The 140,433-nt window shown below is 43.0% G+C and overlaps 10 protein-coding genes across 22 annotated transcripts in view; 6 read left to right on the forward strand and 4 right to left on the reverse strand.

Moving 5' to 3' along the window:
• Positions 1–5,676: 5,676 nt before the first annotated feature.
• LOC120816274 (fizzy-related protein homolog) lies at positions 5,677–12,002 on the reverse strand. Its single transcript, XM_040171795.2, has 14 exons — positions 11,793–12,002; positions 10,657–10,729; positions 10,058–10,186; positions 9,817–9,880; positions 9,150–9,280; positions 8,987–9,072; positions 8,721–8,904; positions 8,479–8,544; positions 8,139–8,241; positions 7,819–8,003; positions 7,467–7,700; positions 7,230–7,334; positions 6,988–7,080; positions 5,677–6,868 (listed from the first exon to the last, which is right to left on the reverse strand). The coding sequence occupies exons 2-14, from the start codon at positions 10,723–10,725 to the stop codon at positions 6,827–6,829; spliced, it is 1,491 nt and encodes a 496-aa protein (XP_040027729.1). The 5' UTR covers positions 10,726–10,729; positions 11,793–12,002; the 3' UTR covers positions 5,677–6,826.
• A 322-nt stretch (positions 12,003–12,324) lies between these two features.
• On the reverse strand, positions 12,325–15,898 carry plekhj1 (pleckstrin homology domain containing, family J member 1). Its single transcript, XM_040171184.2, has 6 exons — positions 15,505–15,898; positions 15,312–15,379; positions 15,140–15,206; positions 14,881–14,971; positions 13,803–13,866; positions 12,325–13,420 (listed from the first exon to the last, which is right to left on the reverse strand). The coding sequence occupies exons 1-6, from the start codon at positions 15,596–15,598 to the stop codon at positions 13,328–13,330; spliced, it is 477 nt and encodes a 158-aa protein (XP_040027118.2). The 5' UTR covers positions 15,599–15,898; the 3' UTR covers positions 12,325–13,327.
• sf3a2 (splicing factor 3a, subunit 2) lies at positions 14,965–19,512 on the forward strand. Of its 3 annotated transcripts, XM_078099014.1 has the most exons (10): positions 15,503–15,901; positions 16,179–16,261; positions 16,428–16,578; positions 17,304–17,594; positions 17,703–17,749; positions 17,975–18,084; positions 18,203–18,252; positions 18,597–18,737; positions 18,817–18,885; positions 18,993–19,512. In XM_078099014.1, the coding sequence occupies exons 4-10, from the start codon at positions 17,397–17,399 to the stop codon at positions 19,254–19,256; spliced, it is 879 nt and encodes a 292-aa protein (XP_077955140.1). In that variant the 5' UTR covers positions 15,503–15,901; positions 16,179–16,261; positions 16,428–16,578; positions 17,304–17,396; the 3' UTR covers positions 19,257–19,512. The 3 variants fall into 3 exon arrangements, with proteins under 3 accessions (XP_040027115.1, XP_077955139.1, XP_077955140.1); XM_040171181.2 differs by having other exon boundaries at positions 14,965–16,261; positions 16,443–16,578; XM_078099013.1 differs by having other exon boundaries at positions 15,438–16,261.
• Positions 19,513–19,693: 181 nt separating this feature from the next.
• Positions 19,694–22,446, reverse strand: LOC120815997 (uncharacterized). 2 transcript variants are annotated; one of them, XM_040171182.2, is made up of 7 exons: positions 22,090–22,446; positions 21,526–21,626; positions 21,090–21,118; positions 20,934–21,009; positions 20,726–20,857; positions 20,552–20,646; positions 19,694–20,422 (listed from the first exon to the last, which is right to left on the reverse strand). In XM_040171182.2, the coding sequence occupies exons 2-7, from the start codon at positions 21,617–21,619 to the stop codon at positions 20,051–20,053; spliced, it is 798 nt and encodes a 265-aa protein (XP_040027116.1). In that variant the 5' UTR covers positions 21,620–21,626; positions 22,090–22,446; the 3' UTR covers positions 19,694–20,050. The 2 variants fall into 2 exon arrangements, with proteins under 2 accessions (XP_040027116.1, XP_040027117.1); XM_040171183.2 differs by lacking the exon at positions 21,526–21,626 and having other exon boundaries at positions 22,090–22,421.
• Positions 22,447–41,614: 19,168 nt separating this feature from the next.
• LOC120816617 (zona pellucida sperm-binding protein 3) lies at positions 41,615–43,429 on the forward strand. Its single transcript, XM_040172356.2, has 10 exons — positions 41,615–41,697; positions 41,789–41,955; positions 42,036–42,136; positions 42,212–42,300; positions 42,376–42,556; positions 42,640–42,745; positions 42,839–42,924; positions 43,009–43,100; positions 43,166–43,242; positions 43,323–43,429. Exons 1-9 carry the CDS (start codon positions 41,631–41,633, stop codon positions 43,228–43,230), a joined length of 954 nt encoding a protein of 317 aa, XP_040028290.1. The 5' UTR covers positions 41,615–41,630; the 3' UTR covers positions 43,231–43,242; positions 43,323–43,429.
• A 7,840-nt stretch (positions 43,430–51,269) lies between these two features.
• Positions 51,270–72,654, forward strand: lingo3b (leucine rich repeat and Ig domain containing 3b). 2 transcript variants are annotated; one of them, XM_078099015.1, is made up of 5 exons: positions 51,526–52,002; positions 67,041–67,171; positions 69,401–70,010; positions 70,324–71,067; positions 71,213–72,654. In XM_078099015.1, the coding sequence occupies exons 3-5, from the start codon at positions 69,456–69,458 to the stop codon at positions 71,780–71,782; spliced, it is 1,869 nt and encodes a 622-aa protein (XP_077955141.1). In that variant the 5' UTR covers positions 51,526–52,002; positions 67,041–67,171; positions 69,401–69,455; the 3' UTR covers positions 71,783–72,654. The 2 variants fall into 2 exon arrangements, with proteins under 2 accessions (XP_040026951.1, XP_077955141.1); XM_040171017.2 differs by lacking the exon at positions 67,041–67,171 and having other exon boundaries at positions 51,270–52,002.
• Positions 72,655–81,716: 9,062 nt separating this feature from the next.
• On the reverse strand, positions 81,717–92,606 carry onecut3b (one cut homeobox 3b). Of its 3 annotated transcripts, none has more exons than XM_078099016.1 (3): positions 91,160–92,606; positions 87,033–87,121; positions 81,717–83,446 (listed from the first exon to the last, which is right to left on the reverse strand). In XM_078099016.1, exons 1-3 carry the CDS (start codon positions 92,232–92,234, stop codon positions 83,348–83,350), a joined length of 1,263 nt encoding a protein of 420 aa, XP_077955142.1. In that variant the 5' UTR covers positions 92,235–92,606; the 3' UTR covers positions 81,717–83,347. The 3 variants fall into 3 exon arrangements, with proteins under 3 accessions (XP_077955142.1, XP_040026954.2, XP_040026953.2); XM_040171020.2 differs by having other exon boundaries at positions 87,028–87,121; XM_040171019.2 differs by lacking the exon at positions 87,033–87,121 and having other exon boundaries at positions 81,870–83,446.
• Positions 92,607–102,854: 10,248 nt separating this feature from the next.
• Positions 102,855–107,992, forward strand: map2k2b (mitogen-activated protein kinase kinase 2b). Its single transcript, XM_040171832.2, has 11 exons — positions 102,855–103,858; positions 103,960–104,170; positions 104,313–104,459; positions 105,277–105,354; positions 105,600–105,651; positions 105,762–105,886; positions 106,066–106,279; positions 106,417–106,469; positions 106,591–106,652; positions 106,762–106,807; positions 107,037–107,992. The coding sequence occupies exons 1-11, from the start codon at positions 103,770–103,772 to the stop codon at positions 107,145–107,147; spliced, it is 1,188 nt and encodes a 395-aa protein (XP_040027766.1). The 5' UTR covers positions 102,855–103,769; the 3' UTR covers positions 107,148–107,992.
• A 2,741-nt stretch (positions 107,993–110,733) lies between these two features.
• tcf3a (transcription factor 3a) lies at positions 110,734–136,784 on the forward strand. Of its 6 annotated transcripts, none has more exons than XR_013467103.1 (21): positions 111,101–111,671; positions 115,157–115,253; positions 115,636–115,708; positions 123,369–123,442; positions 124,069–124,144; positions 124,822–124,862; positions 125,021–125,156; positions 125,482–125,531; positions 126,821–126,920; positions 127,301–127,437; positions 127,571–127,715; positions 127,836–127,894; positions 128,018–128,096; positions 128,981–129,057; positions 129,185–129,358; positions 129,554–129,665; positions 129,792–129,924; positions 130,894–131,132; positions 133,362–133,597; positions 134,023–134,151; positions 134,284–136,784. XR_013467103.1 is itself a non-coding variant. In XM_040170663.2 (20 exons), the coding sequence occupies exons 2-19, from the start codon at positions 115,200–115,202 to the stop codon at positions 134,142–134,144; spliced, it is 1,881 nt and encodes a 626-aa protein (XP_040026597.1). In that variant the 5' UTR covers positions 110,734–111,671; positions 115,157–115,199; the 3' UTR covers positions 134,145–134,151; positions 134,284–136,784. The 6 variants fall into 6 exon arrangements, 4 of the variants coding, with proteins under 4 accessions (XP_040026597.1, XP_040026600.1, XP_040026599.1 ...); XR_013467104.1 differs by having other exon boundaries at positions 129,792–129,879; XM_040170663.2 differs by lacking the exon at positions 133,362–133,597 and having other exon boundaries at positions 110,734–111,671.
• A 1,008-nt stretch (positions 136,785–137,792) lies between these two features.
• Positions 137,793–140,433, forward strand: part of uqcr11 (ubiquinol-cytochrome c reductase, complex III subunit XI) — a 2,798-nt gene continuing 157 nt past the window's right edge. Inside the window, exons 1-3 of one of the 2 annotated variants that reach the window (XM_040170675.2) lie at positions 137,793–137,952; positions 138,537–138,667; positions 140,243–140,433. The exon at positions 140,243–140,433 is cut by the window's right edge and continues 157 nt beyond it. In XM_040170675.2, the coding sequence (XP_040026609.1) occupies positions 137,810–137,952; positions 138,537–138,657 (264 nt within the window). In that variant the 5' untranslated portion in view covers positions 137,793–137,809 and the 3' untranslated portion in view covers positions 138,658–138,667; positions 140,243–140,433. The remainder of the gene's footprint in view (positions 137,953–138,536; positions 138,668–140,242) is intronic. The other variant, XM_040170676.2, reaches the window with a different exon arrangement.

The raw sequence follows: 140,433 nt of genomic DNA on the forward strand, positions 1-140,433 counted from the left end.
ATTATCTAAAGCATCCTCTCCTTTTTGTTTTGAGGTCCAAATTCCCCCCGCTTCAATCTGTATTAAAAGAAAAACAGCTGTAACACAACATGGCATTAAAAAAGCAGAGTTGGTATACTTCCTCCGCGGTTAAAACATGATATATTGATTATACATTGTCCCCTGGAGTCCCAGGGCATGTTCAGGATATGCATGTGTCACAGGTGTTGCTGAGAACACAGCGGCTAGAAGTGCGTTGACAGGTGGTGAACTTCAAATGCCGGAGATGGAAACACGACATGCAATTCCCATTTCTGTGTTTTCCTGAACCCGTTTCTCTCTGAAGCCTGTTGACATTCCATCCCTCCTTTGTTGTCATAATGCCAACCTTTCAGCTCCTCTCAAAAGAGGGAGACGAGAGGAGGAGGGGGAGGAGGAGGGGAGGAACAGAGAGAATCACAGCACAGCACTTAGAATAAACGTTGTTCACCATATGCAGCGAACACAAACCCCAAGCTGTGCACAGTTTGCAATTACTCCCCATTTAGAATGAAAAAAATGGAAATGTGAACGCCAGCCGTCAACTCGGTGAGACGTGTTTGCTTTCCAATAAGTCTTGTTTGGACTGAAAGAGAAAGAGGGAGCGAACGGAGACAGACAGATTGTCCTGCATCTCCAGTATGTTTCTGAGCTGGTAGCTATGCAACAAGACTGGGAGTCAGTGGAAGAGGGGGATGGGAAGATGGGGACAGTTCAGTGAGAGGTGGGAAGGAAGGAATGAAACAAGGAAGGAGGGAAGTGGGGGGCTGGGGGGTGGCTGTTAGTACAAACTAGAAGAAAGAGGATTGCTGAGAGCTTAGACCAAGCTAAAAGGATATAATCAATACTATTTACGAGAGTCGTTTTAACATAGTGTTTAATAAATGACTCTTTTTGCCGTCGCTCTTGCAGGCATCTGCCTCTCGAAAATCGTCCATTTAGTTTCCAAGCAGCGGGGACATCTACATGCTGACCATTAGATTGTGTAAATATTCACAGGACATCGTCCGCCCGGTTTAAAACGTGCACTATACAAAAGCGACCAATGAACAACAGGTATTCCGTCCCGATCGCAGCTCAACAGAAACGATCCCTCGACGTGGGAGCTGTCCGGTGTCTCGGTGCTGAATGACGCCCTACTTCCTCCCGCACGTCCGGCTCTGCTCCTCAGCCTCTCGCCTCGACTCCGGCCCGGAAAAAAAGAAGGAGAAGAAGAAGAAGAAAACATGCCACCTGTTGCTGCACCGAAGTTTTGTCTCAGGAGGCAAAAGACCCCCGATACGCGACACCACTGAATGTGCAGCGACCCCGTTCCTCATCTAAGGTCACATATAACGTTTTCTCTCTCGCCCGCTCTCTCAAATTACGGCGACATGACGGCATGATAAGCATCCCCCCTCCTCCCCCTCCTCCCAGGCGAGGCAGGAAGAGAAGGAAAGGATTGTCATTTCATTTCCACTAGATACCCTCAGGATTTAAACAGCTATTCGTGCTTTCCTTTTTTTTCTTTCACTCTCCCTTTTTTTCTTTTTTTTTCCTTCAACATATTTCAGTTTTTCAAACCTGAAGTGCAATAAAAAAAAAAGAGAGAAGGGTTGTGGAGCAAGACACACACACACACACACACACACACACACACGAACACACATGAACACATGAACATCCTGACGTTGCATCGCTTGATAAAAGCAGCGGGACAACGGCGGTGTGCGTGTGGCGACTCACCGGGCATCGATGAACACAACAGGTGACGCCGACACAACGCACCGGCGGCCGGGCTGCATGAGCGGGCATCGGAGGAGGGTGGTGGAGGCGGGGGAGGTGGTGGTGGTGGGAAGGTGGGGGGGGGGGGGGGGGCGGTTCTGTTGCAATCAGCCTCCCATCCGGGCTTCCACGTACTGGTTGTCGAGATGTTACTGGGTAGGCTGGAGGAAGATGGATCAGCGTGTTTATATACACGTCGGCAGCCCGGAGGAGGAAGGGGGGAGGAGGCGGGACGAGGCGGCGTGACGACCGCGCAGGGAAGCCAATTGACGAGGATTTCTTTTCTCTCCAGCCCGTGTTAAGGGTGCGGCCCAAAGCAGCCGGAAAATTCTATTATACGAAGATTAAATGAATACAACGCGTGCTGTCGATGCAACAACCCCTTGTATTGATGGTGAAATTTATTCCGTTTTCTAACTTTATGTCAGCGCGTAAATTTTCCCTCGCCGAGGAAACATCTCGCGCACACATGCAGAGAAATATAAATTAAATTGAAACGGGTCCCAAGTGTGCAAAATACAGAGCACGAAGGGGTGAGCTCAGATGTGATTGAATTAAACCTGAATTTCGCGGATCAAGAATATGCATCAAATTAATTGGTAAGGGAACAAACAAGAGTGACGTATTACTTACAGTACCTTAAGGGCAATGGGAATTGTAATTGGTAAAATTAATTGCTTTGGAAAAACGTCTGGGCTAAATACAATTTAATGAATGCAATTTAACGTGCGGTTACATTCACACATCGAGTTGTACACGTTTAGTTTGAGCCCAGTGATCTGCCTTCAATGCATTGTTTGTTGTTTGCTTTCAGCTTTTATAAAACACACACACGCAGTAACAGCACTGAGACACAAGACAAGTGGCGAAAACTTTAAACGACCATATAGTCCACAACAAAGCCCTCATGATATCTGGTGAAACAAGCCATCCATAGGATCCACATCCAAACAATACACCTAAGCTGGTTTTGATCTAATGTGTCTTATTATTTTAGACTGTTGTTAGCGTAGGTTGGTATTGTGAGTGATTAAATGGGCATTCTTGTACTTATACTAATTTTTCGGTTCAATTATTAGATTTGTATCTACTGCACTGACTGAGCAGCCTTTTCACAGGCAGCAGAGGTGTCTGAGATCCGTCTGGGCTTCAGCGCTCTTTGCTCTTCTGAATCAGAGGAAAACAATGACCTGCGTGTTTTACAAAGAATTGCTGATTACATTTAAACTGCTTTGGCGTATGCAAGGATCGTATTATCTCCTGATGAGTAAGACGTCACACGTATAGTAATTGTCAACAAGGCATGGTTTATTAAGACGCTTTCTCAGCATTTAGACACTTAGATGACACCTGTCTTATGAATGACACATCTTTCCTTTCGAGAAAAGAAAAAGCCGTTACCATGGAGCCATTGACTTGGAAAAGAATACAAAAGAAACCTGCTATTAGTTCCATGTGAGTCTTAAGATTAGGTGTTTGCCAAGTCGACATTTTAGAGCTCCATCAACTGTTAAGGCTTAAATTCTCTTTACAACCAACGTCATGTGTTTGGAAATGATGCTATCTTAATTTTATAAAATGCAGAGAAAAGAAAGCCACTATTCCTACTTGCACAGAAACAGGACCCATTCCTTATATCTCAGTAATGTTCTTATGTATGTTTATGTCCTCAGCAACACTAACCTGATCTGCTTTACACAACGTAGGGAGAACGTCTGGGGATCGGTGCCTTGTGGAATTTCATTTGGACACATTCAATGTTAATAAACTTTGAATAAACCAGGGAACAGGGGTGAATTTTCAGGGCGTTGCACTCCACAGCATGTGGTCAGGGGCGGGCAGATGCTCATTGACTGCAGTTCACTTTGGCCGCTAGATGCAAGAGAACTTCACCGGCAAATTTCTCTCAAGTGGGGGCTTGTTTTAATTCCGGGCACCGGCCCGTTTCCTACATTGCCTAACAGTTGAGTCTGGACCCGCAGATCCCCGGCTATTGTTCTATTAAATGACTTGAATCCCTCTTATATATTCATGGGCACTGCATTAGTATTACTCAAGTAATTGAGTAGTCAGTTTGCCCAAGCTGATGGGTGCAGAGGGGCTGTTGGGACGAAGGACTATGGTGTCTGTTAATGAATAAGGCGCACGAGTAAACATCACTGTGCGCTGAATAAATGACAAAAAAAAAGGCCTGGGTGTCTGCAGCCGTTAGTTTCACAAAAGCCTTGTTCCTTTGATACCTCACTAGGCAGATTTATCAATACAGCTCAAGAGTCTGGCTTATGGAGGAACCCGGGGGAAGATCCTGCTCTTTGTGTTGTGAGGCTTTAGTTCCGAACATCACACCCCGTGCCTCTTGATAGAAACATCAGGCGGCAGGATTATGCATATTATCAATCCCCCTCTGTCCTATCCTGTGCTTTCAGGGCTTAATGTTAACATCTGCCCACCGAGAGCCACAGATGAGCTGGAAGACCGTGTTGAATGTCTTCCATTCAGATGATTTATCTGAACACTATAATGGACTATGCATGTTATTTAGATGACATTATAATGGCGTCCGGAAAGGGAGTGAAGCTCAGGCTCTGTGACGTTGCGAGGAGCTGAGTCACAGAGAGCTGCATCTTCATCACACTGAAAAATACTGTATAATGGAGACCTTTTGTTTTTTTCAGTCCATCTTATTAATAGCCAGCCAGTGTTTCATATAAGGTCAGATACCTGCAAATTACAGCAAAACCATTAGAGCAGAGGCATTTAAGATGTATTTTTCTTCACACATTTAGACCCTTTAGCTGTTAGACTGATCTACTAATCTAGTAAAACAAATTGTGGAACTGACAATACAGATTAATTAACATAATGATCAAGTCAATGTGCCACATTTAGCCAAACAGACTAGTTTTCACCTGTAGTCCCTGGCCGTTGGATACCACTGAACATACAATACCTCATTAAATTGTGGATTAAATCAACAAGCAGTTTAGTTAGACAACAAGCAGAGGTGAAGGAGTTTTGGGTGACTGTTCATATGAACATTTGCAGGGAACAGGGTGATGTCACAGGATGCTTTTGTTGCCGTTAAAATAAAAAAACAAAAGGAAGATGCCCAACTGAAGAGGCAATGAAACCAGATTGCAATGGGATGTTTAACTTTCTGCATGGCGTGTTGTAAAGACACTCCTGTAGTGTTAAACCCGCTTCCCACCCTCAAGGTGACATGGTTACTGTTGATAGTAAAGGGTGTGGCAGCAGCAGTCTGCTCGTTGCATGGCTCCCTCTGGTGTTAAAAAACCCAGATTATTCTGCACAACGTGTAAAACAAGTGAGTTATTACGCTACGGCTTCCACAAACACTGCAACTCCACGACTACAATGTGTGATGTTATTTACCCGGTCTAAAAAAAGGAAGGGCATAATTCAGATTGGTGACAAATAGATTATTCGACTATTTTCTTCTCATTATATTACCAGTAATGCTTTTTCAATGGTTCATTGATAACCATAATGCTTTTTTCCCCCCAGAAAAGCGCATTACTAAAAGATCTGTGGATATTTTTTTATTCGTCAATCAATATGTGCCATGAACAGTAATTGATGTGCATTTGTTGAGAAGACAAATGCAGATGTGGTTCTAGAATATCTACAGTATACAGAATTTGGAGAAGCTAGTCTCCTTGTTCATGGTAATAAAATAACTCGTCATGCAGTGCAGCACTGTGGATGTGGGTCTTTCATAAGGCTTTATAGTTTGGTTACGCACCAAATACTTGTTTTTCCAATCGATTCATTAATCTTTCATGGGCGCGGTACAATCATACAATATCCCATTTTACTGCACAGCGCAGAACGATTTCACTTCCAAGTTATTATTAAAACAGCAACGACAAATGGTAAAAGATATGATCGTTTATTGTTGATTATCTGTGAGTAAAGAAATATTTCTTTTTTTTTAACATTCTTTCTGCAATTCGAGTTTGCAGCATTGTCTTGATTTTGAAGTGGCTTTCAAATAAATTTCCACATCGTCTGGCAGTGAAACTGCCCATAAACTTCCCCCAGATATTAGTAACAACCATGCCATTTCTGTACAATAACCTTTTTTCACAATACAAATAAATAGCATTCGTTTAAATGTGGCACGATAGTTGACTCAAATAGGGAAAAGGTGAAAATTGGGTGGAAACACTGCAGATATGAAAACATTTTTAGACAGACTAAATATTTTCATTTTAACTTACCAACTTTAACCGTTGCCAGATTTTCCATCCACTAATGCTCTTATGTGTGTTCTTACCAAATAATGATTTCCTCCATTTGAATTTAAAACAACGAGCTTGTTCAATAATGAAATCATTAACTTGATGTAGAGAAAAAGATACCGGACCAATTTGTCAAAACCTAGTTAAGCATTTACAGTTGAAGTCGAAGCGGCACAGGATGCCGTATTCGTTTAACAGTGTCCATGAAACATTATCGTCACCCGGTAAAATACAAAACGAGAGCCTGGAATTGTTCTGCGAACATACTCCACAGATCAGACCAAAGAAACTGCAGTTTGCACAAAATAAAACCCACCGGCCTCCAGAACAAACAACTAGTAGGGATACATTTTAAAAATGTTTTTAAAATAGAGGAAAAAAAGGTTAAAATAAATAAGACAGAACGAAAGGATGAACTCAATATTTGGCAGGAAAGCACAATGTCAGTCTGTAAACAAAACATAATGACATGGGGAGAGAAACGCCGCCGCCCCCCACATTCGCCTCATCATCACAGATCCCTGGTCTGTTGGGTGAGTCAGTGGCTCTATTATTAAGGAGGAAGTGGAATACTGTACATGCACATCTCCTCTGCCCTCGACACTCGGTCATCTCTCCAGCTCCCTCCCGCCTCCAGCTACAACGTGGCTAAATCACTAAGAGCGCTCGAGGGGCCCCTCCGCAGACTGCTGAGGTAAACACTCAAAAGAGCGAGTTTGATACATGCAAAGTTAAACCCCCTTTCCCGGCATCATGCCCTCGTAGTAAGAGCGGGGTGCCAACTACCGGATCCTGGTGAAGAGGTTAAGCACTGACACGGATTCCTAGAGGAGGGAGAAAGGCAGAGGAAGGAGGTGGTAAGGCAAAGACCACAGGGAATAAAACATTACAGACGGATGAAGGCGGAAAGACGTCGTCGACGTGGGACGGAGAGGCGGAATACCTTAGTGGATCTCATCTTGCTAAAGACGTTCCAAAACCGAAGTGTTTCATCTCCTGCTCCCGTCACAATGGCCTCTCCGTCAGGGGACATGGCCTGCAAATAAACGCTTTTATTATACACTCAATATACAGTGTTGTCCAGTATCAGAAGTACAAAAAGAAAAAGTAAAAGAAAGTCAAGATAAATGTCATTGACCGATTGTTCTGCAAGCAGACTCACTAATAAACAAGGAATATACTGACCAGGTAGAGAACCCTGTAGGAATGTCCAGTAAGTTTGGCCACTTGAGTGAGCGAGGGATACTTCCACACAAGGATCTGGTTCTGGGAATAACCATGTGTGCTCACCTGCAGAAAACAGCGTTTTCACATATTTACAAACACATTCAACAGTCACCTCAATTTAGCGGAGCGCTACTATAAATAGCGACTTTATTATGGAAAAATGACTCATACGATGCCAAACCTCAGGCGACTCACCAGCTCATTGGTGTGCTTGGACCAGGCCAGGTTGCAGACCTGAGAGCCGGTGTCGGTGCACTGTAACGGCTGGCCGGTCAGAGTGTTCCAGAAGCGGATGCAGCGGTCGGCGGTGCCGCCCCCGGAGGCCAGCAGGCCGTGCTGGTGGGGAGACCAGGCGATGGCTTTCACCGCGGCCAAGTGCTCCGTGTACTGCTGCACCGGGAGGACGCTCGAGTGGTTCCACACAAGTAACTAGGGACGGCAGGTTGAGACGAAAGGAGCAAGATTCCGTTTTATTACTAAAAGAAAAAAAGGCGGTCCTGACACTGACGCCTGGCTCGGAGACAGGTGAGACTCTCCGTCCACGAACCTTGTTGTCGTTTCCACCTGAGGCTAGCAGCTGGTGGTCCGTGCTCCACTTAAGCCCGCAGACCTCCTGTCTGTGCCCTTGGAGACGGCGCTCCGACTGGAGAGGCGGGGCCCTGATGTCCCGCTGGAGGATCACCCGATCACGGCTCCCAGACGACAGCTGGTCCGCATTCCATGCCAACGCACCTGGCAGGCAGGAATGAAACCGAGGGGAAGACGGTCCACCGACCGTGAATGAGCGATGTTGCTAAACAACTGTAACATGAATGAAGGTTGTAATATCTACTCTGACGGCTGTCCAGCTCCAGCCACTTAACTCACCCACTCGGGCTGTGTGTCCTTCTAGTACGGAGAGCTTCTTTCCTGCTGCTGCGTCCCAAATCTGTACATATCCTTTATGCGTTCCCACTGCCACCAGGTTGCCCTGGAAATAGACAGCGCACTTTGAATATCAGAAGGACTAAGAGTCAATAATGAGTATAAGAGTTTTTAGCAGAAAAAAACATGTCACGTCAATCTGAGTACCGCAGTCATCACCTCAGTGCTTGATTAGTAGAAATGTATAAAAGCATGCAGGTTTTACTACAAGCATACTTACTGGCTGATTTTTCTTTTTTAAATGTTGCCTGACAAAAGGGTAGAAGATAGAGGACAAGCTTACCCTCTCTGACCAGCCCACTGACGTTACAGAATCTCCTTCTACAGAAAGATCGCATAGACGCGTCACCTAAAAAGATGGTGAGGGAAAAAGAAAATTCGGATTCAAATGACATCAAGATGCAGTTTAATTAAATCCTAGAAATCGTTAAGTTAATTTGTGACACAATCAGCGAAACCTGTGATTGAGAGATCTGGTGTGATTGGAAACACTATTTGTGAGAACACACACACACACACACCTACCTGGCTGGTACAGGCACTCCACAGGTAGACACAGGTACCCAGTCCCACACTGAGTACATTCAGAGAGGACCAGTCCACTAGGTTGAGGTAAAAGTCGTCCTGAAGCTCTGGAGCGTCCAAGACTTTAAAAGGTATCTTTGATATTTTGCGTGTAGGTTTTCTTGGCGACCGCAGCAGTTTCTGGCTACAGTGCAGAACAAAATTAAGTAAAAGAATACGATGCTGCTTTTCCAAAAATTAAAGAAATGACATGGAAAACATATTACCTGTTGCTACTGACAGGTGAGAGAGAATATGGAGAGACCGTGTTTCCATCTTCTTCTGGCAGAGCCCTCTTTGCACTTACGGAATACTGCAACGTACAAACGGACGGTTACTGAAATAAATCCCCATTAAACTAGTGCATTAAAAGTTGCAACCTATTATTACACTAAAAAGGCTTCTCTTGGCTGGAGTTGATGGCTGCAGACGGCGGTCTTCTGACTGGGGGTCCTGGACTTTCTCGATGCCCGCTCCTAACAGCTCGTTCTTCAGCAGAGCGGAGTAAGCCAGGCCGTCCGCTGGAGGCAGAGGAGGAGACAGAGGGGAAATCAAACCAGGCTGTCGCAACCATTAAGTTCAAACACTGCTCCCTCAGCATGTTTAGGGCCCTCTCTCCCATTTTCTACAAAGCTTTGTGTCTTCCTTATCTCCAATTTCTATGAGCCTGTGCAAGCTTAGTAAAAAAAAGACGGTCAAGTGATCAACTTTGACAGGGGCAAACGGAGGCACATGTAGGAATTAACTGAACTCACACCAGATAGTAATGGTCTTTTAGACGTAGGCACTCATATAATAACTTATAAATAAAGGCTGACCGACAATTAATCCAATCCAAGGATTTTTTTCAAACAAAAAGTAATTGCTTACAAATGAATTGTATTATTCTATCATTGGAAATATATATACTGTATATGTATAATTTCCTGACATTTAATAGAGCAAACCAGTAATGGGTGATGAAAATGTCCAATGATACTGAAGAGAGAAACATTGCATGATAATCTATTATTAAAAGGTTAACTAGTTTCTGCAGATATAAAGGTGGACTGATTACCTTTGTTGCTGTCGGTTGTGCCATCTTTCGTTTTTCTGTTTTGATTGTGCGACTTTTCAATTTCCTACATCAGAAAACAGAATATTAAGCATTGAAAGCAAATACAGACACGCAAAAAAAATAAATGGCACGGGAATAGGCTTTTTCCTTTGTAGGCAATAATAAACACTTTGCTCTTGAGAATACTGTTCTTTTGGTAGGAAAGACAGTGAAGAATTGGGTGTGTTACGACAGGGCTCACATTGATGCGGTGGAAGTTGACACTCCAGTTGGCTCCAGCCCGGGAGGGAATAAAGCGATCACCATGCTTGCTCGGCGAGGACAGGGGGGAGGTGGTGGGTGTCAGAGCCCGCACAGCTCCTACTGCTTTCTGCACAAGTTGGGTGAAAGGAGCAAACATTTTCTGACTGGAGGCCAAATGCAAACAGGCCTTGGACTGTGATGTGAAAACCTGTTCCAAGCAGGAAGATCAATTGGGTGGCAGATGGTGCATTTATCGGAGGTGTCAACAACAGGAGGCATCATTCACAAAACCCAGTCATTTTGCTGGCGAGGTCTTGTTTTCACTCAACAATAGTGATATCGTCAAAAAGAAAAAAAGAGACTGGTCCTTTAAAATGTCATACTTCCAAATACATGGAGAATAAGGCCATCTAGGTCCTTTGCTAGTTAATAATCCTCTTTGGGAGGCACCATCATCGTGCCATAGTGAAGGTAATGACCTACTAACTGTAGCGATACCAGCATAGACTTCAAAAAGGCTATTTGCGGTTCTTTTACTTCTTTTTTTTAAAGGAAACACAGCTCCTTTATGAACAAGTGAGTGTATGGTTTACTTACTATAGGGCTTGCATTCTCATTTTGAATGTTGATCTGCCTGAGCAGCCTGCATTCATAGTCCTGATCCATGGTTCTTGAAAACAGGTTAAAGCCGATCAACACATTTATAAAATCATCCACAAGTGTCCCAAATTCACGTATCAGATGACAGGATTTGCAAAGGACACTGGTACTCTTTTAGCTATGACGTTCTATGACTTGCTCTCTACTGGTCAGTCCTGATACTGACAGCATGATCTATTCAGCTCTTAAGTGACTGTTGAGTCAAATATATCTTACCATGAAGGGTTTTCAACAAAGAAAGAAAGATTTTCCATTTTTAACAATGTGAAACCAAGAAAGGAGTATGTTCCTTATTTAAGAAGCATGAATATCCATTTAATTGTTTCAGCATTAAGCATGATAATTACATAGATTATTGAATAATAATAAACATACACATTTCATCGTAGTGTATCGTATAGAGACAACCTTGGATGGTTCATCAATATTTTTGTAATTAGATTTCTGTAGATCCAGACATCTGTTAATAAACTCAACAGCGGAATGTTATGATGGACTAAGCTATGTCTTTGGACCTGGAAAAATAAACGACTTTACTAAATTGACCACTGAAGACCGAGGATTACTCTGGTCTGAGGTTCCTCCGGCATCAACGTATTACAGCTAGAGAAAATAACAGCATTTAACCGCATGGTAATGTAAATGCATCCTTCAGGGACCCTTTCCTGGAGATGACATGATAAACAACTGTTCAGACCCACGTACCTGCATTTAAATCCTACTTAAACTAGCTAATGGGAAGCAAATCCGTTCGTATGCGGCAATGACAGTAGTTACAGTAGTTTAAAGTGATCAGCTGCTAGGCTGTCTAAAAGCATTAGCTAACGAAAATAACTTGAGTGAAGGTTTTTGCTAGATCGTTCCATGAAATGTCCCACTGCGGTGGTCATTGTTGGTCTGTGAACGTGACGCTAAAATTATTCAAAGACCAAATGATTCAGTCATTTAGCATTCAAGCTAGCTATGCTAACGCCAGCTCAGCTGGTCGACCTAACGTTAACGTAAAATAAGCTAGCTGGCTAATACATTAGCCACATTGTTTGCTCACAATCTACTCTTTTATTAACACCTACCGTGCCCGAATTAAATCCTCCCGTCACGCAACTTTTACGTGTTCTTATTTGTGGTATTAATTCTAGTGGAAATATCTTGTTTTATTTTGTTTTACTCTTTAAAACAGAGCATGCAAGATACAATTGTTTTCTTTTGCTGATCAATTTGGGTCCGCAAAGCATCACGGGAAGGATGTGACGTCGTGGTTTTTTGAATCACACATTTTGCGTTGCTAAGGAAACGTGTCAATGTCACGACGACTCATTTATCTTTGGCAGTTAACCTTTACGTCCTGTTTTTTCTGTCCGAGATAGTTGTTTCGTTTCAACAAGTTACAGTACAACAATAAGTTAATTCATTTGACAAAAATAAAGCGTTCAGGGGCCATTGTGCAACTTCCTCATTGAAGGTGACAATTTGTCCAATGATCTCGGACTCAGGTTAAGGCACCATTGCAAGCCGTTGAACGGAATTGTTATACTGACTTATTCACAAACATTTTACTATTGATTAATTGAATTGTAGTCAACAGACGAAAAACCACATTTGTAGTAGATTTTAAATGGCTTTATTTGTTAAAAAGGGATAGAAGTGAAACATATGCAATCTCACATGAAGTAAAAACAGACTAAAGTCATTTAGTGTGCAAAAGCTTAAAATAGACACATTCATATCACATCCTGCTAGTGAAATGAGGCTGTGAGCACAATTTCATCTCAACACTACCTGCTGCTACACTGACAAAAACAGTTGACAGTGAGATATTCAAAAACCACGTCAAGAGTATGGTCCAATAGCTAATCTGATTCAAAGTGCCAAAGAAAAGAAGCAGTACGTTCAAGTAAATTATTGACCCCCACCTAGGATTATGTGCAAAAGTAAAGTTTTTAAAACTAAATAGCTGAAAATGGGCTAGATGATAAATATATATTGGGATAACCAAAAACTTAAAAAAAAACTTTCCAGTAAAACTGGAGTAAGATGTATGGCTCAGTAGCCCATGTAGTTCAAATACTGCTTATGTTTTTTCTGAATTGGGCAATAATCATAAGCTTCTTTGAACAGCATAGATTTACTTGATGAATATTATTCACATGTCTGGAATCGATTCTTGCTAAACTCAGTCGTGCTCATATTACAAAGAGTCCAGAAAGAAACAGCCTCGTCTCTACAGCATAATTACAATCACACGCTCACAAATCACATTGTCACACAGACTACAGTGTGTAAACCGGTCAACTGAGTAACCAAGACAAGGTCAAAAAACAAAACAGTAAATGACAAGAAAAGAATCCCCTAAAAACGAAAATAATAAAAGTTCAACGGTCCTGTGTTCCCTGTAATGATTGACAATCATCACCTCAGTACTTTGCATGGCTGCACATGCTGTTCAATAACATGTGCCACACTAAATACATTCAGACCAGTGAAGTTATAAGAAACATTGTGTGCTCATAGTAATGCCGTGGTTTTTAAAACCAGTGAGGAGAGAGGGGTGGAATGCCAGGGCGCACAAAAATGAAAGAAAATGTACATCTGACCACAGGTTTGTGGTCTACAGGGAGGACGTGTCCCTAGACACAAGTTGCAGGGCATTGTTGACCTGGAAGCGAGTTTCGTCTGAAATACCGTACTGCTCCAACGGGTCCTGAGGGGAAAGGAGAAGATGAGTCAGGTCTGTAATAAAACCAAAGCTTAGAGCATTTAAAGCAAATCCATACCTGGTATTGAATCAAACCGTATATTAAATGCATAAATACAGACTTCTGCCTTCTACACAATAGAGATTAGGTGAGTGAAATTCAATTAGTTGCTCTTACAAACATTTACATTTGAGGTTTCTGGTTCATCCTGAGTGGTCACGAGAAATATTGCTTTTGCAACAGCAACACCGTGTTAAATAAAACATAAACTTCGTAGTCTTCTGACAGCGACCGATACATTGATCCCGTGTAGAGGATACAGTTACGGCACAAAAACACTTCCACGCGTAACGCCTTTCTAGTACCACACTCTCTGATGAACCGTACCTTGCCAGTGAGCCTGTGGATTTCAGTGCGATAAAATATCAGGTTCTTCCTCATGAACTCGTAACTGCAAGAGATGAGAGGAGAAATAATTTGAGATTGGTGGGGGGGGGGCAACTATCCCGTTTGGGTACATTATCCCATTCAGAGTAAACAAAAAAAAAACAATTATACAGTGTTGATGAATTCTTTGAAAACTGTCCAACTCGTCCCATTTTGGACAATGAGTCCCTTTTGACAGTTTCCCCCATGTGAGTTTATTACTGGAGGCTAAAACACAATTTGGTTTAAGTTGTTCTACCACATCTTTCAAGTAGCATTTTGTTTGAAAACTGCAATACCGTCATGTCATAGTCAGCAGAGCTCTTAAGATGGCAGAATGTCTGCACCCTCTTGCAATGATAACTGTGTACGTCATGTCAGCAAATAGAAGATCTCTGCGTTTAGAATCTCTAGATGACGTTCTGGTGACTTGTGGTGCAAAACTAGGAGAAAAGTAAGAAAGAAACAACAAAGAACATGATGGCCCGGCACTCGGATTTGCACCAAGACCCCCCTGTTTCATTATGTTATTCTACAACTACATATTCCCGCTCCGAAGGTGAAGACCTTTGAATAGTCTTGACGCAGGACTTTCATGTGTCAACTCTGTCTCCTGTTTGCAAACATTATTTACACAAGCGTCGAGTGAGAATGAGGTTTCATTGCACATGGATCCTACACCTGCCGACCTGGTTGTTGCTGCAGATATGTGACCAGTTGTTATAAACGATGGTAGTACTGGTGTTACACAGTACTGCTGTTTGCTCTAGTATCACACAGTATTGATGCCTAACTATATAATGGTAGGGGGTAACACTGAAGTTCATCCAAAATAACCATATTTTTGTAGATACGTTGGATAAACACAGACATACTGTCATTTGTTGTTGTTTCTTTTGATTACTTAATGAGTCATATGCCACACGAATAACTATTTAGTGTCAACATTTGAAAGGAAATCCGTAAATAAATATCATATTGTATTTCTAGATTACACCAAGCATGTGCATATGATTGTGGTGCGTGTGGTCGGTCCCACCTGGCCTTGATAATGGAGTCCACCCACTCCCCACACTGCTCCCCCGAGTCACACTCAAAGAGATACTTCCGCTCTGCTTCATCCAGAAATGCTACAACAACAACAACAACACACAGAAATGCACATCAGAAGATGCTGTTCGGGGACATATCAACAATGCATTTTTAAATAGCATCAGCTCAAACGTGAATGCAGTCATTTACAGTAACATAAGAGGATTTCAATCCAGTCAACAAGGGAGAAAGTGAAGCGAACTCACCGATGGAGAAGGACCGACTGTCCTCCCTCTCCACCCGACACTGCTCCAGCAGCAGCGCCCCGATCGGCTGGCGAACAAAAAGTGGCGTCGACTTTTAACGTCCATAACAATACATGGCATCACTCTTTTACACGGAACAGATACGGCTGAATGACACACGGCGGCAACTGACCTCTTCCTCGTCAGTTCTGAAATAGAAGAGGAAGTTAACGACGAGTTTCACCAGCCTCCTCTTCACAACTGCGCAATGACAAAAAAGGGAATGAAAGTTGAGTTCAGGTGAACTGGGAACATCTGTGACGCTCGCTGGTCCCGCCGCGAGACGGAAGCGATTCGTATAAACGTTCCGCGATAAACCGCGTTACCGTCTCCTTTCTTGGGTCCTCGCATCCCCAGCTCGGCCGCCATCTCCGAGGGCTGGCGGCTCAGGGACGCCAGCTCCTTCTCGTTGAATCGCATCCCGACGGCCGCTGGCGCATTAAAAACGGGGTGACTGTTGAAGGGTATTCTTCACGGCGCAGCCATTCCCGCCGACAGCGCGATAATAGCGTGAGATCGGCAACAGCGAGCGGTGACGTCGTGTCAGTGACGTCGGTTGAACGTTGCGGTTTCTCTTTCTGTGTTTGCGGAATTTGACTGGATGAGTTTAGTCATTTTTCTGCCTCAGGCTGAATTAGCGGCGACGGACTTCTCCCGGACACACACCGGACACACGCCCTCCTCGCGGGTGGTGGTGGCGCACCTCTGTAATGCTAACTTACGGTAGGCAGCGAGGGTCAAACTACGCGAAATGCGCCTTCGCGAACAGCAGCACGCGTACACGAAGCCGCTGGTCGCCGTGACGCTATAAAACGTCGTGTTTGCTGTCATGACATTATATGTGTGTTTGTATGTATTATTAATTGAGTGTGGATTTACTGTAGAATCGTAACTGAATTCAAGCAACAGAGAAACGACAACGTCAGATATAAAAGAGGGAATTGTGTTAAGAAACGCTTCTTATGCAGGGTATTTATGTAACGTTATGTTTACAATACAGTGTTGGAAGTTGAAGAGACAAGTCGGAGAAGTCGGAGAAGATATGACTGGAGAGCAAAGAAGAATGAGTGAAGAGTAGAACATGTGAGGCTAATCAGAACTCCTTACTATTTAGGTTGTAGAACTGTTACAGTCTATCTGAGAACCAGATATTTACAAAAAAAACTTGTGCATGGGTGAAACAATTGTCTTAGATACAGTAAGAGGCTTTATGCGGCTTCATTTAGTCATTCTCATTTCTATTTATGAGGAACTGTGAGTCCAGGCGGCCCTCGCTCCGGTCCAGGAGGTGGCGGTGACGCACCGGAAGGGTTCTTCCAACCGCCAAGTGGCTGAGAAGGAGCTTCTCGCACATGCGCAGTACAAACCTACAGTGGCACGATCCTAACGTTGTTGTGTCGGTGAGTGTTTTCATCAAATCTAACTTTTCTTTATTATTTAATTTATAGCTATCGTTCAGACGTGTAATTAACCATTATCTATTAGCAAATCTCCGTTGCTATATATGTTTATTTTGTCGTTTGACCATTCACATTTCTTATAAAACACCCACAATTAGCAGCTAACACCGTTAGCTTAGCCTAAGCCGTGTCGTGTTGTATTGAGGAGCCAGCGTATTTTAACATACTGTAGCTCACTAAAGTTTGTAAAGAAACCCCCTCTCCCTTAACTCGTATAACTAGATTGTGTCTAATTGAAAATGGAATAACTGGCTACACGACTATGCTGTTTCTTCTTTATAAAATTCCCAGTTAGACGGATCCATTAATGGGGAAGCCCATGTAAACTAACTAATCTAAGCCAAGACGGATCTGAGGAGTGATTGTATTGTGAAAAATGTGATCGGTTGTCAGCATAAATGGTGCACTTAATGTATTTATTCTGCTTCTCAAACGGTGTGCAGACACATACAATATAAACTTCAGGTTCCAAATCCAAATCACATTATTGTCATTGTTGAGCAGTTAAGTAGATTACCAATACAGAGTTATGTCTGCGGGCGCATTAAGTTTACTCATAAATAACTCCACAAATGGTACTGTGTTTGACAACAATCCAGTAGATAGTAGCTTAAATGTTATTATCTAGTTACATTCTTTGCAACAATGTGTGCTTTCTTTTTCAGATAATAAGGAAGGATTTACTTGGGATACCTGTCCAGTGCTGACTGGGCAACAACCGTGTGTGTGTGTGTGTGTGAGCTCAACTCTTTGCAAAGATGGATTTCCAGCATCGAGCTGGAGGAAAGACGGGGAGCGGTGGAGTGGCATCCTCCTCTGAGAGTAACCGTGATAGGCGAGAACGGTTACGTCAGCTGGCGCTGGAGACAATTGACATCAACAAAGACCCCTACTTTATGAAAAATCATTTAGGATCATACGAGTGCAAACTTTGCTTGACACTTCATAACAATGAGGTACGGAGGCACACACTGACACCGACCCATCTTATATAATCAGAACCTGGTGTTAATTCTTGTTTTCTGAGTATCCTGTTTGACAAACTCCTCTCCTCTGCATTACAGGGCAGCTACTTGGCTCACACACAAGGAAAAAAACATCAGACCAACTTGTAAGTGCAATGTTTTAATTGTATGTGTTGTCCTCTATTGGACTGATTCTTTCAACTTCAGCTTACCATGACTGATAAACCTCTTAAAACCCAGGTGCACATCCCGTTGTGGGCTTGTATAGGGTTGTTAGCTTTTTCACGGTTGCTGTGAATTGACAATGCAACACACATTTGATACAGTGAGTTGATCACCTAATAAAAAATAAATATTTTGTTTTTGTTCAGAGCGCGGAGAGCAGCCAAAGAGGCAAAAGAAGCACCTGCCCAGCCGGCTCCAGCAAAAGTAAAAGTTGAGGTCAAGAAGTTTGTTAAAATTGGCCGACCAGGATACAAAGGTACAGTGGCAGTCTGGTCATGAGTCCGTACAGTCTTCATTTACTTCATGCTGATTGAGGTTTCACTCCAAATGTATTGCATTTTAATAAATGGCCCTGGTCTTCTTCTTCCTTGCAGTAACTAAACAGAGGGATCCAGAGACTGGACAGCAGTCCTTACTTTTCCAGGTTAGTGTGTTTGTAAAATCTCCTTGAGTTATATTATGATTTTCTACAAAACTCCTAAATGGAGTAAATCAACATTCAAGCTCCCTTTCTAAGATGCATGCTTTAAAGTGATTCAGTTAGCTTCAATAGTCAACCTTTTCAGGCTTCAGTGTAGTGATTTCTGAATTAACTGTAAATATATATTTTCCAGCTTCTAAATGCCCCATAGTATTCTCATCATTGTAATCTTTTTTTTTTTGTTTATTAGAGAGGACAAACATCTCGCGACATTTTGTTTTAAAATGTTTTAATCTGCCGGCTCTTATTTGATCAAGCATCCAAAACCCACCTTCTCCTTTCATCAGATCGACTATCCAGAGATCGCTGAAGGAATCGGACCCCGGCATCGCTTCATGTCCGCTTACGAACAGCGCATCGAGCCCCCCGATCGCCGCTGGCAGTACCTGCTTCTGGCTGCTGAACCTTATGAGACTATTGCCTTTAAGGTGAGCGGAAGCTGCACTTATACTGTTCTCCAATAACATTTTTTATTCCTGCCTCGACATAACGTCTCTGCTTTTTTAGGTCCCGAGTAGAGAAATTGATAAAGCAGAAAACCGCTTCTGGACCCACTGGAACAGGGAAACTAAACAGGTACAAGCTGATTCCTATTTGTCACCACGAAGCCCATCTGGCATTTAACGAGAGGAATGTAAAAACTTGTGGTTTAACTGATCTTTCGTGTTGTTTTTCCCACCCAGTTTTTCCTACAGTTCCACTTTAAAATGGAGAAAGCTGTTCCCCAGTCCAGTGGACCCCCACCTCCTGCAGGTGTGAAGCGCCCCCCTCCTCTCATGAGTGGAGTTGGACATCGGCCAAATGAGTCCATGCCGCCTCCCCCGCCAGGAGGGATGCCCCCTCTCCCACCTGGCGCTCCGGGAACCCCCCACATGCCTCCTCAGATGCCCATGCCTCCCATGCCAATGAGGCCCCCTCCTCCTGAGGGCCTTATGTCTAATAATTGATCCCCTCCCAGTGAATCATGATTGCTTTCTGTCCGTGTTTTTAATGATGTCTAAAGTCTAGTAGATTTTTATACATTCATTTGGTTTGTGTGAGCGTGTAGGGAAGCCTATGCGACCACAGCGTTTTGTATGAATGCTTTGTTTCTGGATTGGAGCTATGATTTCAAAATGGCAAAATCATTTAGGATTCTGTTTTTGTAATAAAATTCTGTTGAAAAAAAGCATTTGCCTCCTTCAATCTGTTTTTTACAAAGGCGTCACACAGAAACCTGAACAGATCCCGTGTTTGTCAATGAGTCATAGCATCAGAGAAGAGCAGCATTGCAGAGGTTACTGAAATATCTAAATCAGGATTGGAATAGAATAAAAGCTTTACTTTACTCGGGAGAAGACGTTTAACATTTAACTCTCAGAGGGAACAGGCCGGGTTAAACTAGTCATAAGCAAACAAACGATCTTTAATTTGCCATATTCAATACCTTCTGATTACAAAATACAGACTGCTAACTTTTACAATGATTTGGGTCTTTCAAAACTCACTGGAATCGAGCGATGTCATGGAGGGTTGAGAGTAAGCCGCCGGCAGATACAATGAAATGGAAATGCAAATGTCTTTACAGGTGTTTCATTACACAGAAGCACATCTGTTAGGCAAAGCAGCAACATTACTTTGAGTCTCACTGGTGATTATTATTGCATTCAACATTACCACCTTCATAAATGTTATCAAATCAATTCTAGTGAAAGTGGTTTAGAAAATGTAATGCAACATTTCTAGAGTACAAAGAATCCGCTCATGCCTTTTGAGTTTTTCTCTTCTCTTTCTTTCCATCCAGCCTTTGACTCCCTGACTCTTCCTCCGGCTCTCCGTCATCCTCATCTTCCTCCCCTGGGCCCGCTTCAGGTTCCTTCTTCTTGTTTCTGTACGTCTTGTCTTTGATTTCTTTTTTGGCTCTCCCTTCCTTAAATGTTCCTTCTCTTCGTTTGATGGATTTTCTGTCCGGGGGTGGCTTATTTCGGAGACCTCTTGATGCTCGTGCTGTCGCTCCTCTCTTTGACTTTTTCACTTTGCCTCCTCCCTCATCGGCGTCATCGTCCTCCTCGTCCTCTTCATCGTCGAGGTCTGGTAGCCACTGTGACATGACCTCCCACAGTGTGGTCTCGGGCTGAGGGCGAGAACACATGACGCGGCTGACACGTTAGGATCGGTGGTACATGTACACCGGCTTGTCTTCATGTCAGTAAATGAACGTGTCAGATAGGTGAATCCAGGTCATTTGCTTCACTGTCTTTACCTCTGGTGGTGGTCTACTGTGTCGTAGTCTGCCGGTCCGTCTCACTGTCAGTCCAACGTCTTCCTCCTCTGCTGCCCTCTGACCACGCAGGCTTTCTGTTTTTTTTAAAGGAGACCGTTTAGTCAAGGTAGCCACGTCATTTAGTAACTGTGGTTGTACTTTTAGTTGACTTGCCATGAAGCTTCTGAAAGCCTGAGGTCACCACCAGGATGGAGATGGCCACAAACAGACAGCGGTTGAGGGTGACGTTCTCCCAAGGCGTTTCAATCTGGGTCAAGTTCTGGATGGACGAAGCTTTACGTAAGGCTGCCGAAGGAGAGGAAGAGGAGGAGACGCTGTCATTGTGATCCAGTAAAGTTAACCGGGGGTGGTTGTTACTCACTTGTTCGGGGGAGGCTCGGCTCCCTGAGTAAAATCTTGGGTTCCGCTCTAACTGGTTGTGAAAACGTAGGAATTTCCTGTTGAACACAACAACAATATGATGTATTCTGGATGCGAACATTGAGAAGAAAAGTTAATTTGGTTCATTCCAACTAACCTCTTTGAATTTTCTTGTAGTGCTCATTTCTGAAACAGACAGACGGAGATGTACCGAGGGGATAAACCACAACGAACCGCCATTCCTTCACACTTATTCATGTTAATTTCATTTCTTGTCGTTCTTTACTTAGTATTCCTCGTCTGGAGACCTTGAGAGACTTTACAAAATGATTTCAGTCCGGACCAAAGCGCAAAACAGCCTCACAAGCAGGACTTTGTCTTTATTTGTAGAGAGCGAGGCTCACACCCGCCCCCCATTCAGCATTATCCCTGCGTTGCCTTTGACAAGGGGTCCAATTTCAGTCGCTCTCTGCGCTGCTGTTTTTATTTATAGAGTCGTACAATATATGTACCAAGGCTTTTATGTGCAGGCATCACAGATACTGTGTATATATGTACAGTATGTGTGTGTGTGTTTGTGTGTTCGTCGCCACCTGTTCTGAGGATCTGCGGAACAGGCTTCTGTGGAGGAGGTACTGCTCTTGGTGGCCTTAACTCCTCTTCAAATGTCTCATAGCTCTCTTCCATCCCTTCCCTGAGAGAACGACAGGGAAGAAGATGGATGTGGCTCAAAACTGAGTTTGTTTAGAAATGAGTCTGAGGATTCCGACGTGTGCATTTTACTCAACGCTTGTGTGTCACATGCAAGTGAGCCTGACTAGTCAGAGGTCAACCCATCCTACCGATTTTTGTAATTCTTTATAAATGCTCTATTTGTGGCTGCTGTTACATCCCCAAAACTAGACAGAGAGGTCAATCCTTCACTTTGTAAAATCTATTTTCCATTTTCTCATCGGCTCGTGTCTTACATGACATTTGTACCCGGACATTGAGCTAAAGTCCTAGCAGGCCTATAAATAGATGAAGCCGGGCCACCGGAGGGACAAAGTGATAATAGAATAGAAAGAATATACGGGCAGATGTTACCATTACTCCAGTGGTTAGCATTGCCCCGCGAGGAAGTCTAACCTTTGGCCCCGATTGAAATAAGGACCTACCTGTCACGACATTTGGGGTCGACCCCGGGCGGCGGCGGCGTCCAACCTTTGTCACAGAGCCTGTTGTTTCTCGGTAGAGATGGCAGCAGTCAGGCTCTGTGCTGCGTGACAGCCAAGAACAGGTGTGGGAGAATGAAAAAACAAAAAGAATTGTCAGTCAGTTCACATTGACATGTGCCGTGCGGCTGTCGAATCCCAAAAGGGGGCCGAGGTCCGCAGAGAAAAAGCCAAACCGGATACCACATATGGGAAGAATCTTATAAAAATCGTATTCGGTTTCAACCCCACAGATTTACAGCAACACGAATGAGAGAAACATTTTTTTTTTCCTCATGAAGTCTCCAGCAGATGGCGGCCCTGTACTTGCGAGTTTCAAGCGGCTTTGCTCCTTGAATGAAGTCTGTAGAACGTCCGACTAGCTGACTCTCAGATTAGCAGCAGGACTGACTCACGTCTAATGAGCCCACCATCAAACATGTGGCCATCTGTCCGTCAAGTTATAATCTCATTATAATCGCTATGTTTCCTTCGGACAGTGTTGCATACGTGTGTGTGTGTGTGAGAGCGATGGAGGCCACTAACGGGCCACAGAGCAAACACATGATGATGAGCTTCTCTCGGGATGAGGTGGTTACAGGCCTGCTTCGTGTGGGAGGAGAGAGGAAGTGTCGATAAACACACTTGTGTCTATGGTGATGACTCATGCCTCCGTTGGGATACATTGCAGCTGAGTCACGCAGCGATACACCCATCAGCAATCACTGTGAAGTGGATTGAAGCTGTGTAACCTTTCGCCGTGGGAAGACCGTCCAAGGAAATGGTCTCAAACAGGACCCCGAGCAGCATCTCAGGACGGTGTGTCCCAAAACTGACACTACCAATCTCTGTCAGTTGTGGTGCTTTTAAATAAATCTTAAATTGGGTGGCTCAATATTTCAGCAACTATTAAATACATTGCCATGAGGTTTTGTTCCCCTGAAAAAACACGTATTGATTGATAACTAATGGTGACAACTGGTGATGCTCTCAATTATGATCAATCAAGTAAAGATTTTCATTCGTCCAATGCTTGGGTTTATGTTCCAGTGAGGGGCAAACGCTGTGCTTTGTGTTTACTGCTCATTAGCAAAGATTAGCTTGCTAACACAACAAAGTAAAATGGCGACGGTGGAGGAAATCAGCGTGTGAGCATTGCGAGCATCCAGTCCAAACAGTGCTGAGAGTTGTAGGCATTCATCCTATGTGTTGATTGAAATATTTACTGTAAATGGATAAACATATGGACAAATCCCCATTAAAACAAAGTATACATTACGACCGGCTTCCAAAATACAATATTTCATCCAGTTCCATTTCAGCTCATCAATTCGTGGGGGTTTATCTCCTTTTACAGCAAAATAGACGTTTTTTATTTATTATTTATAATTATTTTCTTTTATTTTGTTTATCGCTGGCAGCGCTGTCAAGGCCATTAGCAGAAAGCTGTGAAGGTAATCCCTAAACTATTAATTTGGAATGTGCTACCTTCATATTCATATTTCTCCTGTAGATTCCTTTTTGTAGGCAACAAAACAATGTGCTGTGCACCCCTCAGCTGAATTTAATCTGTTCATTTAGTTTGTTTAAAACAAAGAGTACAATATGCTGTGGGCTCCTGAATAACAGTATACAGAACACACACTGCAAATTTTAGCGGCGTGATGGATTCATTTAGTGTTGTTCTCGCCTATAATGAGCTTGTCTGCAGACTTAATTGACCAAATGCACACTCTCACCCCACTGATTTGTCGCTGCTTACGTTGAGATTCCAAGGACACGGCGTCATTACCAGTCACAGTGCATCATCCGAGGGAACAGGAAACAATATACGGAGCCTAGCGATTTCCTCCTTAATGTCAACAAGTGATCTGAGCTCTTTCTCATTCTCAGTGTCGAGGTAAGAAGTGAAAGAAAGTGAAACGGGCAAATCTGGACCAACGCATTAAAGAATGTTTGGAGGGCAATAGAAGCCCCGTGTGGACACGCTGTGTCCAATAATGAGAGCAAACATTGCTTGCGGACATCTACATTCCCAATTATGTCAGAGGAGAGATGCAGCTGGGTAAAGCCTTTGGCTCCCTTTGGTGTCCTCCAAGGACACATTGACCGTCCAAGGCTCAGTGGGCGCTGCCCTATGTCCTCACACACACTGAGGAGCACAGTGGAGCGTGAAACAACATTAACTGTGTTGCCTGTTTTAAACTCACAGGCTTAAACGACTCGTGGGGACGTGCGTTGGATTGAAATGCACTTTATGTCAGATTGGGTGCATTTCGTGTGCCTCTAAGCGTCTCTCAACGGGGCGACGGCTCCAGTGTTCAGGTAGACATTACTCCACTGTATCGTTACACAGAGCAGGTGTTTGCTCCTCTGTTTAACGCTCTGTGCACCATACGTTGCTCCTTTGTGTTTTGAAGTCAATGTAAAGGAAGAGCTGAGGTCTTTATAAATGTAAAGCCTGACAGATGATGTTTCCAGAGGTGTAAACAGACCTAATACCTCAGTAGGGTTGAGAAGGTATTTACACTTTTCTCTTAAGCTCACTTTTTGTATTCTTCACTCAAGTATTCTGCCTCTGTTCATGTGTACAGTTCAACACCGTGAAAGCTTGTTTTCTGAGAACCTCAGTTCTCAAAATAAGATACGACATTTGTTGTTGTCAACTACATAACGATGTAAAAACAATATGCACTTGAGTTCAGTATTGAGCTTTGCGTAGGTTGCATGAAATCAAAATGCAAGGTCTACAAAGCCTTTTTCAGAGACGTTGGCCACATCAAGGTCTCAATCAACAGATCGTTGTTAGTTAGAATTTCATTTTTATATGTATAAGTATATTGACATTAAAGTACCGTTATTGTTTCATTCATATTTCTTGTGGCATCTTAATGATCAGCATTCAGAGACTTGCATATTGCACCTTTCTATTTGAAAGAGACTTAACTTGAACTTGTCCTAAAGAATTTGACACATGTTCTTGACTTGGATTTTTTTTTAAAAGCCATGTGATCATTAACGGTGGAGATGAAGTGGGGATAAATTATAATTGGAATGGCAATGTGGATAAAGACACCTTTGGAGTGAAGACGAGAATTAGATAACTGTTCGCTTTAGCAAATCAACCTTTTTGCAGCGGCAAAGGTTGCTAACGCAGCAGTAAACTTTATAATGTAACATAACCCATTTGTCATTTTTATTTCTCATATAACTTTAGGTTTCTCTTATTTTAATTGGTGTTTATTTTGTCAGTTGTATTGCTTGAATTGTCCGAGCAGCACAGTTAGCAGCATAAGTAGTAAGACACCCTCCATGTCAGATAGTGTAAAACCTCTATCTGACGGGCACTGACACTGGATCCACAAAGATTCCCATCGTATGTCTCACCGCTCTTTGCCTTTCACTCTGAATCTGAAAGCAAAGTCTTCCGTCTGCCGTCTTGGTGTCACTCAGGGACCCGTGAGTGTCCAGAGGGGAGCGCTCTGCCCCGTGTTCTCAGGCAGATGAATGTCCAAATGTCCAAACAATGTGATAAACTGTCCCTCATTACCCCGTCCTTAGAGCGGAAGCAGCGTCCTGAGAGAGGAATCATCGGTGCGAGGGGGGATCCAATTAATGGTATTTAATCGTCAACCTCAAGTCCAACTTTATAAAGCCTACTGTATATTTAAGGTGGTATGATAACTTCTTGTTCGCCCACCACACACATTGTCTTACCTTCCATCTCCCCCTTTTAAAACCCATTTAACATGTATTTTGTGATTATTTCTCCGGGGAGGCATGATTGAGTGTCTCTTTATTAAGAAATGAACCACTTCCCTCTCACACATGAGAGTTGCTCGGACCCTTATATGTAACTCTCACCCTCTGCCTCCCCCACTCGATGTCTCTCATTGTGTCTACGGGCCATTTTATTGATGGGGTAATTTGCCCTGAGACTGTGTTGCGGCCTCCTGTGTGCAATGCGTATTAATTACCCTCCATTCATCTGCCGCTGTTCAGCCTTTCAACGGGCTCCAGAGCAGCGCTTACAGGCCAAAGCGTCACAGCTTCAATGCTCCAGTAGATGCACAAGTGTCTGCGGGAGACGAGTAACTGCTGAATTATTGCAGTTTGACAGTGACCACTAGAGTCTGGAAAGCTTTGATCACATGATGCCACAGATTATGAAATGCTTTTTGTCTTTATTGATAGTTTCGTGTTAGTTGTCAGCACGTAGGACTGCAGAGTCAATAACTGGTGTCTTAAACTGAGCAGGAAACAGATGAATTCATTTCTACACAGTGAGAGGTCAGACAAAGAAGACGAGGGATTTTATTTTGTCTTTGGGGACTATTTTTACTTCACTGACACCACACGTGTCTTAGTTACATGTACATGTACACAAGACGTTTATATTTTACATTATATTATATTATTACATTATATATATTATATTATATATATTTAATGCGAAAACTTTTTCCCTCCTGTCCTCCCTGACATTCAGAACTCTGTTTTTCACATAAGGACGTCTGACAGCAGCGCATTTGTCTTGTAAGAATGAAGTTTCCTCTCATTCTTACATGGTGGCTGTCAGGAGGTATGACTTCTGCATGACAACATCCTAAACTGTGAAGAGCAGGTTGTGTATAATGTTTGTCCTTTAAAACATCATCCTCTAATAAAGATGGGGATGATAGAGAGAAACATGAGAAGGCTTTGGAGACAAGAATCAGTTCTGTTATAGCAGGATTCTCACCACCGTCACTCGGCTGATTTTGAAACCAACATTGCTACCATTTTCTTTAATCTTCTGGAAATATTACAGCCTCTGCCCCCTCAATGCCTCTTTTCCTCCGTCGTGTTTGTGTGCTCGCTGCCTTTCAGCCAGCCCATGGTAGTCAACTGATTGCAGATAATTACAGCTATTTGACTGCAGCTTTCACAGCCAGTCCTTTCTGGAGGCACTTACAGAGCGAGAGCATGCCAAGCGGGGCCCTTCACTGCCTCGGCAGATAACTACAGACACAATGGGACAGAAACAAAATCATAGATCTAACCAAAAAATCAATCACCAGCTCAAGCTTGCATTAGCAAAGATGCAATCTTAATGTATTTTTTTCAAAACATTGAGGGCCCCAACTTAGTTACGTAGAAAGACAATTCCCCTTTCTTCATGCACTTTTCTTTTAAAGAAATGTAGCAACCAACATCTGCACACAGACTAAATGTGAGCAGACATTATTTGGTGGCGGCCTCAGTGGAAAATTGAGTCCTTTCTGCAGCGTGGTTTTGCAGACACTGGTCTGTCCTCTCATATATTATGGAGCTAATCCTGATTAGAAGGAATGTAATTGTTCTGGAGCTGTCGTACATGCCTCTCAGCTCAGTGCTATATCCAGAACAGTAGGAATGACTCAGGCTCTTTATGATGACAGCCCTCCTCTCCTTCTTTATCTTCTTCTCTTTCGCTTGCCGCTTGCCTGACGCAGTTCTCCCTTCCCTCATTGTCTGCTGCGTCTCTTCCTCCCTCCGTTGCCACCTCCTTACATAAGCTGCGTTGTGTGCATGTGACAGCGGAGAGTTGAGGACCCATCACATCCATCGCCCAACAGGGACGCCCCGTTCTGTCTGCCTCCTGGTTCCGTGGCAGCTGCACACTCGACCACAGGCCAAAGCTGTATAATAGCAAGTGAGATCAAAGCAGGGATTTCTCATGTGCTCATCTTTGTGCATCCCTCACTCCTTCTTTTTGTCTCTCACTTGACATGCATGAGGAAAATTACATTCAAATGGGACCCAAAAGTTCAAAGCATTACCTCTTTTTTATGTTTTATGAGTGTATTACTCATGATGAAAGGAGATGCAGGGTTGAGAAAAATTGGAAATGAGTTGTAGTGCCTGTTAGCTCACAGAAGCCGCCCTGCACTGCTGTCGTATGTTGGTGTAAGCTGATGACCCCGAACGGAATATCACAGAAGCGTAGCTCCAATTAATCATTTCAGGTAAACACTGTTCTGTCTCTGTCAGCTTGTTTGCACTATTACCGCAGTCAACTTGCTTAGCTGTCATGTAGAAAGCATGTAGAACATGTAGAAACATGTAGAAAGCCACTAAGTGGTAACAGAAAGGTTCCTAATGTCACATGAAGCTCATTTAAATGTTGATACATGATTGCAGGCAGTGATGCCTGAGGGTAAGCAGAATATCGATTTTTGTGCATTATAACTTATATATTTACTGCCCATGTTGTCTCTTCCCTGCTTTTTTGTCACTCAATTCTTTAAATATTTATTTGGGAAGTTTGTCCACAAAAAACTGAAATGTCGATCAGAAGATGGTCTCGGCTTACACAAGGATGAGGACTCTTGCTTTAGGCCACTGCAACTTACAAGTAACTCAATAGGAAACTAAATGATGTAGTTACATGTAGGGTGCTGCCTTGCTGCGGCTGTGGCTGCTCATAAGCAGCTTCTTGAGTGGAGGGCAATCGTCCAGAGGAGGGCAATGGTTCCACTGGAGTTTGTATTATGTAGGTGTATGTAATGTTTTCCGATCTGTCTTAATGCAATTCTCAAATCCAATATGAACATTGAAAAACGTATTGCTTAGATTGTTATCCTGTCCATACTGGCAGGGAAGATAAGTCTTTTTTTTTTACTGAGTTGAGTATTAAGTTGCTCTTTTTGGATAAATCTTAAACCAAAACAATGGAGTTTAAAAATATACTGATGCACTACTTGTCCTTCAGTTATTCAGTTGTTAAGTAACATAGATACTTCCACGATGAAACGCAGCAAGAACACCCTGTATTTCTTTACTTCATCCTGCTGTTTTCTGTTTGTACTCACAGGCAGAATAACTAGAAAAATGGCATTAAGTATACAATTATTGAACTAAGCTGTACCACTGGTCTCTTTTAGGGCTTATATTATCCGAGCGAGATGCACACCCACACACACACACACACACACACACACACACACACACACGCACACACAGACAGGCTCACACATACACAGTAAGAAAGGGGCTATTCTGTTTATCTTGCCTCTGCAGGCCCTCTGATTTACCGTGCAAGCTCACATATGTGATTGTTATGCCCACTGAGTGTCATCTGGCACCTGGCAGTAGATGTGTTATTGCCTGTCTGTACTGACTGTACATGCCTGTGCTTATTTGTGTGTCCTGATGATTACTCTTTGTAAGCGGGATGTAATCATTTATAAATATGGACAAAGAGGATGCTCCGGACCAAATGCCTCTTCACCCCGTCCTGCAGAATATTTCTTCTTTCATCTCTGAGAGGGATTTTGCTGCCCTTTACCTTTGCACAGATCAGCTATAAGCGTTGGTGGTCTTTTTTTGCTGGTTGTGCTGTGGAGTTGAGCTTCTATAGATGCCTATTTGGCATTTAAAGTAATCCAGGGAGGCGGTTGTATACAGCCCAGTTTATCATAGAACTGCAGCGAAAAATAACAATCAATATGTGATCTATACAGGACATGCGTGACCGGCTGTATGGATAATGAAAAGCCGGCTTGATTGTGCATTTCTGTTTCTGTGATAAGAAGTTGATCAATGTATCTCTTGTAGTCCAAGACGGTTTCCATTTCATGTGTGCACAGGAGTCCCACGCCAGGTGGCAGAATGAAGTAAGATTACCGTTTACTTTGTTAGTGCAGTGATGAATCTATACAATTTTTTTTCTTTTGCATGTATTAAATGCCATGATGCTTGTTAATATATCACAGCATAATGTCCATCATGTGTGAACGTAAACAGAGCTGAGACTAGCATCACCCCCCCCTGCAGATGCAATGTTTTTCTGTCGTTACTTCGGCAGTGCTCCTGCTAAGACAATGACTCGCTGCGTGTGCGCTCTCTATAACAACTAGAGAGAGAGCTGTGTCAGATGTGGCTTGCTGTGTTGCCATGGCGCTGGTCTCAGGTGTTAGGTGGTCATGAAAGATCGAAAGCAGCCCAGACTGCATCAGAACACATCAGGCATTTCCCTCGGTCTGATTCTCCGCTGGGAGGTCGGTCTCGCATCACTCAGCCCTCGCCATCAGCCCGGTTGATTGGCTTATTATCAAATGTCCTGCACGGGTGGAGAGTGGCTGCGCACCACTGCACACATCAGAAACGTATGAGCCCCTGTACGAAGAACACACACTGGTATCACGAACGTACACATCCAGGAATCTAAAAGGATAACGCGCTTTTCTTTTGGTCTCTGTCAGTGGCGATTTACTGATGCGACACAGGCATTACAGAAACACTTAAACGTGAATACGCGCTGCTGCACTCGTAGTCATAGTTACAGAGGTTGTATCGGTGGTAAATATTATGTTAGAGGGACTCCACCATTTTTAAAATGTGATATTCAGTATCTTAGTAGTGCTTGGTACAATTGAGCCTTTAACAACAGTCTGAAAATGTCCTCTGTGGCTCTGGGAGGAGCTTTTGTCTCAACCCTGAGGAAGTCGTGGTGACATCATTGGGCTTTCCTGGGCTTCAACTTGGAGGTTTATAACAGGAATCTTGCATTACAACAGATGACGTTGAGTTGCATGTTTTTTCTTTATTAGTCTGTGTCTCATGAGGCCCTAGTTGTGTGGACATGCAGCTCTGAGCGCTGCCTATTCATTGCTCAGGGGGATATTCATGAGCAGCAAATATCTCCATACATGTTCTTATGGAGCAAGGGGTGTAACGATTCATTCACTGAATCGATTAATCGATTTATATTCCTGCGATCCAACTGAATCGATCTGTGCTCCGCAAATCGGCATTTCGGACGACATATATCGATTACAAATCGATTGAAATTGTACATAATCGACTGTATCGATACTTGGAAACTGCACATTGGATTTAAGTACAAAACGTATGGATGTGTGTTTGTTTGTTTGTTTGTTTTTTAGCACTTTAGACACGCTAAACGTTACTCGATTCAGTCTGCCTGTCTGTGACGTCATCAGTACGCAGCGGCAGCCGCGCGAAACTCGGAACAACAACAAAACACAGCGTGGAGGAGACGACTGTGCGCGAGACATTTACAAACCAACTTATCGATCCAGCGCGTGGAAACATTTTGGCTTTTGCAAACACGGAGGTGTTCTAAATAAGTCGGTCGCTGTTTGTAGAATATGTAGAAGACAAATAAAAAAACACGGAAACACGACGAATCTTTCCGGCCATCTACTAAGGCATAATTAATTTAAACCTGATTTCCTTACAAGAAACAACAGGGATCTCAGAAACTTTGCCTGCATTGTCCAGTAAAGTTACTGAATCGATTTCAAGTCACTGAATCGAATCGAATCGTTCTAAATTAACCCAGATCGTCCATGAATTGAATCGGCAACCATGAATTGCGATTCGAATCGAATCGTTGTTAAAATTAATCGTTACACCCCTGTATGGAGCCATACGCATTGCAGGCCTGCAGCAGCTATTTTAAGTACACAGCAACTATAATGCTGCACTGCATCACACTCAATAAAGTTACAATGTGCCGCAGTTTGCTGGCCTTATGTTAACATGTTCTTCTCTTGGCTAAGTGCAGCTTCTAGGATCTATGTTATACAACGTATATGAAACGTTACGTATATGAACGTATATGAAAGTGTTGAGGGCCTACAACTGTATTGGGAAAGCTCCCCGAGGATGCACCTGCAGCACAGCACAGTTCTGGTGTAATAAGCGGCAGTGTGCTGGAATAATCTCCCGCCCCACACATGGTGGCATGGCATCAATGGTGGACTCATGAGTCCAAGTATCAGCATCGTACCTTGTGTGCATTTAAGTGTGAAAGAGAGTGTGAGCCCATGCATGTGGGTGTTGTTTTGCCTGCAGCAGAAGATATTTATTTTCAGTCTGAGGTGAATAGAAGTAACCCCCAAAGGCTTCAAGAGTCTTCCACTTCTCCCTTATCCTCTTTGCACAATCCTCGCACTTTCTGGTTTCTCCGGCAGCGTGTCTCCAAATGCACTCAAACTCTGCAACCAATTTCATACAGTATTCTGTCAAAGCCTCCATTTTCCCTTCACTTCTACCCCCTCACTTGTCAGTCCTCTTCTTATTCACGCTTTATATATTTCAATTTACTCTCTCACTCTTTCAGATCTGTTAATTTCTTCCCACGCTGCTCCAATCTACAACTTTCAGTTTCCTCCTTTTCAAGATATTTTCCTCTTTCTCAACTCCATCCCTCTGTGACCCTCTCCCCTCCAATCTGGCTCTAAGCCGTGCTTCTCTCAAAGGGTTTGAGAGGCCCCAAGTGCTCAAACAACGGTTTTGTGAAGGTTCAAAGAGCTTGAGAATGCAAGGTTTATCATCTTTAATGTTTGTGTGTGTGTATGTTTGTGTGTTTGTGTGTGTGTCAGAGATTGTCAGGGGAGTTGGGTGTAGTACCAGTGGTGATTAATGCCCTGTCTTATCTCCCCTCATGCAGATCGGACATCCAAGGAGGGGAAAGGCAGCACAAGGACAGGATGGGAGAAAAGAGGAAGTTAATTAAATAAGTTGTTTCCACTCACACATAACAGATTTACAGTGTAGTTTTAATGGTATCTTACATTATTTCATAATAACTGCAACATGTGAATGAACGGTTAATGCCGTCAATAACAGTAACAGCCGACTACCGTGATTTAACAGCAATGTATTGAAAGACTTTACTATTTGTCATTGGGACTGAAAGAATCAGCCAATCAGAGCCCTTGTTGTGGGCTGCTTGTTACCTGTTGTTGCTGCTGCAGTAGGTGGGCGAGAGTCGGTAGGCAGGACGAGGTCAACATCTTACATGTGTTCGTCCAGTAAGTGTGTGCTGGTGATACATAGTTATGTGCTTTGGGTGTTCACTTGCCAAATGCTAATGCTAATCACATTGTTAAGTAACAAGGTGTTTTTGTTCTTTACCGTCTTGATTCATGTGTTGATATAGTATGTTTGTGGAGTGCAGAGGCGCTAATGTCATGCTTTATATATATGCTTTAAAGACAGTTGATAAACTACACCAGTTATATATCAAATTAGTTGTTCCCGGGGTATTAAATACAAACGCATTGGGTTGTATTACACTTTTGTAAATAAACAGTAACATTCTGGCATGTACTGTAAATTCATCACACTAAAACAGTAATCCTACGGTAACATACTAAGTTACTGGCGTCCCTGCTGCCTGTAAGTTACTGTTAAATCACAGTGAAATTGTTTATATGTGTATTTAAGTGGAGAAATGTGCCGATTTGTCTGTGCTAGAAAGACCACAAACCTATTGATATTCACAACATGTTTCTTTAGTAGAAGTAATGGCTCTCCATATATTCTTGGATTTAATTCAGGGCAGCAGTGGAGGTGTAAAGGTGAGTAAGGGTAAAAATCCTCCCACTGTCTGGAGTGTGGGTGATGGAGTTGAATAAATAAAACTTGCAGCAATTTCTACAACAGTGTCCTTCAGCAAGGTCCTCGAGTGTCATTATCAGTTGTTTTGCATGTGTTTAGTCTGCCAAGTGATAACTTCATATATTTCCCTTCCTTCCAAACAGCTGCTGGTTCCACTCATTCATACACTACGTAAGAAAATGCATTTATTGAAGGTCTGTACTCTAAATCGTGACATGCAGAGTTGTATAATACAGATACAGTTCTTAGCAACAGAGGAAGCATTTTCTAAAACTCTGAATAAAAAAAGGGGAGACTTTGGCAGGCTGCAAACCGAATCAGTAGATGTTAGTAGTTAACCTAAAACATGTATGGTGTTTGTATTTGTCACTGCCCCAGATCTTTGGGGTAGTAAAAGAGAATTTTGACATACTCTGTGACGTTTTGGTGTTTACTTGTGTAAGTTTAAGGGCTTAAGGAAAAGGGCATCTGTACTCTGCCCCCAATTTAAAAAGGAGCCTTCCTTCTCCCTTCGTTAAAAGACAGAACGTGGGTGGATGAAAGTGATTATGAGGTGTGACAAGGACGTTGAAGAAATAATTGCAATTCTCCCGACATAGAGGCTTGTGCTTGACTCCAGGTTACATTCTGCCTGCTAGGACTATAGAGCAGGTGGATGGAGGGAGGGATGCACATGGGAATTCATTTAGATTCTCTCTCTCCTCTCCGCCCCTTCTCTTTTCATGCAAAACAACACACTGCTCGTGACTACACGGCTGAGAGCTGCAAAGCTTGGAGGAAGGCAGAGAATAAAAGGTTAAAGTAGAGAGAGAGGGAGCAGAGTGGTAAGGGTGTAAGGTTAAGAGTTGGCTTGTCCTTCGCTAACAGCCTACTAGATGTAGTCATATCAACGGCCATTAGTACGTGTATGGGTTGGCACACATGGAAGGCTCAACGGGCTTTGATATGACATCTGCTTAATCTTTAAACCGGGAAAGGGCCCAAAACATCCACTCCCTGCCTCCAGGCAGCTGCTTTGAAAAATATAAATCAATTGCTCACAATTGCTGGTGGAACAGATATTTGGACATTTTAAGAGTAAAAGTAAAAGTAGGTGGCCGAGGGATCCTCGCTCACCTACACTTGGACACCCATCTGGACATAAAGGTGAAGATGTGCAATGGATTCATGCATGCAATGTGCATCTACATGAATGTCACAGGAAAGAAGACAACAATCCTCAGAATTACTGAGAAGGGATGATAGCTTATACATATCTCTATATATAAATATAGAGATGTATATCTATCTCTATATAAACAGTACAACTACAGGGTTTGAGCTATAGGATAAATGGTGTTACCCGCCATACTGAAAGACGAACCGTTCTCTCTACTCTAGACGTGGTTTACGGTACATTAAACACATTAGTTTCACCAAGGATAGCATAATATATATATGCTGAAAAATAAATATGCGTTTTTAGTTGTGCATCTACAACGTAATGTGCTTTTATTTACATAAGTGTGTGCATTAAGAAACAAGAAGGTTTGGAGAGAGTTGTTACTTCCAAAGCAGATATAGATTGTATGTGTGTGCTTGTTAGAGTGTGTCTGTGAGAGTGCTTTTATTGGGTTTTTAATCAGGGCGTCACGCTCTCGGTTCCGATTAGGTACAGCGTGGCGCTGCTCTCCAGCCGGCTGTTTCTGCACAACAACACCCTCTAAAAAGCAGATAACGCTTCAACACTCAAAGAAATTCAACAGCTCCGCCTCTCTTCCCTTCTTTCTCTCTTCCTCCTCCAGGTCTGCGGTACAAAGCAGATCGATGCCGTGAGAAAATGAAACCCCTGTGCACACGAACAGGAAGGTGAGGGCAGCCTCAGGTAGGAGATGTGTCTCGTGTCACCTGACCAAATAAAAACAAGACAAACTAATATGAGCAGCAACCAATGTGATTAAATAATGTGTCCTCTGGCATACCACATGTCACATACCATTTGCAAAGATCATCAGATGCAAGGCACAAACTCACACACACACAAACAAAAACAAATTCTGCAGAGATGCAATAATTGTGATTTTGTCTGCAGTGACAATATGTGATCCTCACACTTCATTCCGCACGTCAAAAGACATTATTCTTGTTGTATTGCATTAATTGACTTATCTTTCTTTCATTTCATCTCTATCCAGCGCGCACAAGGGCTCATCTCCAGGCTGCGCTCCCGCCTGCTGGAGACGTTATGACAGAAACCAAAAAAATGGATGCAATGAAGATGAGTATGTGCATAAATGACTGTGATTCATTGCGTCTTTTATGAATAGGAAAATTAGGTTTAACGTGTTTTTATTTCTGTGTGCCTGCAGCTTTTCATCCGGTGAGTTGGTACAGAACGTTGATGAAATGTCAGGGTCGCTTTTATAAGAGAAAAGCCTGAGCGGCTGTTCAAGAATTGCTCCATTGTTTTCCCCGGATGATATTGGTGAATGTAATTCCCCAAAAAACACCCATTTGTATACACGCGGTATAACACAGCATAATCAAACCTATTGTGAAACGAGTACAGTGAGATTTGAATGACACATTCCATTTCCCAAATGGCTCTTTTCTACTTTTAACCAATTTAGCCTGTGGTATATGGCTTTATGGTAGTGAGCTAACTTAATAACTATATTCTCAAGATGATGTAAATGTGTTATGTTCAGTAAATAATATAAGCAGTATTTTTGCAGTGATAGAGATTAAGAATTAATTGTAACTTTATTGCACGTCGGGGCTGGTGCAGCATCATCACCTCTTTTGCAATAACTGCAAAGAAAAACGAAACTCACTGTAACTAAATGCTTTGTTAAATCCCCAGAATTCTCCTACAACATATATGGTTCACAGTGATTACGACATGTAATGTAATGTAATGATTATGAGATGGACGATTGCATGAGCTACCGAGACAAATTTTTGGCTCTGAATGGAAACTGTTGCTTCACAGGGAGGAACGCCTTCTGCTCTCTGTTTATTTCCACCACATTGTTGATAATATTAAATCAGCAGGTGATGTTAAGAGGGAGGCCGTCGGCCACAACACTACCATTGACCCAGCGCTTACACTAATGTTTTTGGAGTCAATGTGGAATTATTTACCTCAAGCTGGACAATTGAGATGTGAAAGCTGAGGCGGACACTAGTTTAATTCTCCACGTGTGTCCTACTGCTGAAATCTAAACACGCACTAGACAGCAGTCTGCGGGTCTGTTCCGCCACCGTGGCCTAGTGAGTTTCAGATTTCATAGTTAGGTTTTAATTATTCCATAAAAGGGCTCAAGGGATCTTCTGGTTGACACTGGGTTTAAGCACGCTATTTAATTATTTTCAATGAGACTAAACATCAGAGACGATATGAAAATCAAGAAAAAGCCAAGAACAACGTTTTTATTACCGGCAAAACGAGAACGAGACTGGAAGACACAAGTGCAAAAGGTTGTGTTGTAGGGAAGTTTGAGTAAATCAGATGGTGGGTGCAGTTTCTCAGATTAAGATTGTTTTACGGTTGACTGTTGTAAGTAATTGCAAAACTCAACTTGCTTTAGCGAAAGAAAAGACACAAATTAATGTAACCCCACAGCTTCAATTATATTTTTTTCCATTGTTAACAATTGTTAGAACGCTAGCAAGCAAAACTAAAATAATGAACGAAGAAATAATGTACCTTCTTACCATCAGCATTTGTTGTCTTTGTGAACCAAGCCCTCTCAACGCAGTGCTAAGTAACGTGAACTACAAGCATGGCTGTATATTCTTAGACTTGTTTACCGTTAACTTTGTTCTTATAACATTTAAAACAGACATGGAAGGATCTTGCAGCAGAAGGAGACACAAATTACCACATACATTTCAATGCCATTCATGGAAATTTGTAGAATAAGAGTTTTATTATAAGTCGTCAGCAGCTTTAAACACACAGGTTTGCATCTGATGGTCTTTGGGGGCGAAGAGTAAAGACAGGTGGGGTAACTGGTATTCAGGCCATCGAAGGCCCAGTTTAGCCCTGCGTCAGGGTGAAACAGATGTAAAAGAGCTTTTAAGCTGTAGCTAGTGAAGCAACATTCTCTGGAGCTACCTCCTTTATCCCCCTCATCCTGTCCTAAGCCGGGCACCCAGACAGCCGTTGGAGGCTTGTGCCTGAGTTTTTGGGAGTCATTTGGGACAGTGATCCAGATGACGTGATCTTCTGCCCATCAAGCCTCCGTTTCAAGCCTGAAATACCCTGATCTCCCAGAAGCTACGCCCATCCCCGTCTGGGCCCCCGTCAGGAATGTTCTGCGTATAGGAGCCCTGTGGTCTGCACGGCAACAGCCTTTTTAGCGTAAAGCGCAGATTATTAAAGAAAGATATATTCCTTCGATAGCTGAACACATATTTGGCATCTGTAATTGCACCGTCGCACCCATTGTGTGTCAACGTTGCCTCTACGCTGGCGCCTGTTGGATTACAGTTGCCATGGTTTCCTCAGTTTTGATCATTCTTATATAATGTTATTGGTGGCTGGTAGCTGCGAAAAATGAACACACGCACGCGCTCACATTTTGTGTCAGTAAATGTTGCTTACCACCCCCACATCCGTGTCCTTTCTCGCAGAGAGCAGCCTGAGGACAGACAACAGCTCCTCTCACATCATCTTGCGCTCTCATATCGTCCTCGCACCGCCTCTCGCCCTTTCCTTTTTCCACTTGTAACCCTCTCATTCCCTCTCTCGCCCCTTCCATATACCCTTCTTTCTGCTTAATTGTCACTATTATCCTTCCTCTTATTCCACAATTCTTCTTCAATCCACTTTATCTCGCTCTCCAGTCATATCTGTATTGATTTTTTCCCGGAGGTCTGCTGTCATATCTCCATGTTCTCTTATTCCCACACTTTCTCCTTCTCTCCCCCCTTGGTTGGAGATGATTTCCATTTTTATACACAAAGAAAAGCACTAAATTATGCCCCCCCCCCCTCCTTCTATCACTTCTCCTTAGTAGCCACACACTGTATGTGTCTTTCCCTCGCAGATGCAGTTTTGTAATCTCTTTTCCTACTTTTTCATCACACAGCTGTGTCCCCGCTCGATTTTTTAAAAATTGATTTGACACTCCTTTTCATCACCCCTCTCCTCCTCTGTCTTTTTATGTCTTTATTTTTCTACGGACTTTCTGTTTGACTTCACAAACAGTGGCTCTGCCGGCCTGCTGTGGCTTCTGAGTGAGGCAACGTGTGTTTGTTCTGCCGTCAGGGAGCTGCAGAGCCGCAGAGGGGATTTGGGCAAAATGCTTATTCCCTTTTTCTCTCTTACGGCATCACTGGGAAAGACACATCCTGTGTCTGTGCCGTGCAAAAGATTTACATCAAGGTCTGCCTTATTTTATGGTTTGTTCTTGCATGTCGGTTGCAGTGGGGGGCAAAGAGATGATCTTCGGCTGTTACATGGCAACGAATTCAGGGTCTTGTCTATACTAACAATCTTTGCAAAGCATATGAAACAGGCTGAAAGGTGAAACTCCCACGAAAGGCTCCTTTGTCTTTGTCCTGCTCGTCTTTGTCCTGCTCGTCTTCGTGCTGCGAGGTTATGCTAACGCTTCACTCAACCTCTAGTTAAATACTCCCTCGTTAGTCGAAGTCGGCTACGGCTGCACTGACCACTCCCCCGTCGTTTAGGACAGTGGTCCCCAACCACCGGGCCGCGGACCGCTACCGGTCCGTGGGCCATTTGGTCCCGGGCCGCACCACAGAAAGCATATTTTTATTTCTGAAAAATGTTTTATTTTGAAAATTGACCGGCTTTTCTACTAATTATGTGCGCTCGTCCCTCTGACATATTCCCCCACGCGTCACCAGGCGTTTTTCTTCACGTTTACAATTGTCCTCTTACCGTGCACGTCAGTTTCGCCCACCAGCGAACACAGAGCGCGCGACTACTACACTCCCCTGCCCCCCCGTCGGTCGTTCCGCCCGCAACGACTACTACACCCCCGTTATTCCGCCGGAGCTTCTCGACCGGTCCGCGAAATATTGTCTGGCATGAAAACGGTCCGTGAGGTAAAAAAGGTTGGGGACTACTAGTTTAGGAGACAAAACTTTGATTGGCCTCTGTCCAGGAGTTGGCGAATGCTTTAGTCCAGGTCTGGGAGGAGATCCCTGAGGATCATGCACCTCGTCAGGAACATGCCCAGGCGTTGTAGGGAGGTCATACAGGCACGCGGAGGCCCCACACACACACTACTGAGCCTCATTTTGACTTATTTTAAGGACATCACATCAAAGTTGGATCAGCCTGTAGTGTGTTTTTCCACTTCAATTTCGAATGTGACTTCAAATCCAGATCTCCATGGGTTAATACATTTCATTTTCATTGATCATTTTGTGTGATTTTGTTGTCAGCACATTCAACTATGTAAAGAACAAAGTATTTAATAAGACTATTTCATTAATTCAGATCCAGGATGTGTTGCTTAAGTGTTCCATTCACCTGTGTTTCTTCCTGCACCATGTTGCCCGCTACTGAACCACGTTTTGGATGAAGAAGCACTGATATTGCGACGTGCTTTCAGACATGAGAGGATGTTTGGGGACAGAACAGACCAACGCGTAGCCATCTCACCATCCCACAGCTGCTCTGTATGGCACGGCGCTTTTTTGCAAGCGGCATGTTTTTATATGCCCAAACTGTAAATAAAGGCACGATTTGCCGTACTGTCAGAAGTGTGTGTTTGGCACACATCTTTATTACCTTCCCTGGCCACAGAAGAATGTCTTACATCAAAGGGGATTTCCACAAGACTGTCCACATATTCCGTACAAATGGGTGATTGTGTTTGATGTGCAGTAAAATGTACCATGTATGAAGAGGGCAGTTTCTGCAGGTGGAAAGTCAGTAGCTGTCCCACCTTGAATCCGTTCCATCACAGGCCTCCCTTTAAAACACGGGCCCATTCCTCAGCTGGAGTGAAGCCTGGTGCCCCCCCAGTGGAAGACAAATGAGTCTTCTTCCTAACTCCTCAAATAATTTTAGATGTGAGCAGGCATCTTGTGAGTAATTTCTACACCATTTGAAAACTGTTATGGCACTTATCAGCCTGCAAAATGTTTTTATATTTTATCTTGACCTGTTGCCAGGATATTTTTGGTCCAGTCTTGTTTGTTCTGTATGAACATTAATTGTAGAAAGATATTTGACAACGCTTATAGAGGAATTTCCTGTAAGTAGATGTTTTTAAATCCTTCCGCATTCAGTCGGTCCGCAATTCTTTGCCAGCCTTTTTCTCTGTTTAATTACAGCTGCCGTTTTGCATATTATATGCTTCACCTCCTCATAACTTTCCATGATTAGTTGCTGCTCAGCGGGTTAAAAATATGCCGAGCGCGTCTTCTCCATTTCTGCATCAGTGAATCTGTGATTGATACCGTGGTCTACCTAAGAAAGCCATGAATGTGCACTTATCCCAGCTATGTACACCTGGATTGACTTAGCTTCACCTTCTCATCGTGGCTCGGCAAACGTGCAACTGATAAAGCCGCAACAAGCGGATCACACTAAGTCAAGTGGTGTCTTTTCACTTATCCTGGATTTCTTTATTCTACTTCAGGAAACATTTATTACCAAAATATGTCAGACATACACAGATTTTGACTTGGCGATTGGTGCACAACAGCAGACAGTTAGACAATGGACAACAAGACGGATAAGACGACATTGTGCAAGAGGAATAAAATAAAATATAATGTTTATATATATATATATATAATGTCAGTCAGTGGGAGACCCGGTCCTGTTGAGCTCTACTGCTCACGTTGTTGTGTCAGTTGTTGGTTGTTAGTGGTAAGTAGTTTCAGGTTGTGTGGTTACGTTGCACTATGAAACATTTTAAGATCGTTTTATGCATAAAGAGAAAATCTTTCCACAAAACCTGCTCACGTACAGCTGATCAAGCTTCATCTAAGTGAAACACATTTGTGTAATGAGCTGCAATCGGTCCGATGGCCTCTGCACCTGAGACTGTTGACGCACACCAGGTGAAAGACGTTTTCTTGATGAATGTTCCCCGGTAACAAGGAATAAAAACCCTCACAGTGCCAGGAGCAAGCATCTAGTCATGATGGCTTTCTCTTGGCAACGAGCAGTGTTTTTGAGCCTGGCTGCTGCCATGTTGGTCTATGCAGGTAATGATGTAACAAAATGTTGGATGAAGGTATGTGATTTGATCCCTTAGAAAGAACGAGTTTGAGTTCCTCGTGTTTTTCCCCTTTCCAGACATGAAGCTGGACTGCGGGCCCGACTCTGTGACGGTGGTGTGGACGGAGGGCCGATCCCAGGCTGATCTCTCGCTCTTCCGTCTGGGAAGCTGCTTCCCCACCAGCTTCTCGGCCACTCAGGCTGTTTTCAGAGTGGATTTCAATGACTGTAACTTCAGGAGACTTGTGTGTAGAACTTTCTTTAATATAACCCTTCAAACCACAAGTCTATTTCTTGTAGTTTATTGACATTAGTCTCTTTTAAGGTAACCGGTGATTACTTGATGTACAGCAATGACCTGACCTACGGTTCTTCTGACTCTAAATCTCCGTCCTTCACTCATCCTGTTGTCTGTGCATTTGCAAGGTGGGCGTTTATTCCACAACATTGACTGTTTAGTCAAATGGCAGCAGTTGCTTTATTGGTTTGCTTTTGTTGCAGACCTAAAGACTGGTACCCCATGATCTATGACCCTGTGTTCAGTACAGTTGGTGTGGGGCATCTAGTGTTCCACATTGCCCTCATGAATGGTGGGTTTAAAGTCCTTACTGTATATGGTGGCTCTTAAGGTGATGTGTAACATAATGACTCCTTTACTGCTGTAGATGACTTCTCAGGCCCCGCTGAGTCCACTACCTTCGCTCTGGGCTCCTTCATCCCGATCATGGCCAGCGTGTCACAGAAAACCCATCAGCCCCTGCTTCTGCTTCTCGAGGAATGCGTAGCGGCGACCACACCGGAGCTGCAGCCTGACAGCCTCGTGTACCCGATAATCGCCAATAAGGGGTGATTTTGTTTCACCCGATCCTCCTTCTGCATGTCGTCCAGCACTTGAATGTGAATCCTCACTTTATTTTCTCTACTTCCAGATGTCTTGTGGACAGCAGGATGTCTGGCTCCAAATTTGAACCAAGGCAGAAGTCCTCAGAGCTCAAACTATCCCTTCAGGCCTTTAGGTTTGGTCTTGGTCAAGAGGTAACTCCAACTTGGGCCGGTTTTAGTTTCAGCGCTTTATAGTCTCAACTGGAAGCCAACTGTGCCTCACAACCTCCGTCCTCTACGTAACAGGTGTTCATCCACTGTAAGCTTGTGGCTTGGGACCCCAACGGTCTTGACCGCACCAAGAAGGCCTGCTACTACGTCAAAGAGCACGGGTAACAATGTCCTAACCATTCAGGAGTAGTCTTTACTTCTATGATGGTGACTAATTGTCTGCCTCTTCTCAATCATGAACTCAGCTGGGAGCTGCTGGACAACTATGCATACAGCACTCTGTGTGACTGCTGTGACTCTGACTGCAAGTCCAGGAGGACCAGGAGTATAGAATCAGGTATTTGACTTCTGCTGCTTTAACTTGTCTAGTTTTAATGTAACTTGAACGGTGTTTTCAAACAGGGACTCATGGAGTGTCACAAAAAGCGGTCCTTGGTCCACTTATCATTACTGATGAGACTGCTTGAAATTTTCTAAGGGTAACTTTTTTTTTTTTTTTTATAATGCTAAATGTTTATACTTTTCTACAACCTAACTTTTATTTATTTTTTTCCAACAGGATTAAATTGTCGCATTTTCAATTACAAGTCTGTTAAGCTTTTTTGTTTAATGCCCATTGGACTTCTGATTGTACTGACTCATTAAAGATGTAAGATCTCATATTAAGCTTGTGTAGTTTTTATCTTTATTGTTGGTTTCTGTCAAGGCTTGTTAACAAAATAACCTGTTTAGTGACCTGTTTGACATGTTGGTCTAATTAGCATTGACTAAAACTGCTTTGCTCATAGAAATTTTCAAGACTAACGCTTTCAGAAGGATTGTTATGTGACCTGAGAGGTATTTGTGCCTGCCCTGGTAAAATAAGCGACGTGACTGACAGTCTTGATCCACTACTGTATCTCTACACTAAATTATCTAATTAAGTTATAGGTTGTTCGCCAAGGCAGTGCTTGTTTGCCTGACATTAAGAAAATGAGCGGCACAGTAGCGGCAGCTCTGAGTCCAGAATGAAGGCGAATAACTTGTATATTAAAACCTCCTGCAGTGACGTGTTTCCTGTCACAACTGCCGTCCATCGCATAAAATGCACCTTAAAATGACATGCACGCCATCGTCAAAATGGTGTATTTTTGCTTGAACAGTGCATGCCCCCTGCCAAATTGCACCCCAAATTTCCGTTTGCACTCAATTATGCATTTCCGGGCATGCCCACAAAATTGCGGCGGTTACGCCCACTTCCTGTGCATGAGGGGAAAAGGTCACATGCACAAGCAAACGTAGGTTACTATTACTGCTGGGGTGTGTGCTTAGACACTTCAGTAACTTGCGATGTGTTGGTTGTAACACTTGTGGCTCAGGTTCAGTTTTGTGTTCAAGAAATAGTCTATTTGTCAAAAGAAAATGGTTTTCTGAATCTAATAGAGAATGTCGCAGCGAACGGAGCCAGATAGAAATGCACGTGTCTTCCCACTAGTTCTTTGGAGCAGAGCACAGTTACACGACGTGCTCACAAACGTTTTCTGATTTCCGGACACAAACGTGGATCATCAATCATGAACCTGTTTATAGTAACATGGATGGAATTGCACTGGGGAATAGTTTAATGTCTTCATTAATATGGAATTACACTTTGAATACTTAATGTTTGAGGGCAATTCATAAAAACATCCACATATAACAAATAAAATCCGCCTCCATTTTTGTACACCATGGTTCAGAATACTTTAAACACATATATATGACATTATAGCCTCCAGACCGCATGAACCAGCCTCGGAGGCACAGGTGAGAGAACAGTGGCATCTGCTCACACTCCAAACCTAATTTATGAAGTCTCCCCTGGCTCAGCCTTCCTTATCACCTTTTAGGCATCTTCTCACTCGCCAACCCCCCCCCCCCTCCTCTGCTCCCACTTTCCACCCGGATCACGTCCAATTTTCTCCCCAATTCCCTCAGTCTATCTTCCCTTTTTGTATTTTATCTTGTGTTCTCCTCTCTCGCAAAGCATTATAGTTTTTTGATATCCTCCATGTGTATCGTCCATCTCCACTTCTCTCCCGGTCTCTCTTTAATTTCAGTGTTGCTTTTCTACCCCCTTAATATCCTCCTCCTGCTCTCCAACCTGCTCACGTCCGGGTCTGTTTCCACTGATAAGACTGTCAGCAGCACGCAGTGGTAGAGATAACGATGTCGCATTGCCAACATAGTTAGGATCACAGTTAACTGCTGTTCCTCTCTGCCTTCATTTCCTGGCTAATAAATGTGTCACCCGTGATCTTTGTGATGAAAGAAATTGGAAAGAGAAAAAAAAACAATACATAAAGTTTTGCTTTTAAGCTGCACTGAAAATGAAGACATTACCAGACATTCTCTCAGCTGCAGAAAGGGATCAATATGAGACCACAGGCGCAGCAGCAGGTCGGCCAATTTATTGTTGTCATTATCTGTCCTAGACTTTTCCCAATTGCCCTTTTCCAAGGAAGATGTTGTGACCAAAATTGTAGATGATGTCCACGCCACACAAGATTTCAAAATGGCGGGAGGGCCGCAATAACAGCTGCGTTTACACACTACGCGTCTCTGAGAACAGTGGTTAAACCGGAGGGTAGTTAACCCTCTCTGGGTTCATTAGAACCGAATCGGACGGGGGTCACGCAACGTTATTTCGGTCCCTTTTGGCACCAACGTACATGACTTTCTGCATACGGCTTCACACAAATGCAGCTGATAGACAAATCCATTTTAACTTCAGCTGATCGGTGGATGTTGCGCCATCAGTGTAGTTGTTTTACAAAGCTATCTCTTAAAAGCCAGTATGAATTTTTAACAACAGATATAATTACAGTAAATCTCTTCCAATGCACAATGGGGATATCCTTGAAACATTTAAACATTTCCTTTAAGCATATTAGAACTAAATAACTTAAATATCTTACATGTATGATATCATCTAGAGCATTGAACAGTTTTGTGTTTTAAAGCCATTTGAGAGCTCCCCATCCTCATTATAGACTTACTTATTGATGAATAGTTCAGGTCATATGAGAAGTGTGTGGTATTCTTGTGAGTGTGACGACAGTTTAATTCCAGTTGGCTCTCGACTGGCTGCCTTTTGAACAAGCTGAAACGCAGAGAAGTTGCCAAACACAACAGTAATGGACAAGGCAGCGATTCGTCTCAGGGCACAGCTGCTCATAGAGAGCATGTACATGTATGCGTGTTTAAGTCAAAGTTCCTGTTTTATTGCTGAGTTGTTCTTATTATGTATTCATTTATACATCTTGATGACTTGAACTTAAGTGTAAGGTGACACGGAGAGGTACGTTTGAGCACAAATCACACCCAAACTGAAAATAAACCCTCACTTTTATGATGATGAAAAACCAACTCTGAAGCTCCTGTTATTGCGTACACCTTCCTCATATTCCATCTAAGCCTTCTGATACATTTATGTCCGACCCACGTTCCACATACACTCACACCTCAAATGTCATCTTATCCCGTCCTAAATGTCAGTGCAAATGAAAGTCCTCCCAAAAGACGGGCTCGGGGAAAGGAGACTGTCACTTTGCTGCCATGTAAGACCCCCTGGTATCAAAGTCTTACTTACATTTGCAGACATAATCTTTCCCGCTTTGGACCCGCTGTGAAGGCATCTTGTGTATGAAGTCACGGTGCACCCGCCTGGATTCCTTTGTCACTGTTCAGGATGAAGTCACAAGGAAAATACCAGAATTGTTAATGAAGCTCGAAATGATTGACCTTCAAACAGAGAAATAGGTCACAGAAAGATTGGATGTTAGTTTCAGCAATTGCGGGTGAAAAACACAGTTTGACAGTAATATCTTTCACTACAACGTTTTGCATGATATTTAGACAGTGTGGCTTCGACTGGAAGACGTTGCTACACACCGAAGTACATTTGAGACGTCGCTTTTTCATTCGAACTTCATACCCATGGGAATAACAGCAGAGAATTCTGTATTTGCGATGGACAGTCTTGAGCTTGAGAGGAGCTTTGTGACAGACTCGCATGCTTTGTTTCACTTCCTGTTTCATTTTTCTAACAACACACCCATATCTCACCAATTATTTCACTTCCTGTCTTTGTTTAGATTACCGCCCTCATCACTATTTAAAACTCAGCAGTTCACCCACCTATTGCCAGACTGTTAAATGTTATTCCACTCGACTCACACGCCAGCGATGTTCATCGTGTTTCCCTGATCCAATCCCTGCGTCTTCATGCGACTACTGATTTTGTATTATTGTTTATTGTTTTTTCTGTCTCACTGCGTGTTCATTCTGCTGGTTACATATTCATTCATTTCAGCTCTGTTTTGTTCAGGGCAATATATACCACTTAATTTCTTTACAAAACCTCCTCTCTGCTGTGTGTTCTCTCTGCACTTGAGTCGTACAGCACACCTCAAAGAACCCGTCTAAGACAAATCCTCCAATTACGGTCTGATCTCCGGCAGAGAGACGATCTACAACGCAAATCAACAGCCCGCTACAGGCAACCAAACAGACATGTCAGGTTCATGCTTCCACAGCAAGCGCAAGACCAGCAAAGTCTCCAACACATGCAGCAGACTTCAGCAGACACTGAAGCCTTCTTGCAGTTCTTGCAATCTCCCACGGCGGGGACAGCAGACCAACACAGACCTCAAGCTGAAACAGCAGCTTGGACGTGCTTTTGGGCCGAGTGGCAGAGGAAGGGGTCAATTAGAGAAACAGATCGGGTAGAGAGAGACACAACCTGGGTCTCGATAGGGAGTCTGTCGATGAGAAGCTCGCGGAAACGAAGGGATTGCTGAGAAGCAAAGAGAATGAACGCTTTCAGAGCAATGAAGCCTGGCAGGAATAAATTGACGCTCCGTAGTCAAAGAGTAAAAGAAGGAGCTGCCCAAGATCAATCAGCTGGAGGACGAGAAGAAGGTCTGCAAGGACCTCTGTGGGAATATAAAAAAAGAAGAGTAGACATTTTTTGGCAAGAAGATGTGGGACAGACAGACTCGGCAGGAGAAAATGAGGAAAGAAATGCATGAGGAGATGAAATAGAAGAAGAAGGAGACAGGATTTTTAGCCAGATGTTCAAGAGGTCAATGCATAGTGGCGCTGAAAGGCTGGAGGCTAATCGCTCGGCTCTTCCTCCCCTCTTCTCCACGCTGCACCCATCCCCACTACTTGACGAAATTATAAAGAATTTAATAATTGACTTACGCTTTTTCTTATTTTCTTCTTATATTATACTATACCGTTGTGATAAGTCGAATATTTACTGTCACATCTTTAACAGGACGTCAACAAAGTTTGTGCAGAAAAATACCATTTAGCTTACCGTAAGAGAATAATATCTGTAGGTTTAATGAGAAAGATGTAAAATATTTAACAATTTAATTGAATATATTCTACAATCCTTCAACAATTGTAATGTTGGATGATTATAGTGTGTAAATAATATATGCAAATCATAACAGAATATGTTGTGAACCAGAGTGCAGCATCATTTTCCATATGTTATATGTGTTCTATATATTTCATGATATGAGGCCGTTCAACATAAGACAAGCATATATACTAATAATATAATAATAATAATAATAATATAGAGAGGGACTTGAAGTCTCACATAAGAAGAAATCATGACCTCAGGTAATCACCAAACCAAGGACACTTTGTTTGAATGTCGGATTTGTTTCTTTATTCAGGACTATTCATGGGCAAACTTAAGTAACATTTAACTGAATTCACTTATTCAAAATTCATATTTATGGTTATTGACTTAAAGGATAGATGTTTCCTGACCTAAAGTAAAGTGTAGTTAGCCAGGAGTGGGTTACAAAAATATGAATCTCCATCAGTAGAAATACAACTATAAACAACTTGATCGTTGATCATTCTGGAAAAGAGTGAAGGGAATTCAAATTTGGTAGCCTTTCAGTACAGTACGATCCTTGACTCCAGCGAAAGCTGACCTACATTGGATCGGTTCAAAGGTGAGAGCGGAAGGCGTTTGCTGGACTTGGCTTCCAACAGGCGTTGTGACGAGCCCGACACCTGACCTCAGGGTCGCAGGCCAGACTTCTTCTTTCCTGCGATGAGCTGTTTTCTGACCCTGGGGTCAGTCAGCCAGGCTATTAAGGGCGTGTGTGTGTGTGCGTGTGTTTGGACCTCCGTCCCTCTGATCTGATTTAGCCTGACATGAAAACAGGGCTGAACAATAAAAATGTCTATTTTCTCTCTCTCTCTCTCTCTCTCTCTCTGTCTCTCTCTCGTTCGCTCCCTCTCTCTGCATGCTTCAGGCAAAATGTGGTGGATGATTAAACAGAACAAACTCACTGGAAGCAGGACACCCCCAAAGAACAATTGTTTTTAGCTTAAATCCCTCTTTTGTATCTTGTTTATTATATTCATAATAATATATTAGGAGCAACTTGGTGCTGTTTGTTCCAGTATAGTACAGCAAAGGGATTTAAAAGACGAACCAATATTTATGCATTTCGGCGTATATTCATGTAAGAATCTAAATTCTTATTTTCTTATAAAAAAATTATTCTTATTCTGAAATTCTTATTTATCTTCTTATTTTCAAAAAATCCAAATAGAATCACTAACCAAAGGACCTCGATATTGCTACCGAGGAACAGCAATCCAACACACTAGGGCTGTCAAATATTCTGTATTTATCTGAAAAAATATTACTGGAGTTGACATAAAACGTAGCCAACAGCACATCCTAAAGTTTATCAGGAAACACAAGTGATTACATTGTCAGATACCAAAAGAGTCACAACCCTTATGACCACTGGCTCTTTTTTTCACGAGCCGACCAAGTATGAGCCTGAGGTGACCGGGCCTTTGCAGTCGAGATGACTCAACTCTAGAGAAACTTGCTGCAATAGATCGGGCAAACTACTTCTGCATCCGAGAACTTTTTAGTGCTTCTGTTTTTGGCTGTTTATGGCAGCGATTTGTGTCTAATGCATAATTTATTACAGTCAAGTCATTCAGCTAAGATTTTGTTTTTCTGAAAGCTAAAAATTGTTAAACCTACTGCTGTCTTGAAGGCATATCCAGAATCTTCTCAACATTTCTTTATGAAAAGTCCATCCTCCATGTATGAAAATACATGGATTAACTAGTCACTGGTAAATGATTGGTACGCAACTTGGAAAACAGGTTTTGGAAAAAAAAGGTTTATTGAGGAGCCGATGTATCATGAATGTTTGAATGAATGTAATAATATGATCATGATAATACACAAAAAAACGTATGTTGAATGATATTTGATTAAAACTGATGTATCTAAAATAATTTCATCTTAATGTTAAAGTTTCTTGGAAGCAAGGGCGTAGGTCTGCACAGGATCCAGGGAAGAGTCACGACCAAAGTTTGGGAAAAGACCCGATTGTCCCCAACAATATTAGGATAATTTGAATTGCCTGTTATAAAAATAAATGTGCACAATTTATTTGCTAACTCATTCTTATTATTATCTTTAATATGTTCGTCGCCCAGAAGAGTAAAATATAGATTTCCAAGTTTTCCAACGCGTCCTCGAGCCCGTGGGACCAGATGCTGTCATCTGATTGGCTGAAGCGTCAGAAACACTGAATCGTCCCTGTAGAATGAGAGCTGCTAGCCTGACGCGGTGAGCTACTGAAAACGCCTTAAAAAACAAATAATAAAGCCTCATATGAGTATTTTGTTTGTTCTCAGCACTGACATTGTTGACCCCTTTGTGCTTTGTAGAAAAAGAAGAGATATCCGTCCGCTTTTTCACTACCCAGTAAGTAACGTTAGCTAAGGTCGCTGTTAGCTAACGTTAGCAGTAGGCTAACTACCCACACAGTGCAAACTTGACAGCCTTACGATGCCGCCCATTCTACAGTGGAAGTTGGGAAGTTAGTGTTCGTACCTTACGGATCCGCCAAATTCTTCTGTCCGAGCGTCGGGTATCCACCCTCTTGTGTGGAGCTACTTGTATTAAATCTCTTAGCGTCTGCAGCCTTTGGACCGGTGCGTCAGCAGCAGCCGCCTTGTTGAAGCTAACAGCTAACACACCCACAAATGGGAGCATGCTAGTTTAGCAGACTAGCAAATCAAAAGTGATATTAACTGGCGGAATTAACGTGGTAAAGTTTGCATCATGGGTGTTTAGACATTTTTACCCATAAGTGTGATCAATTACACTGGCTATTTTAGAATACATGTTATATTTAGGTAGTAAAAAGATGCTATGAATTGGCATATGTTTAAGTTTATGCGTTATACAATGACTGAGTACATACCTACATATTAAACCTTCATTTCAGAATGATTAAATACATTGCATGTACTTCTCATTTATTATTATTTTTATCTTGAAATGCATTCAGGAAACTGTGTAGTGGTGTAGTGGTGTCCCTACCAATGCCGAGACCAGACCTACGCCCTTGCTTGGAAGTAACTTTTGCAAAGCACACCATTTTAAAAGATCATTTATTTCCATCTTTTCCAGGCTACAAATCGAATCATCTCCCCCTCTTCTACATTCCTTCTCTCAGCCTGTTGGCTTTCCTTCCTGCCCGGATGATTAGAGAGACTCCCTGAGCCGCGCGCCCGGCAGCCCGCTGAATTGTGAATCCAAACAGCCGGAGCGGCAGCAGATAGACAGCGACTGAGAAAAGGTTGGGAGGGGGTTACTGAGAGACCAGGGTGAGCGAGGGGGGAGCGAGAGAGAGATGAAAGGCATGCTAAGTGAGAGCGAGGCGCTCACACTGAAGGAGGCAGAGGCAACAGCTTCAGCAACAGCACGCTCCCTCCCCATCCTCCCTCTCCTCTCTCATAACCCCACGTCCACGACCGCGAGAGATGGAGGGCGCCTCCGACCCGCCGAGGAGCCCCGTTTGAAAGCAGAAGGGAATCTCACACGAGCACCCCCCTCCTGTGAGTGCCTGGATAACATTTTGGGACAACAACCATCAAGGAGCGAAAGGAGGTGGGTGCACATACGAAGCCTCCCGGCTGGAGGGAGGGGGAGAGGAAAGAGTGGGGGGGGCGGAGGCAGCTTTGGTACAGCTGCTGATGCCACGGTCTGCGAGCGAGACAGACGCGGACACGGGAGAGGAGGAGCTGGCACGTGTGGAGCGGTGTTGGCAACTTGTGGGCAAAGAGGACGGGCCGAATAGATTCACATATACCCGAGCAGCTGGACGGATGAAGAGGCACCAGGGACCACGCTTCATTCTCTGGTACGTTCACTTCTAAGTGCACACACTCCTGCGCATGTACATCGTATACTCAGTGGTGGCTGAGATGTTACCGAGAGAACGCAGAAAAACACTTGAAACGCAACAGTGCATGCCGGCAAATCTTAAGGATTGACGACTACCCGCCCTGACAAGTCTCCCTGCTTCCCCTTAGATACTTACAACCAAGGGAGGAGGAGAGATTGTGTGTGCGCCTGGTTCTGCTTTTATTACTATTTATATCCCGCAATAACGATTAATGTATAGCACTGGAGGCATTTCATAATGGGTTACGTAGGTTGTGATGCATGTAATTAAATCTCTACTGGTGGAGCGTTGCCGTGTTTGCTTTCTGCCGGACGAATAAAACAGTCCCTTTGATTTAACACTTTTCTTTTTTTTTTTTATCGCTGCAACATTGCTCATTACATCAGGTTTTTTTGTCGCGAGTCATTTGCATTCAGAAATTGTGCTCACCAAAAAAAAGGGATGTAACTCACACGGCTGCTGTTTGTGCGCTCTGATCAGAGACATGTTTACCCGCGCTGCAGGATGCCATGTGTAGTAACATGACATGTGTTACTTCATGTTGTGGCAGAGGGCGAATGGCTTATTACAGAAGCTTTGCATTGGGTATTACACCCCCCCCCCCCTTCCCCCAATCCCCTCTCGGTCTATCCCTCCTTTTTCCACCATCTTCCTCTTTTCTCCGTTTCCAATTACAGGCTGTCACCTCTCCCCCTGATCCTGTCTGCCGTTTCATTCTCTCTCTAAGCAATTACCTTTACCTGACTCGGCCCCTGCGGACAGCACGGCTGCTTAGCTTCACGTCGGCCTTTTCCTCAGTCAGAGTGCAGGACGGGTGTTGATTTCATGGCCGTTTTTCTTACGGCCGCCCCCAACTTTATCAAAGAGCGAGTTCAGTGAAGCCTAAAGCAGGCGGCCCCTTTCTTCTTATCGCTACACGCATAGATCAAGAAAAGATATGTTAATGGGAAATAGCTGTTGGTTTTATTTAGCGCGGCAAAGAACTACGCCTCTAATCGTAGAATCAGCTCGTTATTTCCTGCTCCTCATTAACTTGTTTGGGTTTCTAACTTTATCGCTGTTCACAGTCTCGTCTTTCTTAAAAGGAAAACAAAAACCCAGACAGAGCCGGCGGCAGATCGCTCCCAGCGTTCGGGCTGTTGGTGCCTCCGATCACCACTTTTCTTCCCTGCTGAAGTTTAAATTAAAGCAGACTGGGGCGATGATGAGGCGGGGGCGTCGAAGGCAAAGAAAGTTGAGACTGTGAAGGAAAAATGAGAGCACTTTGGTGAAAATGTTTGTCGCCAAAGTTTGACAGGGGCCGATTGCTGATGTCTTTTCAGATCTTTTGTTCATAAGAGCATCCAGCCATTTCTTTGTTATTAATCATCATTAATTGTCTCAAGCATATGTTATAAGTCCTCACTCACTATACCTACAAGGTTAATGAGGAAGATAGAAGATTAAGCTTCAAAACTTCTGCAAAACTGTCATCAACCCTCTTTAGCTTTACAGAACACAACTTAACTGTTTTGGTTGAGTTTCACAGATCGTATCAAACTTGTTTTCAGCCGCCACGCTCGTGATTCCTGAGGCTCAACGTCAATGACTAGTGGAGTATTTAGCAGCTCATGAGCCAAATCCCCTTCTCAGGAGTAAGTGACAACTTCAATTGAATGGAACGGGTGCTTTATATCTTCAGGGTGTGTGGATAAGTAACTTTGGCCAGCATGCCAGCACAACTACTAGCATGTAAATGCTGTATTTACAGCTTGGTCCAAGCCAGACTTTAACATAATTAACAATTGTCATAAATATGAATGCTAGGATCATACAGCAGTGTAGCATTGAGAATAGAGAGCTTTGAATTGTTGTATTGATTGTACATATATTAAGCACCAAATATTTGAATGGGCCAGTCACAGACAATGGACCTCTTAATGTCACAGACAATGGATCGAAATGTAGCTATTATGTTAAAATATAAGTCCATCTCTACACTTGGACTGATGTTTATGACGGACAGATGTTACAGGTCGTCGATGTTTTTCTAATGGGATGAAGTTAAATGTTAATTATTGTCGCGTTAAACTTCTAGGCAGTGCACAGTGTACAATAAATTATTAAAACTAAGGAAACAAAATACCAGATCAAGTATACCAAAAAGGGAAAAATCACATAAATATATATTTAAATTAGAAGACGGTAATTGACGATGGAACTTCTCCTCCCTTCTGAGGCCTGAAGCCCTCCGCAGAGTGCTGGTGCATCATGGACCTTCTGAAGCACAGACGATTAAGCCTTCAGGGAGAAGGATGTGAGCGCTGATGAGCGGAGAAGAGGAGCGGTGCTGTGAGTTGATGGGGAAGGTGGCCGTGGTCATGTGGGCGTGTCAGAGGAGCTTTGATCTCGGTGGTGCACAGGTGTGTGTGTGTGTGTGTGTCTGTGTGTGAGCATGATGGTTGACCTTGGGAAATGCACTAGCAGCGTAAGAGACGTCCTGAGTGGAAGATTGCTTCCTAGGTGGAGATTGAGGTGCACGCATGACCAAGGACACACACACACACACACACACGTGCAATAAAAGATCAGTCTTTGTTAAGCTGTGGAATTACAGTACAGAGCCTCCTGGTTGTAGAAACTACTCAGCCAGGTAAAGATGCATTTAAAAATGAGAAAGGAGAAACATTTCACTGATTCTTTTCTGTCAATTAAATTCAAGTATGTATACTGTACATTTGTCCACTTTATTTAAATTGTTTAGATTTAGACTGTACGTAATGGCTTCAACTCCTTGGTATGACAGCTTCTTACTTCAGCACCTCTCTGAGCCTTAATGAGGTTTCTTGTTCTTCGACTGCAAGCAGACAAACGAGACATAACTGCCGTTAATGCTGCGCTCTGCCAAAAGCCATTATACAACTGCTTCTGCATGAATATTCTACGGCTTGGTGAAAATCCACTTTGGTTCTCACAACGGAGACAGAGGCATCATTTTTTATTTATTTTTTTACCATTAAGTTAAGCCTTTAACAAACACTGCCATGTTGTTGCTAGCGAGAAAGACTATTCCAGGATTCTCAGTTCAACCAGTAGATGTTCTGGTTCACTGGTTTAAAAACAACTTGATCACTACTATTTACAATCTTAACATGTAGATGTGAAGATTTTTTTCTGACTCTCTCTCTTCATGATTTTGGCTTCATCTGTCTGTTACCACTTTTCAGGGGGTATTCAAAGACATTTTCAAGATCGATTCAATAGATTCGTGTACCTTGAAAAATGTTACATCCTTTCGCATTTTATTAATATCTGTTTCCATGCGTTAGGGCAGTAGGCTGGATGACAAATGACAATAGAAATGGTGAGCGTGTTTCAGTAATGATCTCTGTCATCTCTTGTTTTATTGAGAGGATTCGGCTGAAATCCTCCCGTGTGAATCACGTCGCTGGTTTTGTTTGCGAGTTGTGCTGAGATGAGAAGCAAAGAAATACAAGAAGGAAATGACATTTCAGCCGTTATAGATCATATCTGTCTTTATATCTATCATATCTATTTATTGTGAATTTCCCTGTTGCAGTACTGATAAATGATTATCACATCACATATCAAGTTGTCCGTGTGGGAGCGTTTGGGATATCTACTAAATGACAAGGGAGTCGTGAGATAGATATACAATTTACATTTACTTTGAATATTCAGCTATTCATCTTTTCCATGGCCACTACTTAAAGCAGCTGAGATAATAAGCTCGAGCAAAACAAATGTGGAAGTTGATGATGGTTGTATATACTTTGGTTCACTGTTAGAATTATTAAGACTTAATAATGGTGAGTTCTACATGTCACACCGTCACATGCTCACGCTTTGCTTGAGTCAAGGGTTCCTTTTTGTCAGACCTCATTAAATGTTGTTTTGCAGCTCCGCTCGCCTGTGCTTCCCGTCACTTTGCAGATGTAAACGCACGTCAATGGGATTACCTGACACGCAATACGTGTGAGCGAGAGGACACCTGTGCATCTGTGATTAATGGAATGTTGTGCAGATTAAATAATATCTCCTTCCTCTTTAATAATGTAGCTCTGTTAATGACCACACACTCTCTTTCTCTATTTTTCTGTGTGTGTTTGTGGGGGATAAAAATCTCTTTTAGTTGTTTTGATGCTGCTCTAATTTGAGTTGTGATACCAGCTTCCTGCTGTATGCCGATTTTAAAATACACACAAAGTTGCGGTTAGTTATTTTAATGTGTGTGTGCTCTGTTGTGCGTGTGTGTTACCATCTAACGCCATCTGTAGAACAGACCTTTGGGACGGACCTTATTCATTAACTTTGGCCGCATGACTAAAGGCGGGAGCGCTGTTAAAGTGAGTGTGTGTGAGCGCTCTTTACCCTCATCTCCTGTCCTCTCTCTCGTCTTTCTCAGCTGTGATTCTGAGTGGATGAACAGCCCGCTGATCCGTAAGGACTCTGCTAGATTAATGCTGTATTGCCATTGATTCCTCCGCCGATCCCGCCGGTTGTCCAGGCGCGATACAAACCATGTTTTCACGCGGTGTGGGAAGCGGCTAATGGCTGTGGTGAAGTGTTGTGAAGTATCATTTCTCGTTGAAACCGGCTGCTCTCCATGAGAACATGGAAGAAAGGGTCAGGAAAGTGATGCTGAAACACTGAAGATATTTTACAGGTGTGTTGTTTTATTTAGGGCATACTGTGCATTATCCCCTGACTATAAGATTTGTTGTGTGAGTGTTTTTGTTAGAATGATCCGTTCACAGAGACGTTTCTATTGCAGCCCAGAAAAGTCAAACCAAACACCGGCTCTACGTTTCACGTCAGCCACAGTTATTCCCTCACAATGGGAGAAGTACTATTCGGTTGCAATCTGCCACCTCGCCACTAGATGCTGTCTAATCCTTTACTGTGCAACTTTAAAATGGATAATTCAGCTTAAAAACTACTACTGTGGAAACGCTCCACCCAAAGGATTTCTTTATCTTCATTTTTCAAAATAAGGTTAAATGTAAAATACACATACCTACGTTTAGATATATGTATGAATACATATAACATATTTGCGGAAAATTCTGATTTAATTATGGTGCGGTACTGACATTGATTGTAATCTCTTCACACACCGTCGGTAAACCAAAAGCTCCATTTCACTTTGACAGACGCTCAAAGGCAATTATCAGTCTGAGATGATCTGTAAATACATCCACCCTGCTATGGGAATAATTAGTTTATGGACACATTTTCAGAAAATGTCCTTCAACACTGACCTCCCATTCAACACAGACACACACTTTCACAGACACACACACAGACATACATTCCGCTCCAAGGGAGCACAGATTCAAACATTGTTTCTGCCTCAGTGCTACACAATCAGGCTTGCAGAAGCCCAAGGACTGTTCCCCCATTGGTGTGTGCGTGTGCACGCGTGTGTGTGCGCGCGCGCGCTACATAAACATACAGAGGCCCTCTGTGTGTCAACCTTGCCACAGGACCGGAGGCATGTGGAAGTCACTTGGGGATGGCAGCACATATGTGTCACTTTGTCCTTTATGTGTGTCACGTATGATAAAGAGGCCAGCAGTTGAGCAGCCGAGTGTATCCACAGTATCTGTGGAGCTAAAGGTTAGTCGCCTCTCTAATAAGAGATCCCTCTTTTCTTGGCCTCTCCCCTTGTTTGTACAGCGAAACCCATTTGAATCATCTGCTACATTGCGCGTCGATCAAACCAATAAAACTGCCTGAAGAATTGTTGCCCCGTCCCAAAGTCCTCTGATAGCACTTGAAAATGAAAAAGAGAAGCTGCATCTTTGGATAACTTCCTATTTTTCTTGTAAATGTAAAATAAAAAGGGAAAGACGTGCTGCGCTTGCAGGCTTGAGGAAGAGGAAAAGGAAGAGGAGGTGTTGCTGAGTCAGTGTGGTTGACGTGTTTGTTGAGGAAAGAAGCCTCTACCTTCTGTTATCATCACAAACTAACTGAAATTACCCCTCTTTTTTAATGGCTCTTTTTTGGGGTGGGGGCTTGAATATAAACAACTTATTAGTGCGGTTTGAAAAGTCGCTCCAAGATACAATTATGCCAAAAGAGAAGATTTCCTCCCGTAGAAGCAAAATATGTAGTAATTCTATGTGAGTGTAACACGTAACATGTACTCCCACACGGTCAAATCGATCCCAACACACACTGGGAACATTAATTAAGGGTACAAACGGCCCATAATGCAACACTCTCAGTAGGAGACAGTGTCACGTCCAAAAAGAATACGAGATGTTGTAAATACATGAAGTTCCAGTCCTAGAATCTAACATGAAATAGTGTCTCATGTCTATGCCAATACAGTATTTATGAACTCGTGACTCACTCCTCTGCTTTTGGTTTCGCTTGCAGCCCGTCAGCGTCACTCTCTGACTTAATGTGTCATTACCATCTGTGTGTGTGTGTGTGTGTGTGTGTGTGTGTGTGTGTGTGTGTGTGTGTGTGTGTGTATATTTACGGAGAAGCTACTGAAACACATGAACCGCGCTGATCCTCCTCCATCGTTGATTCCTCAGTCCCCCGTTTCTCAGTGTCGGTCTCGTCCTTGTTTTACACCTTCCGTCACTCTCAACCTGACCTGAGCCGGCGTCGCCCCGTTACTAACACCCCCCCCCTTCCCCCTTTAAACACCGTGTCATGAATTCATTATGTGACTCTTTGTCTTCGTCTCTGCATGTCATTGGTCCAGAAAGGGAATCATTCACCCACTGTAGTTGAATTTTGGATCAGGAAAGAAAAAAAAAAATCTAGAACCGATATTCTGGTGTTTTTCAAATGGCGAGCTGTCAGTGCCTTTCGTACAGAGTCAGCGCTTCTTCTCCCTCTCTTCTTTCTCTCTATCATTCCTCCCGCTAGTTCAGTCACCGTCACAAGAAGACACAAGAATCTTCTGCTCTGTGACTATTCCTCTGTTCCTTTTTACGTGTAAGTGGTACGTGTGTGTTTATGTTTTGTTTCTTTGCTGTCCTTACGATGTTTGTTGGTGGGTTTGGGCTGAATAGCTCTGATGGCGTAGCGTGCAACAGTTTACTTCACCAGCTTTCCACTCGAAGACGGCCATTGATCTCCCGGCGGAGACTTTCCGTGACTCCCATTTGATGTCTTCCGTTCTAGATGTGGAGTAACACCAATTGAAGGCCCCGAAAGGAGTTCCGCTCGCTCTCAGTTTGCATTCCATACAGAGAGGAAATGGCAGGGGAGAGGCTGCAGTACTTCAGATCAGATGCCCTGAAGCTGAACTGGGCCACGGGGCATCTGAGGACCCGGGCGAAGGGGGTGACAGCTCGGTCAACCCGACGTCTATACATAGTCCTCGCATGGACAAAAAGACAGACTCACAATCTCTGTGCACGCACAAGATCAGTCCGGGCCCGGATTCACACACATGGATGCAGAAGAACACTTGGATGATTATTCTCGGCCCCCTGGGGCGTCATTGAAACTTTTCAGCCGTGACCTCGCTAAGAGGGAGAGAGGGAGCGAGATGAGCATTAGAGAGCGAAAATGAAAGAGTCCTTGAATTTTAACCGGAGGCTCCCTGGGGAGATCTCCCATCACCGCTGTTTGTCTTCAATGCCAGAGTCCCACAGCTTGCTTTCAGAGCTCAAGGACCCTGACTGCTCTGACGCTCCGTCGCCGAAGCTCCTCTACAGCTTTTTGGGAGAAAAGTAATGTGATGAATCAACGGCGAAGGGGTTCTCTTATCCGGTTTTAACGCTGGATAATGACATTCCTCCGGCAGAAGCCAATTATTCTAAAGCAGGAGGATAAATGTGTGTTATCACTAATGTGATCACATTTACAACTACGTCATCCCGGTAGTAGCGTGTGTTTCTTCCAGTATGGGGTTTCATTCTTGTAGTTTTACTTTTGCTGAGAACTGAGAAAAGTGCAACTATGTCATGTCAGGTCATGAATAAAGCAACAGGTAAGCCAAATCAACACGCGAAGCTGCAACAGCACAGTGCTATATGTTTAAACAATATGTATAAGTACCCTCATTCGGAGCCTCGGGGACGTCAACGCCTCCATTTCACTTGGCTGTGTGTTTCTGACATTGGAAACCGTAGCTGGCAAAGCAATATCATAAGTGTTTTGGGGTTTTTGGTCGTAAGCCTTCGGTCTTCCAGTTCATTCTTGACCTTGGGAGGTGTTTTAAGGTCAAGAATGAACTTACGCCATAATGATGTTTTTTAAAGCAATACATTTAGTGAGAAATACGATTTCACAGATGCTCGTAGTGACTCCAGAGAGGCAATAAATAAAATAACTGAACTTTCCCCAAATCTGGAAATCAGTTCAAGCTCTTTCTCTCTCTCTCTCTCTCTCTCTCTCTCTCTCTCTCTCTCTCTCTCTTTCTCTCAACTCGTCCCTTCAATCTCCTGCTCTCATCTATTTCCCTTCCTGTGTGTTCATCATTTTACCCTTTCCTTCCATATTTGTTCAACCACTTTCATGACCTTTACAAAAACGTCCTCCCCTGTGATTCCACTTCTGCTTCTCCTCCTCACAACGGCCTCTTTCTCTTCACCATCTTGCTCTGCGGTGCTTACGAAGCCTTCACAGCCCTGCGTGTGTCTACATACATGTGTACATGTGGGGGTTTCTGTATCCTCCTCAAGGATCTCTGGTGGGAAAAGGATCCAGCAAATGTGATTGGCACCCAATGTCCTGTTTAGGCGTCACCTTCTTACGAACAGATGAACACGTAGGAGACGCTGGTGCTGTAGAACCACAAGCTGAGCGGTTTGATCGGTGTTGGGGGATCGACGCCTCTGTTTCCTCAGGACAAAGGATTTAGCTCCCTCTCTCTTCTATTCTGCATCTCCATCGTTGTCACTCTCCATTTCTCTTCCCACGTCATCCGTCCCCCCTTTTCTGCCTTCACCTCCTATTTCTCTGTGATTCACACCCCCACCCCGTCTTTCCGTCCCTTCATCCCCACATCTGAATCGGTAGCAACCGCCCCATTGGTTGAGCAGACGGGAGTCAGTGTCACAGGCAGCCAATCAAATGTGGGGCTAACAAGGTCACTATTATCCATGAAGCAGCGCAATCACTCTGCCGTCTGCGCGGATGCGACGCTTTCCCCCGTCTCCGTACCTGTGCAGCACATTTCTAGTGTACATGAAAATCCTTTTTGGTTGTATAGTTTATTTACAGCAACAGCTTGAGAGTGAAAGGTCATTTTAAATGCTGCGGGATCATTTGATGTCAAGTTATGCCCTTTGCACATTTCCTTTGAGCATTTTTAAGCAAAATAGCGTCTGTGCCATTTGACACACTGTACATTGGCAGCCGGTTTATGCATTCAGGTCAAAGCCATGTACATATTCACTGAAAATCCCCCCACATGTGAATCCGGCACCGTGCTGCTCTTCAAAGGGCTGCGGATGGAAAGCTGTCACCCATCCCCCCCCTCTTTCTCCAACTCAATCCTTTTCTCGCTGTTTACTTGGCGCACAGACTGTTATATATTTGTACCAGCCAGCCAGCCGGGCTGCATTCAGCTTTCCCCGTTTCATTCTTGAGACAGAAATTGCCGTTTCACTCATTTTGTGCTATAAACATGAAATATGTGGAATACAACAGTTCTCGCAATGTGTTATTGAGAAACATCAGGATTCCTGGGCCTCTCTTCTGGCATCTGACTGAGCGTAACCTAATTTGCATCATTGGATTCTCTCAACTGCGGAAGAGCTTTGACCTTCTCCGTCATTAGTGACAGAGTGAGGCAGTGAAAGTGTCCTTCTTACTGCCCCCCTGCTCCTTCCCTCCACTTTATATACTCATTTGTTCCCTGTCCTTCATGTCCGTCCTCTCCCCCACAGACACCCCAAACCTATCAGTCGCTCACATTCGGTCCCGTCTTTTCCTTTGTCAGTCTCCTCCCTTCAATTTATTGTGATCACTATTTCTATTTGCGGTGGAATGACGAGGAGGCGTCCTCTGACTTGGTTTAAAATTCTCTGTCTAGCTTTCGCGTATCTAACGAGACAGAGAATTTTATTCATTCATTTTCCCTCTTGACTCCGAAGGCATGACAATAACACACTGCCACACACACACACACACACACACACACACTCTGAGCTGCACAGGGTGGAAAAGGGTCCGTTGCGACCAACCATCAAGATCCACCCACCAGTTTCTCACCTGGAAACTCATTAGCCTTTAGAAAGGAAATGACACCAGAAATGAACTCTCGTCGAATCCCATCTGGAGCGCGGCAACCAGAACTGATGATGATGATGATGATGATGATGATCTCCTCTTTACGCGCAGGAGAGCTTTCGTCTTCTTTGACGACTATATAATACCTTGATTATCAACATGAGCCACACGATAGCGATGAGCGCTGCTGCTACTGCCGGTGAACATCCTGCCAGTATTTCACAAACGTGAGGAAATCGCTCAGGCGCTGACCAAACTTTTTGGAAGCATGTCTCAGATAATTAATGAGTCATTACAATCCATGCGAATAATAAGGCCACAGATCCCCAAAGGCCAAGACTAATACAGGGCTGTTCAGTCACTTGTCAGACTGCATGTCACTCACAGCGATTGGTGTCTGCGTGTGTGAAAGCTTCCTTTCCTCTGACCAGTCAAGTTTTATTAAATCTCCCTTCTATTAACTTTTTCCCTCTTGAACGCTTAGTGCAATAATCTCTGCAGTCGGTTAATTACACCCAAGAATAAACAATCGCCAGAAAGAATGTTTTTTCTAAATACCCTTTTAAAAAGCTGCGTGAACACAAGATTATACACATGCATGCAAACAAATTGTGCAGCTTTGTGTAGCTTCAGCAGGTGTCCACGTATCAATTGAATCGCTTGTAAGTCCTTTATCTGTAGCAGCTGGCAGGTGTCCAAGCGTCTGATCAAAGCGAGCTCCACATCTCTCCTGGAGAGACGTCACCAGGACATAAAACACAGATCGGCACGCACAACATTTCAACACATCACAGCGATCCGCTCGACAACACAGGGATTATTATTTTTTGGTCACTTTTGTTAGTATGTAAACCGGCTCCCTCTTCAGACGCAGCATTTCACAAAGTCCGGAGACAACGCCGAAATGATAACGGCGCTGCGAACGGTGGAGGGGGAGAAAGTGACGAAACAAGGTAGAAATGAGAGTTTGTTCGTGCACTGAAAACTACAGCCGATCAGAGACCAAATGGCTGCAGGGAAAGTTACTCATCTAATAAGCCGCCCTTGTTGTTTGTGTACTACTCTATATGTATTTGCATATGTGTGTGTGTGTGTGTGTGCGTGTCCTTGTGCTCAGGTCAGAGTCAGGAAAAGCAGGTCAAGAATAGCATCCGCTAATTAAATGTTTCAGGCCTTTTGGTAAAACAAAAGGATCCATGTTGTGATACCGTAGCTTACATTTAAGCTACGATTGGAATCCTCTTTGGAATCTATTTTCAAAACATTACAAGTTGAGATGGCTAGATTAACTATTACACAGAGAACAGTGCAGTTTTAGTCCTACTGTCTACTGGAAAGGGACATGAAAATACACTTACTCAAGACTAACGTATTTCTGTGGACTTCTATGCAAACATTTATGATGCTCAAAGGATGATTCTTGAGGATATTCTGACTTTCTCTCTGACACCAGCATTGGGGTGCACCTTAGTGACTTTTTTTAATTCTCGTGTTTTCAATAGCTGTGAGGTTAAAAAGCTTCTTGTAGATCCGAATGTTGAGATGTTTGGCACGTTTGAAGTGGTCGTCCTTCAGCATCTTTCCTTCATGAAACCTGTTGTATGTCTAAGTGTATGAATGGAAAGTATTTCTTCATTAATCTAAATGCGTGTGTGTATCTTACACTGTGGAAGCGAGGCTGCCACAGAGAGGCCACAGTTGGGGCAACATCACTGTAAAGACGTCGGTTCTCCTTCTGAGAACTTATTCATTGGAAGCTGCCGTGTTTTGTTTTCCCTTTAATCCGACCATCGCTCTGTGTATACTGTGCACAACTGTCAAACACAGGACTCTCTTCGGCTGTCAGATTACACCCAGAGAGAAAAAATAGACAACAAAGACGGAGGGTGAGACGGAGAGGGGGGGGGGGGAGGAGGGGTTCCAGTTACATCTATTTTGGATGCACGAGGGATTTCACGTAAAGGTTGAAATACCGATGCCGTGAAATCGGAGACACAGAAAACTATCCAGCGATTAGTTTTTTGATTAGGAATACTTTCTCCCAATTCTTCTGTTTGTGGGTCTCACCAGATTGAAATTCATATGGAGAGAACATCTTACAACGTTTGTCATTTCAACCATCAATTGTGTTTTTATTACCGTCTAAATCGAAATTCACATATATTGATAGATAATAGCAACACTTTTAAAAAGTAAACAGTTTTTGGGAGGTTGTGTTTCTTGAAGTTATTTAAGGACTGATTCTTTTCCGCTTAATGAAAAAGTAGCACGTTGGTTTTTTTTGTCTTTTGGGGCTTTTTCTTGTATTTTATTTAGCTTTTGTTGTTTGTTGTCCCTCTGTGGTTGTCATGCGTAGAGCGCTGCGTGCTCTTCTCTGACGTTCGGCTTCAATGTGGTTACGGCTGACTTCGAAGCAGTTTGTAAACAGAGGCTGGAGTTTGGCTTCCTCCACTCGTGCCACCTTTAGCAAACCAACTCTTGGTGCCGTTGGCTTCTGAGGAAAAATACAGACGGAAAATTACCAGCTCGGAGTATTTTTTAGGACTACCGTCCAGACGGGAAGAAGTACACAAGGATGAGACGGAGTATGTCTCTACTTTAGTGGAACGTCATCATTGCAGGGGGATGTTTCCCCTAAGGATGATGACGTGTGTGTGTGTGTGTGTGTGTGTGTGTGTGTGTGTGTGTGTGTGTGTGTGTGTGTGTGTGTGTGCGTGTGTGTATTAGTTGCAAGTTCTCAGTGCCTGAGAGGATTGATTCAGTGAGGATACGTTCCCTTGTATCCTCGGCTCAGCAGCGCTTCCACTCGTTGAACACACATTCAGTGGCTGTGTGAATGTGTGTGTGTGTGTGTGTGTGTGTGTGTGTGTGTGTGTGTGTGTGTGTGTGTGTGTGTGTGTGTGTGTGTGTGTGAGTGTGTGTGAGTGACTTGCGTCCACATCTTTTAAACCTCACAGAATTACAATTGAAATGCTTTGAAGAACCACCATTATTTCTTTCTTTTGTTGCTAAAAATGAGGAATAATTCAAAAGATTTAATGAACTTACTTTGAGTAAAAATGTCAGAAACCATTGTGAGTTGACTGTGGGTAAAAAGTCACATACAATCACTGCCAACAGTAACGTCACAGGGTCCAAGGGTACATTTTTGCATCACCAGAACATCACATCAACAATGACACACATGTTCTGACAGAAATAGCCAGAATTAGCCGATCAGAATCAAATGTACCCCTTATGGGTCCTGACGTTTCAACATGCATTGCTTAAATACCAGATGTGTGTGTGCAATAAAACAATACTGCCGCAGTCAAGTATGAGTTTTTTAGTCTTTCGTACGCTAATCAGATGAAGGTCAAACGAGGCAGTATGTCAGTCTCAATCAGTTCACACGCGCTGCCTCAGTGAGTCAGGATTGTTAGAGGAAAAGGATGTAGCTGTGGCACAGAGCTTTGTCTTGAGTATCCCCTCTCTCTCTCTCTCTCTCTCTCTCTCTCTCTCTCTCTCTCTCTCTCTCTCTCTCTCTCTCTCTCTCTCTCTCTCTGTTTTACTTTGCAAACCGCAGCCCACTGAACTGGTGTCGTCAACATTAGGAGCTGTGATTTATGCTCAATTGGTCTGGCTGTAATGAAGTCCATGATGTAGACAAGAGTCAGCATGGTTTTCCCAGGTATTAATATTCTGTTGATTCTTTCTGTGTTCTGTGATCAGTTTCTATTCATTTTACCTTTGCGTTCCCACGCTGTGGGGGTCCGGCTCCCTGAGCTGCCTGCCCGGGGCCTCTTCTGTTTATTTCAACCTAATTATGTAGTAACGACAGTTTTCCTTTGTTCTTATCGAGGCTCCGAGTTTGATCGTTGATAGATTAATGTGACAAAACTGAGCATTGCCAGGCCTAAAATCATAATTCTCCTCTTTGAACAAATTTACTCGAGTTGTCTACCCTCCTATTTCGCCCCCTTCCTTCCCCCCATTCTGTGCATCTGTATTAGAGAGCTGCTAAGCTGTACTCCACACGTGGCCTTAAAATGAGAGTGACTAAGCACAGATTTAATATTGGACTTATAGCTACTTGGCAATGGAAAGTGGACTGTCAGTTTTCCTCTGAAAAGAAAAGAAAAATGTAAAAGCTCTGACTAATAACCTGCTGACTGCTCGACGGCACCCACATCACTGATTTTATTTATAGGTGATTTCATTCTGTGTGTGTGTGTGCGGTGGTGGTGGACAGGTCAGTGTGTGTGTGTGTGTTTGAAAGCAAAAGACAGACAAAGCTTAGGAATGAGGGATGTGACGGTTGAGGAGCTGCACGCTCTGCTGGCCGGGTATAAAGGCTTATAAAGGCTACCAGTCAACACGGATGACCTACTTACGGCCAGACACACTGCCACGCAAATACACACCAGACCTTGACCACAACCTCATTTTTCTCCACGGTATCTTGACGGGTTTTTTTTTCTTGGTAACATTGTGTCTGTGTAAACCAGATGAACCCACAGGTGCTTGAGACATCTGGCAAGCTGATGCCTGTGTGATTGGAGCAGGATGTTGTTCCCCAACATCTGTTCATCGGGTCGACTATCAAAAGGTTAACTTTTTTTTCTTTTTTTTTCCCACTATTCCCCATCTCTGTGCACGGGCAGCTGGCCTGCTGCAAGATCTGTCAAGATAGTTGTTGGACTGCCACTGCCGTCGCCTTAACATCTGGCAAAAGCTCATTTACAGTTTGTGAGGTCGATACGGGGCCTCCCGGTGTGATTGTTTGTGTCTTGGTTGTCCACATGCAGGAACAAGCTGACAGACTCACACACACCTCCTTTGAAGCAGCGTAGAGACGCTGGCCGCTGATGTCACCACCTGCTGCAACAGAACTAGAACAGCTACATTCTCGGCATTTGCCATGGGAGGGAGAGCCAAGGTGTGTATTTATTCGTCCGCACACCTGGTCTCCTCTGGGTCCGTAGGTTTAATGGAGCGTGTGTTTTAAAGAAACCTTCCTGTCCTTGACACCAAGCAGCGAGAACCTTGTCTGCCTCCACGTTGTCAGCTCACTGATTCGCGCCGCGAACTGCCAGTGATCCGTAGGACGACAGGCTGCATCCATCAACGGCCTGAGAGTCGGGAAGATGACGCTATTTTCCCTCCTGATATAATACCCAGGACTACGAAAACACACTATGACTCAAAAGTTTCCGCATATTCACCATTTTTTTGTATATACAAGAAGTGCTTGGACATATACTGCCACGTTCAGGCTTTAGGCAAAGTGTCCCCACTGTTGTTTGCAAGGCATCAGATTTGAATTTATGTGTCCAGATATTGGCAATTTATCCAAATGGGTTGTCACGGTAACCACGTAGGCGTCACTAGTGCAGCTATAGGGGTGACGCAGCCTCGCAACAAAGGAGCTTTTGGAAGCAATGGCAATGTCAGGGTGCAGCGCTACAACATCACGGCAGACAAACTTAGTGACAGGAAAGTGCTGGTAAGCATTGCGATGGGGATGCAGGAGGAAGTGCCAGTAGCCAGCATGGACACAGCAATTCCACACCGTATTATACAATCTGAGCAGCATATCGACAGCATCCCTAGAAATTGGATAAGAATCTTTTTTCAAACCACCTCCAAATATAGTTTGGATCTGATTTTCTAAAAATTTACATTTTGTGTTTTTTCCAGCGTCCTGAGTTCTCAAAAATGAATCTTGATAACTGAATAAGAAACTAACCCCATTCCGGCAGATTATCCCCTTTTTGGACCACGAGTCTTGGGAAGTCAGTGATGAGGAAAATATCGCCATGTCGTTATCTCGCTGGTGCACAGCTGCAGATGTTAATCTTGTTTGAATTTCTTCTTCATAAATAGCTTGTTATTTGGCAACACCTGTATTCTCGTGTTTGTTTTTCAGATCTTCCGGTTAGTCTCCCCGGGCTTTACTCCACAGAGACGCTGAGGTTTGCTGCTCTGTTGTTGTGGTCATGGAGAGTTGTTGCTGGTTGACAGTACGATGAGTTGCTGCTGAGAACTGGGTCAGCGTCTCTCCGCCTGCTTTTTATTTTCCTGATGTGTCAAGGAATTAAGGGGCTAGCCACCCCTTTGGCTTTGTAGATGAGAGACACAATCTGTATCATTCACAATCTTTGTGTTTTGTGTGAAAATACGTGCACACCTCTAAAATTGCCCATTGAGCACAAACCAGCCCATATATTATTCATCTCTGTCTTCCTTCACTGCCGGCATTTTAACATCATACTCCCTTGTGATGATGAAATATTATCTGCTTTTTCACTTTGTCTGTAAGACAAACAAGCAAATTGTCAAGGGTTTTACGTCCCTTGACGGTTTCCGGTGAGCATTTTGAGCAAGACGGCAAACGGTTTAACTCTTTCCTCTCTTTTTACTCAAGTGTAAAAGTATCTCCACGCACTGCTAACTAGAAGAACACTGTGTCGTGTTCCAGATCTAATGCCAGGTGCTCTTTGACTGTCTCTGAGTCGGAAACAGCGTGTGGGAGAGATGACAGGTTGCCTGAAGGAATGTTGAAGCATTAGTGATTCATCTCATAAGCGCACAAGGAGAACCAAAGCATTTTTTTTTTTTATTCATACCCAGAAAAAGTCCTACGCATACATGCACATACCTGACCAACCAGAGTCTGCGACTTCATCAGTACACGATGATTAAAACGCCTATTTCACTTCTCATTTCATAGCGTGCAGGGCTTACAGGCGCAATGTGAAGGAGGAGGAGCTCGTTCTGTGTTTATGTGAGCTGATGATAAATTAATTGTGTTTGTCAAAATGGAGCAGCCGGTCTCAGTAGTGTAAGAAGAGCTATGGAGGTGCAACCAGCAGGAATTAAGCCGAAGCTGGAAGCAGGAATCCGATGGCTCCCGGTTTCCATGGATATATACATTAGTCATGGAGTCGCGTGTGATGTTGTCAGTTACATTTTAATGCCGTGTCATGATGTATCTCGAGTTTCCACAGCGTTCAATGCAATATTACAGATACTGTACATCGATAGTTCACAGCCATGTTAATTTAGTTTTCATGATCCTGGCAGAGGATCATTTCACATCCTCTCTCTCTGGTATAATTCATTATTCTCCCGTTTCTCCGCTTTCTCTTTGCTTCTGTCCTTGCAGGTGTGTGGTGCACTGACCCTGCCTTCAACAGGCTAGGAGTTGGAGGACCAGGGGCATGACCAGCTCTCCTGGCCCTGGCGGGCGGGCCTTGGTGCCATGGCCGTGGGTGAGTCGGTGGCTCTTAGCTGCTTCTTTGGTTGCCGTCATAACCTTCACGCTGCCGGGAAATAGCGAGGCCTGTCCGCCGCGGTGCGACTGCTCGGCTCAGCTGAGGTCGGTGTCGTGCCAGCGGCGGCGGCTCACCAACATCCCAGAGGGCATCCCGACCGAGACGAGGCTTCTGGACCTCAGCAAGAACCGGCTGCGCTGGGTCCAAGCGGGTGACCTGGCACCGTACCCGCGCCTGGAGGAAGTCGACCTCAGTGAGAACCTCATCGCCACATTGGAGCCCAATGCCTTCGCCAGCCTCCTGAGTCTTAAAGTGCTGAAGTTAAGAGGAAACCAGCTGAAGTTAGTGCCCATGGGGGCTTTCGCTAAACTGGGAAATCTAACCAGCCTAGACCTGAGCGAGAACAAGATGGTGATTTTATTGGACTACACCTTCCAGGATCTGAGGGGTCTGAAACATTTGGAGGTGGGAGACAACGACCTGGTTTATATATCCCACAAGGTAGGTTCTACAGCTTATTGTCTATATAATCGCTGTGTCGTCTATTTGAACAAATCTCAGGAAATTAGATCCAGACAATCATTCTTTCATAATGATGACAAAAATCTTTGATCCTGAATAAACGTAATTCAACATTTGGAGAAAGGGACACGTCAGTTTTCCTGAAGGGGATTGAATGAGGATCAATTCAACTCTCGAGCCATATTTAAATGTTATTCCTTAAAAGGGATAACCGGAGCTTGTGTATACACGTGCACTTTTTAAAATATATCCTACTTTAGGTTTCAAACCCTTTTATCTTCTCAATCTCCAGGCATTCTCAGGTCTGCTGGGGCTGGAAGATCTGACAATAGAGCGCTGCAACCTGACATCCATCTCGGGCCAGACCCTGTCGTACCTGCGCAGCCTGGTCACCCTCCGCCTCCGTCACCTCAGCATCATTGCTCTGGACGACCAGAACTTCCGCAAGCTGTCTAACCTGCGGGCTCTGGACATTGATCACTGGCCCTACCTGGAGTACATCTCTCCTCTTAGTTTCCAGGGCCTGGACCTCCATCGGCTCTCCATCACCAACACCAACATCACCTCTGTCCCCTCCAGCTCCTTTAAAAACCTGGTGCACCTCACCCACCTGAACTTGTCATACAATCCCATCACCACCCTAGAGCCCTGGGCCTTCAAAGACCTGCTGAGGCTGAAGGATCTCATCATGGTAAGCACAGGGTTGATGACAGTGGAGCTCCATGCCCTCGGAGGCCTTCGACAGATCCGGGTCCTCAACTTCTCCTCCAACGACCTGCAGACTCTTGAAGAGGGCTCCTTCCACTCTGTCAACAGTCTGGAGACCCTCAGAGTGGATGGGAACCCCCTGATGTGTGACTGCCGTCTTTTGTGGATCCTGCAAAGACGCAAGACCCTCAACTTTGACGGCAGAGTGCCGGTGTGTGCCGGGCCGGTGGAGGTGCAAGGGTTCAGCCTCAGCGCCTTCACCGATTCTGCACTCTTCGATCACTTTACATGCCAGAAACCTAAGATACGCAACCGTAAACTACAGCAGGTAATGAAGATGAATCCATTTAGTTTTGATATTTAGCCAAGCTTTGATAGATGCTTATTGTTTTAATAATTGAGGTTACTCAACCTCCAGCACAAAAAAGCATTATTCTGTGATATTGCCCTCCTTTCCTTCCCCTGTTACGCAGGTGATCGCTCGTGAGGGTCAACCGGTGAGTTTTCTGTGTCGTGCTGAAGGAGAACCTGCCCCTGCTATTATCTGGATCTCCCCACAGCGCAGACGGATAACAGCCAAAAGTTTGGGGCGCATCACCGTTCTCTCCAGCGGTACCCTGGAGATCCGCTACGCGCAGCTCACCGACAGCGGAACATACATCTGCATCGCCAGCAATGCCGGAGGAAATGACACCTACTTTGCCACACTCACAGTGCGCGGCCAGCCGCTCGACGCCGCCTCGGCCTTCTTCCTGAACCGCTCGCTGTACAGCGGCGATTTCTTCAACGACACAAATCTGAACAACACGCGCGTTTTCCTCAAGTTCACCTTGGACCTGACCACCATCTTGGTCTCCACGGCAATGGGTTGCATCACATTCCTGGGAGTGGTCCTCTTCTGTTTCCTGCTGTTGTTCGTGTGGAGCCGGGGACGCGGCCAACGCAAGAACAACTTCACAGTGGAGTACTCCTTCCGGAAGTCTGAGCCCGTCACCGGCAGCTCCTCGGGAGGCACCAGGAAGTTCAACATGAAGATGATATGAAACCACGCAGCCAGGGGTCCCGTGGGGGAGGCATGAGCACGTCCCAAAAAACGTGTTTGACACACGCAAACGCACACAGCCACTGACTCGCATGAAGTGTTAAGCACGAATTTAAGTTCCCATCTTTTGGCTCTGTTTAAAATGAAGTGCTCACAACAAAACCGGAGCCATGATATGATTTGGTTTGATTCTCGATTGACTAAATGACTCTGATCTCTCTGCCATCCAGTGGTTTTATTAAGCTTATGGTGAAAAACAGTATTGATAAACATGACAGGAGCTCACTAGTCGTCTGTTCCTCAATAAGGATAACAGAGTTAAGAATTTATATGAGTTAAGTTTTGGACTTTGGAATGATTCCTATGCAGTGGGACAGCGGTAGCCATGTTTCTCTGTTGCATTAGAGAGATTGAAAATATTTCCTCTTTCATTTAAATACTTTACTGTATTCTGTACAGTCGGATTTAAAAAGAAATGTGGTTCAGGGAGACGTGGCTGCCATCCATTTAAATAATTTGTGGCCATGCTCTTCTGCCCTGTTAGGAATCATGGATATTACATTACAGATCATTTAGCTGACGCTTTTAACCAAAGCGGCTTACATTGCATTTTTAACCCGTGGCTTTTTACATTGCGGCCTGGGGAGCAATTAGGGGTTCGGTGTCCTGCTCAGGGACACTAGTATAAGTTGTGAGTTTGTGCCACCTAATAAAACAAATATTTTTGTAATGTATATCAACCACGGCTGAACAGTGAGGCAGATTCTTAATTACAACCATCTTAAGTCAAGCTTAAAGGCTGTAGAATAATATCTAATAATGAAATCGGCTGGATTTGGAAAATCCCCATAAATTAAAAAAAGAAAAACAAAAGATTTGGCCTTTTCTCCTTTGGGAGATTTTGCGACAACGTCGGCTGTGTGAGTTTGGGACGAGCGCACTGGCTGAGAGCTGCCGTGGCTGCCCGAGGCCCGGAGGGCTTGGTTAGGAAGTCAAGCCCGTCGATCACAGGCAGCCACCGTAACTATAGCAACCGGCACAATAGAGAGAAACGGGGACCGGGCTGGTGGCCGCGGGAGGGCCGCCGGGTAGGATGGAAAGGGGGGAAAACGAGCTCCCTACGTCGCAATCTCCATCGATGCCGTTTCACCGACCTGCCGGCCTCCACCCTCCGCCCCCACCCTCGGCCCCCACCCTCCGCTGTGCTGGTTAGACGCCTGACCTTCCCAGCGCTGCCAGGGGGGAGCAGCCCGGAGTGTCGGGTCACGCTCAGAGGCAGACAGAGGACACGCAGTACCACCGTCAGGCTCATCAGTAATCACACACTCATTCTAGCAACATATGTACAGCACCTTTTCTCAGGAGAAGTGAAACAAGTATCCTACCGAGTGTGTGTAGTATCACACACACACGCGCTCTGTTAAAATATTACATTCCAGCAATACTGTTTGTAGAGCCATGAAGCCAGAATCTTAGTTAGAGAACTGTAACTGTGTGAGTGAAGAAACAAAAGCCATAGTGTGTGTCGATGTTTTTTTTATAGCGAGCCGTGTGCGTGATTCAGTTACATGATAATAACTATTGCTACTGCCATTTTACAAGCTGGTGGGATGATCACAAGACCATCTGCTGTCGCTGGGCTTGCATAAAGTTGCACCCCATGACACACACACACACACACACACACACACCAACACACGCGCGTACATGCGGTTAAGCCTCATCGAGGTTTTTGGGATTTATAGGAACAACAGTCACAGTTACACATGAATGAACAAACAAACTGTTGAAGCGTGACACTGCTCTCCCTCTCTCTCTGCCTCTGAGACAGTCGGTGCGCGAATGTCTCTGCCCCCCTAGCCCAGTGCATCCCCCCCCTCCTCACCCCTACACCCCCACAACACCCCCACTGGGTCCTCCATCGGGAGGGGTCCCTGGCTGGAGATCGAGGATTTGAAATGTAAATGAACTTGTGTTAACCCTGCCCACGCCATGTGCGGTGTATAGTGGAGAGTAGTACTGTGGTTTTAAAACAAAAGTCTTCTTTGAAGTAGTCCTCTCGTTTCCCGTGTTGATCCTTTTAATTCCCCCAACGGTTTAGGCGGTTCACCGTCCTCCGCATGGGACCGTCCTGTTCTCAACACCTGTCGTTCCCACACTTTAGATTTAAGTGCTGGCACAAATTAAATTGGCGTTGTCACCAGATGGTTGACAGAAAGAAGAACTAAACAAAAGTTATCCAGTTAAGTCTCGAATGTCTTTAAATATGCTGCATAATTTTACCTTCTGGAAACGTTAGCCTACAGTTAACCACCCTAACGGCTCTTACATTGAGAGTAGTCGTTTGTCAATATTTAAACACCATGTCCGTTAGCTGCTGTTCTATTTCTAACATCATAAATCCTTAAAAATGGTGATATTTACATAAAAACATTGTGTGTGGCGCTTGGGTTTCTGTCTGTAGTTGTAATCACAGGGTGGAAGATGGATGGTGGCTTTGCAATTCTCTTTGCAATTGTCTGGAGAGGTTGTGTGGGATTAGGACGTGCCTTCTTTTTCTTGCCTAAATTGAATATATGTTTGCATTTAGAAACCAGATGGGACGTAAATGGGAAATGATGAAGAACACACAAACGTAGGGGCAGATTTACAAATAAATAAACAGATTTTTAGGAGTCATAGAGCCGCTATCTAAAGTATACCTACCTCATTGTATAAAGATACACTTACATTTGGGGAAATAATTTACCCAGAATACATAGAACCTCAACGTCTCAAAACTTTTTCTAAAAGAAATCTTGCCAACTCCCTTTTGTGCCCCGTGAGGGATGATGAAACCACGGCTTCTGTGTCAGGATGAATAACTCAACAGCCGTTAAACATTCATGAGGCCGAATGAGAATAGATGAACAAATTGGGCTGTTTCTTTTTTTCCACGCCGCCTCTTAACAGTGTCAGCCGGCCATTTTGGTGTTGAGAACAGGAGGTCGCCTTCGTAGGGCGACTCCTCTCCCCCTCGTCGACCCCCCTTTGTGTTTCATTCCCCTGGTGATTCCCGGTGGAAACAGTGTGTAGAGGACAGTGAGAATGTCTAGTGGTGGTAGATGGTTGTAGATTATCGTGCAAACACTGATCACAAATGTAAGCGTAGATGAGGGCGTGTTCTGTTTTATTATCATCTTCTCCTTCTCCCCCTTTTCTACCTTCCTCCCCCCCTGTTTTCTCCTGCCCTCCTAGCGCTTTGCCTCCCCCGTTGTCCCGGTTCACAGTATTAGGCTGGATTATGGTTGTGTGGTAGTAGACGCGTGTTCTGTGTGGTCGGTGAGTCCACTTCGTCGTGTTATGATTTGTCGCTCCTTTCGATGCCATTGAACACCGGCGTCGGAGTGAAGACAAAGGATGAAAGGGGGCGACCCAGGTTCCCTAAAAAAAAAAAAAAAAAAGAATAAAAAAACACTGGTTCCCATTTTACGCCCCTACTCATTTCTAAAAAGAAAAAAGCACTTCTGGAACTTTCCCGCTCTGCACAGCACCGTTGTGGGATCTTTCTCTGGATGTGAAAGCCAACAGACTCTTATGTGTTTTCTCTGATGACATCTTGTCATTCTTTACCAATGGGGGGGTCGGGTTGTTCTGATGCTGTGACTGTGAGTCTACACTCACTTTCGGGCTGCTGGGGTCAAGGTTAAGAAATAAGCATTTGCATCTATTCAAGTCCGGCAAACCCTCGAAATCTAGTAAAGGCTTTGAAAAAAAAAGATTTGCTGTCTTTCACCGCTCACATTTTCTGCCAGAGATCCTTTATCAAATACATTGAACATGTTCAATTGACACTTTGACAGAAAATGGGCCAGTCGACACGTCTTTGCAGCCGAGGCCGTCGCCTCACACGTTCTGTGTGTCGTTGCTCGATTCCTTTCCTCCGCTGTAATATTTGAGAAAGCAGGCTGAGCGATGTCCTCCTCCCGTGTGCCCTCGCATGGGCTTCATGTGCTGCAGCCTTAGACGCAGCGACCTCCCTGCCGGGATACCTTCTGCTGCGTGACTCTCCAAAGACACGTGGAGACGGATCCTGAGACGCCAATAATCACGGCTTATTTTTGAGCTGAGCCTAAAGTTTTATGTTGACAAACAGGACTGAATTCCTTCATGCATTTCCTTGGTTTCCTCTCTGTCGCTCTTGCATCCGTCTCCTGCACCGGATCCCGACAGCTGCTGCTCCGATTGGACTCGATGGGAGTTGAATTATCAGAGCTGAGAGGAGCAGTAATGGGATGATGGAGAAGTGAGCTCCACTGATTCGGTGATTACTGGCTTCATTAATCTCATTTCCATAACACCCTTCCCCATGACGAGGTGTCGTGCAAATACTGAAGGCTGGATGTGTGGTTTTATTTTAGCGTCTTCACATATCTGTTAGAAGGTAGTTCTCTCTAATTGGACAAAGAGACGCTAATACGAAGCTGTCACTGTTGACATTCAGGCATTCGGGTTTAATTGGCGGAGCATCGCGACGGGATTGTTTAAAGCATCTTGAGGAGTCGACTGCTTCATCTTAACCTTGACCAGACAACCGCAGCCCGCCCCCCCTTCCTATGTGTCAATACTGGGCCCAAGTGGTCAATGTGAGTAACAGCAACAAAGTGGGACCATGACGCTGTCGTAACAGTATCATTGTGTGTGTGTGTGTGTGTGTGTGTGTGTGTGTGGAAGGAAAACAAACCAAGCTCTGGGTCTCATGCCGTGAAACGCTAAAGAGAGCAAATGTTAGTTTTTTCTTACTGTCCGGGGTGACGTCCACTCTCTCAGAGGGGTGTTGAGAAGCGTTCTGACCCGGCTCGCTGTGACTCTAAACACTTTGAGTAATAACAAAACAAACGCGTCACATCACCGTTCCCTCTCAGCGATACGGCTGAAGGGTGAGCAGTAGTTGGCCTCACATTCAACCACTTTCTTTCTTTTGGTTTCGGCAGGTTGAATCTATGCATGCCTTTTGTAATCAGTGAGAAACTCTCCGCTCGGGGGGCCGTCGTTGCTGCCATGGGACTGGTTGAAACCGACTCGGCACGAGAGCAGCTGGGACCCTTCAAGTGTTTTCAGCCTGGTAATCACTTCACACACATTCTAAGGAGTGTGCGTCTTACAGAAGAAGCATTCGTTTACTTGGGATGATTGTACTTTTACACGTATGTACGCGCGAGAGGACGCGGTCAGCTGTAGATAACTACTGATATTCCAAGCAGGACGGCAGGACTGATCAATGCCGTATGGGGGATTGGATTATTAATGGCAGACTTTCATTGATCTTGAACCTTCTCCCTCTGAAGTGGGAGCAGGTGAGCGGCGCTCTCACAGACCTGGTTAGCACTCATTTCTAGGTTTCCACACGACCTTTTAAGACGATTTTCCTCTCTTAAGAACGAGATGGCGCCACATTTAAGACTATTTCTTTTGCCAGGTCTGAGCCAGTGTAACGCTCTTTTCCCTCTCCGTCACTTCAGAGGAAGCGGCCACTGTGTCTTTAGCTCTGTATTTGTTGGAGCCCTCGAACAGAAGATATAGTTAATAATAGTTTAAGTAAAGTTCTCAAATTGGCTAAATTATTTTTCTCTTCTTTGTCTTTCTCTCGTTTTCTGTCTCTTCTCTGTCTTTCTCTCTTTCAACTTGGCGCCGATCTCGTTAAACACACAGCCGATGCGTATTCGTGGCCTTTAGCCGCGGCCATTACTGACCCCAGAAACCTGGGAATGGGTGCTGAGCGCTCCGATGTAATGCAGAGCTAACAATTAACCACTAAAGCACATGACATTCCTCTCTGTTCCCTAAAAACACGCGACTGTGCCAGAATTATTAACATTTCCATGCTGCACCGCGCTGTGTGTGTGTGTGTGTGCGTGTGGATCCTTGGGCGTAAAGAACAGGAACTGTATATATTAGAACTATTAGCCATATCATGTCATCAGATCTGTAGACCTCCTTGCCATGTCTGCCAGAGGAAAATGACTGTTGAACTGTAAATAGTGTAGTTATAGTAATAGAGGATTTAAAAGCTGTTTCTTTACTCCAGGGATCACGCGTGTTTTGCTCAGTCCCATGGCTGCTTGGTCCCAAAGGGAAAGATGAGACAATAATGTCCTCGTCTAGAAAACACGTATTAGTTCTTTTTTTTAATTTTGAATTCATGTTTTATATACTGTCTGTCTTGTAAATGAACTCCTTTCATCATAAAAGCATGATGTTACTCTGTCAAAAGTGTCCCGTGTCTCTCTTCGCCTGCCGCTGATATTTAGGAACCTCCACCACGTGGTCATTAGAACTGTTTAATTTAAAGCATTGGAATTAATCTGCTGCCATAACAGCGTCCACTCTTTTCGCTGGCTCCCTCTGAGCTGCCACATGTTCATGTTAAGTATGAATACGTTAGGATATTGTATGAACAGATGCATACGTTAACGCTGTTATAAACTATTTAGCGCTGGTAAACAGCTGGTATTTTAAAACTCTTATTTACATTATTAAGTGTGATTTTATTCTGATGATTTTCACAAAAGCAGTTGATCATTAAAAAATGTCTTTGATGTATTCTGTGATATTTATTATAATATAATATTTATTTATTAAGTCCTTATGAGGACGTAAAGAACAGACTCTCATTTGTCTTGATTGACAAAAGCTGGGATACAATATTAATTTTGCCATGTTATAATGATGGACTATTGGTTGTGAGCTGGTTCTGAGTATAGTTAGAACATATTAAATAGTCTATTTTGGAGTGTGTTGTTTGGTGTATTCTCTCTCCATGCGAAGCACAAAGGGAAAGGGAGGCAATAGCTGCACCACATTCACACAAACCGATGAAGCTCGATCGTATCTGTTTACTAACTGCCCAAACAGTATGACAATTGGTATATAGTCCAAACTGTATCGATGGCTTTGGGGACCTGATTGTAGACTTATCGATAACAGAAACGATGGCTCTGTTATGCTCAGGAGAATCATCACAGATTAAGGGTGAAGCACAATAACAAGAACCTGAATAGATTTCATCCACCATTAAAAATGTTAAATAAAATCAAAATCAGTAAACATATATATTTTGATTTTGAGCCTCAGACGAAGGTGTCAGCCGGTGTGCTGATGCTGTCCACTGCACACAGTTTTACACGTTTTATTTTACACCACCAGGTGGCAGCAGAGCTCCACAATGAGAAGAGGAGACACGTCAGCCAAACGCCTGTTTCTTTATTTGTCTTAGTCCAAACACACGATTTAACCGTACTGGTTTTCACTTGGTGTATTGTTTGTCCCAGCTGTTCCTTGAGTCGCGCTCCGCGGGCTGAAGGCAGGCCGACGGGACGTGTTTCTGGGAGGTGAGGATGGAGGAAGAGAGGCCCTGCGGGTGACATTTGTCTGTGTGTGTGTGTGTGTGCGTGTGCAGGTATTTGATCAACATCTTCGATTACATGTCGACTTAACAAGTCATATCCCCCCCCCCCCCCCCCCCCCCAGCAGCACCACCTACACCTCACCTCCATCGTGGCAGGGGGAGGGTCCCGGGTGCCTCAGCCCCCACCGGAAAGGTCACTCTGCAGAGGTTAAAGGTGACCACACACACATGCACCGAGAGCCATTCTTCCTCCTCTCCTCCCGTTTTCTCTGCCCTCCTCCATCACTCTCTCGCTCCTTTTTTTTGTTTTTTTTTGCCTCTGCTCTATTTGAAATTGATTGTCTTCTACCATCACAAAGACACTTGGTTCTGATTGATCGGTAAGGGAAGAGGGAGAGAACATCTACACAAGAGCGCTGAAAAAGCAAGTGACGCCATTTTGATGCAATGGAGGAAACATTTCCGCCCGCCGGCTTTCTGTTTCACTAAAGCAGACGAACACACATGCTGGTCACACCTGTGTGCTGAAACAAAGGGCAGATACAGACACGGAGGCATGGAGACTATTCGGAAGGGTTACAACAGGAGGATGGACACACAGCAATGAAGCTGATACACGTACAAATACACGCTTACTTTTTAACAAATACACAAATAGCACTTTAAAGGAATACCTGCAAATTAAAATCAGTTGTTTGGCCCTGTTTCTCCCCCTCTTCACCTGTAGAGGTACAATTCATCCTGCAGTTTACATATACATATATAGAATCCATGCATAAAAGAATCGCTCGTCCCAACCATAATGACAGAGGTGCTTTGGTTGGTTCTCTTTTTTTTAATATGGGAATCACTTCGGAACAATCAATAAACACAAAATAAGCCAAATAGTGGTGTGAAACAGACATGAGTGTGTCTTTTATGAGTCATTTTTACTTTGATCCTCAACAATTATCTCCATTCCGACGTCTCAACTTCTATTTATAATCATTCGTCACCAGTTTCTTTGTCCTCCTCTGCTACATTGTCACATATTATGTCTTCTCCAACCTGATCAGGTATCCTTACTCCAGAAAGGACAACGTGCAAAACCCACAAACAATAAATTCACCAACTCAAAGAGATGTCAAACTGTATGACGGCTCATACTGCACACACTCCTTTAAATAAATCTTTAAAAGAAAACAAACCAGCATTTTCCTGTGACTTTAATGTCACTTCCGCAGCTAAACATTGTAATTATTCTTTCACTACATTAACCTTTACAATAAAGATCTGAGGTATATCAAGATGAATTGTCTGCACATGCCTGCCTCGCTGTGACGCTACCCTGGACGGAGGGACCCGCAAAAAGGGTTTGGGTGGGTGGGGGCCACACCCATCCATCGTGTGTCTTTTGGAGCTAAAAGGTCTCATTTCTGCACTGATTGATCCTCGGCCGGTTGATACAAATGTTAACGTCTCAGATGCAAACCAATGAGAGAGCGGGATGAGAGGGCTTCGTAAACAATCGTAGACACACACACATACGTTCAAGTTACAAATTACACAAAAATATCTCTGGCGGGAGTGTGTGTGTGTGCATGTGTGTATTGTGAAGACGACCAGCCTTTAAAAGTGTATAAAAACAAAAGTGTGACGTAAACTATACGTTTCCTTCCTTGTGTGAAAGATTCAAGCCAAAAAAGTTTCATGTCATGAGGAACCGCTCCTCCTATGTTTACTGTGTGCCCCCTTCACCCTGACCACAGTGTGTGTGTGTGTGTGTGTGTGTGTGTGTGTGTGTGTGTGTGTGTGTGTGTGTGTGTGTGTGTGTGTGTGTGTGTGCGTGTGTGTAGAGCAGTCCAGCCCCTGGTTGAAGGAAAAAGGCACTCAACTCTCCCCACATAACAAACACCAGTGTGTATTTGCGATGCGGTGCGACTGCTACTGTGGAAGTATGTATGCACCGAGAAGCACATCTGCATGTGTGTTGTGTTGTCATGTGTGCGCACGTCCGGTTCCACAGTGAACACTGCAGGCTTTAAGTATCTTTGGTATTGATGACTGTGTCACAGTCCACTCTATTCTGTGAGGTAGCAGCACACACACACACACACACACACACACACACACATACAAGCGTTTCCATCACTAAACTCTTTGGGTTTGAGCTTCAAATATAGCAGTTTTTCCAGAACCCCCAACTGTGGAGGAACGTCACTTAAATGTTTCTGATGACGGGCCTCTGACGCTCCGGCTGCACCCTCCGTCCTCCTGTCTGCGTTTCCTCTCTAATATGATTATCTCCCGCTAGAAGATGCTACAGAACAAGTGGCTTTGCCCACCCGAAGCAAATTTCAAAACACACAGAGAAATGAGGCGGTTCCCATGGTAACCGAAGAACAGCGTTACCAGTCCAGTTCAAAGAGATCATAGTCCAAAGGATAGATCACGGATGAGGGGCATTCCTCCACACAGGTATTCACAAATATGCTCATTCCTTCCTCCTCGTCTGTGTATGAGATCAGTCCATGTTGATTATTCTTCTTTTCATCTTTAAGTTTTTACATTTTATCGACAAGGTGCTTCTTTACATAAAGTTTAGCACAACATAGCACAATAGTCACGAAAGGAGAACCATGTGTCTATGGTACTATTATTACCCGCATCAGTAGTTAAGGAGGGAGAAATTAAAAATAAAAAAAAGACACAACAGGGGGATTAGCAAGAGAGTATAGATACATAGAGAATAGATAAGACAGGGAGATGAAATCAAACATTATTTACAGTCATTGTGTTTCTTGTCGATCACATCAATGTTTTTTTGAGGTATGCAATGGGCGACGTGCCCGTGTAGTGCTCACACTTTGACCGCCGTAACGACACGCGGGCCGGGCCGGGCCGTCTGCACCTGTTCTCTGATTATCATAAAGAGGCAAACATCATTGGCACTCAGGATCCTGTATTGTGACATTTGACCTCTGCGTTTGGCCACTGGAACAGAGCAGACTCCCCCCTCCCTCCCTAAGTGTCCCGAGTGTCGCCCCTGTTTGATTGTTCTCCTTTTGCAACCTGAAAATAACCTCTCAAAGTGGCCCCCCGCGGTGCACGGGCCCCTGCAGCCAAAGCACAGTGACAGTCTCGAGAAACAAACATTCGGATGTGTATCAAAGGGCTTTTGATTTATTGTGTTTGGTCAGTCTGTCAGAGTGCCGGGCGACAAGTCTGCTTACGTGGAGGGTTTTCTTTGGTATCTCTCTCCTGATAGAAATCTGCACTGCAGGCTACACTGTTCTGCTGTGGTGCCCGTTGGAAACAGCTGTCCACACGTGGTCCCAATCGGGTCAGATGTGGAGTGAATGGACAGCAGGTGGCGCTGTCGCTCTGACGTGGAGCCGGCCAAATCACCGCAGCGCTACGCACACCTCCAGTGATGCAGGGCCGCCGGGCGGAGCGTGGTTAACACTTAACACACAAATGCACCTCAATCACCCTCGCTGTCTGTCACTGAAATGAGCAGCGGTGAATTTACACCCGTCTGCTCCCTGTCATTAGTTCCTTTGGTTTGTTCGCATCCTCACAACCACCAGCACGGGTCCCTTCTCAAGGCGAAGATGGATTTTCTTTGGGTTTTCAGGTGGGAGCCGCGTGTGGTCGTTTGAGGGCAACTCTCTCAAAGCTGCTGGACCTTTGGTTTGAAGAAAAAAAAAAAAAAAAAGCAACAATTTAAAATGCATTTTACATTCAGATTAAAAGACGACACACGGGTCATTGCGCAGATCTGATTCGTCTGCTCAAGTCATCGGCACTATGAGCAGATGAATCGGATGATTGAACTTGAAGCTACACATCCCGTAGCTTTGATTTGAGGGCTTCAGTGACCCCCCCACCCGTCCTCCTCCTCCTCCTCCCTGTCCTCCATGTATCTGTTCAACCATCCGTCCTGCCACCGTCAGGCCGTAGAGAAAGTGGCGGCGGAGGAGGTACCGGGTTGGATCGGTGAGGAGTTGTTGTTGTTGTTGTTGTTGTTGTTGTTGTGGCCGTGCATCCCGTGACTGTGCTCGTCCGCGCCCCAGCGGTCCGTACAGCGGCGGCGTGCGTTCATGAAGAAGTTGGAGACGGTGGAGAGCTCCAGGCCCAGCTGCTGGGAGATGGTGATCTGCATCTCCTTGGAGGGGCGGCGGTTCTCTCTGAAGATGGCTACCAAGGTGCGACGCTGCAGGTCGGTGAAGACCAGTCGCTGCTTCTTTGGCACCTGGTTGCGCTCTCGTCCTCGGTCCTCCTCCTTACGCTTACATGCTGGAGTGGAGAGGAAAGGGGGCCGAGGAGAGGAGGGGAGGGAGGCGGGGGAGGTAATAAAAAGGAAGGAGTTTAATTGCTAGTCGACGTACTCAAACTACTGCGTTAAATTCACTGAGTACGAAACACAGACTTGGTGGAAAGTAACAAACAGTGACAATAAAGACATGACGACAGGATGGTAGGATGCCACCTTTATGACATGGAGGGCTTTGCTGAAGAATGTTGGACGATCAATTAAAACGGCCAAAGAGCAAATCATGCAGTGAAACAGAAATGGTTTAAAATGAACCATGTGTTTGTGTGCATGACTGTCTTTGTGTAATTGAGTTCTAGCATTTTAGCCAAACCCGTTAAGTTCACTGTGAGGCGGCAGATATACAAAACGACTGTATGGTAAGGAAACACATTTGTTGTAATTAAGACATCACAAAATAGCACAGCCTGGGGGGGTAACAGGAGGCTATGCAGGCTAATCAAGAGGGACCCAAAAGGCCTAAAGGGAGGCAATAAGTCAGAGAGGCCATTTGTCAGTGAAAAAGACCAATTAAAACAGATTTTTCCTATTCTGTGATTTGGGATATTCTTCCAAGTGGAGTACAACACAACCCTTGGGATCTGTAAATGGTCGTTACTGTGGCTTTTGCCAGTTTCAGCTTTTTAAATGATCCATATCTTATTATCGATATTTTGTAAAGTACACTTTTTAAGGTTGATTTCCAAGCAGTCTTTGCGTATTTCACTGTGGAATGACGATCAGCTTGAGGATATCTGGATCTTGTTGGACGTCCTAATTTTCTTGTGAAACTCAACGTAGAAAAACCGCTCTGGTTGATTTATTCAAGAACTCTGAGATTCGGTTGATTCATTTTTTTGCACAGAGGAAACAACATGGCTCAAACAATAATCCAGCATCTGCAGATGTCCCGCTATCCCTACATGATACACATGTTTGACCCTGCTAACATCTGCTGTATGTAAAAATCTAAAGTAAATCATATTGGGGGAAAAAAAACATTGATGAGACTAATTGTTTATCGGGATGGATTGTCGAGCAAATTTCAGATGTCTAAAAGTTGATTTTTTAAAGCGCTGTGAAAGTAGCCGCCCGCCTGGAGGATAGGAAATCAATCTAAAAACTACATAAAGCTTGCAATTGGCCATCAGTAATTTAAAGTGGGTTGTACAGTGAGTGTGGGGGTCACGTGACGTCACGGGGGTCCAATCTCTAGGCCTATAAACGGATCTCTGAAGAACAGGTTGTGGGGAATAAATTGCCTGGCGCACGACGTGTAACTGAAACCGGAGAGGCACGTGAGACGCTGACCAGGAAGCGGAGGTCCGACTGGATGCACCGTCAGTGCAGCCGGCGTGGAGACTGAAGGGAGTCTGTTCTGTTCTGCTGCCCTAAAAAGCTGCAATGATCGATTTTCCGCGGTTTTCTCCTGAACACGTGGTCCAGTAATCAGGGCTCCCTTCCCCAGCCGATCGATCTCCATTGATCTGCGAGACCGGGGTATATACGCGCGTGTGTGCGTGTGTGTGTGTGTGTGTGTGTGTGTGTGTGTGTGTGCCCAGCCGCGCGCGCGTGGGTTTGCGCGCGCCTCGCATCGGGGAGTGCAGCTCGGGAGTGCGCTTTTGTGACCGACAGACGAAGAATAAATTGTTTATCTGTGGAAGAACAAAGGAGATGTGGCGGAAAAAGAGGCTGCGTCGCCAGAGAGGACAAAGGAATGCCTCTCGCGACAGGCGGCGCCGCTGATGGTTTCCTTTAAAAGTGCGGTCACGTGCACGAGTTGTGGTCTCGGGGCTTGCGCGGAAGAAAGAAAGAAAGTGAGGAACTGTATTCATGCAGACTTGGGGTTATTGCACGTGCGTGGGAGAGGAAGGGAGGAAAATAAGTGAGGGCAAGGGGGGAGGAAAATGAGGGAGTGAAGGGGGGAGCTGGTTGCAATGTGGAGGTGATGTATGCAAATGATTGATGACTTTACAGCAGGTTTAGACAACAGCAGTAAACATATTTGACTGGAGGGGGGAGGGGGATCAATATGAATGTGCACATGTGTATGCATGCCTGTGTGTGAGCGTGCATGTTTGATTTGCCATTGTTCGGGCTTTGCCACTGCAAGCGAGGCATAATTAAGATATTTTCCTGAGTAGTATGTTTGTCCCCGCACAAATACCTCCTGGACTTCTTCCACTGTTTCCCTCTTGTTGTTTTTCTCAATTGTTTTAATTTGCCCTCAGATTGATAGCCCCCATATTGATTGATCCTCACTTCAGAACCGTTCCATGGAACGTTTATTCAATTGGTCCAGGCTCAGCCACGCCAGAATCTCCTCGCGGCTCTCTAAGTGCTGTCTCAAACCAAACTCAATACTCCCTAATGTAATGACTGAATGCTAGTGCTAATATAGTGATAATTTAATATGTAATGCCTGTTTTCGAACAACTTGTGCTACCGGCCATTTTACAATGCCAACACCACTCTGGTTCTCCTCCATCGGCTGAAATGCAGCTGCTCAGCAGGCCTGTGTTATCCACTGAAACCAAGCAGCTATAAGGTCAATACACATTTCACATAATCAAGAGATCCTTTTCAAATGAGACACCTAAACGTCCCCTTCCACGACCGCGGGGAAGGTAAAGAGGGAGCTACACTCGGTAAAACCACCTCTCTTGAGACGAGAACCGCAGCGATGTAAGCTGTCTTTAGTCGTCTCGTTACCAAGTGGGCCTTTCTGAAGAGTCGAACGAAGACGCTCCGCAGTCTCAAGTGGCGCCGGCTTGTGTCGTCTCTTTCGCATGTTCTGCGTCAATGATAGCAAAAAAAAGTGCTCAACCTCAACCAACCACAGATTAAATCAGCGGGTCCTTTACCACGTGATGGCTGCACTGTAACAGTGTGCCTTTGTGAAGCTGTGAAGAGCAGTATGTGGGTGGTGGACTTTTCTAGTTGCAGTGATGGCACGGGACGACAGCTGACGGCTTGCCCACAAAAAACATGGTGTTGGATAATAATCTATTATTTTCTGTCCATTTCTTGAAGGTTGTAAAACAAAAGCACAAGTATCCCTTTAAAAAGTCGTATCCTTCACAGTAAAATACACAATCTATGAGTAAGTTTTTCCTACGAACTCCATTCTGACTTTATGAGGACTTGAGGCTTTAAGCGTCCACATTCACTTTTTGCAAATTGACCCACAATTGGCTCAGAAGAACACAGGCAAACTTTTCCCCTTTCAGTGGACGAAGGCAAACAACAGGCACCAATCTGCACAGTGAAGCTCAAGCATCAAAGCACAGAAGACCCTTTTGAGTGCAGGGGGACCCTAAATATCCTCCTTAATTCCAACTGACACCCACTTCTACAGCCAACAACAGGATTTAGCATTAAGACACTCGGCCTGAATGTGTATCATCATGGAGTTTAACCTGGTGTCACCGTTTCAAAAGAGATGAACACCAACGAGGTGTGACCCACATTGTGTGTGTGTGTGTGTGCGCGTGTGTGGGTGTGGGGGGAGGAGGGAGGGAGTGGGGGTCAGATGGGACATGAGGCGGGCAGACGGTGAACTAACCGCACCGTGCTGCTGCTAGCCGACGCCTGGACGGACGGATGAGATCGGGCTTTGTGTCCGCTGAGACGGGCCCTCTCCCGCCCTGGACGGACTACTGCAGGCGAGAAACAGTTTGGCGTCAATCACTCTCTGTCACACCTCTCAGATGTACGGTTATTGATTGTATTGATCATATTATAGGCCTATTCATTGCTGGGGGAAAGGAGGACGCCGTCCACCCACCGGCCGCGCCCGTCCCTTTTAAAAAAAATGGCTCTTAATTGATCAGAATCGGCTTGTTTGAAAGCTTCCGTTTGTTTGTCAATGCAAAGCTCGTGTTGTCCCGTTGAGACGGGAGATCGGCCGCTTTACATCCTATCAGATATCGGCTGATAGTCTATAAACCGTGTTTAATGCCTCTCGCCGTTCCCTTAACCAAACGGTTTACTTTATTTAGCCACTCCGAAAACAGCTGCGATTAAACCGCCCGATTGAATGAAGAAGGAAAGAGAATAAAATGAGTCCGCGATGCCAACAAGAAAAAACGAGCCGCCGGGACAGTAAGGACACGTATAATGTAGAATGTGTTTGTTACACGGATGTTACATTTTTAGGGGGAGGATTTAAATTCTACTTTACGTGAAAAAATATTTATATATATATATATTTATTATTTTTTTATCGCTTTTATTTGATAACGATACAATATGCGCGACCTGCCACTAGTTTAAAAGACTATTAATAGTGTGTGAAGTTGTAGATTATGACTGAAATCCTTTATTTATTTATTTTTTACAAAACAACGTTATGTACAGCAAAAATAAATACAGCAAAAATAGAAAAAAACGCATATCGTTTTCCTGAGAATTAACTTACAAGCAACGATTCAGTCTCACATTTTCATGAATTAAAGAGGCTAGATAGGAAAATATTTAATTGGGACTATAGACTCAGATTTACCTCATTCAGAAACACACACACACACACACACTCCTCACCCACAGAGAGGAGGACAACGTTGAAACAGGTTTCTGTGTGATTCAATTGGCTCTAGTAAATAAGGTTGGTGTTGAAAAGTTGAAGACTAATTTAACCCTGACTAACCAGATTAATCAGCAATTTTAAGACCAATTTCCTGCTCTGTGAGATCGGAAGGCCTTTTCCAAACTGCCACGAGGTAACTAATGAAGGTTTACCAAAGCTAGACTCCAAATGACTAAATTACTGCAGATCAAGAGCCTTCTTGTTTGCCTATATGTGTATCCGTTTTATTTATTCATATTCATCATGAGACCATACCCACTATCAGGCAAAGTGGAGTGATGTGATCACAGAGATAGGGCTTGCACAGTTTAAAAATTGATGTCTCACATACATTTTTTAAATAAATGTTGCAGCCCTCCATATGCACATTATAGCTTTGAGGATAAAATAATGAAATGATTGATCATGATTGCGGTCTCTGATCTGTTTCATCAGTTGGTTGTCTTTTCAAATATTTGGTGTGCAGGTTATTTTTGCTATTGGCATTTTTGCACTTGATGTGTTTGAAAATGTTTGACCATCGTGTGCCAACGTGATTTCTGTCTGTCACAGAGAGAGATGCAGGAATGAAATAAGGGTGAAAGGCAACTGATCTTGCTTTGCTGATGCTGGTACAGAGCCATGAGAGAGAGAAGGGGGAGAAAGGAGGAAGGCAGCGAGGGAGAGAGGGAGGCAAGGAGAGAAGGAGAGAGGGAGAGAGCAGAGGAGAGGAAATCAATACCGATTCAGAGTGAGTCAGATAAGCCTGAACAATGTATAGTGCAGACACACTCTATAAACCAGTCACACACACATGTGCACGTGGAAGCACTCACACAGACACACATGTGTTTGCACACGCACACACGCCAATGGGTGAAATGTGCTTGCTCGCCGCCATAAAGGCGCATTACGAACCCCATAAAGCATTGCAACCTTTAACATCAAATGACATCACAATCTTGGATTGCTTTGAAGATTTGCTGACATGAGCAGAAAGCACTCATTACTACGACTCGATAGGCAACTGGACGCTCTGGTGCTCTTTGTCTACTGTAAGATCCTCTTAAACCGTGACTGTTCAAATGCCTCCCTGCTCTGATTTCACTGCAAATAATCACGTTTCTAAATTGTCCGAGACTCCTTTGTTCAACTTCATAAATGGGATTTATTTTTTTCCCCAAAGGTCTTGTTGGTGTCAGATCCGCATGCCGGTATTTCACAGGATGTTTTGGGGTGTAAACATTCTTTAAAACCACTTACACGCTGTGTGCCGTGGTGTTTTAGGTGTGTGGTCCTCAGCTGTTAACCACAGATTTGACTCAGCTTACCCAGGAGAGGCTCTTACAAGCTCCAACACCATCGCTCTCTGCTCCTCTCTTTCTTCCCTTCTCCTCCTCGTCTACCTTGTACTTATCAATTATTAAGGTTGGTATTGATCTCTTCACTATCCTGCCTCTATCTGGCGGTTCACACAAAGCAAAAGCTGCCTCCCTTCACTCAATCAATGGCATCTCTTTTTCCACACGTCAGTTTGGCTTTTCTTGCATTTTCTATTAGGTCGGGCTGAACAAAGTTTTTTCTAATTTAGTCGCTTTGGATTCTTCAGAAATGTGAGAAAACAACAAGCTGATATTAATGTTTCATGCTACAAGCAACTTTGACGGCCATTAAAAGATGCGTCCGGTAAGAGAGCAGAGAAAGTGGAAAATGGCCGTGTGCCTTGTTTGACTTTATGAACCAGCTCTCATTTATCCTCGTTCTCCGGGCCTTCTTATTTTCTGTTGTTTTGTTCTCTGGCGCCCATCACCTCAAGACAAACCACCTGCCTGTTGCCACGTTAACCAGTGAAAGATTAGTGATATTATTGCCATGTGCTGCAGAGAGAGGGAGAAAGAGAGAGGGAGAGCAATAGAGAGAGAGAGAGAGAGAGAGAGAGAGAGCACCAGGGAGTTGGAGAAAAGGGAGGTGGAAAGGGGAAACGGCTTTATTGATCTCCTATGTGCAAAGCCAGGCAAACACGGAGAGGACAGAGCTACACTATTAATGACACTCAGAGCCTCAGCTCCTCATCCATCTATCTATCTATCTATCTATCTATCTATCTATCTATCTATCTATCTATCTATCTATCTATCTATCTATCTATCTATCTATCTATCTATCTATCTATCTATCTATCTATCTATCTATCCATCTATCCATCTATCTATCTATCTATCTATCTATCATTAAAAACATATTTTAAGACGCTTAGTGATTCTGCTAAATAGTCCTTAAACTCGATGGATTGCAATCTGGAAACAAAGGATATTAATGGTATAAATGTGATGTATTTTTATTGTGATAAGCATACTGGATATTATAAAATCGTGTGGTCAGTGGCATAATCCCACGGTGCTGTTCATTGGCAACAAAACGCCTTGATTGTAACTGTGACTGCTGTTGAATCCAACGAAAACATGGAGACACCAGCGATCATATATACCTGTGTTCTAAAATTAGAGCCGCGAGAGACCGTGTGGTTATTGCGTCTTTCTGCTCCGATACAAGTATTGATCTGTGTGCCACATTTAAAAAGGAGAGTGGGAACTGGCGCATTGATCAGGCAACCTGGGGTCAGCCCGCTTCTCTTCTCGCAACTGGTTGTCCCATGTAACCCCTTCACAGCTGCTGTTTATAGTCGGATACAGAAAGGAAGGGGATAAAGGTGTCCTGGGAGGGCAACTATTCCGAGATGTATTGTTCATGACGATTTGCTATCTGCCAATTAAATATAGTCTAAAACAGGCCGCAAATGTTGACGCCCAAAACAACCATTAAACTATTTGTTTTATTCAACTCTAAATTCACGTAATCCGACGTTCTCTTTCTACGTACCATCCACATTTGTGTCCGGATTTTTGATTAAAATGTTATTTTAGTGGTGAAGCTGCTGTGCCTCTGCGCGCTCTGTTTAAACCGACTGAACTGTCCGTGGTGCTGAATCTCTCCGGTCTGCGCAAGTTCAACGCGCCAGTCTGATTTGGAACAATTAAAAAAAAACGACGGAAGGAGGCCGACGTGTTGCTCTAAGATAGTTCAGTTTCATCATGAAATAAACCACAAAAGGGACAATAACCAATCTCACCGGCCAGCCGGAGTGCAGACATCCGTTGAAACTCGGGCTCCTGCAGCCACTTCCACATCCTCCTGAAGGTCTCCCGGCCTGACTTGAGCTTACTCCAGGGTTTGGGGTTCCGTAGCAGGTCTGAGAGGGTTCCCTGCGACCGGCTCAAGATCCTCTGGGCAAATATGGCCTGAGGGATAGAGTACCGCTTTAACTCGGCCGTTATCCGCTGAGCAACCTCCTTTGTGTTGATTTCTTCCCCCTGCATGCCCGCGCCCGCCTGCCCGGCTCCGTGGCCGTGCCTCTCTCGCTCCCCAAGCATCACCGCGCCGTTCGCCTGGGAGTGGAGGTGACTGTGCGGGTGGTGGTGCATGCCGTTGAGGTTTGAGATCATACCGTGGCCGTGGCCCCCTAAACTCCTAGCCAGGTGCTCTTGGTCACTCCGGGACAGCATGGACGCGTGGGACTCAAACCCCGAAACAGGAGAGAGCATCTTGCCGTCCGAGGAGAGGTGCGCGCTCGGACCGTAGGCTGCCAGCGGCTGCTGGGAGTTGTGCAAAGAACCCAGCCCGCTGGACAGCGGGGAGAGCGAGCTGTGACCCATGCCTGTCACGGACATCTCTTTGGGGTAGTGGCTGTAAAGGTTGCCCATGGAGGCGAGCCCCCGGTGGTCGTCCCGCATCAGCGTGAAGCTGCCGCTGACGTTCCCGGTGGAGAGTCGTTGGTGGGAGGAAGCATGGTGGTGTGAGTGCGGGTGGTGAAACTTATCCGCCACGGTGGATATCGGAGGTAGATGCTGCAGCGGGGTCAGCGTGGTGTACGTGTTGCTAAGGCTCATCCCGGTGTCGCACATGCTGATGGACGGGTGCAGGTGTCCAGACAGTGCGGACGGATCGGTCCGGTAGTCCCCGCCGGAGCCCTCCAGGAGCGAAGCCATGCCGGAAACCATGGCAGACCGCGCGCCGGGAGCGTGTGAGACCATATTCCGGGGAGCGGAGCTGGGGGACGGCGACGGCCGCGCGTGCGGAGAACCCATGAGGTCTCCCACCTGGGAGTGCGAGGAGAGGCTGTGCAGGTTCTCCATGGTGAGCTCCATAGCTGAAGGATGTGTTTCCCCTGTCCCACCCTCCCCACCCGCTCCCCCGGTCTATACCTCTCGCCCCTGTCCGCCGCGCTCGCCCAGGGACGCGCTTCCTAGCCCTCCTGCAGAGATACAATTGCCAAAGCGTTTGAATGCCAATCCATTGATCAAAACTCTCCGATCAATTCGTCGTGGTTCAGATGCGTCCTGGTGTTGCGAGGGAGGTGCGGAACCGAGCGTCTTCCGGGCGCCGCGGCGCTCTGAGAGTTGATGTGGGTTGGAGCTCTCCAGGGCTGTATCTCATCACTGGTCCAACAGCGCTTCCACTAAGAGCAGGCTGAGCCGCGTGCCGGAGAGATGGGCGCGCGCCTCCGTGTATTTAAAATGTGGGGCGGTTACGAGCGGAGCTTCTGTTGTTTAACCGTCTTCACTGGGATGACAACACCTCTGATGAAAAGCAATGTTTGACAGCAAGTGTCTTAGTTAGCAAATACCATGGGGATACTTTTGTTTTGATCTTTTTTTAAATATTCCTGAATTCCCTCTGACATTTGTATTTGGACGCGCGCGCGCATGTTGACCCCGTGTACCTGCACAAACATGACAATCAGACGAGAGATGCTCCTGACGTGAATGTGTGTAAAATACAGTCAGTATCAGTATTCGGATACAGGAGTTCCTTACGGATAAACTTTGTTTTCCCACGGACTGTATGGTTTCGCATTTATGCGCTTAGTGATAAACCGGATCGAAGTATTGACTGACAGAGATTAATGACGAGTGCAACCCACTGAGGGGGGTTGGGAGGGGTGAAAGAGGTCACAAAGTGAGTTAGGATCCCAAGGATGCAAACCAATGAGAGAACAGGCCGCTGGTTTGGTTTGTGCGAAGTTCAACAAGGATGAACCCGAACTTTGTGCATTCGTCCACTAATGAACAATCGTGCCACAGACAACAATACGACAACTAAATTCACGTATCACGCAGAATTAAGGAACGTGAGGAACAGCCGTAGAGGTTTTAAATAAAATCGAATTTATCCTACGGACTTATGAACTTTTAAATAAAATAAATCAATTGTTCCATTAACTTTGAATGTATGTTTCAACAATGTAATTTAAAGGTACAATAATAATAATAACAATCATACTAACATGATAGCAGCCTTTGTTTCTTTTATATTAGTTTTATACCTTTTGCAGACCTATAATCTCCCTGTGCTCGGGGAACTGATCTGCTCGGTGCTGACTGGATCTCTGCGTGTGCGTGTGTGTGTGTGTGTGTGTGTGTGTGTGTGTGTGTGTGTGTGTGTGTGTGTATTAATGTATTTTAAGACGTAGTTGGGACAATTTGTTGTGTTACACAGTTTAGGTTGCTACACACAAATTAAGAAATCATAAAGAAAATATTTTTTTCTTTTTCTTTCTTTTCTTTTATGTTATTCATTTTGTTCATTAACTATTAACAGGACAGGAGTTTTCACAGAATAGGGCGGCCTTCCTTCGACCGTGAAAGTGGTCAGACAAAGTAGCCCACTAAATAAAGATACACGAGCTTTAACAAAGTTATTTGATACTTTGATTTAATTTAAATAAGGCAATTAAATAATGATCATTTCGACTGGATGTTGAAATCTGCTCCAAATGTCACTATAGCCTTTAAAAAATATATATTTTTCAGTATATAATATATTTTTAGTGTGAGGCTTATATTTTTTGTAAATCAAAGATGAAGAGAAGAGGAATGCGGACAATCAGACACTCACTTTCTGTGAGCAAATGTATTTTCATTGTCTGAGCCTGAGGCCTCCTGTCCTGCAACACAGACCGACCATTTCTGCTTCCAGATGCCACATTTTCACTGCGAATTCATGGTCACTTTTAAAAGAAAAAACAAGCATGACCTTTAAATCAAACTAGAAAAATCCCAAACTAACCGTTATTCTCGGATATTAAAGCCCCACGTTTTGACCGTTTCCCCCGAAGTTCAGAAATTGATCGCCGTGTTCGATATATTGATCATCGCTCATTCAATCCAGCTCGACGTTGTTTCCTAAACATTTGTGTGCGATCGTTTCAGATTTTCGGCGTTGGCCTGTGGCACATAAATAGAAGGCGTCAGGTACATGTTAAATAAATGAAAAAATAAACGTCAACTTTTTTTTGTATTGACTTATTTGGAAAAAGGCCTAAACGCGTTCTTCCTCCAACTTTCGATAAGGTTAATAATGAAATCCACGTGGGCCGGTAAATAGACTCTTTCCCCGACGTGATTCCCAGGCATGAGGTTTTTCAGGGGTGAAAACAAAACATTCTTCCTCTTTATTTGCCCCAAATCGGTTTATTTCATCGCCCGTCCTGCAGCAACATACCAAACGATTTATACTTTTTCTTTTTGCGTTGCCTTTCTCTGCACTCACAACGATGATATTCGTGTTTAATTGTAAAATGCAGATTAAATGTCAATTTACTTGAGTTGAGATTTCAGTTTTAATGCAATATCATTTCAATATTTTTTTTACCTGTATTTCAATTATTATTATTTTTGTATGCGTCTTCTCTACATTTATCTCATATATGTTTTTAATTTTCAGTATTTTCATAATTCTCAGTTTTCCTGTGAATCGTGGCAAAACAATAATTCACATCTAACAAGCTCATTGAAAAACATTTAATGATATTTGCTCTTCGTCATCAACATGCTGAAGTGCACTGTGCAGCTTTAGAGGACACTACAGATTACTATGTTTGACAAAAAGTCCCATTTACTTTCTATTTAACATGACAAAGTTGATCCCATGTTACACAAATAGTTTTTTCCTTGATGGAGATGACTAAGTCAAAGCAAAAATGCCATTTTGAGAAAAAAACTGAAAATGTTTCCCCTCATCGGCTTTTCAATAGTCATTTCTCGTCTTCTGATGTGCCCAAAGCTGAGAGAGGTGTGTTACATTTCTTTGTACATCTGTTTTGTCAAAGTATCCTAAATATTTCATATCGGGTGTAAAGGCATTAAGGGGAGATTCAGATGTTTTAGTCAGGCAGTTTGTATTTGAACAAGAGACAATTTAAACTCTTTAAGAACATCATTAAAAAGGCAACTCAAATCCAGTGTTTTTGCACTAAATATTACATATTTTAAGCATGTGATTGCTGCAGTGGATTTTTACATTGACATATTTTGTCAACCCTTCTGTTGCTGTATCTGGAGAAATTACAGCATGATTATAAAGTGAGAAATCCAAAAACACAATCGTTCTCAGTTATTTCAAGATTAAAGAATATAAGTTAAACATTAAAATCGGTTTGTTGAAGAAAGAAGTAAATCAACAGTATAGAAATTATTAATAAAAATCATTCTTACATCTAAGAATGTGTATTTTCTTTTCAGAATGAAAATGTACGTAAACATTAATAAAAAAGTAAAGATTTTTTAGGTTTCTAGTTTAACGGTGGAGTATTGGAAGTCAAGAAGATAACAGCGAGATTCAAAAGACCACGTGTCGCCATTTACGTCGTCATCTGGCTCGTTCTTTCTCTTCAGGGACATTTTTATTAATCATATCTCTTTATGAACTGAAAACGGAGTACAACTTCTCCTGCATCCATATCCTCTCAGACACCGGTTGCTAAGTAACAGAAGGAGAGATGTATTGAGACAGAATAGTCAATCAATTCTCGTGTGAAGTGTGTGTGTGTGTGTGTGTGTGTGTGTGTGGGTGTGGGTGTGTGTGTGTGTGGGTGTGTGTGTGGGTGTGGGTGTGGGTGTGTGTGTGTGTGGGTGTCTGTTTGTGCGCGCCTGGTGTTTCTCTTAGCATTTTAAAGCTATATTGTTTCTGAAGTTCACTGTATGTCTGTAAACAATAATATATGTATAATTATTTGAAAGATCCCATTTATATTTCAGAGATAAATGGATCAGATCACAAATGATCTGATGGTTCCCCATTTATTGTGAGCAACATAATCTTCAACACTTTTAACACTTTTAAATCCAAAGAGCAAAGGTCACATGCCTTCTCCCGCAAGGATTATCTGCTTTTTAGCATGTCACTCTACAGTTTGAGGCTTGTATACAGGAAACTCTTATCTTCACCATGCAGCGCTAAACTAACAGATTATTAGTCACCTGCACCACTGGAAGACCTTACCCAAAAGGGATGCATTGGACATCGTTTGCTCCCCGGATCGAACCAAGAACACCAACAAAAAACACCCCGACCTCCACCTTGAGTGCGTTGCCCTTGTTTAGACTCTGTGGTCATGTGTGTGTGTGTGTGTGTGCATATAGGGTGGCATGTTGAAGGTCCCGTTTTTTGGCTAAACAAATCAAATTAAACTAGTTAGGCTGGTTAATGCCACCCAAGGTCACTGTTGATCGGAAGGTGGAAATGGCAAATCCAGACAAATAACTAAACATTATAAGATTGATACACTATAACCAACAAACATTCAACTACATTTAAAGCTTAACTTTAAACCATGTTCTTCGTGTTCGTTTTCCTTAAGGTCTCTTATAGCAGGAAGCAGAGAAATATGCTGGTTTCATACACTCCATTGATTTTGCCCTCGAACAAAGACGGACAGAGAGAGGTGGAGGAAGGCAGAGGAGGAGAGAAATGATGGATGAAGAGCACTTGCTACGGTACATTCTCTGGTTTTTATCTAACGCTCGGCCATAAAGATTCTGTTTGCAGATTATTGGCAAGAGGAAAAGGAGCTTCAAGGAAGGGCGTTTAATATTGGGAGAATTGAAACCTTCTCAACGTTCTCAAAGAAGGCCTCGAGCTCCAAATGCCGGAAACAAAATGACGTCTCCGCTGCGAACGAGCGTGACACGGAGCAACAGAGCGAGGGACGGAAACCGAGAGCAACAGTGAAGAAGAAGAAGAAGAAGAAGAGAGAGGAAGGGAGAGACTTGGGCTGGTGTTAAGGTGATTAGTCTGGTGGGTTGGCGATAGAGAGAGTTGATCAATAACCTATCGATCTCCCATTGCGAGTGTCAGGGGGGTAGTGGGAAAGAGGAGGAGGGCGAGAGGGCGAGAGAAAGGATAGGGAGGGAGTCGGTCCTGACTTGACTTTTAAAAATCCTTTACTCTGCAGATGACAAATAACCCATTAGATTGCAGGAGACCTGAACAATCTGGAAACCCTCACAGCTGCACTCACACATACACACACGTGCACGTTCTAAATGTTTTCAGAACATTCGTCCGACTTTCAACTTTAGCGTCGTACAGACGGTTTGTTGATATGGCCCCATGAAAAAGAAAAATCATTTCTGTAAGTAGTGCGGAGGAACTATTGAGCTCAATGCAGTGAAGTTACTTAGCAGACCATTGCTTCAAAGAATTCCTCTCGGCAGAAATATTCACTGGAGCAAATCTCACTCGATACTCACCCTGCAGCCTTTGTAAATGCTCTGCAATAAGTCTATTAGAAACGGGTGACAAATTTGAACACAAACAAAGGCAGAAAAGTAAGAAAGCCGCCAAACTCCATCTACTTTTTTTTCCCCAAAGATTTTTGGGCTCGTTGCATCCAACCATGAGAATATTCCTTGTTCAGAGAACTGAACAGCAAGATCTTGCACGAATAATCGGATGATGACAAACATGGCTGTCGCCCAGTCCCTCGGGCCTCCTAGCAGCCGAGCTCAGGGGATATTGGAGTTTGAAAAATGAATACTGAAAGATAATTCTTTAAAAAAAAAACACAACAAGCAAATGAAATCAATTCACACAGAGGAATCTGTGTGCATATATATCTGTGCGTCACCAGTAAAGAGGTCATGACGTTACAAGGTTTGTTGCTCCCTGGTGTAATCTGGGCCATGCAGGGTGGGGTCAGAGTTGAAGGGTGAGAGGTGACGGCTCTTTTGGTCACTGAAAATACCACAGAGCCAGAGAGCAGAGGGTTATTGAACAAGCCGTCATGTTTTCCTTGTCTGCTCACATACCGGAAGTTTTTAAAAACATGTCTCCTTTCTTCTCACAAATCACTGCTTTCTCTTTCAGAGGCTTTGGAGATGTGACGGCGGAGAAAGGTGGATTCTCCCGGCAATAGCGCTCAGCTCTCAAACTACGGCTGCGTTACGGATTACGGATGCTGCTCATTTGGAATAATGGAGGGGGCTTTAGGCATTTGAGGCCAGCCATGTGAGAATGGTCAATGGGGGAAAGCGCAGTCTGTCTGGACCACGCTCACCTCTCCCATTATTCAACCTACTTCCATTTCCTCATTGTCCTCTTGTGTTCTCTCCTCTGCCCGGCTCTCTCCTTCCTATGTCCTTGTCTCCTTTGTGCCACTACTCCCCCTCCACGCCTCCCTCTACCTGCTCTGACAGCCCTTCCCCCCACCCCCAGTGTCTCACGTAGTCCCTCAAATTAATGTAGAGATATTGACAGGTGATTGGCCCGGGAGGCATTGATCATCAGGAGGGAGAGAAGGAACGAGGGCCCGCGTGTGGCCCGGCCAAACGGATGGAGCAGCTTCCATATCATCCACCCAGATTTGTGTCTAGCGAATCTCCACCACAGCTTCACAACGTTTTCGCCCCAAAGTCCTTCATCGGTTGGTTTACTTTCTCCGCCACTCAGAAACCAATAAGAATCGAAGCACGAAGAGGAAGAAGCAAACACACCTTAAATAAAATGACCGGGCACATACGTATCCTCGCCCTCCACACTTCTCTTCATCCTATGTAAACTGGAAACGGTGCTGCTAACAATGTGCAAAAGGGCCAGTTTGTCAATATGCCAATTACATAGATGAGGGTATAGAAAGGGCAAATGATAGCCAATCATTGAAGTGCTTTCACTGTCCTCGGGCAAGAGCCGACCCCCTGACCCCGTTTGATGACCCCAGGGCCAAAGGTCTCCTCTCCAGAGGTCAGAGGGCATGGCCGTATGCGAGCCTGGAGAGAGAGGCGTTGCTATGGTAACAGCACTGGCAGAAGATTGGCGAGGTGTGGCGACCAGGAGGAGAGGGGTCAATCCGGGTGGACTAAGCAGTGATGTGATGTTTAAGCTGCATTCGGTGGCAGTATTTCCAGGTGTGGTTGTTAGTTTCAGGAGCCATTCCGATATGATTTCACTGACTCAGGGGTTCGAGAAATGTAATTCTTGACATGATCGAAGATCAGTTTTATCTTTTGTATATAGAACACGTTTTCTATTTTTTGGTGGAAGGAAACCATTCACTCTTGTGCACTTGAGTAAACCTTTGTGATACCTGCTTTACTTGAGCACTCCTATTTTATGCTGCTTTACACTTTTCAAAAGGAAATGTTGGTTTTTACGATATTCTTTGGTGAGTCGGCAGCTTGCTGTAATGTTGCAGCTTTCTTTTGTTTACTGGACTTTTTCTTAAATTAGATTCTATTTTGTTATTTGTGCTTTCTTTCAGTAATATTTGGTGTTACCTGAACTACTTCCACCAATTGACCCGTGTCTTCAACATTCCTTCTTGAAGATTCCTTTTTAAAGCCACTTTTTCTGCCCTTTTATATTGGGAAGCGGTACAACATTTATTTATTGGTTGATTTGATAGGGGACAGTGCACATTAATAAAAACATTACCGTAAATGTGCTATTAGCCGTAAGGCTATTTTGTCACCTGTAGTCCCAAGTGGAAGATGATAAAAAATAAACCTAAAAACAGAAGATAAGATTACATTTAAAAAGAAGATAAGATTACATTTAAAAAGAAGATAAGATTACATTTAAAAGGTAAACAATACTGATACCACTTTACAATATGACAAACTATGACATAACACGATGATTACTTTTACTTCCCGGTGTAAATTTGTACACAAGTGAAGTTTCTGAATGTTTATTCCATCACTTTTTCATTCATAAAAAGTAAGGCTCATTTCGGGGAAAACAGATATATGGCCACAAGCAGGACCGTCATCTGAGGTATTTACAAGCTCCACATTGGACATTTGACAAAATAATCTTAACTCATGACCCACATGCTGGGTTTTCTGAAGCTTTCAGTCTCATCTGCTGATCATTGTTTTTATTTTGGGTATCTTATAAACTGTTAAGTAGACAAAAGGAATCTGCATGGAGTTTCCCTGCTAGTCACTCATTCACACATTGGTTTCCTTCGTTAAAGAGGACAATGTTCTTTCTCTTCCTTGGAGACTCAATTCAATTAGTTTAATTTTTTATCAAAAGAAATTTGACATTTACCATTAAATGAGACAAACCACAAATACTTTCAGTGAGTATGTTTTTGACTGAATAGGTTGGGTGGGGCCTTTTAATTGCCTTAAATGATTGAAAGTATTATATCAACATATATAGATGTATATATATCACATTACATTTGTTAGTAAATTAAATTAAATTAACTTAATAATTATGAAAATACACATTTTTAATCTGTTGTTTTATTGCCTGATTGTTTTCACTGATGATGTGGTGCTACCAGCACAAATCGAACAGCCACTAATACACATTTTAGGTATTTTATTATTTTCAATAACTGCCAAATATCAATGAAATTCTGTCCCTCTGTTGATTCCTCACTCTTCCTCGGTATTTGCAAAAAAATGTTGTAGAGGAGGCATTCATTTTTACTCCTCATGTTGTGGAACCTATTGTTCTCCTTTTGAAATATAGTAAAAACTGAGACGTGTGACACTTTTGACTAGCGTATCCAACGTGACCCTTCTGTTTCTTTTTGTGTGTGTATATCTAATATTCAGAAAAATAAAAGGTGAGGAGGCTACATACACTTATGTGGCCTTATAAGCAAAACCAAACATATAAGGAAAGTTACAATTTTGTTTTCATATGCCATGACTTATTTGCTTTCTGTTGTATATTTCTGAGATTGAAATAGAGCCAAAATATGCCAACAAAATATCCCCAATGCCATTAAACCATCGCTAGTAGAAGCCAGAACGTTTGATACAATCAGGATAAATCCATTCCTTCATGTCAAATTATAACCCTAATATCTAAATTTTGCAGCAATAATCGAGACTCATCAGAGCAGGCAACATTTTTCATCCATCCATTATTTTCCTGTTATTGAGGGCCGGGTCTCAGAGGCCAAAGGCTCCGCAGGACATTTTCAATCATTTATTGTTCAGTTTTGGACAGTGTTTTGACATTTGTAGCCTTTCCTGTTGTTAAAAATGGCACCGGGTTTAATCTGCTGTAGCCCGTCTAGTTTAACGCGTTGATAATGTTATTGAAAGAAAGAGGAAGCCAGACAGAGGCCTTTAGTTCCTCTAGATCTTGATTCAAAGTAAAAGGAAGGGGAGATAAGTAGAACAAGAACTATGTGTTCTTGTTACATATATACTTACGTATATATGTATAGAGAGATGCACAGTATGACGCCAGTAGCTTTATTTGCAATCAACATCTTTACTCATTTCATAACCACACTGAACAAAGAGTAATTGCATATATAAACATGGCAAATCTTCAAGATGATGTGCACTAAAAATGTTTAGCATATCTGTAAATTGACATTTTAATCTTTTTTGGGGGGGAGTTTTGGTGCAGACGTCCCCTTGTGTGGACAGGAAGTAAACTGCTCTTCTCATGTGACCATGTACTAAACATATGGCTTCGCATATATTTAATTTACACCCCTTATTATTTCAACATCTGCTGTAAATACATTGATAGATCATTCAGTAACATTTTAGAGTATTATAATGGACAACCTAGTATTTTATCGATGGGATTAAATGTGGTTTCTACATCCAGGGGGATACTTCTCTGAAGGCTGCAAAGAAATAAGCACGAGCGCCCTCTGCTGAAATAAAACCACACAACAGTGCAGCGAATATACATAAATGCAGTTGTTTGTTTTCTGAAGTGTAGTTGGACAGACATCAATGATGTTTATGAGAAGGAACTAAGCTTCTCAGGTGTTTTCATTTATGTAATCTTGAATATATTTGTATCTGTGTTGTTTCTAAATAATGAAAGCTGGCAACTCGGTTACATCTCCTGAAGCAGTTAGTTTATTTTAGAAAATCCATATTTAAAGAATCAAGGTTCAGGGATTATTTATTGTCATTGTACAACACATGGTTGCACAACAAAACCGCTGCATAGCACTTGCTTTAGTCATATGATATGGTTACTAGTATTATTTTATTTTTGTGTCAGCCACAGTGCTGACACAAAAAATGACACAAAATTAAATACTGTTGAATAATTATTCCTATTGGATTAATTTGAAAGCAGCCATTAAAATTCTGCTTAAACAGCACTGGTTGAATAATATCTCTAGAATTAGGTCGTGCATGGACTGTGCTGTTCCAAATATGAATTTGTAACAGAGCACATTGAAAAGGAACTGTGAGCAGTAGATAGTGGAGGGTGGGGCCAGTAGTAAACACTGCAAGGACACAACATAGTATATGCTTGGAACTATATTCTAACTGTCATTTTTTTTACGTGTTTTATAGGATGGTAAGCAAAAACAAGTAAAGTAAAAGGTAGTTTGGCCTTCAGAAAGTTCTGCAAGATCATGATGTTTGACTCAACCTAGCTAAGAACAGTTGTTGCATAAACGGACGTTTCCAAATAAAAGTCTTAAAGGCAAACTTCTCCGTTATATGCAACAAGCAATGAGGACCCGCCCTGCTCTGCCTATGATTGGCTGACGCGCGTTGCTATCGTCTGTTTGATTGGTTAAACGGTGGCAGGATGAGTGAGATTGTCTCGGGTCAAAACAAGTAGCGTGTGCTAACGTTAATCCAATCAGAGAGGCAGAGTCAAGTACTGGGCCTGGATCCCCGTCTCTGCTACTCGGACCGGTGTCTGTAGCGACCATATAACCGACCTGCTGGAGGAAATAAAGGGGCAAAGTAATAGACGGACACTCCTGCTCCATTGGTCGGGTGTTGCTAACTGGAACACCTGATTGGGGACACGACGCCGTCACGGCGTCTGTTCAGCTAGCGTCAACAGTGGTACTAACGCAGCTAGCTAACGTTAGCAGATGAAGCTAGTCGGCTAACTTCAAGTGCCGCTGCTGATGCCTACGGTTTTGCAATATTTTAGTTTGACGCCACGCTGTTGATTGTTCAGCCTGGAATCTTTTAAAATCCACATATTTAGGTTCAGGACAGTGGCCATAATGCTAGTCATCGTGCTTAACGGCGTGAGTAACGTTTCCGTTACGCCTCATCATTCAAAACAAATCATTTCGCGTTAGCTAGCTAGCGTCCCTGTAATCCAGCTACGAGGGCAGCCGACGGCGTCGTAGTGCCTGTTTTTGTGTAATTTACAGTAATTTACAGAAGTATTTTGATTCGGAGACACATAACCTAAGCAGTCTGGGGCCGAGCTTTAAACGTTGAACCCAATACTTCTGTTAGGTTCCATTTACCATTGTTATCTGTCCCACCTGCTCACTGACAGCTCACTTACAGGACAGTTAGTCAGGCAGCATAGCTGACACCTTTCTTCAGTCATTTCCAGCTCGGTTAAAATCGTTCAATTATCAGTTGTCAAAACTGTAAAGAAAAGAAAACACTCAAATCAATCAAGTGAATCCACAAGTGAACATGGCCCCTAAGAAGAGACCGGTTCCCTTAAACATCGCTCCTGCTGGGAATGGTTCATCCACCTTCCCCAACACTGATGCTGCGTCTGAGTAAGTCATTCTACTCACCACACTGACATACTGTAAAAAACGAAATATCAGTCGTTTCTAGGGAAGATGCTTTAATTATGTTCCTTGTTGTTTTTTCTCAGGGCCAATTTAGAAGCGCTTAAACTCATTTTGGAAGAGTTGGACATGGATGAACAACAGAAGAAGAGGTTAGAAGCTTTTCTTACCCAAAAGGCCAAAGTGGGTGAGTTGAGAGACGACGACTTCCATCGCGTCTGCGAGCTGGGCGCAGGCAACGGAGGAGTCGTCAATAAGGAATGCCATAAATCTTCCGGAATAATCATGGCCAGAAAGGTAAGCTACCAATTAAACTAATGATATGAATGTGATCAAATGGCTGCTGCTGTACAGGAAGTCATGCCCAAACTGGTAATAAAACATCAAACTGATCATGCAGTAAAACCCATTCAAGATAAACATTCTCTTTTCTGTTCAGCTTATTCATCTTGAAATTAAACCTGCATTCAGAAACCAAATCATCAGAGAGCTTCAGGTGCTGCATGAGTGCAACTCTCCGTACATTGTGGGATTCTATGGGGCGTTTTACAGCGATGGAGAGATCAGCATCTGCATGGAGCACATGGTGAGAACATTGGAATGTCTTTTGCTAGAAATTAAAGATATTTCTGTATTCGTCAACTTCTCCACAAAGAGATGTTATCGTCTTTTTCCCATTTACACGTTTGTTATCTTATGCGCTCAACCTTTTACTGACAGGCTCATAGATGGGCATTTTGGCGTAGTTCAAGGAATGTGGCACTGGATAAAAATATTAATCTTGAAATATGATCAATTGATAAAGAGTTCAAATGCAAATCTCAAATTCTCCCAGATCAACGAGTTCTGCAGAAGACAAGTGCTTACTCAGTAAATGTGCTCACTGAACATAAACAATAATGGAGAAGACATTTTCTTTTCCTTTGGAATACTGTTTTAGACAGGATAAGCTTTTATTTAGATTTGTATCACAACCTTTGCCTCCTTCTCCGGGGAACCATCACCTTATTGTGGTGGAGCGGCTTCTGTGTGTCTATGAATCTGGGGGCTGTGTTGTCTGGAGCCTGGTGCTCCTGGTGCGGTTACCCTTCACCAAGTGGTCTAATGCGACGGGCCAGACTAAGAATGGTTCACAAAGATCCTACGAGAAAGGGGGAGAGGAAGGAGCAACCCGTCCCGGAGGAAGTCCGGGGCCCCCATCTGGAGCCAGGTGAAGCACTGACGGCTGGGCTCGCCGTGAAGCCCGGCCGGGCACAGTAGTCATTCCTATGGCCTCAACCCCCTGTGTGGAGAAACCGATGGGCTGGGCTGCGCTGCTATAAGGATGGCCGTGATAGTGGGTGGGGTCTAGACGGACCAGACGTGGGAAGCAGTATTGTTCAGTATCTCCCTTAACTGTACAGGATGGTGGATCTCTGGATCAGGTGCTGAAAAACGCAAAAAGGATCCCAGAAGAGATTCTGGGCCAAGTGAGCATCGCTGTAAGTTTATGGTTATCTTCTACATCTGTAATGTTATGTGGTGTTACATGTTTGGTGATCAAGATCTTCCATACTGTTATCACTCTTTCATCTGACTGTATTGGGCTCAAAAGAAACAATGACGTTAATATAAAAAATAAAAACACACTCACACACGCCCATGACGGGTCTTTTGGTTGTCTCCGACTTATTTCCACATTACGGCTTTATATGATTATTGTGTGTGAATTTTTTCTTCCAAACAGGTTTTGAGAGGACTTGTGTACCTAAGAGAAAAACATCAAATTATGCACAGAGGTACTCATTCTTTGTTGATTGGTTACTGCATAGTATACAATTGCAAAGTCCATTGTATTGAGTTTAAACGCCAGCCCGGTAACGTTGTTTTATATCTTTTTAACCCCCAGATGTTAAGCCTTCAAATATACTAGTGAATTCACGGGGGGAGATCAAGCTGTGTGACTTCGGTGTGAGCGGGCAGCTCATAGACTCTCTGGCCAATTCTTTTGTTGGCACGAGGTCCTACATGTCGGTACGTCTGAATTACGCCTTAAAAAGATCATCACAGTTTAGTTGCTCCACTTTACTGTATTAGAAATAAACAATGTCTTATTCATTCGACTTCAGGTCATTTAAGACTCGTGCAGTACGCAACTGTAACCTATATTTCTGGATTAAATGTGTTTATTTTGCTGTGTGTTTGCTGGATAGCCTGAGAGATTGCAGGGAACCCACTATTCTGTGCAGTCAGATGTGTGGAGCATGGGGCTCTCCCTTGTGGAGATGTCCATCGGACGCTACCCCATCCCTCCTCCAGATGCCAAAGAACTGGAGGCAATATTTGGACGTCCCATCTTGAGTGGTAGCGAAGGAGAGACGCACAGCACTTCGCCCAGACCGAGATCATCGGGGAGACCTGTCAGCGGTGAGCAACGCTCACAACTGTGTAAAATTCCATTTGCTTAATCATACTGATAGTGTGGCTGGTAAAATATTGTTTTTACCTCAGTCTTGCTTGAAATATTTAATATAAAACACAGTTTCCTCACGCTCTTTTTCCAGGTCATGGTCCTGCCATGGCCATCTTTGAACTACTGGACTACATAGTAAATGAGGTAAGAATCCAAGACGTTTTCCAAGGAACATCTAAAAACTCTTCCCTGGTTCCATAAAGTATTTAGTGTCGTCCTTACAAAATCAATTGACATGTTCATTCAACTTTCTGCTGCGTTTCAGCCTCCTCCCAAACTCCCACATGGTGTTTTCACCTCTGATTTCCAGGACTTTGTGACAAAGTGGTAAGACGACATTTTAGCCCTGAAAATAGTTAATTTGTTCTTTTCACACACAAATAATCTTTTTGTATCGATGGACGAAGGAAGTTGTCAGCTCTTCTGTCATTTTCAGCCTCATCAAAAATCCAGCTGACAGGGCCGACTTGAAAATGTTGACGGTGAGTGTCCTCATGTGGACCACGGCTTCAGAATTCTAATTCATGCTACCACATTTTCTCTGGAAAAATTTTAGATCACAAATGTTGGTTGAACTCTTTTACATTTTGTGAAGGCAACTGTTATTCTCACGACCCTTAAAGTGAGAGCGACCATTAGAGAACTTTGCTCTGTTTGACGATTGTGTTTTTAATATCCAGTGTGCTATTTGTATTGATTGTTTTGTTGCAGAACCATATGTTTATCAAGCGGTCTGAGGTGGAGGAGGTGGACTTTGCCGGTTGGCTTTGTAAAACCATGGGACTGAACCAACCCAAAAGTCCAGCGCGCACTGCAGACTAATCTCACACACACACACACACTCATTCATGCACACAGTATGTACATGTAAGAACATGGAGAAGCCGCTGCCTGAAACCTCACAACCACATACGCATCCTGTTTGCTATGTCAAATTAACTCCACTGAGTGCACCAGGAAAGACTCCGTATGTACAGCGCGAGTATTAACATCACGGTTGTGCATCCGTACAGACCGATGCATGTATAAATATTTTTTAATATATTTTATGCAGACATATTTAGAAATGTAAGAAAGCGTTTATTTTATGAAAACGTGTTGGCTTATGCACCCAAGGTGTCTTGTGTTTTAGAGAGATGATTGAGTCTAGGATGTTTTTTGCAATTGGAGATGTGACTGATTTCTAAATAACGTTGAGATGTCTAAGGGTGAAGCACAATGTTTAATATATTTTAACATGACCCTTGCGTCAAAGCCAAAAAATGTAAAAGAAGTTGCAACCGTAAATGGAGCCTCTGCTTCCTTTGCCGGTTGGGATTGTTAACATGTGTTCCCATTAGCGTCAGATACAGTCTGGTAGAGGCTGCCTTTTTGAAAAGATTATAGAGATTGATCCCTGGACAGTTCCTGCTGCAATAGGACGGCTTTCATCACGTGAGAAAGCGGCAGTCTCAGTGGAAGCAAATTATTGTTGCATTGTATTTGCTAAGATGTGAACAACAGGACATGGATTTGCCATTGAAGTGCATCCTGTGTCGCAGCAGAATCCGGGCGTTTTTATCCATCATTTCTTTTTTTCTATTTATCTACTTCCTTCTCTTAAGTAACAATATAGATGTTTGAATGGTATTGTCATTGATTTGTCAATAAATTACCATGTATTGTAAGATTACGTCTGTTTTTGCCTGAGTACCACCTCACTGTTTATCCACTTATTTCACCAGAAGGGGGAAGCACTCACATTAAATGAACTGAGGACTTAGTTGACTAACAAAAGTATGCTGCACAACACAAATATAAAAATATAGTTAGTACTGTATGTGTGGTGTATTGTGCTTACATTGCTGCAACCAAGTTAACGCATGTTCATGCTGACTGAAAGGAAAAGCGGGACCGTGAATTAAAGCCCCGTTGAAAACATTAGTTCTCCATTTAAACTCCGAACACAATGATTCATCTGTTTGGCTCGTTTCTGGAGTAATAAGGAAATGTCTTCCCTCGAATGTCTTGTCAACTTGCGGATGAAATGTGAGGCGTCAAGCTGATGGAAAGCCGTAGTGTTGCAATGTGTGGGGTGGCTAGTCGGAGCAATGTTGATGGGAGGGGGACTACTGCAGCAGAAAAACAGCAAAGTCTGCAGTCATTAATATGCAAATATGCAAATGAGAGGGTAATTAAGATTGGGCGTTTGTCAGTGGCTCTTTGATTGCTAATGAATTCAAATCTGCAAGAAAAAGGGGGAGGGGAGGATGAGCTAAAAAACGAAAAAGAACTCGATGCTATTGTGCTTTTGCTCGTAAGAAAAACAAGAAAGAGTAGTGAGTATAGAACGTGAAGGCCTTATTTAACCAAAGAAAATACTTAACATTAATGCTTTCAGACTGACATCAATATAAAAAATAAAGATGACAACACCGAACCGAACCTGATATTTAACAAATTCTGTAAGAAGCATGCATGTCACAATCGTGTTCTAACCATGTACGCCATCACTAAGCATTCGGCATGGCAGACCAGAGATTTCTGCCCATTAAGAGTGATGTGGCCGACTCCCGTTGAGAGAAATGCTCAGGTATCTCGACAGGGTGTGTGCAGCACGTTGTGTGTCACAAACAGTGTTATTTTCATATTTCTGGAGAACGGGGCGCCTGCAGTTCACACATGAGCACACACTGCTGTTATCGTCGTTTCAGTGGTCCCTTGACACTTGTACGTCTTCCTCCCTCCTTGGCATGTGAAATGAGAATGTGTATACAAGGAATAAAAACAAATTAAATGTTGTGAAGAATGGGGAAACACAGCTGCGCTTGTTACCTTATAGCATAATGACTTGCTCTCAATGCAGCAGAATTTCGCCGGGCTGCACAGTCGCCACGACAACGTTGATGTCCGTCATACCCAGTCACGAATGCCCCTAGTTATTAGACGGTCTTGTTTGTGAATAATCACAAAAAAACACCACACCACTGAATACGTTTGATATTAATATTTTGAATACTGAACACCCAAATACTATATTTACAATACAATATCACACTCAAATTGCTGCATGTGGCAATTGCGTGTTATAACAGCTGATGCCAGGCCTGCTCTATGTGACAAGTGGTGGAGTCTGGTTGCATGTGTTTGAAAGAGAGAGGGGGCTTTATTTTTTTTGCAGGAAACAGGAAACAAGAAGTCATAACAGGATGCCCCAGGTTTTCATACTGTACCTGATGCGTGGGTGGCTGCACGGGGGTAACCCATTTACTAAGCTGTCATCTGGAAGAAGAGAGAACCCAGGAAAGAGTGGGTGGCAAGGAGGGTACACATTTAGGGTTAACGAAGATGTAGTTTCACTCTAAATATAGCATTTTTACGGTGTCTTGAGTCTTATCGTACACCCTTCATGTTGTTTTTCTTGCACGCCATTTGTCCTACTTTTTAAAAGGCAACAAACCAAACATTGTCTGATGTTTTGCGTGTAGCTGTGATACGATCACTTCCGTGGCAAAAGCATGCACCGTCTTTCCCCAGGTGTGCTGTAGGAGCTTCTCAAGTGAATCTCTGACATGATACCAGTTTTGTCACAATGAGGTTGATGTGCTCACGTTGCCTGAATGCTCCTAACCATGTCGGAAAAAAACAAAAACATAAAGATGCTTTTAACTGCATCTGTCTTTAACAATGCATTTCAAAGCTGCCTTTGCTCTCGAGTCAAATTTACTGTTGTAGCCTACATTTTTATACATTTATTTTTTTTAAAAAGATAACATGGTAACCCGTCTTTAGTCACACTGTTAATGACATACAGGTGTGTGCTTGAGTTGCATGCGTCCAACTCATGCTGAGTCTGTGTGTGTGTGAACCACAAAGTGGATGGCTGAGTTTTCTCGTAAAGGCCAGCACAGATGTTATTTAGGTTGTTTCCCCACAAACCAGTTGAGGTTTTCTTTTGAACGTCTCAAAACAAACGCCGACAGTAACTGCAGCCTTGTTTACATAACCACCAAGGTACAGCTCGTGAGAAAACAGAAACCAGGACACTTTGGTGAGTTAGATGCTGCATGCAAAGTCACCAAGATTCCAGCTTGGCAAAAGAAAGCAATTGTACCAGTATTATTAGTATTTTTCTTCAACAGTCTTTCAGTCTTTCTTCCCCACATCAATACAAATTCACACTTGCACATTCACACATGTTGCACTCATTTTACAGCAAATGTTTTTGTTCTTCCTTTATTACCAAGCTAAATCCAAGCCATAACTATTGGATAACTTGTGAGCGTGCAATACTATAGATGTAAAAAATGAGGGGCTACTGGTATGGTTATAAATGAGCTTCTTATTAAGCAGATATTCACGTAGGCGAACTACAAACCCTACTAAACTAATACTAATGGGTATTGCGAATGCATGATAAATAATATTACATGGAATTGTGCATGGTATAAAACATATTGCCCGTTTTGGTATTTATTCATTGCCAGGTTGCACCATGATCTGAGGTTTTTGACCATGAATTTAGCAAATTACAATACCTAAAAATAAAAACTTTCCTACGGTCTATTAATGTTAGCACAGGAGCACAACTAAGGACGGCGGACTATTTCTCCTAGACTATCAAACAAACGCGAATATTTTTTGTAGCTCAGGCAGGGCTTGAGAACAAAATTAAAACGCGTGCAACCCTAAGGCAAAATTAGACTGCCCTCAAGGCTGATAATGAAATATGGTTGGACGCCCCACGTGTCAATCAAATGTGTGTCGTATCCCATTGGTCCGCCCTCCGATATTATCATTCCATCTTCTACAAGTCTAGGCTGTTGGGCTTTCCGCCGTCCTCATCCGCGCGTCGACATAGGTCCCCGCGAATTGCCAAGTATAGTCATTTTGTGCGGCATTTACACCCACAAACTGACGCGTTGTGTTATTTAAATTAACTGCTGCATTAATACAAGGATAACTGAAGCCTGCCGCGTTCGTTATGTCCGTTTGAGTCGAGATTGGACGTCGCTAATGTTCCAGCGTCCATGTCCCCCCGTAGGCTGTTCCGCGGAGTGATATCCACTTCATTGCAACCGACAATGTGGAGGCTGTTAAAATGTCTACTTGGAAAATGAAATTGTTACATTTTCTCTCACAATAAGGAAACAGTGCGGCTTCAGCGTTATGGTTAAAAACGTGTTTTCAGTTTCGTGACGAAAACAAGCAGACGAGGTGACGGAGGAGCGGTTCATATTGTCTTTCCTCATTTTCATCGAGCCCGCAGTCCGGACCACGGGGGGAAGGATCCTATCCCCAACTTTGTTTTTCTCTCTACTGCAGCCGTCGATTTCTCGCCGTTGGATGCCATAGAATTGAATCCAGGTAAATATGTCTACGCGCACACATCCACGGGCAACAAATGCACGTCAAACCGAAGTCGCCTGTCGCGTTGTTACCGGAGTAATAGTCAAGTTTTTAAGCGCATCGTTCAAGTTGTTAACCGAGTGCCACAGCCGGGAAAAGCGGGGTCTTGGATTTTTTTTTCTCCGTCCCTTTCGGCCTGAGCGACCTCGCGGCGTTGTTACCATCGCGACTGTGGTTAACGTTAGCTTATATGCGGTGGAAAAGATTTCTTTGTTCACTTCAGTGGGCTATAACGTTAGCTGTTACAGCACATTAGCATATCGCCGGACTGAATTACCCCCCCCCCCCCCTTTCCTCTCCCCCCCGGCGACCCCGGGATTTGGCTTTCTGTAGTATGACGGTTTGACGAGGAACGCACGTATTTAACGTTAGCCGTTAAGCGTTAACGGCGACACGCGTTGGTGGTGTGTTCTATCTAACGGTACAACATTCCAGGCTGCAGCTAAAATGGCTAATCCCCCCCCCCCCCCCGCTATCAATATGTAAGAGTTTTACTAACGTAGCTTGGATCACTGTACTCACTGGTTTATAACACAAAATGGTGCAATGGTAATAAAAGCGTAGTTATAAGTGTAACTCCGGGGTATTCTGTTTTTTTCTCTTCTCCCTCCACCAACAGCAACAAGAATGCCCGTTGAAGCCTTATTTACTCCATCTTGCTTACGTTCAAAACACTGTTTTGGCCCATTATCTCAAGAACTGGTGACTTTTATTCGCGTTTTGTTGCGTTCTGGCCGTTCAGCGGAAACTTTGGTGGCCCGAGTCTTTGTGTTCATTAGCGCCCCGTTCTCCTGCTCGACGTGAGGGGTGGGCAACAGGTTTTTAAGGCCCTTTTAAAAAACGTCCCGCAGGGGTTTAACCTTCCGACGGGGCCCATTAAAAGTCCCGAAATCTCCTTTCTGGGCGACCGGCGTGAAATGTTGTGGGGGTATTTCTGCCTTTTTTTAAAACTTTTTCGCCAAATGGGAAGGCCGGAGGTGGGGGTGCGCGAGACAAGCGTTTGCAACTTCCATTTGTTAGGAGGGGCGAACACTTATCCCCCATTTTGACCTCAGCCCAGTGAAAGACAGAAATTACCGGATTATGTAGTACCAAAGTATTTTCGCTTGTCCTTATGCAAATGTTCTACATTTATCTTCACTGGTTTCTCTTTGAGAAAAGATTACACGACGTACTAATATTTGCATTTATTTGTGTGTTTTCTTTCTCCCCGTTAGGCTTGATTTAGTGGTTGCATCGCACAATCGCAGATGTTAGTTCAACATTTTTTGGTGTTATAACGTTTTTACTTGACTATAAATAAAGTAGTGACATTAGTCCCCATGTTTCCAGGATTTTCACTGATCAAAGTTGCACTCCAATGCAATTGGTATAAAGTTAGATTCATTTCATGAGTAACATTGTAGTTTCAATGAACAGCTGAAATTACCTAAAATTAAAATCATTTGTCAAGTGAATAACTTAAAGTAAATCTTCCTTCATGTCCTGAAAAGTTATTTTAATGTTAGAAGTGAAATTATCCCAAGAGATTTACATATGCAGCCTATTTCACAACCCATACAAATCTAAAATCCCACCCTAATTGCTCAAAATACAGTATGAATGTTGTAGTGTTGTCATTTTAACTTTTCCCCCCTTCTTAACTGGAAAAACCATATAGCAGTTACAACAAAAGATTGGACAAAATCTACACAGTGGTCAGCTTTTGTTGATTGACTGCCAAAGTGTTAACTCAATTGTATATACATTGTTGAAGTAGTGCTAGTTGTATACTTTAAGTTACTAGTCACTGTCTTGGTAATCACAGCAATTCAGACATTGTTGGCACTTATACGATGATTGTGTTACATTTACATTTGCAGATGTACAAAAACATCGAACCAGATTAGACAAGTTTTAAAGACAAATAATTTGCTTCACATGTATAATCTATTTAAAGTGGAAAAACCCCAAACGCCCCCCAAAAAACAATAATATATTTTAGACTACTGAATACTGCGCTACCTTAGAGGAACAGCAGCCATACGTCAACACCCAACAACACTAACTGAGCAAATTTTCTCAATGCCTCCTGAGTACTACAAAATAATAACGTTCTGATTTTGCCCTGCTGGTGTTCACCGCTTTCGTATTGCAGGGTGTCTCCTGGTTGGCTCACCTTCTGTGGAAATTGTGCTTATTTAGACGTTTAACACACATGGCCTGGATTTGCATTTGATACTGGCGGGTCAGACCATACATCTCTTACTCGAGAATTAAGCATGCCCTGTAATTTACTCCTTAAATTTTTCAAACGAGCTGTTAGAGCATGTTGGTATTTGAGGTAGAGGAAGCTGCCGGAGTCCAGGGCCCAACTAACAACGACTGCAGTGTGGCCTGTGGCTGAACCATGGTCGCACATGTTAGATGTGGCTCACCAGGGAAACTCTTAGAACGAAGTGGATTTCTCAGTACTTGTTGAATATTTTGATGGTATTTCAAGAAGGTTACATCTGCAGTACAATTTTTTTCATTTGAAATAAAGATGATCTCCTCCTAGATGAGTGTTTTACCGTACCGCCACTCATGAAAATACTTACTGCATGATTATTGCCATTTACTGGTCTTGTGTGGGCATACCACAGCTTCATTAATAAAGTCATTTCTTTTCTGCCCGTCTTTAACCAAAACCAATCTCTGTGTAGATCTAGTAACGCTGCTCAACACGGGAATTATGGCAAAACGCTTCAATAATAACGTGGCCCCTGTGCATGGAGCAGGTAAAGGCCTTTTCCTCAATGGTAGAAATGGGAGTGTCTGTGTAAAGTTTTTTTTTTCTTCCTGGTTAAATATGTCAGGCGTCCCCTTCATGCCATTTAATTTAGTTTTCATAGATTTAAAAAAGACAATAATTTTGAGTCATCCGAATCATTATGTTCCAAAAAATTGTGGGAGAAATCAATATTCGATTGAGCGTGGGTATTATTTTGGACATTGCTTGGAGTTAGGGTTGGGTAGTTGTAATGTTTTCTAAAGCAAGATCTTTTTTGTTACTCTCATAACCTTTTACACCATTCCTTTTGGCTATGACACAAGTTTTATTCAATGGCTCTATTGTTGCGATATTGGCCCTTAACAACACCCCTAGGTACAACTAAACAATGGAAGAGGCAACGATTTGAGCGGCCACTCATACATGTTAAAAGGAGGCTCTAGTTTAACTATATTCAAAAGAAGACGCCTCTAATGTCCAGTTACCCATCACAGTATGAACAAAGCAATTACAAATTTGACCTAATTTGTATAACTCAGGATAATATTCACAAGCCTGCAAATGTAGTTTGGACTCTTCCAGCTAAACAAAAGAAAATGAATGCTATATGTGTATAACCCCATTAGTCAAAATATTGCCTTTGCTGGTACAATAGGTTGAAATATACTTTGATCTTTACTTTCTCTTGTAGTCGCTTGCTGAGACTGAAAGCGCCAAGTTAACAGCAGCAGAGAATGGCTGCAGTGGAAACCGACAAGGAGCTCAACGACTTGCTGGATTTTAGCGCGGTAAGATGTCATTACTTGAATTCAATGTGCGTCCTATACACATATCATCAAGTTATTATATTATTCAAATCAAACAAAAATTCCTAGACCGTTGTCAAGTAGGTTCAAATGTGAATTCATATTGGAGCATCCATGACTCGGCCAGTCGGTCGTTTTTCTTCAGCAATAGTGGGATGCCATTTCTATATTAGACTGTTGCTGATGTGTCACTTGAATGTGAGCAGTCACTCAGTCATAGCTGGAATGTATGGATTGCCTCATGCCAGTTGCTGGCCAATTAAGATGGGATTGTTTCAATTACCACCTAATCAACCTTCACACAAGTAAAGAACAAAGTTTTAGATAGAACACATTTTACAGTTTAATTCCTCTCTCTTTTCAGATGTTTGAGCCTCCAGTTACAAACGGCAAAAACCGTCCAACTACTCTTGCAAGCAGTCAGTTTGGAGGAACAGGTAAGACGACAATTTGATATATATTCTTTTAAAGTCAGTGAAATGTTATGTCAAAGAAATTCCTGTTTCCACTCACCTAAAGCTCTGTAATTGTTTGTAATGCTAACCATTACATTTCCTGAAAGTAAAGCATGGCAGCTTCTTGTCCTCTCACTACTCCACTCGTCATTCATTTGAGGTGTTTTGAATGTTAATAGAAAAGAAAATGGTTCCTGTTCTCAATAATTGCTTTTCAGATAACAAACAAAAACTCAGGGAAATTGACAGTTGGTTTTATCTTATTTATATGAAGCGCGATCTTCTCGGGACTTTCTCTGCCTTGCCTTGCATGTGTCCTTTCCTCACCTCCTCAGCTATTGCCATTCAATCCCTTATGGATAGAGGAATGCCCAATGAATCGCCTCTGCTTACCCTGTGACTAAGGACCTCCCTGTCCTTGTCCTGCAATCTCACACCCTACTTACCCCACTTCACATAACTCCTTTTCACTTGGACCCATGCCTCATTCTCATCAGAAGCCGAGCCCAAGTTATCAGTTTAGAGACTAAGAGCTAACATGCTAGCAGAAGCGCAGTCAGTCTTTCGGTTGGTAATAGAAATGAAACAGGATATTGAAGCTAAGATGAAAGACAAGACAAGCGCCGACAGGGTGGGGTTTAGGGGGCTCTATTTCTTCCATTGACGTGAGGGCCACTTGCATGTTCTTTTGTTAGAGCAAGGTGTGTACTTACAAAAGAGACACATTGATGTTATCAGTCCAACGGCTGCTCATGGCATTCTCCCTCAGGCTTAAAATGATACTACTCCCCAAATCCTTTCCGAACCAAACACTCACCCATAATAGGTGTAAAATGTAAATAGCATAAAATGAATTGGACCATAGAAGCTGTTCTTTGTGACAAAAAAAAAACTGCATTTATTTTATAGATGCACATCAAGATTTTTCTTTGAAGTTTTCTCAGTGGATTTTTTGTAAAAAAAAAAAAAAAAAGAATCTTTAGTTCGCTACTTTTCCATTGCTATGAAAAACCATTAGTGTCCTAATTATTACTAATTAAGTTGACCACTTGCTGTCCTTTAGAGATGCCTCTGCTCAGTGGGTCAATGTGCTAATGTTCAACCAAATTGTCATTCTTCAGTTTAAGAAGATAAGCGCCTCAAAAAAACACGTGTGTGTGTTCAACTAAACACCCCTCAGACCCCCCCTCCCCTTTCAAAGCGTGAGTGGAGAACTACGGTGTTCCCCAGTTATGGATATGGACCTTCATTATTTTAGTATATCTTGGAGCTACTCTTATCAATACTGTGCTTTTCAAGATTACTGAATAATGGTTTATTTTATAAACAAATAAAATAAGAAGGGATATTTAGAGTTAACTAAAGCAGCAACTGATCTATTTACAACAGCCCCTACAATCACTATATAAAGCGATTCATATCTCACTGGAAACAAATGTACAGTGTCAATTAAAGGTAAGACATTTCGGGGTGAAGTTTATGAAGAAAAACATCTGTCAGTATCATTCTATTTCTCCTGTCCTTTGTTCCAATGGCTGTTTGATCTCAGCCAGCAAGTTTATCCAAAAAGCTTTTGTCCAATCCTGTGCGTTCTGCTTGTGTAACATTTTGCCGGTGGATGAGATTCCAGACAAAGTCAATTGAATTAGGTCCCTCTTTTATTTTACATGCTGTGGTTGTTGTATAGATGTATTTCTGTTTAGTCTATTTACTCGTAAATATTGAATTGCACTTACAGTAACAAGTGCAGTTGCCGTCAACTTAGGTAATATGTGTTATTGCATCTGCTCATTCTTTGTCTGTGTTTTTATCTACGTGCGAGTGTACTTGGAGTAGATCAGCCTGTCAGAGCAATGTGATTTCCAAAACCTGTTCGTAAAAATGTATACGAAAATCTTGAACATACAAATTCGTAACAATACGAACTTGCGGTGGTTAACCACGCCCTTTGAGTGAACAACATTGCGGACCATGTTGGATTCTTGAGTGAACGTCTCTCCGCGATGTTAGATTTTTTGAGGGGGTTAGGGTTAGTATTCTATTCTTACAAGTTAACATTGATTTCTCGTTAAAAATGCAATCATAACACATTTATTTTACATCGTTAGACTTCACGAAGTGTGTTTACGGGGTGCAGGTCCCCATTCACTATGAATAGGGTGACGTCATCAGTTGCAGTCCGTATTTATTTAGTATGTATCACTATGAATTTGTATGTTCAAGATTTTCGTATACATTTTTACGAACAGGTTTTGGAGATCAGGCTGGTCAGAGGGAGCTGGGCAAATGCTGCTGCATCTTGATAACATATGAAGCCGAAACATTAATAAGTACTGATGAAAAGCACCAATAACATTAAGGCCTTTTAATTGCTACAATTTGTGATTATCTAGCACCAGGGCCCGTTTAATTTTGAGTTTTGGAACACACCCACATTCAGATAACGGAACGCTGGGCTGCTGTAGAAACATGGTGGTGCAAGATGGCAGACTGTGGAAGAAAACCAAGATTTCCCTTGGTTGACTACAGCCCTAATGTCTTTGTGAGGGAGCAAATTAGGAATTTGTAAACCTTTCGAGCTTACAGACGGTTAGTGTGTGGCACTCATGTCTGAATTATAACTAAAAGTTGGGGCCAAGAAGAGTTGGCTTTGCTTAGCCATCAAGACCGGAGGCGGTGGTGATTGCCAAGCTGGCCTTTTCCGAAGTTCCAACAACTGCCTACCGTCCTCTCACTTATTCAGTTAGATTACATTTCATTGGTTTATCTGTGTAAATACAGAAATGTAGAAACAACTATTTGTGGTTTTAGGAGTAGTCACATGTTGTAACTGTGGTTTGGTGAATAAGTGCTAGACTCGCTATCTGAAGCCTCAGTGTCAGAGTGAGGTTGCCAGGTTTGGCACGACAAACCCTGTACAGGGACATTTTACAAAAATGTGGGCCTTAAGATCCGTTTCAAGTAACCCTGACTTGGTCTCTGTAGTTCTGCTAATTGTGGAGCAGCTGCAAAGAGGTTATCAATATTAGGGAGGTGTAACTTGTGTGACTGTGGAAAACCTCCTTTTTAAAGCCTTCGGTGATGATCCATTCTCTGCTCTGGTCAAATGCGCTTTGTCGCTAGTCCGTTAGTATTTTAACTGCACTTTCGTTTTTTGGGTGCTAGAAACTGAGAATCCTATAATGTATTTTTAAACTTGGGTAGGGGTGAAATGCAGAAGGGGAAGAGTTTAACATTTGCGGATGCACTGATCCGACACCAATATTAGTGGAATGTGTGCGTCACTGTGTGGAAGGCAACTCAGACTTGACTTAAACATTGCCTTTTCTAACTTTGTAAAACCAAGTACTTAATACATGAATAAATAAATAATAACACAAATACACTCAATTTAAAAACAGCAAGACAATTGTCAAAACACACACAGCAATTTAAATTCAGTATATAATGTATAAAAGCATTGATTAAATTAATTATCCTCATTATCACAGTATCTGATTCAGCTACTTATCACACTATAAGCTCAATAATGGTATTAATCCATTCCTATTTCTGGCTGACATTGCTGTTGAAATGTATAGGATTTTCTAAAGTGCCAGAACTATGATGTTCAAATGTAAGTTCTTTTTTTGTTGGAGGGTTGATGCATACTGTTGTTTGAGAGACGTCACCAGTGAATCACAGGTTAAAACAGTCATGGCTGTGTTATTGTACATTGTTCAGTATTTCATTAACAGTGTTCACTCTCAAGATCTGACCTGACATCATGCTTTGTGTCTGTGTGAATCATTTGGGAAAGGAAGGAAGAAGGTGTGTAGACAAAATGGAACGCTCTGTTTCAGGTGCCTGCGGCACAGTTCATATAAAAGCAAAGGCATGTCTGCAAGTTTGGTCAATGTATGTGCAGGAGTTTTGCTCATGAAGCCTGTGACTCAGGCTGTCTGTCTGTTTCCAGTATCTTTTCCTGTGTAATTAAAGACTAGCCATGCTTAAAGGGGTGTTTCATGCTGGGAGGAGAAGTGCATTGGGGTTCACCAGTGAATCTGTCTGATGTTACTCACCGTTTCCTTCATTTTCCTTTTCCCGGTCCCACTAGACCGTCTGAGAGCCCTACTCATGGTTTTCGAATGCTTTCGGCTCTGCTGGTTTTGCTAATGGATATCGTAAAAATGACACAGGAATCTACAATAAACACATTATAACAGGGAAAAAACTAAAACAACAAAATGTGTTGAATCAAAAAAACTCTGCTGGTAATAGTGAGAGGAAGAAAAATCTAACCAGTTCTGTCAAAACCATTGTGCCCGTTCACAAAATGATAACAAATGATGATGATTGGATAATGCTTTCATTATTTTTTTGATGCAAATATTTTTTGATATTCTAAAGACCCAAAATGGAGCTGATGAACGGTTCTGGCAGCGTGTGGAGACACATTCACCCACCCACCTGAACGGGTCATCACTCGAAGCACTTTATCATTACATGTCTCCTTTATACGCTGATGGCGGGCGGGGGCCACCATGCAAGGTGCCACCTGCCCCTCAGAGCCAGCCAACATTCATAGGAACAGCATATCGTATATGTGCCCGAGGACACGTTGACATGCACTAGCGGAGCCGATCCTCTTATTGGTGGGCTACTCGCTCCAACGCCAAACCACAGTGGCCCTGAAACGATGTGACAAGGGTCACACAAGCAAGGCTCAAGAAAACAACTAAAAAAGGACCAGGCAAGTCAAAACAAGTCAACTATACCCTTTTCATATGAATACTTTGCTGGCAGTTACTGGTTTCAACCTATCTTATCTCTAGTCAACTGAACGTGCGTCCACCGATCGCTGGATGCGGCCAAACTGCAGCAAGGTTTATTTCTTACCTTAAACTTCACTAAAACAACAACACAGTTCTTTAGGTTGGTAGCTCTGAATTGGTTCTTAATTAAGACCAAAATATATTGTTGATTTCAACAGTGTGTCAGGTAGTCACTCACACAGTAACATCACCCAGGGCTCCGGACTAACAGTGCTACCAACGTTGGTCGCACCAGCATTCAATTACATCCAGTTTTTTTGTAAAACTAAAGCTAATAGTGGAGCTCATTGAGTAAAGTGCATTTACTAAATTACTTTTTTCTTCAGTACAATTGTGATGCTACTTTTTACTTAACTACATTTCTTTATGAGTAATTAAAATGCAATACAGTGTTTCCCCTGGGCTTACAATATTTGGGGTGGAGGGGAGACTGTGTATGTGGAAATGTGCGTACACATAATAATAATCTAATACATTATATAATAATATGACATAAACAACTAAAGAGCCCGGTTTGGCTCCACAGTAAAAGGTTTTACTTTAATGCACTTACGGTGCTAATGGGTTTCTATTGTCTCAACATGGCGATGCAGTTCCTGCACCTCACAGCTAAAATTGCTAACAGTGCAGACAGCCTAGTGCTGACAGAGCTAACAGTGTTGAGCTGAGGGGGAACTTAATGGCGGGGGGTACACTTCTGCAATGGCGCTGTCGGGCGCAACAGCATCATCAGCTGCAACCGCCGTGTGAGCACGGACACTAAAAGGCACGTGTGGGCCCTCCGGGCTATGTAAACATAACGTAGAGAAGCTCGGATTACAACACCGCGGGAAAGTTACTTAATACTCTGCTCCGGTATCATGCGATACTGCACTATGTCTTAACATAGACAATAGTTTATTGCTGCTGTATCGAAGCCCTGAATGTCATCTAGAGAACTGTAAACTACATAATCTATCTACATATGCTTTGATAATTTAAGATTTTAGACTTGCAACTGGTGGGTATAAAATAAAATAAATCAGTGACCCTGAGTCTCTCCCTGCATCATCATCATCAGTGCCGATGAAGTCAGGGTTTCCCTCCCTCCAACAGTCTCATTCTCTTTCTCTCTATAGTTTTCATAAGCATATACGTGTGTTTGCATGCTATTTCTATTGTTTTACTTCTGTGGTTCATTGCACAATAGATTTGTGTATAGAGATGCGTGATTATTATTCCTGCATATTAATGAAAACACACAACACAAAGACTCTTTAACAACAAAGATAGAACCCCCCCCCCATATACATTTTTGGTGTAAAATCTCATTAGATAGAATTGACAGGAGTGAAAATTAATCATTAAATCATAGTTCAATCATTTTTCTTCACCTGCTTAAAATGAATTCGTTGATTAGAAAGAATGATGCTAATGACTCAGTTTATCTTATTTCTTCTCTCCTTTATCCCATGATTTTATTCCTTCATGTGTGAATATTAACAGTCATCCTGCTATTATTTCTCACTCGACCTATTGATTAAATTACATTCAATCCCAAATGTATGTTTCACCTCGAAGGCTTTGAAAATGGTATTCTTATAGGAGGGGGAATGTGTGTTTAGTTTTCTGCAAAGTGCTATATGCACCCTGCTATTTGTGGAATGAAAGGTGACAGTTTTTTCTAGTTCCTTACAATCATCAGTTCCTCTTCAGGGAGTGAAAATGCCTTGATAAATAGCGTTTCATCCTTTTTTCCCCCTCATACTGTACTGATATCGTACTTGGTTCTGAAATCATGGTAATAATGTAGTTGTGTGGAAGATCAAATGTTTCCCCAGAAATTAAAATTTCAATTTCAATTTTCATCAAAATACTGCACCTTTTGGGTAGTGATAACAAACCGAACACTAAACATTGCATTGGATGCTTTTCTCGTCTGGAGCTTTGCTTCGGCGGAAAATAATGGTTTGTACATGTTCTTTAACGTTGTTGATTGACATGCAGAGTGACAGTCAGCCACAGAGAGGGGCAAGACCGTGTCTCCTCCATCTCTTATTCTGCTGGTGTCGTGCGTATAGATCAGAGTTGTCACGGCAATCTAGCTGCTCTGAGCACTGTGGACCCATCAGTCTGTTCTACTGCTGATCCTGTCATGATTCTAGCCGTCCTTTACTCCCTCCCCTCTCCTGTCTCCCGTTTTTAATTAGATAACAAAACAAAAATATGAATATTCATAAGACTGAGCTTCATTAATATGCACAATTATGCAAATCACTACGCAATTAAGCTTCAGCTTTCCCCCTGAGATGCTGTGCTGCAGTACTAGAGGAGATTTAGAGGAAGGGGACGGGCAGGAATTTCTGCTTCACCAATCTTTAAAATCACCTCTTTTTAAACGCGTTTACTTTTCTGCAAGCAGTAGCGCTTGTGTCCAGTCATAACATGTGTCAACTATGTACGATTGAGACCTTGAACATGCGTCCTGTATTAAGACAATGGTGTTGCGGGGCGAATGAGTGTTGCCGTGGAAAATGTAAAGCATCAGAGTGGGAGAATGAAGAATGTCGAGGATGATTCTGAGAACCTCATACTGGGTGTTAATTATTCAAACTTCCTGCAGCTCATATCCACGCTATGTGACAGCGCTGTCACTATGCCGTCTCTGTGTGAGCTGTGAAGTGAAGCTCTTCAATTGAGGTTACTTTGAGCATTCTGAAACAACTGAATAAAAGCAGGTCATCATCATTCTCTGAAGTCAAACTTAGTTTTACAAAGCCTAAATCCTTTGTTAAGAATTGGTGCCCTTTTGTGGGTAAATGGGTCTAACCCAGTTCTTTGTCTTACAGGTATGGATGACAGGAGTGGGTCCGGTCCCTGGGGGCCAGGAGAACAGAACAGTCCAGCTTTCAACCAGGGAAGGGTAAGTTTAATCAGACTGTAGATAGATATCATGCTTTCGAGGGAAACACAACATTTGAGGAGTTAACTAATTAAGATATATTACACACATGGGGAGACATTTGACTCGTGATCTATGAACATATTCACACTGAATCATAAAATAATGGTTCATCACACATCAGACAATATTATGAATCTCTTAACAACTTTAATTATACCGTTCAGATTCCTACTAGTATGAAACAATTTTCCATTTTTGGAACCGCACTACAGAAGAGCTATGATCTCATCTCCAAACTAATCACATTAGCAGATATTCTGAGCTTACCATTGGTACCAACAGTGTTCATTTTCATCTCATATATCTACAACTGATTGGGTATCTTGGGAAGATTAGACGTTATGGACGGTTCAGATCCTACTGTATTGCTTTATTTTTGGATACCTAACAGACCGTCCTGCCAAAACAATCTACAATTAACATTGTGTCAGACTGGTTTTAAAAGTAGATATGGTTCACAGTCTAGGAGCCAAGTTACACAAACATTCTGGACATATTCACATAAACACACAACAGTTTATTTGGGCCATTCATTTCGTTGTATCTATTTTTATATTCCTAATGCTCTGTTGTCTTTCCCACAGGGTTATGCAGAACAAGGCCTTTACAGTGAGCAAGAGGGCATTGCCTCTGCCCCCATGTATGGATCGGGGATTGTTGGTAAGGTTTAAATTGAACTAAGCCGCTGAAGCATAGAAACCAACACTTTCACGTAGTCTTTGTTTTACACCAAGAGAATGTGGGGCCTGTGTTTTTAATAGTAGGACTTAATAAGAGAAGAACATGCTATGTGAAATGCACAAGTTTGTATCAATGGACGGAGTGACTGAACCAATACAATGAGTTCTTTGTTTGAGAGGCAGCCGTTCCTAGGTTAGACACTAATGTACCACTTTAGTGCAAGCCATATTTATGCTTAGGTGGCAGTGGATGAAGGGAGCGGAGTAATCAGGGGGATGTGGAGGAGGGTTCTTTTCGTGTGTTGTTGTTGCAGTTTGTGTGTTCAGGGCGGGAGGGAGTGTGGGGGGTAAAGGGCACCCATGCACAAACAAAGCTGTCCCTTGGGACTATGGTAGCCTATAGCTCCCCTCTGTTTAACTGTCAGGGGAGGGGACAGAGGTTTGGCACAATTGCCCCTCAACCATTTATAATGGGCCAATTTGTTGTTGTTTCGTTGTCCACAGCCATAAATACCACACATCATCATAATGCACTCACACAGCAGATGGGGAGCACCCAAATGGAGAAAGGGGAATGACCAGATTGAGATTTAATACAGACATAAAAAATAAATATTCACAATCATGACCTTATTTTATATGCTGTTCTCCCAACAGGGAAGGCTGAGCGAGGACCATACTCGTCATTTGCTGCACAGGTAATCCAGTCAGACGCATCCAGCCCTCTCTCCTCATGCTCTTTAAGGGAAACTGTCGCTTAGTCAGTTTTCTCCTCTTGTATTCTTTTGAATGTACTGCCACAATGTTTGGCTTTACCTTGTACTCAAGCTTGTACTTTTTTTTGCACCATCTCCAGCCGGGCTTTATGCCCAATGAGATGCCCATGCCCAGTCCTGATGCCCTCTCCCCCTCTGGCCTGAAGACCAACTCTCAGTTTTATTCCTCCTATGAGGGAAGCAACGCTCGCAGGAGACCCTCGCAGGAGCCCATTGGTAAGATTAGTTAGGGATGGTTTCAAGCGCAGTTTTGAACCTACTCATAAAATATCTCTTCGGAAAAAGTGTCATTTGTTCAGATACACATTTATAGTTCTGGGTACAGCATCACTTCCCCCTGCTGAGGTTTTCTGAAGTGTGTGAGAAATCTCACTTCTGCTTAGTTAGAAAGTGAAATCACTGAGTTCTCAATAAGGAAAGTTATTTAATAACATCAGACTGGAATACCTTTTGCATTATTGAATGTATCCCTACATTGGTGGTTATGACGTGACTTAAGCATCCACACAAACACACAAGTTTAACTTCTTCCTCTCCTCAGGACCACAACCCAAAAAGATCAGGAAGGTGCCTCCTGGCCTGCCCTCCTCGGTGAGTAGTATCATCAAGAAACATGGCCGGGAAGTATATCTTGGTGCATAGGAGCTCATGTTGTTCTGTTTTACGCCCCGTTTCACATACTATTCAGCATCTCGAGCCTCTTCTTGGCTTGCGATGCGGGAGAATAGCTGCCGTACAGGACAACACTGAAATGGTAGAAGGAGGGGAAAACCAACTCACTAATCCAGTCACTTATTTGCAGCATGTATTTATAGTGTGTTGCTTACTTTATGGCCACCGTGGATCATTGAAGCGAATGTATACGGGGCTTCTTACTCCACCTCATTTTTTCCCTCCCTCCCACTCTCTCTCTCTCTCTCTCTCTCTCTGGACACTCTTTTTTTCCTGTTTCTTCGTTACCCCCTCCCCCTTCCTCTCTGCCCCACATCCCCCTCCCCTCGGCTCCCTCTCAGTCCCTCCGCCTCCCTCCCCTTTCTTTCTCTCTCCCTCCCCCATCCCTCTTTCCCAGCTGCCAGTGGAGTTGGCTGCCATCCAGCATTCGGCAGATGGTTCAGTAATTAGGAGTGCATCTCTTCGTTCCCTCTTCTCCTCTCCCTCTTTTTTTCTCTCCTTTTCTCTCTGTTTAATCAAATTACAGAAGAAAACTTCAGTCCATTTTGATTTGAGTATTGCAGATGCAGTTTGATACTTGTTTTTCGTCTAGAATAGTCTTGATTGAGAATTTTATTGTGGTACAGAGCATTGGTTCCTTAGTGTCCATTATATCAAAATGCATCTCCCATGGTGTGGACTCATCTCACTGGCTTAAAGAGAGTGATTGATGTATCTTTAAACCATCCTCATGTGTTTCTGTTCAACATAATAAAATGTACAAGCAATACAGAGATGACATACACTGCATATTTGATACAGAATGCTCAGTGCTGCAGAATGTGGAAATGTTGCAACGACCTGGTTATTGAATTAAGTAGTAAAACCAGACCATAAAAATAGATTCTGGCCTATTAAGGAACACATACTTTTAAGGGCTGGGTTTAATTATTTATTTAGTGCTTCTACTTTCTTTTTTTTTTAAACTCAGGTGCTGATACTATTTTATGGGGAGATCAATTTTTTGTCATTCTCCTAAATACAAAGGACAATAGAAGCTCTTAGGGAACCTTTTGTATAACTATCTTAAAAGTAATATGCCATGTATAATATAGACTGCATGTCGAGTTACACCATATAGTTTGCTAATTGTGTTGTAGGGATTTGTGGCAAGTTTATGAGCACCGAGCTGAACAGACTTCTGTTGTTCTTCTGTGTATCTCTTGTAGGTTTATGCATCTGCCTCAGGAGAAGATTTTAACAGGGATAACGCTGGCTACCCGGTCTCCAAGGCAGGAAACGTCTTCACACCGTCATTCTATGTGCAAGGTCAGTCAATAGAAGACTTGCCTTCAGAGCCTCCCCTTGTTCATTGTGTTGGGTTGAAAAGTTCAGTCTGACTGAGACACTTTCTATTAATCAGCGTAAATGTATCAGACCCTTACAAAGACAATAGAAAGCCTTCATTGTCAGTATGGTTGGGAAATTAGGCCCAGGCAATATCTTTATCCTAAGTCAGGATGTACAAACGTACTGTAGCCACATGCCAGTGAGCACCCTATGGTGCACAGGTGTTGAATAGTGCATTACAGTTGAATGAAGCCATCACGATAATGTGACATGTCTCATATGTGGCCTTTATTGTCTTCTCATCTCTTGTGGCTGGTTATACTTCGCCCCCCCCTCCCCCGCTGGATGCCCCTTTACAGAAGGCCTCCACCCGCCCTCTGATCCATGGGGCTCTGCCAGGTCGATGGTTCAGCCTGGTTATTCTGCCATGCTGGGCAACTCCCCCCATCTGAGCCAGCATGCTCCCTTCACTGCGATCAACCCCCAAGACAGACTGGTGAGTTGTGCCTTCTCGCTTTGGTCTTGTTTTTCTAACAAGCCATAACAAGGTCTTTTGACCCTTTTTGTCGGATGCATCATTGATGGCTTCTGTATGGTTATTTAATTATGTTTGTCTCTTTGCTTCTCAGAAACGGCAGCCACTGCCCCTCTCCCCCCAGAACTACCCCATGCACGGCAGTGAGGTGAACGGAACTCATCCCTCCGGCTTCCACTCTGGCCCCAGCAGCTTCGGGGTGCCCAGCCACACACCCCCTATGGCTGACCCTATTATGGGTAAACCCTTTAATGCATGCTATCCTCTGTGTGTTTATGTTTTCATGCAACATTGTTAACATTGCAGAATGTTTATTGAGCATTCAATACAATTTGAAATACTTTTTTGTTTCATAAAAGCCAATCGAGGAGCAGTACCGGGGAGTTCAGGTGATGAGATTGGAAAAGCCCTGGCATCTGTAAGTAATAACAGATTCACTTTAATACTTAATGTTGTATATTATTATATTCCTATAACATAATAAATATACAGGAATATGCTGCATGTGAATTAATTGAGAACAAATTCTTCCTCTATCCAGATCTATCCCTCAGACCCACACAGTAACACCTTCCCTCCATCTCCGTCTACTCCCTCCGGCTCTCCCCAGGCGGTTTCAGGTGAGGAAACGGCTCCAGTCCTATTTTCCTGAGATGTTTTAATGAATCAATACAGTGTCCTTCCTGTTGTGTACGTGGATAAGACCTTTAAATTATTGTCATTCTAACTAAGCCTGAATGGTTCTTAACAATGTGACAATGCAGCTCCATCTATTGGGTTCACGGTGGAAGTAAAACGTTATGTCAAAGGTTTTTATTTCGGTGTATTGAGGTATCTTTGCATATGCCATTACAATTTAAACAATATTGTCGGTAAAATATATTTAAAATGCATCTTGCCATCAGTTAGACTCAGTCAACACTCTTTTACAATTTCTAATTTACGTTTTAAGCAATGACTTCGCGCGCGCGCGCACACACACACACACACACACACACACACACACACACACACACAGGAAATCCTTTACAAACAAAAAGTTCTCCACAGCATTCAAATAAGTAAGAATTAGGAAGCCAGCATAGTTAGGGTTTGGATTAGGGATTGCCTTTACATTTAGGTCATCTGGTTTTGCAGTATGATAGATGAATAAACGTCTAATGTATCCACTGAAATCCTTTCTACATGAAAAGATACTTATGTAATGTCCATATTTTTATTGATGATGATGTCGATGGGTTAAACGCAAAAGTTATTTTTCAAGGTAATACCTGCGTGTATTAGATAAATAAACATAGTTGTAGTTATAATTGTTGTGATTTTCGGGTTTGTGTTTTAGCCTTTACCAAACTGCATCATTTACACTTTTTTTTTTTGTGCAACATAAAAATTGCAAAAAATGCAATATCCATTTTTTAGATAAACATAGTAACCTCAAACATATACAATATAAACAATACTATTTGGATGCATTTCTCAAAACCATATGATCTTTTTTTTCTAGGCTCTGCATCACAGTGGACTCGATCCTCTGGCCAGGCCACGCCTTCACCAAACTTTGAGGGTGGAATTCAATCCATGGTTAGTTAATGTCTCGTATTTTATGTCTTTAATGTAAGGACAAATTTTTAGAGTAAATTACAGAGCAAAATACAGAATGCCACATTTATTCATGCATGGCCTTCTGCTGTCTCATCGTATTCCCCAGCCTAGTAAAATGGAGGACCGTCTGGACGAAGCCATCAATGTTCTACAGCGTCATGCCAGCGGGCAAGGAGTGCCAGGCCTGGCTGAGATGCACAATCTGCTCTCGTCTGGCTTAGGGTTACCTCCAGCTTTCACCAGTGCAGCACTTGGATTGGCCAGTCGCCTGCCCGGACTGGTGAGATTATTTCAAAAGCACTACAGAAAATCAAGCCACAAATGACTAGATTAAGTATGACCGTTCAATTTAAAGTGACGGTATTTTGTGAGAGCGTTTAGTCGCTTTTTTAGTCGCTTAGCTTAGTCGCTTTTATGCTAGTACTAAACGATTCTTGCAAGGTCATTGAAATACTGTTTAATTGTCGTCCTGAAGATGTCTGGTCACCACGAGGAGTCTGCTGGTCTGCCCTCTAGTGGGGGACTTATGCATGGTCACCATGGCCCCAACTCTGTCCAACCAGGCTCTCAGCCTGAAGGTTTTACAGGTGATTCTATCTGTGGTTTTCTAGTATTACAGCATCAGTACTGTGCTGTCATTGGAGGTTAATTCATATTTGCTAGTTCTATATGCTATCTTATTTGGTATCCTTGTTTCTGAACCCCCGGTACAGGCCTGTCTGGTAGCCTGAAGCGCTCCAGTGGTTCTGATATCAAACGAGAGGACAAGGAGGACGATGAAAACTGCTCCATCACCGACAGGTCAGAGGATGAGAAAAAAGACATGAAGGCCCGACTTGGAACAAGGTGTCTAAAACCTTTTTTTCTACACAAGATTTATACTCTTTTATCACTGCATGAGATTTCATGGCATATAATGCCGCTGTGGTTCAAGTATAATATGTGTCAAGAAAATGGTCTTTCAACCTTTCTAGACAGGATTCTTTATAGTCATTCATTTAATTTAACAAAAAAGGAGCTAGTGATTTTGAAAGATCTGCAGTTGTGCCCTGGTCTTCTCTTGTACGATAAGGGAGACTGAGTAGTTATGTCAACATGTATATTCCTGGTTCAACATTGGCTGTTAAAAGGTTACAGTGTAAATGGAGGATTGAAGAGGAAACCATATTATATGTTATATATTATAACCAATAGAGACCAAACATCTGAATCACATCCAAGAACAGTTGTGGCAGAGTAAATACTTAACCCCCTTTTAAAATCTGACATCCTTAAAGGCACTACAGCATTTGAATCAAACATAAAGGTTAATGAACACAAAATACCCATCTAGTGCAATTTAAACAATGTAAACTTTATGCAATGGAACTTCAACGTGAAAGTAATTCAATCACAATCGTAAACACTGCTACAGTCTTCAATCCCATTACTTATGAAGTTTACTTGTGTTAGGTGTTTGTTGTTGTTGATTCGGGTTCAGGTGCTTTGCTGTAGTTTAGACATCGCATCGCACGCAACCATTTCTCTCACAGTAGAGTAGTTAACCTTCATGGTTCGTCGGATGTGGTGGTAACCTTTAGTCCCTCGAGGGCTCCATTGCCCCTGCCACCACGTGGCCAAACCCTAATGTTATCTACCTTCTTCTAGCAGTGTTTGTAATTGTTATGAAATTACTTTGGCGTTTTATCCCTACATGTGGCTTTGACGTTCCTAGAAAAATATATTGTTCACCCCATAATTGGGAAATTCTTATCAGTGAACTGTACACATACTTTTGTTTCACTCCCGCCTCATCTGCCGTTGGCCCTTTGCTAGTCTGGATGATGAGGAGGACGATGAAGATCTACCAGTGGAGGTTAAGGCTGAGCGGGAGAAAGTGAGGAGGATGGCAAACAACACCCGTGAACGACTACGTGTGCGGGACATCAACGAGGCTTTTAAGGAGCTGGGCCGCATGTGTCAGCTCCATCTGAGCCACGAGAAACCGCAGACCAAATTGATCGTACTGCAACAGGCCGTTAACGTTATACTCAACCTGGAGCAGCAAGTCCGAGGTCAGTGGGTGTCCAGGGAGGAAGGAAGAGGAGGGGAAGGGCCTCTCTACAAAATAAAACTCCCACACGGCTTCACTTCCCAGCTCCTTTATGTCCTTCTAGATCTTTTCCTACATTGCTTGTAGTACCTAACTTGACTCCACTTGTTGTGGTAAAAACATTGGGCCTCATTCACTTATACATGCTAGGAAATATTCTTGACTGGCACAACATAAGTGGACAGGTAAAAGTCAGATTAATAACCCACGCAAAAATTGACAAGCGGCATCAGCATACTGCCACATGCAAAGTTCTCTAAATGAGGTATATGTTAAGCCCAAGGATTATCATGGAGAAAAGCAATGCCGTTTTAAAAGTGAGCAGCACAGCCTTACTTACTACTAGTTTACGCTACTTACCACATTTGAGTCACATCTGTGCTCAGTGTTCCCTCAAGGGTGACGTGGATTAGAAAAGAAAAATACGTTAGAATGTGGTGTGGCTCCAGTAAAAAAGAAAGAAAAACAAGAGCGGATTTGATCGATCAATCTGGCAACAATACAACAGCCACATGACTTACATTTGTATAATCACAATAACAACAGATCATATTCATCTCTTTGTGTGATGGAGTCATAAAATTTGACAACCAATCTCTAAACCTTCATTCTTAAACGCAAATGAGGCTTAAAAACACACAATACACAAAGGGCTTTAAACAAGTCTGTTAGAACCTTTTTATTTATGAATGCGGTGTTGGTGTGTGATGTAGACAGCCGGACAGGCCTTCATCGTTGTTGCTTGCTCATGAGCCAAGGCAGGTTTAACCTCGTCTGCGGAGGAAGAACAAGTAGGACGTTAATACGCATGTTTTAAACACAGAATGAGGTCCATCGTCCTTGCTTAATACCAGTGAGTCAAACCACATTTTTGGTCCATCCTAAAGCATATCATAAAAGGGAGGGGCTTAGATTAAGGAAAATAAGCTGTGTGACTGTTTTTTTTTTTTTTAGACATGCCCATTCTCCTGTTCATCTTCTAAGGTTTTCGTCCACTGGCAACACATACAGGACCACTGCTTGTCCTGATGCAGTATGTGTTGCCTCGTCTCATAATTGGCCGTCTGTCTCCACTGTGAAGATGCTTAAATGTTTCTCCGCTTTACCCTTTAACAGTATTAACACATCTTTCTGTGCTCATTTGCTTTTTTTCACTGTTTCTTCATTGAGCCAATTCATAGTTTCTGGTTATTTCAGCTTTATGATAAAAATAAAAAAAACACCTCATAAGGTCCCTGTCTGTCTCTGGCACCCTGGTTAGCATGGACGCAGGGCGTAGTCTGTATTAACCAGTCTTCAGCTTCATCACAGTTCCTGTCTCTGTGCTGCATGTCACAGCCTTTATAGCAGTAAACCCCTTTTTTGCCATCCTGTATTGGGGACAACCCTTTTTTTTATTGCTTCATTCGCTCCCCTATCGTTGATTTTCTTTTTACAGATGTCAGCAGGGACCTCCTCTTCCTCACATTCAGATAAATACATCTACTGCTGATGTATTTAACATGATGCCCTCAGTCTCTCTTCTTTGTGTCTCTCCTGTGTGGCTATTTCTATGTTGGCAGAGGGTGTTGCTTCCTCTCTCCCCTTCTCTCTCCCTCATAACTTTCATTCCTCTGGACAGTCACCAAATCCCCTCAACTTCCATCCTGGACCCCAAAGACCAAATTAAAATGTTGGTTGGTTAGATTTTAGGACAGATTAATTAGACATGTTCTCTCAGGTCGACTGTTGTAAATTTGGCTTGAGATTATTTATTGTCGCACTTGCTCAACCCACAAAACTTGAATTTCGGACGGATTGACATTACGTTCATTCATGTTTATAAAGCTGTATAATTTAATATCTGTAGATCTACGGAATTTTTTTCCCACCCTCCGCACCTCTCCTGCAACACAGCCGTACTCGACTGGGATCTTCTTCTGCAATTCCACTGGTCTCATCTTGGGTGAAAAGCTTGAAATTAGCACCAGACATAGACATGCCAAAAACAAATATATATATGTATATAGATATAAACAAAATATTTATATATATATATATATATATTGGTGCAATTAAAAAAATTAAGTGATACGATGCTTAAGACTATAACTGCAGTTAAAGGGAGAACGTCTGGCCCAGGTTCAGCCAGGGCTGTGATTTGGGTTTGTTAACCAGCCCCTCCAACCCCCACTTCTCCTCCTGGCTGCAGTGTTGTTTCGGTGGCCGATGAAAACCTGACTGCCGAGGAGAAGGAGCAGAGGGAGCGTGAGCGCCGCCACGCTAACAACACTAGGGAGAGGGTGCGCGTGCGCGACATTAACGAAGCCTTCAGAGAGCTGGGCAGGATGTGTCAGGTCCACCTGCAGAGTGACAAGGCCCAGACCAAGCTTATCATCCTGCAGCAGGCTGTCCAGGTCATAATGGGCCTGGAGAAGCAGGTGCGAGGTAGGTCAGCCAATAGAGGAAGGTCTGATCTACATAGACAACCAACCATCTCTTACCACAGTTGCCAGTCATTCACCCGTCAGAAAATCTCCTCTTTAATTTTGATCTAGCTTACTGTGTGGCATTCACTTTGGCTTTCTCCTCTCTATTTGCTCGCATCACTTTGGAAAAATTAAGAAAAACGGAGAAAAAAGGGAGAATATTTGAGGAAGCATATCCCTCCTTTTCTGCCAAACGTCTGCAATTCTTGTCTTTCCTTTTCCCCTTTTCTGTTCTTCCCTGTCTGTTGTCGACCTGGTTGTTTCTTCCAAACTGCTGCTTTAATGTCTTCAAAGATTTCCATGGGAAAAGCAAAATAATCTCAAGAATTCCTATTCCTCCGCCCATACCGTTTTTTAATTAATGTGTTGGTCCTTTTTTCAAAGAGCGTAATTTAAACCCAAAGGCCGCCTGCCTCAAGAGGAGAGAGGAGGAAAAGGTTTCAGGCGTTGACCCTCAGATGCAGCTCGGTGGGGGTCACCCTGGTCTTGGAGATGGACATATGTGATTCTCAGGTCAGTTCACAGATTGTGTGTTGTGAGGTTTCTTCTGTCTTTCCTCCACAATAATATAATGAACAATAGCTTGTTTTGTATGACGGAAAAGAAAAAAAAATGTTCATTCTTTTTTTCTTCTTTCCCTTCCAGTTCCTGTTGATTGTACAGCCCTTAGAACACGTGGCCTTAATCTATCATTGTCATGCATCTCAGTGTGTGTTAATCAACTTTTGGAAAGCACACACGCACACACCTCATTACTGACAAAGCAGGTGGCCACATTCCTGACTATGAATACAAAAGTAACAAGCACACTCTTAACAGGAAGAGGGAAAATGTATTAATCTTAACAAGACAACACTTTGAACCGAGGACACCGGTTTGGAGACAGTGGAAATTGGACATAAGGACATTCTTATGATCATGTTTTTGTAAGACATTTTGAAAAATTGCTTTACATGTTGGGAGCAAAACTTGTTTGGATCAAATGAAACGTTTTGGATCAACTGCTTGTGTAAGCAGAGTTAGGATTTGTATCGTTGGATGATTATTGGCATTCCCATCTGAAAAGCAGGTCTTACATTCTTCACAGGCAAAGAGGGACACCCGGGTTTATATATTATGATTAAACAAAACCTGTTCAAACATGTGCCCAAAGGAGTCCTAATGCATAGTGTTTCATCAAGATAAAATATCCATCGTTATTATCTTCTTACGTAATGACTGAATTGCAGAGGTAGGTTGGGAAACATAAGAGCGCCGACTTCTTTCTTTGTGGTATTTTCTTTTCTTTTATTTCTTGGTTTGGCTGAAAAGGAGCCACAGTCACCGACTTGGCGTCGGCTTATTTTTGGTTCGTTTATAACTGAGGGGACTGCTGGAGAGAGACCCTCCACTCACGCATACAAGCAAAGACTCGACCCGAATCCAAGAACCACAGCGACGTAGAATCCGACGTGCATGTGAGGACAGGTTGGACTAGAGCGCATGGATGTCGTTGTCACTGCCCAGCATCACGAAGCCGCTCGCTCTCAGCCACGTGGTCAGACTGTGTCGCTTCATACCTAAAGACTCTGTTACAGTACGGTGAACTTAATAAACTAAAGTCTCCGTGCGATTTGTATTACGGCAAATCCCCTTTTGCTAGAAGACAGAAATAATTGAGCATCAAAAGGGATCACGAGTGTTCCTGCTTCCCCGTAGAGAATTCACTCACCATTGACGAACTTGTTTTGGTTGTTGCTGTGTTGAGCATTTGGTGTTTTGTTTTTCCCCCCTTTTTGAACAATTGCAAAGCCGGATTTAAGGCTCTTCCTTTTGTAGAATTGATTTATCATTGTTTTTTTATTGTCTTTTTTTTTTACTTTGTAAGATAGTTGTATGAGTTTTGTTTTTATCATTTGGACTGCTCTTTCTTTTTTTGTTTACATTGTTTAAATGTAAGATGTAAGACAACTCTCAATTTAGATTCCAGGAACAAAGTGAGGTGTTTTCTTTTGTGCCAGGTGCTTAGAAATGTTAGAAATGACAAACTTATCTGGCTGTAACATCACATGTTGTGATATTGCTCTTTTTCTTTATTGCATGTTTGAAAACAAACAAACCTGTCATGCCAGTTGTAATTGGATTGTTCTGGTGTTTGCAACAGTTCTTCTTAAATGAAACACAATATTTTTCTTCAGCACCCCCCCTCCCAGTCCCCCTCTGCCCTCCTTGGATGTGCAGCTCTCTGAGGAGCTTGTGGATGAGTTCGAGGAAGGGGCAGAATGGGAGGTCTGCACAATCTGCAACACAATTCACTGTTTCATTATGAAATGAAGCATAAAATGAATCAAAAAGGGTGGCCTTAGTCATTTTCCTGACTTTGGGAGTTTTGATAATGGTTACTCACCAGTGCCTGAATAATTCTCTGCTACATGGTGGACGATGTTGCATTTGATGATTTATATAGGTTGTACCTTTTTATAATACAGATGTATAAAACATATATACTTCAGTAACATCTGACAGTGTCTCAGAACATCTATATGAAGAATCACACTGCTTCAGTGTCTGTGTCATTAAATGTAAGATGACTAATAACCCGGTCTTCAACTTTGACGCTGAAAACTACTTAATATGTTTCATCTTTTATGTACTGATTTTGTTAAGTATAATTTTGTCCTTGACTGGCATGTGCATTGATATGTATGTACAGCTGTGATATATCGGCTTTATCATTATAAGCTGGTACTGATCTGTAACAGTATTTGGTTTTCTACCTGTCATTCTATCCCAAATCTTTCCCCACGGAAATGCCCCAAACATTATTTTCTTTGTCAATCCCACTCTAACCTTTCTGCAGAAAAAATGTGGTGTTGTTGTGATATGAAAAATCTCTACTAAAGACTTTCTTTACATGAAAGACACGTCTGCAGTATCCAAGGATCAAAAATGCACCTGAAATTCTTTGTTAACCGCCCTTTTGCCCTCTACAACAGATGACCTGCTACAAATCTCTCTGTCTTCACTCATGTTTGGGGACAACATCTATGTAGGCTATGTCCTCAAAGTGCCTCCAGTTTCCTATTTTTTATATATAAAGTAGATATAGAGAACTGTTGTGTATATAACAGTAATGTAGCAATAAATGTGCCATTTTTAATAACAAACACCATGCTTATCCAATGTCTGTTTTTTTCCCTAACTCATGGATAAAAATAGAGATTTTTTCTTTCTACAATGCAACAAGAGGACTTTACCACAAAGCAACATACCCAGGATTTATTTTGGTTATGTGCCTTAACTAACCCAACAACTTAAATTAATGTGTTGCCAAAGCAACAATATCTTAGACATATTCCTTCAGCTGCACCCCCAAGAGTGAGAAGTAGACTTGGGACCAAATCAAAAATAATGTTTAAACATAATTTTTCCATTAAACAAAATATATACAGTTAACCAGCAAAGGGACACTGCATCCACAATTTGTAAATGTCAGCTGGGTCAAAATGCCGATCCAATGCTGATATTTTTCTCTAGATGATGCAGTGAGATTATACATCTGTTCATTTAAACATTTTGTCAGTCACGTGCGCCTGTTTAAACATTGCTTTCTGCTTTATGACTTTAATTTTCTGCGGAATTGTCTAATGTTAATTTAATCTCAACGTAACGCACTTCAATTGGTCAGTAGGCGGTAATTCTATTTGTATAAATTGATAACCTCTTCCGGAGCAGATTGGGAGCTCACTAAACGTTGCCATGGTGATATATTCCGGTCGGAAGTGAACTGAAGCCCCGGAACGAATCCGTGTGTGTCTTTGGATGGCGGAGCAACAGCGTGATTTGCTCGCTACGTGGCGGAAGTGAGCTGCACTCAAAACTCCCACTGGTTTCAGATTACACCGCACTCGGTAGAAAACAGAACCTTGCCAACACATTGGAACTGTTCTCGTCGAATAATATCCGATTTTGTTTTTGCAAATCAATATATATTAGTTTGATAAGTGATGCGTTTTTAAGTAAGCACCTAATAGCAAAATCTCAACCGAAATACAGTTGTAACAAATGTATTTTTTTAAAGGACTCTAAATGGGAGACAATTTCGTCATTAGGTCCAGAAAAAAAATCTGCGTTATCTATGTTTTGTTATTGTGACATTTGTTTCATGAGTAACCGGAAGTAGTCAACGCACATGCGCACGAGTCGCCTTCACCACACCGGAAGTTCTCTTACTGCTTTTAAAGCGGCGCATCCTGCGTTTTGTGGAGGACACAATTCAGCCGAAATGATCAGTAAAGTGGTTGGTGCGAAGTATGTGGCCATTGCCAAATCATGGTATGTTTTGTATATATTTTACTAGTAAAACTTTATAAGACAACAGCATATCGGTGTGTCCTTAGCTAACATTAACGTTAGCTGTTAGCTTAGCTGAGGTCATTGCTTTGGGGACATGCTATACTTTATCTCCTCTCACTTAAACTCTGGAATTGCTACAATTTGCCTACAATTATTGTTATAACTAAGTAACCAAGTCAACGTTACCGATCCTCGCTGTCATTTATTTCCATTTTAAGATGACCAACTGAATAGCTGACACTGATCTCACTTGGATAGATATATTAGTTTTAAATTATTTACCATATAGATTTGTCCAGCCATCATTTAGTCTAAACTCAGGTATTTGCTAAAATGTATGTTTTAAATGTGTACTTAGTCCAACAAGGTTATTGATGTGACATTTAAAGTATTAATTAACTATTGGGATCATTTATGGCATGCATTACTCACACACGTCAGCCATGACTCGCCAGTTTGTTGTTTGTCCATAGAATCAATATGTGTCTTCACATTTAACTTTGATTACGTGTAAATAAAATGGGAAGAATGTTTTGTACATATTGCCTGTTTTCACTTCACAGGATCCCAACCATGGCGGTTTGGGGCACAGCAGGAGGCGTCGCCCTGGTCCACTTCACAGATTGGAGATTGATTTTGGATTATGTCCCCTACGTAAGCGGCAAATTCAAGAATGACGAGTAGAGACACTAAGGTTAGTCTCAGTGACGTGTACAGAAATAAGTTAGACTGACTTCTCAAACTACACAAACTGTTGTGTTATTGTCCTAATTGAAAATGCTCCACAGTTATCTGTTTTCAATGAGGTGAATTAGATTACAATTATCATGTCTTCCTTTTAGAATAATTACAAACACATTTGGGTTTTGGGGCTGAAAAGGAGCCACAGTCACTGACTCATGTGTCATCTTATTTTTGTATATTTTATAGTATAAGTATATATTTAGACTCTTTAACACAGACCTTATAAATTAACTTATGCATTATTTTTCCACCTATTGCTAATTCTCACTGTTGCACATTATCTAAACTGCATCAACAAGTCTGCCTGTAGTATGTTCTCCAATCCAGACAAATGTTGATTCTTTTTGCATCTTGCATGTAGGGTTGTTTACTTTGTTGTTGTTTAGTTCACTTACTTTACAAGTCATGCTTTTTAAAGTCATATTCCCCCAAAACTCATTATGTCATTCGTTTTAGTGAAGGTCCAATTTATTCCCCATCTTCGTGTCCCTTGTGTTACGTAAATGTCATCCACACATCTATGTCGACGTCTGAGGGCAGCCCATATCTTTTGTGAGACAGACTGTATGCAATGCAATTCTGTCAAATAATGTGTCCAATTGGGTGGTGAAAGCGACCATTGATCTAGACATCCTAAAAAAGTTGTCAATGCGAATGCGTATTGGGATTTATACGGATTAAGACATAATAAACTTTTTATTATTATTACTAATAATAATAACTATTAATAATAAATGATTATTTATTATTATTTATGTTTACAATGCATTGTAAGTATGCCTATAGGCTTAATAAGCACTTAAGCATTGTTTTTCTATTCAGGTTACAGGCATATGGAGCGATGCCACATTACTGACCAATCAATAGGTTTCTTTACAATAATGGTTCATGATATGTAGCTATTATCCTTCCATGGGGTTCATTTGGATAGAGACTTATATTTTATCCTTGTATTATGTATTTCATTTATTTGACTACATTTTCTATCGACCTTTTAAGTTTTTGACTGAAGTCAAAAAATATGTCAGCCCGCCAGAAAGTGCGTGGAAAAATACTAGCCTGAATTTGCTTTGCTACAACTTAACTGAAAATGAGTCTTCATGAAGTAGTCTAGCAAATTTGGTCAATTCTCTTTCTGGACCTGGTCCCAATAAAACATCAGGACTGAAGGAACAATAAGTGGCAGGTATTTCAGAGGCGTCAGGGGACCAGAATCCATGTTGCAGCTTCTATTAAGACAGGATTATCTCCTAAACCTTCCGCCACTCTGCAGCTTAGTGATTTGGCCTGAAAATGTCCAAATCTGTTGATGTACAACCGACAAATCCAATGAAATCCACGAACATTGTTTGACAGATTTTTTTTGGGATTGTGAAAAAACAAAAAATCCCATCATTTAAGAACAGACAAATGCGCTTTCACGTTTGTCCCCTGAACTTGCTGACTTTACCTCCAGCTTTTATTCGTCGGTCACAACCCTGTTCACTCTTTTAACGTTCAAACTAATGACTTTATTTCCCCCCAGTCAGGTCGGTGCCAGAGACTTCAATAAGGAACCATAACTGCCTCAGCCTGCATTGGCTGCCAGGCCACTGAAAGCGGTCGTCTTCATCCTGCGGCTCCGCAAACATTGAACTGTTCTCTCCATCAGCATGAAACAAACCGGAGTCAAAATTCCTCAAACAGTGAAAACTTGGACGGAAGGAAAATGAAAGC

The sequence above is a fragment of the Gasterosteus aculeatus genome, chromosome 3 (assembly GCF_964276395.1).
Source record: "Gasterosteus aculeatus chromosome 3, fGasAcu3.hap1.1, whole genome shotgun sequence".
NCBI classification, from domain to species: domain Eukaryota; kingdom Metazoa; phylum Chordata; class Actinopteri; order Perciformes; family Gasterosteidae; genus Gasterosteus; species Gasterosteus aculeatus.

What these genes read in the sequence shown, in the direction of transcription:
- LOC120816274 (XM_040171795.2), bottom strand. Translation starts at nt 10,725, where the DNA reads ATGGATCAGGACTATGAATGCAGGCTGCTCAGGCAGATCAACATTCAA. An exon ending in TCAACTTCCACCGCATCAAT is followed by an intron (nt 9,881 to 10,057) that starts GTGAGCCCTGTC and finishes TTTCTGATGTAG; the next exon opens with GAAATTGAAAAGTCGCACAA. An exon ending in CAGGTGGAAACGACAACAAG is followed by an intron (nt 7,701 to 7,818) that starts GTTCGTGGACGG and finishes TGCCGTCCCTAG; the next exon opens with TTACTTGTGTGGAACCACTC.
- plekhj1 (XM_040171184.2), bottom strand. Translation starts at nt 15,598, where the DNA reads ATGCGATTCAACGAGAAGGAGCTGGCGTCCCTGAGCCGCCAGCCCTCG. An exon ending in TCAGAACTGACGAGGAAGAG is followed by an intron (nt 15,207 to 15,311) that starts GTCAGTTGCCGC and finishes TTTGTTCGCCAG; the next exon opens with CCGATCGGGGCGCTGCTGCT. An exon ending in CAGTCGGTCCTTCTCCATCG is followed by an intron (nt 14,972 to 15,139) that starts GTGAGTTCGCTT and finishes TTGTTGTTGTAG; the next exon opens with CATTTCTGGATGAAGCAGAG.
- sf3a2 (XM_040171181.2), top strand. Translation starts at nt 17,397, where the DNA reads ATGGATTTCCAGCATCGAGCTGGAGGAAAGACGGGGAGCGGTGGAGTG. An exon ending in AAAAAACATCAGACCAACTT is followed by an intron (nt 17,750 to 17,974) that starts GTAAGTGCAATG and finishes GTTTTTGTTCAG; the next exon opens with AGCGCGGAGAGCAGCCAAAG. An exon ending in GGAACAGGGAAACTAAACAG is followed by an intron (nt 18,886 to 18,992) that starts GTACAAGCTGAT and finishes TTTCCCACCCAG; the next exon opens with TTTTTCCTACAGTTCCACTT.
- LOC120815997 (XM_040171182.2), bottom strand. Translation starts at nt 21,619, where the DNA reads ATGGAAGAGAGCTATGAGACATTTGAAGAGGAGTTAAGGCCACCAAGA. An exon ending in TCCGCAGATCCTCAGAACAG is followed by an intron (nt 21,119 to 21,525) that starts GTGGCGACGAAC and finishes TGTCTGTTTCAG; the next exon opens with AAATGAGCACTACAAGAAAA. An exon ending in CTACAAGAAAATTCAAAGAG is followed by an intron (nt 21,010 to 21,089) that starts GTTAGTTGGAAT and finishes TGTGTTCAACAG; the next exon opens with GAAATTCCTACGTTTTCACA.
- LOC120816617 (XM_040172356.2), top strand. Translation starts at nt 41,631, where the DNA reads ATGATGGCTTTCTCTTGGCAACGAGCAGTGTTTTTGAGCCTGGCTGCT. An exon ending in ACTGTAACTTCAGGAGACTT is followed by an intron (nt 41,956 to 42,035) that starts GTGTGTAGAACT and finishes GTCTCTTTTAAG; the next exon opens with GTAACCGGTGATTACTTGAT. An exon ending in CCGATAATCGCCAATAAGGG is followed by an intron (nt 42,557 to 42,639) that starts GTGATTTTGTTT and finishes CTCTACTTCCAG; the next exon opens with ATGTCTTGTGGACAGCAGGA.
- lingo3b (XM_040171017.2), top strand. Translation starts at nt 69,456, where the DNA reads ATGACCAGCTCTCCTGGCCCTGGCGGGCGGGCCTTGGTGCCATGGCCG. An exon ending in TGGTTTATATATCCCACAAG is followed by an intron (nt 70,011 to 70,323) that starts GTAGGTTCTACA and finishes CTCAATCTCCAG; the next exon opens with GCATTCTCAGGTCTGCTGGG. An exon ending in GCAACCGTAAACTACAGCAG is followed by an intron (nt 71,068 to 71,212) that starts GTAATGAAGATG and finishes CCTGTTACGCAG; the next exon opens with GTGATCGCTCGTGAGGGTCA.
- onecut3b (XM_040171019.2), bottom strand. Translation starts at nt 92,234, where the DNA reads ATGGAGCTCACCATGGAGAACCTGCACAGCCTCTCCTCGCACTCCCAG. An exon ending in GTCTGCACTCCGGCTGGCCG is followed by an intron (nt 83,447 to 91,159) that starts GTGAGATTGGTT and finishes TCTCCACTCCAG; the next exon opens with CATGTAAGCGTAAGGAGGAG.
- map2k2b (XM_040171832.2), top strand. Translation starts at nt 103,770, where the DNA reads ATGGCCCCTAAGAAGAGACCGGTTCCCTTAAACATCGCTCCTGCTGGG. An exon ending in GAATAATCATGGCCAGAAAG is followed by an intron (nt 104,171 to 104,312) that starts GTAAGCTACCAA and finishes TTTTCTGTTCAG; the next exon opens with CTTATTCATCTTGAAATTAA. An exon ending in CAGGACTTTGTGACAAAGTG is followed by an intron (nt 106,653 to 106,761) that starts GTAAGACGACAT and finishes TGTCATTTTCAG; the next exon opens with CCTCATCAAAAATCCAGCTG.
- tcf3a (XM_040170663.2), top strand. Translation starts at nt 115,200, where the DNA reads ATGGCTGCAGTGGAAACCGACAAGGAGCTCAACGACTTGCTGGATTTT. An exon ending in ACCCTCGCAGGAGCCCATTG is followed by an intron (nt 125,157 to 125,481) that starts GTAAGATTAGTT and finishes TCCTCTCCTCAG; the next exon opens with GACCACAACCCAAAAAGATC. An exon ending in CCAGTCGCCTGCCCGGACTG is followed by an intron (nt 129,359 to 129,553) that starts GTGAGATTATTT and finishes GTCGTCCTGAAG; the next exon opens with ATGTCTGGTCACCACGAGGA.